Source organism: Manduca sexta, chromosome 21, assembly GCF_014839805.1.
Source record: "Manduca sexta isolate Smith_Timp_Sample1 chromosome 21, JHU_Msex_v1.0, whole genome shotgun sequence".
Classification (NCBI taxonomy): Eukaryota; Metazoa; Arthropoda; class Insecta; order Lepidoptera; family Sphingidae; genus Manduca; species Manduca sexta.
In genome coordinates, this window is record NC_051135.1 from 528,711 (window position 1) to 672,889 (window position 144,179).

Here is a 144,179-nt window from a genome sequence, read left to right on the forward strand (position 1 = left end):
ATTCATTATACTAATTATAATGAATTAATTAATATAAATAATATGATTGCGAAAATTGTGAAAATGTTTGAGTCTTGTATGGTTATTAGAAGTAATCGTAGAAACCGCTGAACGGATTTAGATGAAATTTGGCATACTGGTAGACCATGTCCTTTGCTCACGTAGATTTTTTTTTAATATATGTCGCTGGCATCGTTAAGATGGCGCTACGGATAGCTACAGTAAAAGAATCATTTTTAATGTTCAATTAACTTTCAATCGTATTTTGCAAAATACACGGGTACAAAGTATTCGTTAACTTGAATGAGATAGTTTATTTCTTCTACTCCTAAGCATACTGCATACTTGGTGTTTTACGTATAATGTTCGTATCTATTCAGTGGTTTTGATATTATTTACAAGTTGTAAAGAATAATATAACAACTAATCAAACGATTTGCACGATCTCTTCGTAAAATAAATATCAATTTAGTACTGCTAAATCAATTCCTTTCCTCACGAAAGAGCATAAAGGTCCTAAGTATTATGATATCGTCCCACAGTCGCCATCGACTAGTTTGCACTACTTCGAATGGATCGTAAACGTATATCGCTCGAGTTATATCCTTAGCTGGCAGTATGTTTTCCTTGGCCAAGATTTCTCAGTTTAAGAATAAAATATATCCTTTTTCAAGTGGCGTTAATGTTGATGTAAGGACTTATATATATGGTTCAATTTATGTGGTTATAAACCATGTATTATATATTCACTATCCATATCATTTGATGAAAATATTCTCAGCGATTTATGAAGAAGTACTCTATCTGTTTACTTTAAAGGCATAGGCATGAGCATATACCTTACTAAAAATATAACAGCAAGCATACGCCATTCATAAACCCACAAAACTAGCTTGTTAGTTACACTCGAACTTAAAATCGACAACAATGTTTACGTTACTGAAGGTGTTTGTTTACTATAACAATAGCGAATGTTTCGCAACAACGGAATTTGTGACCCGAAGCAATTGATTTGCGATTGTTCACAGCAGGTTTTGTTCTGCTTTCAATAGTTGGTTGTTATTTCTAAGTTAATTACATAAAGAACGTAGTTAACTTGTGAAGGAACTTATATTTTACCTATAGTATTTTCAACATCCTTTAGAGTATTGTTACATGTTATATCGGTAATGTTATTCTGGATATTTCTGTAATTTTTTTCCAACTGTCACTTGTGAGTAAATAGGTATATTATCTTACTTCTTACTGATATAAATGCGTAACTGTGTGAAAATGTTTGGAAATTTAGATGTTTGTTAGAAGTAAGCGGTTCTCAGTTTACTTCTGTTTCAACATATGAGCAACTTTGGATGAAATTTGGCACACAAAAAGACCATGTCCTAGATTAGCACATAGGCTACGTTATCCCGGTAATATGATCTCATGGAAAGTGATAGATAGGATTTTTAAATAGATGGCGCTAGCATCGTCCAGATATAGCAATAGATCGCTTTAGTGTTTTAGGAACTTTTATAGCGCGAAAGGCTTTCCACGGTCGCGAAGTCGCGAGCAACACCTATTTTTTCATAAATTAAGAATCAATTTGATACTCATGTATTTATACGCTAAGAATATGATACCATTGCTATTTAAAAATAATTTGGTTATAATTGTCTGGATACGGCGAAGGTAACCAAGATCACGTTCTACTTCTTAACTTGCTAAATGGGAGTCAAACTTGTTATATTAAATTTCCATTTGTGGCCTCGCTTACGTACATTCGCCGAGATCTGCATAATGTATAAGAAATCAATTAATATTCAAGCTCCATATTCGATAAGTCGATAATGTAGGCGGTTGGGTTTTAACACATAGCTGCTCCAGAATTATTATATTATTATTACAGAATTATAATATTGCCGAGGTATTTCAAATAGGTTCTAGTATATTCGTGACTTATTTATAAACGTATTTAAAGTAAGGATTGCAATGTTTTTAATCAGTGTTATAAAATGACATGTCGAACTTTATATAATAATATCAGCCCTGTATTATATACTTGCCCACTGCTGAGCACGGGCCTCCTCTACTACTGAGAGGCAGTGTCTGTCTGAGAGTGACTGTCGAACTTTGGAATTGCCAATATTCTGATATGTTCTAGTAAATTAATAATTTAAATTATCCATCAAATAACAGCTGTGGAATTACTTTTTCCATATATTTTAGGGAATTCATATAATCTACCTGTAATTATTTCGTATGCCATGTTTACTTTGTATAATATTCTTTGAGATTACGCAAATCTCAAACTTTTACGAGAAATGGGAAAGAATCGCAAATGGAATGAGATTTTGTTTGTATATTTTGAATATATTTTTTCCTGTTAGCCTTCCGTTAACTTTATCGCTTTTTATTTACTTTGACTTGTTTATGGAAATGTTTCGTTCATGATTTTAGTTTATTTATCCAAGTCAAGATGTATATTGGTTAAACGCCTGTAATTTTATTGCGAAATATATCTGCCTTTTAGTAGCGAAGTGTCCATAGACCCCGATTCCTACCGGCTTTATTACGTTTGTCATACTTTTTGATTTCTGTTAAATTGACCGCAATATGTTAACCACGGAATTTGTTTTTGTTTTCTAACTCGGGTTATCTTTTCAAAAATTTCACCTTTCGTCGCTGCTGCCTTTCATGCAATTCTATATAGTAAATCGTGCGTTGATCGCCTTAAACATACAAACTGTTCAACTCTCATAATCATATTATAAGTAGTATTTACGAAGTATTAGTATTTACGAAGTTGCCAGGGGTTTCATGCGCTCGTGTTAATAGTTCCTTTTACAAAGTCTTTAAAATATTCAACGCCAATATTATATATTCCAACACATAGGCTAGTTTTTATCTCGGTAATTCGCTCCGATGATGAATAATGTGATTTGTTTTTTTGATTTTTTCATAGATTACACAGGCATCATGCAATGTTTTAGGATTTTTTGTTCGGGAAAGGCTTTTCAATATACGATAGTGGACTGGAATAAAAACAGTCGAAGAACTGTTCCGTCTAGCCACGAACAAGGAAAGGTTCAAGGAACTGACTGCCAACCTTCAGTAATGGAGAGGCACCTGAAGAAGAAGAAGAAGAAAGGCTTTTCACGCGAACGAAGCCGCGAGCAACACCTAGATTAAAATTATTAGAAATAAAAATCTTCTCGACTTTGTAGAGGGTTTACGATTATTACTTTGAATTTAAAAAGTATACTTTGGACCTGTAATTTTTTCTGTATTCATTTGCGAGGAGAATAAACGTGTTCATAAAAGTATACAATGATTATATTCATACATATAAATTATAGTAAAAATGGCATTGATAAAAAAAATGCAATTATATTTTGTTAATACAAGTTCAAATATTTATATTATTTTAAACTTTATTGTCAAATAGCAGTTTAAGCTATCTGTAAGAACATAATGTCAAAAGCAGATAACGCTATTCTGCGAATATAAAGGTTAGATTAATAACCGTTAAACTAATTCATTTTTGAACAGCATCAAAAGGTGTTTTTGTTAGATAGACTAAAGAGGGTCTTTGCATTCTAATGTTTTACGACTCATTCGTGCCATAATCTCATCTGTAGCAGTATAAATCGTGGTCGGCTCGTCCCTTGCTCCCCCGTCGACCCACCGTCCTACCACACCCTCCAAATAACTCAATGTCGCTTTTATTTTTCTTTCATCAAATTAAGAGCCAACTTTCATACAAACGGTGGATTTTCGGCCGAGTAACGTCAGTTATATTATTTTACAGTGAAGCTTTTTCCCGGTTATATAGAAACAATAATGCGAACAGACGCTTTGTGAGAGACAATGGCGCGAAATCTTCGCTTCAGACATTACTCGGTTTCATTTGGCGTGATTCAATTAATTTGAGTAACGTGTCTATTTTAGGACCGATTTATTTCGTTGTTTATGTTTTTTTTGGTAATGCATTATACTTGTGTTTTATAACCAAATATCTTATAAATTTAATACTTATTTACTGCATTGTTATAAAGTAATTAGGAAACCGGCGTAGTGACTGCAGAGAGAAGTAATCAACAAAATAAGAACTATATTTTTACTTCGAGATCATAATATAAATATTTAGTTATACAATAAATATTTATATTATGTAAAATAAAAAAATAAATCTTTATTTTCAGTTCATTGCAAGACGACATATTACGAGGAACTAAAACATGACGTGTCTTATATCAATATATCCTTGTAGAGTCGTGAACTTGCATATTCTAACCGTATTATGTAGATAATAGAAAGGGAATGTGTAAAGCGATGATTCATATTGCAGCTGCCTATTGTATTTTAAACTACGTAGATGTCCTATAAGGAAACCTAAGATCTATATAACTTATTAACGCTACATATAACAGACTTCTGATGCTTTCGGTGCTAAAATTGTTACCCCTTTCAAGTTGTGTTCTGGGTTGTATTTTGTAACTCTTTTGTATAATTCTAAGTCTATCTGAGTAGATACTACTGCTTTATCTATAGCTGTTGCGGGTTAGCAGGTGCTGTTTTGTTCCATTTTGAAGTATCTTTGTAGTTATTGGCTATATAGTATATTATCAGCACTGTGTTATATACTGTCCCACTGCTGGGAATGCTGCTGTTCTACTATTGAGAGGGATTGCTCCTTAGTCCACCACGCTAGCTTAGTGCGGATTCAAAGACTTCAAATTACCTTAAAATTCTTATAGAGGACTTCTCATAATAAACAAGGAATACTCACATAACTTTAAAAAAGTCAGTGGTGCGTGATCTTGCGTTTTAACCCAATGGATATTCGTTTCGGTAGTCCGATCCTTGCCCAACTAGGCTATCGCCACTTATTGGTAATGGGACAACATACAATGTCTCAATGCGATGAGATTCGAGAGTAGTACACAGGCGTGGCGCTCGTACTTAGGCGAGCGACCTGATCGTATCATTTAGTTAAAAAAAATGCAGTCATTGAAAGTCTCGAAGTCCATTTACACTATATCTCTTGGACTACAAAGAACAGATTTACGATCGTTGGGAAAACCCAGGTAATCCCAACCGCAACTGCACGATATTTTCACAACCTAATTGGGATCAATTTAACTTCTAGGAAATGTGCTAATTGATATTGATTAGCAAGATTCAGTACTTGGATTTCGGGATTTTAAATCTTCTTCTCGAAGTTTCGACCCAAATCTTTTTGGCTTCCCTGTTAAATTATTGTTTTCCCCTTTCGTTGGAAAATATTGAATTTCATGAAACATTATATAGTAATGAAGATAGCTTTACGAAGTTTTAATTTGGTATTTTGTTTTTAACAATTTGGATATCGCGTTCGGAATGAATTTAAAACCGTAATACAATCCCAGTCTAATATAGAAATTATTATTCGGCATTTAAGTTTTACTTTGTTTAATTAAATAAGTTAAATATAAGAAATGGAAGAACTAAGTTAGTTTTGTATGGGTTCACACCCTGACTTATTTTGAGATAACTTTATTTTGAGAAAACCTGAATATTAAGAAATTTATATACTTTACGACCAAGTTGACGTATTACAAGAATTTATAATTATAGGCACAGGTTGAACAAAAGAGTGTACACACCGATGCATTGTTGCGAGCGACACGCGCGTCCGACTTGTCATGTGAACACGCGAACTGCAAAATTACTGTTTACGTATACATGTTAATGGCGGTCTAACGTAGGAAGTTGATACTCGTTTCATGCCTCACTTGACTTAACTGAACTGTTATTTAAGTACTTGCGAACTTGCTTTCGAAACATGTTCGCATGCTCGCGTGAGGGACTGCTTATTTTATCGTATTGACTGAAATTTATTAAGTGCAGCGATTTTTTAGATAAATTGTGTTAATTTAGCAAGAATTAAATAATGTTATAATAATAACTTTATTAAAACTAACTTAGTTGTAAGTTGCATATATATGTTGGAGTTATATGTATGTGTTTGTATGAAGTAGATACTTAGACATGATGACAACAGGCCATCGTCTTCCAACAATTTTGCAAAACATCGCATGTTGGCATCAATAAAACTAGTTGCAAAACCATGCCGTTCTGTCCGGTCGCTCTATGATTATTGGCACACATCAATCGCAAAATTCCCAGTAATTACATGTGAACACTCGCTAAGGTGGTGGTCCGTTGTAACTGTCGCATGAACCGTTTAGTACATGGTAAGGCGTAGGAGCGGACGGCCTCGACGTTAAAAACTTGACGTTTCTAATATCGTGATAGGTTACAGCAATGCGGATATAAACATTGTATTAGTTAATAGTTTATCGTGTTAAACTGTTACAATTTGCTGTTTTAACTTAAATTTAAAATAAGAACATAATATTTGAAATTTAAAAGAATGTGTTCGAAAACGTTACAGCAGTTTTAGGTTTTTTATAATAATAATTATTTATAAGCAAATAAAATATCCTGCGTCCACTCTACAGATTTATTCCGAGCTATTTTAATCGTTCGATAAATGAATCCTCTATTCAATTAATATTTTACTATATCTAAGCATGAAGTCTGTGAACCCAAAAAGATTTATTGAAAATGAGTCTGCTTAAAGCGTTTTGACGCAAAGGGTGCCTTCCCTTAACTAAGGCGTGACCGCTAATTAAAATTTATTAAACTGCGAAAATGTATTGTGTGAGGTTTGTTTTACGTTCGTTCCCATTTCCTAATGAGAAAATAGGCCGTGCTGGAATAAATATTTCTTTAGGCTTTTCGGACGGGTTCTCTATTATTTTTGAATTTATTACTTGGTACATCTTTAGATATTTCGAAAATGTATATTATTAAGTATGAAATCAATGCTTGATGAACTTTTTTCCGAATCTACTGACATTAATTGATAGATCAGTAATGTTTCCGCCACTTAAAGTTGTAAATTGTTCTCTGCAATTCGAAAGATTACATTTTAATTCCCCCGGGCAAGAACGCTGCGGCACTGATTAAAAATCGCTTATTAAAGAATTTCTCGTCGGTTTGCTTAGTGTTATTGGAAAAGTTTCGGTGGTGCCTTCTGGAACCATCCATGAACGTCAGCCGGGAGATCAGTCACAAATGTTTGAGTTAACGAGACGACATTCTTTGCTAAGTTCCCGGCAACTGTGGCCGCGGCTTGACTGCTGTATGTAAAGATTAGAAAGGAATACTTTAGTCATGAAAAATATCTGATATTTTAATGTACAAACACTCCGGGTTCTGCAGTTTTATTATGGATATAAATATTATTGGCAATATTGTTAAAATAATTAAGAAATGAATGATTGAGAAGCTTACATAAACGTCTTTAATCGTCATGTCATGAGTGTTTTGACACGTTAATACAATAATTCAATATTTTTTTTGATAAGGGTATGAATAGGCAGTTGACGAAACAGCACTTTAATGCGGTTGTGAACATGGTTTTATGTTCTGCTTATAAAAACCAATAAGATTGCTAAACAAAATAAAACTATATTGACAGTCTAAAAGGCACTTAGGTTTTGGATAAAGGTGGACATAATTTGTTATGTCGTTCAGAAGATATGCCTGTTAACATTTTTCATTGTGTGCAAATTTAAATGTTATTTTAATAACTTTCGAAATATAAATCTAGTTATATTTTGCTGGTGGTAGGATATACTTTACATCCGCACGGATAGCGACCACCGTACACAAAGTGTTAAAACCCGACGTAGCCACCTACGTAAGTGTATCGCGACACTTTTTTTTTTTTTTTTTTGTTTTCGTGGTGAAATGGATTTGATCTTTACCTTCGGGTGACCGCCCGGCCGAGTCCCTAACCTATATAACGCACGGCATACCAACTAAATCTCCGCGGTGGCCCTCTTCGGCGCATTAGGGACGACTGTGGGCTTCCTCTGACTGAAATGCCTAAGTTTTCGTCCGCAGTCGTCCCTGCGCGGTGCCGCCTGTTGCGGCCCGTCTCCTATGGGGGGGGGGCTCAGAAGCCCCCGCGTAACCGAAGGACGCTCTCGGCGTCAACGGCAGCATGAGGCCTACCTTCCACGCTGCCGTCCATCTCGGGGGTCATCACAATGTGCGAGATGTGCACAACGTACACTAAGGGCGGACGGCCCCCAGCCGCCCGCCGACGACCCCCCGATGGCCCCTATTAGTCGCCTTTTACGACAGGCAGGGGATACCGTGGTGGAATTCTCCAAACGCCCCCATTCCACAGGGTGGAAGTGTATCGCGATCCTGTGTATATCCGGTCCCAACAGGCCGGCATAATTGTGTCGACTGTTGAAGGGTAATCATCAGTCAGTCGACATTCTATTGGACACCACTCCACTTACCACCAGATGCAGTGGGGTCAGTTAGGCACACCCGTTTAAAAAATATTTATATCTTTAACTTCTCACTACTGGAGACAGATTTTCTAACTAAGGCGCTGCGCATACGTTGTCCACTTGTCGCTAAGAAACACCAGACTACTATAAAACTGACAGTTGCTTCCGTAACTTTTCCAACTGACGGAGTTTGCCTCACCTTTGCTTTTTCATGAAGTTCTATGCACTAATATTATAATTTTCTTTGCAGCCTTCATAGTCACGGGGCGGACAGTAATGTAAAAAACCGCGATAAAATCCGAGAAACAGTTTCATTTCTTTTTATTTAATTTGATATATTCGGATGTCTGTGAACGAATTGGCCGAAAGCAATGTCATTATTTGTTGCAGCGCTAATAACAAATGTTTACTATTTCACCCTTTACCATTTCGACGAAGCTATACAATCACCACAGTCCCAGTACACAATTCCTACAAAGTTATAAATTGTGATTAATTACCTGTACACCGTAAAGCAGGTTCTTGTTTTCAAGTATATTATAGAATAACTATTGATACATACAGTAAGTAAAAAATACGCCAGTCAGCCTCGACAGTTTCCGTGGAACATGAAGCGAGTAGGTAAATACGTAAATTGCCGCTGGTTTCGGCACAATAATCTTATTAATATTAATGCGAAAGTTGGTAAAGATATTTCAATGATAGTAAGAATTAACACAGTAACCACAATGTGTTATTGAATGAAATATGACAGAGAGATAAACCATGTTCGATGGTAACATACAGATTACTTTTATTTTTAAAATAAATTATGGTAGATTGCTTCGGTCGCGTAGTTGTGTTGCGTGAGCTGTAGGGCACCGATCTGACGTCTCAAGTTTGTATTCCGTTTCGGTCAAAATTGTTATTTGTTTTTTTTTGCTCAGTATTAGACTAGAGTCTATTTGTGCCCTATATGGCGATAGGCTTGCCCTCTATTGCTTCATCGGACGGTACGCATATGGCAAAAAGTGGTACCCACGTTGTACCTTTGCTTACCCCTTCAGGGATAAAGGCGTGATGTGTACGTCATGGCTCTTTTATTCCGTGAACAAGCTTTGATCGGGGTGAAGCCGCGAGCAACATCTAGTCTATGGATATTGGGTGTCTAGTCTTGATGTTCAAACTTTCGTTATGATGGAAACATAAATAGAAATATATTGCAAGAATCGGCAGTGACTTGATGAAGATTTAGGATTCAGTTTACGACCAGAACATTCAACGTCAATCATAATACATCGTAGTGTTCATAATACATTGAGTGTCAATATTTGAAGCTTTGATATAACTCAATAATATATTTGTATGTTTATGCATGTATATCCACTTTATGTTCAGTCCGACACAAAACTAGTTGAACAAATTCAAATTTTGAAATCACCTTTAAACTATTGTGATCTTACAAATAGTTGTTTTTTTAGTAAAATAATCTTCAAAGAGTTCACTTTATTTTAGATAGAAAAAATAATATATCGACCTTGGTAATATGTATTCTTTTGAAGTTTTGATTTTGTTTAGTTACTTTTGTGACTGAACATTGAATTGATAGTCTTTAGGTCTTAGACCAAACTGAATTTTGAGCGGTGACTAATTTTATGACGGTTTGAAGACCACCTCCTTTTGAAAACCTTTAAAAACGTAGTTAATTTTTAGATGTAAGGAAGCCCTATCTATAGTACGATAGAAATAATATTTACATAAATAAAAAAGGCTGTTTTAAAAATATATATAAATCTAAGAAGAGTATTTATAGTGTAGAAATTTTAATGAAATTTTTCTTTTTTTTTTGCAGGGTAAGCAGTCAACGTCTTTTCCATTTGTGAGTTGTCTCATCCTATCTTGTTCCTACTAATATTACGATATGTGAAAGTTTGTTAGCATTAAACAAAGAAACAGCTGAATGGATTTGAATAAAATTTGTCACACGGGTAGACTATTTCCTAGATTAATCCTTAGGCTAATATTCATTCCAGTAAAACTAACGCGCGCGTGGAAAAGGCTACTTTTCATCCCGGTAAAAGTAACATTCGGGATTTTTATTAATTTTAAATCAGATTTTTTGAAATATATGGCGCTGGCTTCAGGCTGGAGCTATGAGTTGCTAGTGTTTTAGGAACTTTTGTAGCAAGAAAGGCATTTACGTGAGCGAATACACGAGCAACACCTACTTTAGTAATAAACGCATGTTAGAAATTATATCTGCAGTATTGTAATTATATGAGTGCAGACGACAATAATAACTCAAACTAAAATCATTTCACTCGTGTTTCCCAATTGGGGTCACGTATTTGAATTTGATTATTGTTTAATCAAAACCAATGCACACGTATAATTTAAACAAGTGAACTAGAAAGTAATTAAAATTAAATTGTAAATGTAGAAGCGACGCAATTATTTTTTTATTAAAATACGTTTGCTCCGGTTCCACTGGGGTACTACCACTGTCCGAAAAATGGGATTAGTTGTGGTATTACGTTTCACAAGTGATTTAGCCGAATATGTATAATCTCTTACTTTCCCAACCCGGCTTTCTTTGCCTCACAAAATCTCTAATATTGATATTCATGGTCAGAGGTGAAGCGGATATTTGTCTATATTAAGTCAATTATTCGTATTATAAACGGTCCATACGACCATCGCAAATTAAAAGAAAATTTAAAGAAATATGATTAGACAAAAATACTATACTCATGTTGAATTCTTCACACAAAACCCAAACCATTTATGCAAATACACATCAATATCCATGAGCGCTGTATAACTTATATAAGATGGAAAGTCATTTGGTTCGTAAGCAAACACTTGGAAAAGTAAGAAAGGCTATTATGCACAATGGTGTTGACAGTGTAAATAAGGTGGCGGGCCCGCGCCTAATCTCTACTGGGCAAATACAGACGGATGGCTGATGTCCCCTCCTGAATGAGTTCAATGGAACTTACTCAATATTTTATTGTATTCAGAAAGAAAGAAAGAAAACACGTTTATTGTCGTAAATCAGATTAAACATCCTACTAATATTATAAATACGAAAGTTTGTGAGGATGGATGTATGCATGTAACTATGTTTGTTTCTCTTTCACGAAAAAGCTAAGGTACGAATTTGAATGAAGCTATACAGTAATATTGGTTATACATTAGAATAATACATAGGCTACAATTCAAAGTAAGTCGGAAAAAAAAATCCGCGTTCACTCGTTCATGCGGGCGAAGCCGCGAGCAAAAGCTAGTAAATTATAACTATGAAATGAAATTATTCGTAATAATAGTAATTTAAAAAAAGAAAAAAATAAAACGATAAGACACGAAAAGCCTAACAGGTATAACAGGCAATGTGTACCGTACCTATTGAACAGTTGTATGAGACCGCAAGGGGTCCCATCTCAGCTTAAAATGCTGCAACATGGCAAGCCTTAGTTATTTAATGTCAAACTTTTATTGTCATAAATATGTTTTAAAAACATATTTATAGCTCTTCAATTATTTTGTGCAAGGTAGGGTTAAATAATATTTATAATTCTACATAATTGTTTAAGGCATTTATTAAATTGATGTTGATAGTTTTATTTGTGGAAAATTAGCAAGGAGTCCGGTCCGAAACCGGTGATATATAATTAAAAATTCTGAGTTATATAAGAATATAACTCAGAATTTTTAATTATATATCACCGGTTTTAGGCCGCCGAGGGCATTGCTTCTATCAAGCCCAGGCCTCATTTGTGTTCCTTAAGTCGCGACAACTCGAGCCACATTCCTGGTGTTTATTCGCCGCGCCGAGTGATATCATAGTGTAAGTAACTTTGTTGATTGTAGTTTATAAAATTTCTATGTATTATGCATGGCCTTCAAGAATCTAAATAAATCAGGGCACTACTAAGGATGTAGAAATAAGTTTTTTTCTGGGATAGATCAGAATATAATAAAAAAATACTCTCGGTTTCTAAAACGGAGGTGGATAGTTTTAGGTGGTTAATGGGAATTTGAGAAAAGCTGGTAATATTTCAGGATAGTCCTGGAATACCTGACCCACCCTGCAACATCTCTATAGATTTACTCCTGCAGAAAATGGTTAAAAAATATTCCCGCAGTCGGTAGGATTCGAACCTACGCTCCCAGAGGGAATCTGATTTCTAGTCAGACTCCTTAACCGCTCGGCCACGACTGCTATATGCGCATTAAACAAAAATAGTCTAAATAAATATAATTAAAGGCTTAAATACTTCAAAGCCAAGTACTGGATCAGGAAAATCAAGTTGAACAATGACGTAAGTCATAAGTCGAACTCTATTTTGTTTTTTGTATCATAGGCCGTGTGTTGCTATAGTAAAAGGTGACACAAATACCCTCGCAAGAATATTTTTATCCTAATGATGGATTATGAAAGAAATAACTTTAGTCCATTGAAATGTTACATTTTTTAGGCCTTACCTTGCGTTTTTTAGAGGACGCAATTTTATTTTTTAGAAGTGTAGGGGGGGTCAGTGTTAAGCTAAAACCAAGTTTGTGGGGTCGCCACCCTTGTCCCACGGCCGCCATCTTGGTTTGAAATGGTTTTACGATGTATCTCTTAAACTATTTATCTGACAAAAAAATTATAAACATTTTTGTTGCAAATTAAATTCTCTACAACTTTGGTCTAGTAACTTTTGTCGTAGAACTATAAATAAAAAAAGTTATAAGCGAAAATGTTAAAAAATTCAATGTTAAGCAATGTCCATTGCAACGTCATCAAAACGTGTGTTTATAAGGTTCATAATACGTACAACACAAACCCGCGGTTGTCGGCTTGTACGCGAATTACTTCGGATCCTGAATCGCTTTGGGACAGATGAAGCAATTGCTTAACATTTTTGCTTATAACTTTTTATTTATAGTTCTACGACAAAAGTTACTGGACCAAAGTTGTAGAGAATTTAATTTGCAACAAAAATGTTTATAATTTTTTTGTCAGATAAATAGTTTAAGAGATACATCGTAAAACCATTTCAACCCAAGATGGCGGCCGTGGGACAAGGGTGGCGACCCCACAAACTTGGCTGTAGCTTTACACTGACCCCCCCTACACTTCTAAAAAATAAAATTGCGTCCTCTAAAAAACGCAACCCCAAATGTAACTTTTCAATGGACTACTTAGGATTGTAAAAGTATTAGAGGATTTATTGAGAACAGTAAAGACTAGACAATGACAATAGAGAAGTATACAAATTCTAAATTTAAAGCGGCATACTGCCAGTACTAATATAGCTCACATTGGTTATTGTTTGGTTTATACTCTTTGTTACTATACAGTTCCAACACCTAACAAAATAATTTCTCCCGACGTTTCGATGACGACGAAAAATAGTTTCATTTCAAAATCTAACATTCTCGTAAACATAAAAAATCAATTTCTAATATTTTTTTTTATGTTTAAATTAGTTCCCATAATCAAACAGTAATGGTACTACGTCACAGTATTTGAGCTGAGGACTGAAACCCTGTTCGATTCCGAGTTTGAACAATGTTATGCTAACATGATTTGCGGATTAGATTCCGTGGAGGAGATAACTTCTAACAATCATTTTCTGTAACATACCTGCAAATAAACACCTTGGAGCTGGATAGAATTAGAAAAGAACAGCAAAGAAGATGCAAAACGCTTATCACGAGTCTCTAATTCCAATATTACATGTGTTAAATTATTCATGAACATAAACGACCTATAGATTGATATAGACCGTGAAGAGAAATTATAATAAGCTAATATTGTAATTAAGCGTCACAAAGGTTTATCCGCTAATTACGTATATTGTAATATACCCATTATCTTGGCAGTCGTTCCACCTCAATAGATACGTACGTCGTTCCAAAGTCATTGATTAGCTACATGTATAAGTGTAGATATAGTTAAATTAGGTAACGGGATGTAGATTAACAAAGTAGTATGCCGGATAAAATCAAGAAATAATAGCATTAACATTGACCTCAATAAGTCCACTGCTGAACATTGGATTGGAAGACTTTTAGACCGACCTGTAAGAAGCGGCTAATATCCAAGATCCTGCGATTTTTATCAAGTTGTCTGTCGTATGTGGGTGCCAAAACTGCGCTTACGCGGATGGAGCCGCGAGCAACACCAACATTTATTATGTATTAGTAAAATTTAAGGTATTAAACAATTAACGGTTTGATTCGATTTAAGTTTGATTGTCATCATGAATCTAATGGTAGATTCTAAGTTAAGGGTTCTATATTTAGTCGTAGAGTAACATCTTGATAGCTAAATTCCGACTATCGTCTCTGAATTTACTAACTCAGTTATTACTTTACTAAACGAAGACAATTTTCCTGGAATCGCTGTCATTATAAGACAATTCCAAAGTCTGACCGTAGTTCGGTCCATATCCTGGTGTTTGTTTTTCAACAAAATAACTTTAACATAAAGATTCTCGTTCATTTTATTAACATTCACTCATAACAGTTTCATAAAATGTTCTTAACGTTTTAAAGACAGTTCCGCGGCAATTGTTTTATTTCCACATAACCTCAAGACTGTTAGTCTACAGTACGTTACTGCACAATTGTAAGACACTTTTCTAAATTGAAAGTGTTTCGCTTTCGTCATAATATCGTAATGTGATAGCATAAAGGTTAATGGTTCGTAACATAGTATGAGGTTACGTTAAGATTAGGGGAAGATGCTATTGTTCTCACCAAGTGTTTTGTGTAAATGCTTTCATTGAGGGTTAATGTTTTAATTATGTTGATGTTCTTTGATGTTTTCATAATGTTTAAGTTAAGGAATGTGGTTTGGTGCCTTTGGAATGATTACGTTATCTTTAGTGATTATATTATTTTTTAGCGATTTAATTGTTAAACGTGTTTTTTAAGTGTGCGTAGAGCATGCTGGCTTAATAATTTAAAATCGAAAATTAATAAAAATAATTTAATACGTATTAAATCGTGCCCTATTTATTACATATATATTGGATAAAATAATTTTTTGCTTTAGCCATTTACTTTTTTGTTACATATCAAAGGCCAGTTCTTTTATTCATTTGTTCCATAAATAATCGGTTAAGGACAGAGACCATGTCGCCAAAGTCCATAAATAGCCATTTTTTTCATCTTTACAGCTATCATAAACTTTAAAACATAAATTTAATACCGAGACTCATAATCATACATATTCTTTGTATCGTTCCTACCTTCATTTTATAAATTAAAATGTTTTGTATAACATATGTCCATCATTACATCAGTGACTGACATAAGTAATTTTCTTGTCTGATGAATAGAAGTTCGTCTGTTTTTGAAGTCAGTAGCAATTCTTTAATGCCGTCGTAAGTACCTTGGATATTATAATCATGATCGCCTCGTGTTTTAATTGAGCTTTTTAAAGGATTTGGTTTATTTTTGATTAATGTTTCCAGTGCATAAGAAAATATATGATAAGTGTCACTGAGTAACGCGGCTTTTCCACAAATTATATCTCATCTGAGGCATGATTTATGCCTAATAATTTCTTAAGTTTACGCGAATGTTAGTCATCCTAGTCCCCCTCGTGACCATGAAGGCTGCAAAGTCTTTGAAACGTCGGGCAAAAGTAAAATATTAAAACCGCGATGAAATCCGTAATAGTTTAATTTAAACATGATTTATGCCTTCAGCATGTTTAATACCACTCTCAACGTACAATATCACATTCAAATCCTTTTCTAAAAGATGAGCATTTAATATTTATCAAACAACTCTGGTATTATCCTTACAAAACAATTTTGCAAATGCAAAACTACTGTAGAGTGACATAAATCCTCCTTTTACTAGACAGGGTTGACACAAAAGAACAAGAATAAAACATCAGCATTCCTGCGGAGAGTAGGTGTGGCCCCTACATACGATCATCATGCGGGCATTCACACTAGACAGGACACGGCATTAAGGAATCTGTCTGAACTCTGAAGCTTTCATTTTGAAATGTGATATAAACTGCTCGTGTAGTACATGCATTATTCTAAACTGCATTGTGTTTAGTTTTTTTTTTCGTTCAAATTGCACTTGGTTATTTAGCAATTTGAATTTAAATTTGGAATTACGTTGGAATGAGATAATAGAAATGGCACGTTTTTTATGTAGATTTTAGATTGCGCTTTTATGGTAGTTTGTCTATCTTTTTTAAATTAAAACTCTAATTTGAATCTTTAATCCGATCCCGAGAATGAATCAATCAAAATAAATCATTTGAAAGCATGAAGGAAAAGCCTTTGTACTGATTGCTCTAATTTTGAGATAGATTAAAAATAGCGTTTGGGATCGCATATTGAAAAACAGCATCAAGTGTTATAATATTCAGTAATCACTATTAAAATTTACTCTTTTTTTAATCCCCGAAGGAAAAGAGGGGCGTAATAAGTTTAAGGTGTGTTTCTGTAAATATGTGACTGTGTATCTGTATATTTGGCTGTGGTATCGTAGCTCTTAAATGGATGGATCAATTTTGAGGCGTTTTTTTGTTTGGAAGCTAATAAGATAGAGATGGTTTTTAGCTTTAATTTAAAAATATTTATTCCGGCCTATAAACATCATCAGCTCTTTTCCTACTTTCACAGGTTCGACTGATTTGAACTATGACTTCGGTGGTAAGACTGATCTTCGGGTCCGAACCTCGAACCGGGAGATGAAAATTCTTCTTTAGCGGTCCCCCAACGCGACAACGTTTGGGTCAAGATTGGTTTGGTCAATTTACTCAAAGGATAAACAACCACATTTTATTCTTGACTTTTTAAAGGCTTTTTGTGTCGGGGTTTATTACATGAAGTATATTTATGGAAAGGGAGCTCCAACCCACTTAACCTAAAACATGATGCTTTGAAATTATACATAGTGTAATGGAAGTACCTAACGTGCGCCAATTCTTCTGAGTATAATCTGATAGTTGAGAAGAATCATCAATCAAACACACAAAACACTAGACGGTATCGATCTGTTACTTAGTACTAATGATTAGATTTTTGTTAAGAAAATATGTTTGAAGTAAAAAGCAAGGCTACGATATGGAAATTTATACGTACCCAGCGCTTTTCTTGCGTGAAGGTTATAATTCGAGTTGCGAAATATTAATTAATTTGAACTTAGATTATAATAGATTTTGTATAGGTAACTATAATTATGTAACAGGTAAACATTTTTTTGGGAGTTTTACAAATGTTCGACAACTCTTAAGGCCCTAGCGACGGCGTAGTTGTTTATTATTTGTTCATATTAGTATTTATTTTCTACTTGCCTGCCTCGTAGTTGTATTACGGTACGACTGCTGAGATCTCGCGTTCGATTCCCGGGTTGGGAAATGTGATATTAGATTTTTTTATAGTATCAGCTCGGAGTCTGGAATTAGTTCCCAATATGGCGGTAGGTTCGCCCCCTATCACACCATGGGACGGAATACGGAAAAAAGCGAAAATTAGGTGCACCTGGTATGGCTCTGCCTACCCCTTCGGAGATAAAGGGCGTGAGTGTGTGTGCGGTATTTTTTTTTCATAAAGCGATATAGGAGTTAAGAAGCATCATGCTTATATATTTATTAGATGTCATAAAGAAATGGATTCTGTGTGCCATATACAGGCTTTTAGGAACTAGTATAGAGTTTTATCGATAAACATGAGCATTTCGCGCTAACGAGACGAGTTTTTGTATCTATATTTTTCCCTGATATTTACGAAAATAAAGTTTTTGTATCCTTCCTATTGTAGGAGTCCTTCGGGATTTGGTAGTGGGGCATGCGTAGAATGCTTATTGTCCAACAATTTTGATTTCTCGTGACATTTATACTTCTACATACATACATACATACATACATAACATCACGCATTTATCCCCGAAGGGGTATGCAGAGGCGCAACTAGGGCACCCACTTTTCGCCAAGTATGTTCCGTCCCATGATGTGATAGGGGGCGAGCCTATCGCCATATCGGGCACAAATTCCAGACTCCGGGCTGATACTGAGCAGAAAAACCCAAATATCACTTTGCCCGACGCGGGATTCGAACCCAGGACCTCAGAGCGCTATTGTACCGGGCATGCAATACAACTACGCCACCGAGGCAGTCTTACTATACTTCTAAGCTTATTATATGTTACATACTACATTGTAAACTAATTGTAGTGCACTCCCTTTTACATAAACATTACAGTTGTGTGGGATATTTTAAACAATAACTATTTAAAATTGACCTCCTTGCTTGATGGTGTAGTACCACGGTAACATTTTGGATTAGGGGTAAACGATTGCTGTTATGTTTCTTTTATATGTCGTACGTATTTTAGGCTTACGTATTACTCTACCTCTACCAATAAAAAGTAAATTTTGTCTGGGCCTAATAATAAAATTAGATCAAAGTCTTCTTAACTGCAAGTGAGAGAATTCAATTCACTTTTTAATCAGTTTTTATACCAGCCAGGGTTATGCTATAAAATATTTAAATTTGTAATACCAATATACATATGATAGTTTAGTTAAGACCTCAAATTGTCTGCTTAACGTACAATAAAAATCTTTTAATCATTAAAGAGTTTTGTTGGCTGTACAACCGGTTGGCCTTCGCATTATTTTTTGTGTATACATATCCGCCAATGTTCGAACTTCGAACGCAATCTCATGCATATGCAACGTTTATGCATGCTGAGTTCTGGCAACAAATTTTAAACACGCCTTTTTATTAAATGATTTCGGATGTTTCTGGTGCCGAGTTCAAGGTAAAATTGTTTTATTTTGATACGACAGGAATACTGATTTGTTTATGTCATAAAAACAAAACGTGGTAATTATATAAATATTATTGCGTAAAGATTGCTAAAACTTTGTTTTGTTTTGGTTAATGTCTACTATTTTGTTACGTTTATCAAGGTTCAAAACGCAAATAAATAAATATTTGTAAATTCGTACATTAATTTATTAGATCTTACAACTTACAACTTCAGACAGTGGAGTTAATAATAAATAAATCAAAGACAACGTCAAGAGTACAATTCGTTGGCCAAAACGAATCCCAAAAAGATACACAAGGTAACAAATTGCCAATAAAAAGCTAACAAAATGCTGTGGGTAAGCATTCCGGTCAAAGCTGTAAATCCCGGTGCTCTGGCAATAAATCCCGGGGAAAAATATCGAAAGCCGTGTAATACAGTTAGAGACAGATGTGGCGGGATAAGGTGCAGTGGACATATTTCGGGGTTTCAGCTGTCTAATAATAGTATGCAGGGGACTTTCATTCCTAATGTGTGTTGTGGTTCGATGTTTCGGCGAGTTTTTTATATCCGAGGTAGTTGACGTAGCGGGCTGGAGGCCTAGAAGATTCCGGATGGAAGCTTGCCATTGAATGTAATTTGGTAGTTTTCGGTGTTTCGGTGAGTTTTTTATATCCGAGGTAGTTGACGTAGCGGGCTGGAGGCTTAGAAGATTCTAGACGGAAGCATTTAATGTAATTTAGTAGTAATTTACAAAGATATTATGCTTACGCATTGCACAAACTAGCTTTTAATCGCAGCTCCGTCTATTTTACAGAAAAACAAATTCTACATTTATAACATAATAGACTAAATTATAAAGCTCTGATTTTGTTAATTAAAACGCGTTCAGAACGTTCTTACACTAAATATTAGGAAGCTATATTGACGCTAATTGCTAAAAGCTAATTTTTGATCTGAAATCGCAATTTTATACGAGTGAAGTTTCGACCAAAGCCAGTATCACTATTCTTACTAGTTTTATTTCTAAATTGGCTTAAGATACTGGCTTGAAAGGAGAATAGATATGACGCAATGTTTATAACTAGTGTAAATACTTTTGGAGAAATATAACCGTTTCATCTCAGCATGGGCACGTGCTTTGAGAAGTGTGCAATTTTTTTTAAATGTGCAATATTATGCGGGCGTAGTTTCGAGCAAAGCCAATAGTACTGTTACTGGTTTCATTTCTGAATTATAATTAAGATACTAGCTTGAGAGGAGAAATGATATGACGCAATGTTTATAACTAAAGTAGTTTGATAGGGGAAGTGTGCAAAATAAAAAAAAATCATATAATATACTAAATACACGAGCGAAGTTTCGACCAAAGCCAGTATTGCTATACTAATCATTCCCCGTGGAGAAACGACAGTATTTACTATTAGGGCACAGCAAGGCCTTGCGTTGGTATGCGGTGCATTGAGATTGACCGGATTTCTTTGCCGCTGGCGATGGTACTTAATTATACAACCATTGAGTATGGTATGAGTGATACTTTCTAGGTTATGTTTTGTGCGTGCCGGCATTATTCTAATTTCTTTGTAAAAATATGAATCAGCGTTAACGTAATGTTTATTTGAATGAACATCGCTGTGGGTAATTTGTAAAGATATTGTATATTGGTCGACTTCGCAATCGAACTTAGCAGTCATGGGGTAGGGTGAACATTTTAGTAGCGAAGCACTTTTACTGTTATAATATTTCTTATAACACCTATTAGACCTGTTTGAAAAGGTAAGCCTGTATTACATTAATCTTTCGCCACTGGAATGACCTGAACCTAGTCACAGTTGAAAACGTTACGAATCTACAAGTGGATACTGAACTATATATTCGAAATACGAATCTTCGAATGTAACTCTATATTCTAAAACCTAAGTCAACCCAATCAATTGATTACACAAACAAAGCAACACATAACAATGACCGCTCGCCAAAATCGTGCTACTAACACACATCCAAGTTGTTCAGGTGTCTCAACATTGGTACAAATATTTGTGCAAATATTTGCGCATCGCTGCGAATGTTTGTTCTGACTGCAAACTGACGAAGCAAGTACTCTTTAGAAATCAAGAGGTGTGTTTTAGTTTTGTGTGAAGATGAGGATTTCTTTGTTTTTATAGTTTCTTTAGGTGTAGTTGAAGGTTAATTGTGTCAGTAAAATTAGTCATGTGGCAACCTTAGTGACATATTTTGACCCATGTGACACAATAAAACTGTTGCTAATGGCAATTTTGTTAGACGCTCGGTATTACGGTTTATTAGGCATTAGATTAGCACTAAAGAATATACAGACGTTGAAGAATCATGACGTTTGGTTAACTTCCAAAATATCTATAAAAATACTTCGAATGATTTCTCATGATTTTTGAGTTCATATTTTTTTATTTGCACACAAGTTATGCACTCTGCAGTTTGATGCGTTCGCGGTAATATGCTCTTTTTTTAGCAAATAAGAATTTACGAATCCAACTGAAATATTCCACGTGCTGCAGTAAATATTTCCTTAGATTTCAATGATCAAATCCAAGCTGGCTGTTATGTTTAATAGCACGTCTTTCAATTGACGTGCAGACTGCAGACGTCCGCCTTTGCCGACAAATTGACTTATCATACTAAACAGAACCGGCAGAAGTACACATCACTATATCTTCGCGAGTTCGATACTTATATATATGTAGTTTGACAGCAATTTAACCATTGATGAAGACAATATGATAATAAATGTAATTAATCATAATTAGATTTTTTTTTATTGCTTTGAATGACGAGACGATCTTGCCGTTCGCCTGATGGTAAGCGAAACGGCCGCCCATAAACAGTAGAAACACCATAAAATGCCTTTAATACAAAGTATTAATTATGTCCAGTAGTTGCTCTGGCTACAATGCCCTTCAAACCGGAACACAACAGTCACTACATACTGTTGCTTGGCGGCAGAAATAGACATTGCGGTGGTACCTCCCCACGCGGACCCTCGCATACGAGGGACCTACCACCACTATATATAATGTATCATCATTGTAAAACAATCGAGTTTTACATAAATACGAAAATGAATTTTATTTTATTCCATAAATAATAATACAAAAGCGTTAATTTGATGATCGATTTTCTATTATTACCTCCAGACGCAGTTAAGTCGCGTTATTTAATAGGTTTAGCAAAAAAGAAAACCCTAAACTGCAATTGTAATTAAAATTAACAAAGGCATTTAATTTTAGTATCGTAAGAGTACAATCGAAACCAAAAGTGCAACTTAAGCTACGGATAATCTGTGCCGTGGACTTGTCTCACAGTGGACGCAATTACCGCTATTGGGCCTAACCGGAAACGCAAACCGGGTGACCGAGGCATGTTTGTGTAACTGTACATACAGTACTCTGTACTCTGTGGTTATTGCCTAATGTGCGTTGCGGACTCGGGGGATCGTCTGGCGAACTCGAAACATCTTTTAGTTATTAAATTAATATATTGATCGATAACTTGTCTTTTTAAGTTTATTGGAGTTTATTTCTTAGTATGATTGATGTAAGGTTTTGATTTTTTATTTTATATTTGCCTATATATGGCGTTATTCCATTGCGAGCGCGGTACAACTCTGCTCTAAGATCCCTGGTTCGAATTCCGGGTCGGGAAAATTGTTATTGGAATTTTTTTCTTGAAATTAGGTCGGAGCCTGGAATTTGCGCCAGATATGCATCAGCATAGGCTCGTATCCTATCACATCATGGGACGGAAACATATATACGACAAACAGTGAGTGCTTTGGTTTTGCCTCTGCCTATCATTTTGGCGATATATTTATATCTTTATTAGATTGTAAGTTAACCAACCTCCTTTGGCAATTTTCTATAACATATCATGGGCATCAGTAGCAGTACAAAGGACAGCTGCGTATAACTAGATAAGTAAATATAAACGCTAAATTAAAAATTGTATTCATAAAACAGAAAGCGCTTAATCTTCACATTCAGTTTGCAAACTAAATAAAATTATTTAAATTTAATTCTCTACGTATCTGTACTTAACTAAAAGCAAATGTATCTTATCGCTAACATTTATTTGAATATGAATATTAATTTTAATAACAAGGTAGAAATAAATTAAACTAAGCCCACTTAATGTAAGCACGAGGGATGGAGGGTGGTCATTCAATTAACTCAATAACTATTTTACCTCAATAGTTAAAGTACATACGTAATAAAATTAATTCAAAGGCGTAACAGACACCCATATTTTCTGATTAATTTAATTCTGTAGATAAATTATAATTAAATGAGGCAGTTACACGATAGCGATGTAATTGTTTAAATCTGTTATTATACTTTGTTTTAAATGTTCTCGAAAAAAATGATTTTACTAATTTAATAATAATATCAGCCCTGTTTTATATACTGTTCTACTGCTGGGCGCGGGCCTCCTCTACTACTAAGAGGGATTAGGCCTTACTCCACCACGCTGTCGTAGTGTGGGTTGGTAGACACACTTCCATCAAATTTCTATAGAGAACTTCTCAGGAATACAGGTTCCTCACGGTGTTTCCTTCACCTTTAAGCCAAGCTATATTCACAAAGAATACACATATAATTTTAGAAAAGTCAGAGGTGTGCCCTTGGGTTTTGTACCAGCGGACATTCGTCTCGGCAATCCGTTTCATAACCAATTCTAGATGGTTGTGGCGATAGCTTATTATCGCCGCCTTTACTAATTTAACAGACAAAAAAATATTTAATAATTAGGGTTATCAATTGTTTTCAGCATTTACATTGCAATGAGTTTATCTAAGTGTTTCTAAACTGTTTGTTCATTAAGTTATTTTCCTGTTAATCAACAATCAATTCACATCTCAGTTTTAAATAACTTTACCGTTAAACTCTTATAACTACATTTTAAAATATCTCTAAATACAAACCTATACAATATACATACGGGTATATATAGCTATAATCCCGACAGAAGCATCTCAAAGCCAGTGAACAGGCGTCAGACTTAAGCCTCGGCCGGCTCAGTAGCCACTCGTGAGCTAAGACCAAGCTGTCCTACTTCGATGACTGCTGACTTGTCTTCCTGTCTTATTTATTTTAGCTCTTCGTGCTTTAGATATAGTGACGTGTTTAGTTGGTACATTTTATTAAGTGTTTTAGCCAATCTTAGGAGTTTGAGATGATGTGTTATATCTCCTTGGTACTTGAAATATTTTATTAAGACCTCGTTTTTTAATATAGAATATTATTTTATAAATTACACAGCAACGGTAATTTATATTTTAATATCAAATGGGGGGAATGATGGGTTATGTTATATTAAACTACTAAAAAACTTGCTAGAAATAGATCAGATATTGATCACTTTTGTACATACCAATCTCTTTATTTACGTACAATTATTTATATTATTCATTAGTTTGCTGGTGGTAGGATATATTTTATATCATAGACAATCCGCCATAGAAGCCTAGGTAAGTGTGTCACGTTCTGGGATAAGTCTGTGTATATCTTACAGGCCGGCATAATTGTGTCGACTGCCGAGGGGTAATCATCTCTAGTTAGTCGACATTCTATTGGATCCCACTCCACTTACTATTAGGCGCAGTGGATTCTATTATCCGTGCCCGTAAAAGAAAATAAAAATACTGTCTCTCTTAATACAAATTGTTTGCTTTGCGGAATGGATTCCTCATAATGCAGATGTCGCTTTTATGCAGATTCATGGAATTTCAAACAGACTTCTTGAATGTTCACCAAATTGTTGACTACTAAGGCGAAAATGCGGAACGCGAATGCGTTTCATTGAAATAAATGAGGCGGGAGTGGAATAATTTTGATGTTAACACGGAATAGTTTGTGTAGAATAGTGTAAGCGTGAAATGAGGGCGTGTTCCAGAGTACTTGGCTTTTTGAGGACGAAAACTGGAGTAAATCTTGTGACAGAACTTTTGAAACACTTTTACATGCATAGTTACAGTGCAACTGTTTCATTAAGGGACTTATTATGGTTGTATCCTTTGTAGAATTTTAATTAAACGACTCAAAAACAGTTTATAGCGTTTCCTATGATTTGACAGTAGAATATGCGTTATGAGAGATAGTTTTTAATGATTATTTCATTTACTTAAATTTATTTAAGGTAATGTACGAGACTCTACTAACAGCGCAAAATAAATATTGTTAAGTACCTGAGGCGATTTTGTTTGAAATAAAAAGATCAATGTATAAGACTCTATTGCTAAATGGAAAATAAATATTATCAGGCATTGCTATTTTGATTAAAATAAAAAGATCTACCATTGATTTAGCAGAAATACTTTCAAAAAAATATCACGCACCAATCGACCGGTACGAGTCAATGACCAACTGCTTTTTTTAAACATGACCTTTTTAAGTCTGATAAGGACTGGCTTATACAAACATATTGGACTTTTGGGTGAGTACTTTAGGCGCGCGCAACCCTTGAACATTAAGTGATTATGCTGAGGGCAACCCACTAACAGGGGGGGGGGGGGGAAGAACTACGTATCAAATAGCGGAACCTCGCGCCCTCCCTTACGCTATGTGAGACACAATTGTTACCCAACGGTAACATTAACCCATTTACCAGCGGAATGTTTGCCGGCAAACATGACAGCTACATAACATTACGCGTGTCACGGGAATATAACCTTATTATATATACTACATAATAAGGTTATTTTTCCGTGACACGCGTAATGTTATGTAGCTGTCATGTTTGCCGGCAAACATTCCGATGCTAAATGGGTTAAAGCTCAATCTTGAATCATTTGGATAAAAAAAAACCTTCTGACGGGTTATAGACCTCGGCTCGGACGGTCACTGAAAGATGATGAGATATCAACGATTAGGGATGAGCTTACTAATGACAATCTATCTATTGTGACCAACTGCCAAATGCTCAATATTTTTATAGGAAAATGTGTCACAGGTATCCTCACAAAATATTTTTATCTTAACAATATTGTTTTAAAAGTGAATGTAATAAGTAATATCGTAAATATTATTCTTAGAAATTTAAATCTAGTTGTAAAAGCTCACAAAGACACTGATTCCAAATATTATGATAACTGAAAAAAATCATTGACTTACAACCGTGGATATCATGATGTTTAAAAATATTGGAAGTTTATTTCTTTTAGATATATGCCATCGCAATTTTAAAAAGTGCTTTGAAATATATTCTATTCTCTATTCTGTTGTTTCACATGAATGCCCTATCACCTGACTACGTATTTTTATAACTATATTTGCAGTTAACATCGGTATTGTTTTGCTTTCATAAAAAATATTTCGTTGACAAATATTCCAAATATTTTTGCCATAGTATAATGGAGTGACAAAATTGGAACAATGATTTTTTAAATAGAAAAGTGAGAAGTTTTGGGATGTGTTCGCTTTTAGGCTAGTTCATAAAGCATTTTTCTGGTATTGTTCAAGCTGTTAACAAAAACAAAAGGTAATATACATACAACCAATATATTAGTACCTATAAAGAAATTAGTCATTATTGTCAAATACATCAACTTAATTCTTGAATTTGATTGTGCAGTATCTTCGTCTATACCGCTAATGATTCTGAATACTTATATTTTCGCGAATAAGGTGTTATACTATGCATTAACATTATATTTGCCATACTTCATGGTGTATCAATATTTAAAAAAAAAAACTGGTATTAATAGACGTAAAGGTTATTTATGAAAAAAAAATATATATTTATATACTTTCGGCTCCAATAAATTATGTTTAATGAGTTCATCAATATCGTAAAGGTCCAATTAATTGATGTAACCTAGATACGCGATAAATGCAATATATACAAACCTGAACATTGATATGGCGATAGGCTGGCCTCCTATCACATCATGGGGCGAAATACAGTTAGCGAGAAGTGGATGCTTCGGTTACGCCTCTGCATACCCATTCGGGGATAAATGCGTGATGTTGTATGTGCTGAATGTTGAACCTCGAACGATTTCTGATCTTTTCCTATTTTTCTTAAAGCTTTTCTGCCAGGTGATATATGCAGACAAATATTTCATGCTAAGGCTGTGACATTTGTTTGGTTTATCTAACTATATTTATTGGCGATTCTAACGGAGTGTCTATGTACAGTTAGCCAGAAAAGTATTTGAACAAATACAAAACTTTAAATTGCATATACACGTATTTTTTTGTTTGAAGTAAAGTATATTCATTCTATTTTATCTTTATGGATAAAAAATCGGTGAGAACATAAAAGTGTATTTATAGGTAATTTGAAGTTTTGAATTTGTGCAGTCGCTTATGTACAGTACATAATTCATATCAGTACATATTTTTTTTAAACCCTATAGGTTATATTTTCTCCAAGTTTATTTACGAATTTAATATTAATTTGACTTGACAAGTTTTCATATCTAAAATATATTTGATACTGAAAAATATTTTATTAAATTAGGACTCGGTATAAACGAATCTTTATTTTTTAATGGTAAACAACAAGCGAGTGGAATTTCTAAACAGATAGTGCAGGCATACGTCGAGAAAATATTCAACTTTTGACGCAATTCTGTTTTAGAAAATGACACCAAATTTCTATTTGAGTTTTGAATCGTGCGTGCGTACGCTTCGGAATATATAATGATCCATGTTATCTAACGACAGAAATATATTATAATACGTTTGAAGCCATCTAAAATAATATTGAATTATATTTTTGTAGCCCCTTTATACATTTCATATCATTTGTATGAATATTTTTTGAGTTTACACATTAATGTCGTTAAATCTGACTGGGTAAAATTGTTTCATTAAATTAAACGTAGGTTGGAAGATTTTTTACGTGTACTTTATTGCGCACCACCAGGTTTTAATTATTAAAAAATAAAAAAAAAACGTTATGTGCTCATTGAACACATATTTGAGAAAAATAAATACAACACAAAATTATCACTAAAATGTTTTTTTTGTCAATAGTTACATTGATTCATAGTTCTCTTTTTTAGCGTCAATTCATGCTTGACAACTTAATACTTTTTATAATCTTTTATTGTCAGTCATGAAATAATTGTTTTTTGCGCACTGTTACTATTTATTGATGAACAACGATCTGACGTGTGATCTACATAGTATTTGCTACTTAGTACGTGTTTTGTCCACGATTTCATGTCAGATTTATGAAAATTTTAATTCGTCATAGCGTTGTCATTTATAAATAAATAAAAAATCGATCTCCACATTGATAATGTCTTACGTCTCCTGCATATCCCATTTTTTCTGTAAATTAAAGCTATTGGTGTATAACGTGTAAGGTGTATAAGGTAAGGTATATGAAAAGGGCAGTGATAGTAATTACTTTAACCATTGTAGACCTTTCTTTTATACTATCAAGAATTTTTGAAGTTAATAATATCTGCATTCTTACACTTCTGGAAGAATTACATTTTACGGCTAATATGGCGACTGGCACAAAAACTGATGACCTAGGATTTATTTTTGCGTTATAGTATACCTACAGTTTGTTAATCATTGCATTATTTTGGAAACTTAATATACCGTAACGTCATAAAATATTTCGCCTTGCAAAGGATGATATTCTGCGCTGGCAGCCAATCTTCATTCGTTGGAGAGGCACAAAAAAAGAAGTCATTAAATTGGACTAGTCGCAGATACATACAAACGAACTGTTGCATGCAAAACGTTCACGGAATGACAGTGAGCTAAGTACGAAGAGTACACGTATCATATCAAGGTCGTGTAACGGTACTCAGGCATTTCATCTCAATGCCGGCTGCCCACTGACACGACCGGCTTTGCAAGTGAGCACTGGTGCATAATACCGTAATATAGATGGTCTTTCCTTCATAGTATACACACACGCACACACGTACACTTACAAACACATTATCACGTCTTTATCTCCAGAGCACCGATTTTTTGCTATGTGTGTTTCGTCTGATGTAATGTGGGCGAGTCTATCGCCATATCGGGCACAAATTTTAGAACCTGGGTTGATACTGAAAAGAAAAAATTTATATTACAGTCAGATCCGGAATTCAAACCTGTGACCTAAGAGCGGTGCACCGCGCAATATGACTTTAGTATACATAGGTAGTTTTTTAACCATATAAACGTAAATTATTTTTATTATTTTGGCTTGTAAATATCATAATTCGTTCTGATGGGATTGATACCATTATACCGATGGTCTCATTCATACAGTCTTACCTATAAAATTTCGCAAAAACTATGCTTAGTTAAAACACTTACTCGATCAGCTGTAAGTCAAAACCCGCCATCTTGCCTCTTAAGGCGATACCTCAAGGTCCATTTTCATACATTTTGTTTCGGCTTTAATCTGGGTAACTAAACAAGTATTGGCAAGTAAAGAATTTAAATTCACGTCTAGTTAGTGATTAGTTCTCGCAGTTGAAGAAAAATGTAAAAATAATTAATAATCATGGATATTTCGGCCTTTAAAATTTAATATGACGAAATTTTAAAGGCAGAAATATCCATGATTATTAATTATTTTTACATTTTTCTTCAACTGCGAGAACTAATCACTAACTAGACGTGAATTTAAATTCTTTACTTGCCAATACTTGTTTAGTTACCCAGATTAAAGCCGAAACAAAATGTATGAAAATGGACCTTGAGGTATCGCCTTAATTAGGTTTAAACTAGGAACCGGTCATGTTTTTGACAGCTATTTAAGCAATTATTAACCATCTCTTACGCTAAAACAAGTTTATAAGTAAGACTGATATTGTATAATGTATGACATGGGTGTTATTTTCAATTATAATTTGGGGCTAAATTATATTGGTTAAAATGGACGTACCAACAGAGTCCTTATTCTGTATGATAGTGTAAACGCGTAACGCGGCCGTGTCATATTATCTTCGAGAAATGTGCGTGGAATGGTATTCTGTAAGCCAAATTTCTATAGTCCTAAACATGATGCGTTGTGTTACGTGCTTGTTACGCACTGTCAAAATAACGTGCGGCATAGAGAATAAGGCCCCTGAGTGCAATGGCAGAGCTGATAATGAAGGTGTGTAGATTATGGTACAAAATAAAGTTCAAGTAGATAGAGAAATAGTTGTATTATATTGAAGTTCAGTCTATTTGTAGTTAAGTGGATTATTAATTAACCACTTTTTTTGGCGATATTAAGTTATACACGTATTTGGAATATGTGTTTAGTGTGCGTTTTGTATCTAGTTTTAATTTGTCGAAAAAATAATCGTTTAAGTTAATTACCTTTGTAAGTGGTTATTAAGATAATCGTTTAGAGGACCTTAAGAATTTATCATATCTATTATAATTCATTATATCTATTGATGAAGAGTGAAATTAATGGAAAGGTGATGGGAAATGTGACCCAACTGCACCTGATTGTAAGTGGAGTGGGGTCCAGGTATGATGTTGATTGATGGGAGATGTTTATCCCTTGCCACTCGACATAATTATGCCGGCCTATTGGCAACCGGATATACACAGGACGATTTCGGAATGAGACACATTTCCCTGGTCTACTGTTGCGGGTTTAACAGCTTGTGTAAAGTGGTCGCCATCCTGACGAAAACAAGTGTCCCACCATTTCCTACCACTCACCTACAAATTGTACCCTGTTACGAATTTATTTTGTGTACGTGCATGATATAATAACCAATTGTTTAAGAAATCACAGTATAATTAGAAAATAAATGTCACATACTGCCATATGCTTATTATAAGACTCACCTTAGCCCGGTCACGGTGAACCTGTTTTTTAAAATACAATAATTTATAAAAAAATAATAACGTCCCTGTAATGTTCCAGGCGTGACTTTTTGGAACGAAACTACATTTCATAGCAAAAGCATTGTTTCATACGTTTAAAAAATCTAACATGCATTGAAATAGGACTCGGTTTCGCATTTTATCGCAGTTTTCCGACTTCAAAAAAAGCAGGAGATTATCAATTTGACGTAATTTTTTTTAATGTTATATATTTAAATTTTCTCCCGACGTCTCGAAGACTGCAGCTTTCATAGCAACAGGGTGTTCTAACAGTCCGAAGTAGTTTTATTTCGATAACATTCGCGTAAACATAAGAAATCATAATACTCCTAATTCTCATACTAATTGTCGCGTGCCATCATTATCACGCTGGCATCATGCTGGCTATTGGTTCTACATCCCTATCTTCCCCTATGAGGTAACGGGATAGTATATTGGTAATGAAGCCCTGCGATCTAGGCTAACATTATTCATCAATGCACATCGAGTTGTCACGCTTCACGTCAGGTCACTACGAGGTTTTCCCGCTCTAATGAATATGTCATTGTTTTGACATAAGTACATAAGGTTTATATTCCTTGTCCATGAACATGACGGTGAAATAGAATAGGGATGGAACTTAGGTGATACAAAAATATACATTATTAATTGGTATGTATGGACTGCGAAATAGCTGTGGCGATTTTAATTAAATTATTAGATAATGTGAACCTGTGTAATTTGGCAGCGATTTGATAACCAGAAGTCATCTGGCTATAGAAAGAAAATCTCATGTTCAGTATGAGTATGACATTTTTAATCTTTGTGTTTAAACAAAAATTGAGTACTGAGAATTCAGATTTACTGTTTATATGAGAATGCCTCGAAAAGAGTGATTGGCGGAAGTTTGCGTCGTTTTAAACATTAAAAACATTGCACACATTTCAATACAGACTTATCTACGCAAACTAAAGTCAGATACCTAACTGAAAGCACTTTAATATACGCGTAGATTAGAATATCCAGCGTTCATAAAGCATTCACGCGAGGTCCGTAGAATTTCCTGCTTTCCGCTTCACCGCAATAAGCTAAATGAGGGACGCCTATCGCTTCGACCCACATAATCCCCAGACTATCCTATTAAAACTGCGAATCTGAATGGCTAATCGTGTCAAAGGTGGGATTTGTGCCGAACACGCCGATGCGTCCATGGTTTTACATTTTGAATTTATTTTATCCGCTTAATTGTGCTTATTGTGATTTATATGTAAAAACAATGATTTTTTAAAAGTCTGATAGGCCGCAGTCTATTTGAAAGACAGTGTACCGCAAGCACACATACACACGCTACTATTGTCAAATTTACTGACATGCAAAATTTTTATGTACTACATAATGATAATTAAAAATGTTAAGATTAAATTTAGAGTGGCTATCAGTTTAACAACAAATAAGAAAAGTTTCTCATTTACCTGTAGTCGATAAAACTGCCTTAATTAAGATTATTTCGAATCTTCAAATTCTGTACTAATTACATTGGGAGAAAATTACCGGGATACAAAGCCTATGTGTTAAATCACGATGGATGTGCCAAATCCAAATCCGTTTTCGAGTTTCTGCGTTTAAAATAACAACCTTCGTATTTTTAATACTAGTAGATAAAATGTCATTGTAAATTTTCTAAAATTAGTGAGAAATCTTATAGCACCGAGTGATTTCCAACTAAAGAAAGATTATATCTGCTCTATAGAATGGACACTAATTAATAGATAATTCATAGTTTAAAACACCATGAAATTTTACACACGAGTCTATTTAACAAAGATAAGCGCCGTGTTATTTTATGAAAAAATATACTAAGAGGCTAGATCCTATCTGACATGAGACTAATTAAATAACTGCATTAAATTCCCAGTAAACAAAACAAAACAATCAGTCTTCCCCGAGGATAACTCGGGGAATAACTCGAGCGTAACAACCCGTAAAGACAACAGATTTTTTTGACATCTTAAATTAAAACTGAGATAAGCTACGAGTTCAACCTCGACAGTGGGGTTAACTTGCGGGTAAGCGTACGTTGGCTTTGATAAGGTTTTAGTTAACTAAGTAAAATTAAAAAGAAAATTAATATAAACTTTGCCAGTGCACTTTTATAGACTGTAGTAAAGAAAATGTGAAGTAATTAGTTTGTTAATTAATATGTCTAGAATCGTCCTAAGTTTTATACATTACGTTGTTTATATTTTAAAATAATCATAAATTTAAATAAGTCTATACATACTGTACTGTAAATCCTAATCATTTTTATATATAAAAGAAGAGACGAGCTACTCGCCTGATGGTAAGCGAGCCATTGGCAATAGTAACACCACACGGAACTATAATTTATGCACTGCTTGATACTGCTTTACTTTTTACCCGGGACCTTAGATGTTTTAAGTTTAGACTGATTCGGTAGCGAAGTTACATTGCGTCCGCAGTACGACTTCCGTTTCCTTGTCTCGGGTTCCATTCCCGGGTCGAGGAAAATGATGTTTGTTTTCAATATCAGTCCAGTCACACATACACGGCAATAATGGGTTCACTAACTTCATCTCTGCCTACCCTCTTGGGTATAAAAAGCATGAGCGAGTGTTTGTATTGAATCATAGTGTCACGCGTATTACGTCAACATGTAAATATATAAAAAATTGAGAAAACAAAGATCAAGGACAAAAGTGTACAGAATAATTAAGTGACAACTTGGAATTTTCTTATTCCACCCTCAAGTGGATAGCGCATTTCCTTTTTTTACAAACCAGTGGCACGGTTAGCCGCGAGCTATTCTTTAGAAGTTTAATTAAACCGGACCATTATCCAACTGTGCGCGACGTTCGACAAGTATTTGCACAAAGCCCATTACCGAGTGCATCGGCACAATACGTTCTGTGTTTGCAATACAGTTATCTGGCCGTGCTTTCACTCATCGTTAGGGTTGGCACGCATGTTCTGTGTATTTTGTATCGAACATCGATGAAATATTGAACTATTTTTGTCTTTAACCATGTATTGAACCCATGATATAGCTTTATTATTATTTTTTATTGTGATAAATGAATTGAAGAGGCGATGTTAAAAGACTACAACATTTTGTAATAAAATTAAAATACATTAGTGTAACAGTCGAGCAATTATTTTTAGTGCCTAAAATTACATTTAGTTTTACTTTAAAGAAATCTGAGTCCATTAAAGGTTAGTCTATTATCAAATAAAAATCTTGAACGTTACGATCAGCCTTGAGTCAATATTGAGTTTTAATTAAAAAAGAACATTACTAGTTAGACGAGGCTTAAGTATTAATCAAATATCACAATAAATGATTGCGCAGATGAGGTCACTGGGAGCTTTCGTTTATTACTATGTACGAGTTATTTACTTTAGTCTTGTGTAGGTGTTAGCACTGGCTTTTAGTATTAGAATCCGAAATTAATTTTAGCAAAAATGAAACGCTTATAAGTAACGTCTTAAGGAGATTCTTTTGAGTGCGCGTTCTATTATATGATCGAATTTTATTATATTGTCCTTGTATTTTACGGAGTAAGTTTGAGCATTTTAAGTTTATTTCAAACGTCAAACACTTGAAAAAAATATTAGAAAAAGTCAAAACGTTTACAAATTCTATTAATATTAACATCTTTGCAACTGTCAACCCTAACTACCGATAACTGCAGAACACAGCAGAAGAATGCAGTAAACGGTCCATTCCGAACGAAAGTGTTGAGATCTCATTTGATTTCGATCATGAATAATGCCCCGTTTTATGTATTATTGATGTTGAGGCCCCATCTCGTTGGTATTCTAGAAACGCCTACGTCTAGAGAGCGTTTAGAGTTGTTAAAGGGATGGTAAGTGATTGGGACGTGTCGCGGTAGAATATTGATCGGTATTGAAATTGAATGCTTTAAGACTGATTTTAGTTAACGTCTTGTTAAAGGGTAAACAGAGATGTGGACTTTTCACCGATTTTATGGTTGCTAGGTCTTTAATATTTGAGGGTCCGCCTGGGTAGGTCCCGCCGCAATGTCTATTTCCGCCGCCAAGCAGCAGTGTGTAGTCATTGTTGTGTTCTGGTTTGAATGACATTGTAGCTAGTGTAACTAATGGACATAATAAGACTTAACATCTCATGTCTCAGGATGACTAGCGCAATGAAATACTAAATAATACTTTGTAATACGAGTTGTTGGATGGTATTTCTATTGTTTATGAACGGTCATATCGCTTACAATCAGGCGAACGACAAGCTCGTCTAGTCCTTCAAAGCAAAATAAATAAATGTTCTGAGCATTTTTGTACTCTTAAGGCGTGCCATTGAATAATGTGATAAGAAACTATCTCTTACATCAATTGATGAGGCGAAATAAAATCAAGTTAAAACTATTAGGAAGTGATTGCTCGGTACATGTCGAAATTGTCAGGTAAGTATATTGTGAGACTAGAGTAATTGGAATGGAATTTAAGTTTAAGCTGAAGGATGTCATTTATCAGATTTAGGCAAGCAATTATTACTATATAGAAATATATATAGAAATTATTGAAAAAATAAAAACATTTAACAATAAATTACATGAACTATAGACGTAAAAATAAAAAAGTGACATACATTATAAATATTAATATAAAGTAATTTTAATTTGACGCAGCCTTATCCCAGTACCTATCTACCTACCTCTAAGAGAATTAGTCGCATCGGCAACATTACGCTTTCAGTCCGAAATACACACAAGCTCAGGTCATATTCGTACTAAACAAAATTAAAAAAAAATAAATCCGAAAAGTAAAATTGGCATTGGTGAAATATTTGCTCTTTCATTTATTAACGCAATGTTAAAATAGCGTTGTTTTAATTAACGCAATGTAAAAACTACGTTTTGTTACTTAAAATATAACATAACATTATCTCTCTAATATTATGTCGCTTGAAATGACATTCGTACGAATGGGTGGCACTCGCGTAATGTTTTATTTATGATCCATTAAACTATAATTCATAAGGCACTCGCGAATCGCAGTAGCGCGTTCAGCAACCATAATCAGTTTCGCGCTACACGCCACCTGTAGCATTAGAATTAAGTTCTCTCTAATCTGTTTCTGAACTTTGAATTTGTACTTTAATAGCTTTGCTCTCTGCTTTACTCGGTAAATTTTTCCGGAATTTGAACTTCAGACATACTAGCTTTGCGCCCTGCTTTGTCTGGGATTTATTTTAGGAGTAAGAACAATGAAAATGTAATATGATTTATGTTGTTCAGAAAAAAAGGAATAGTAGATTTTTATTAGCGTTATTTTTAGAGTCGGTTTTTTTAATGTATAAATTTAGACACTACATTTTTCTAAGTAAGAAGGAAATATGGAAATAAAAGGGATGTAAAAAAAATATTAAAAAGTAAGAACTATCATCAATTTACAATAATGATTAAAGGGATACGTCAATAAAAATGTATAAAAATGATTACAGTTATAACAAATACATTGATAGACGCCAAAAAATATCTAATTTAACTAAACGTCCTTGACTGCCGAAATAGCGCTATCGTAATGATAATATAATGATATATTTAAACTTAGGCGCTTCTCCGAGCAAATGGATTTGAGCAATTCGTTCTATACTTGACGGCGCACGAGTTATGGGCGGAAAATAGGCAAAATATCTATTTGAAAAAACAATATTTTAGGGTTTTTTGAAAATTTTAAAATACAAAAATATTTTTTATTAAATTGTCTATCTAAAAGTTTTGGATGCAAAGTAAAATGATGAATACTTAAGTAGGACATCTCCTACTTTTATTTTGTTATGTTTTATCTGAATTTTAGTTGAATTTGCACCACGTAATTAACTAAAAAATATCCATATTATAAAAAAAAATAAAGAACAGAAATATGTTTTTTTTATAATATGTATTAAGTTCCAATAGATAGCTTCTAAAAATACCATTTATACGTCGTTTTGCGTGGGGTAGAGCCTTACGTTTATAAAGATGATTGTTAAAATTGAAATTTCCAGTAAGACCTTTTTCGTTTTTGATAAGAACACAAAAAGAATTTTAAATTAAACTTGATAACAAGTCGGTGTTTTCTTAAAATTTGTTCCGTTCAACTTTTAAAAGTGCCGTGTTCGTTTTTTATTTCAGAATTAAAGACTTTTGGAATGCGGAATCGGAATTGTGGAAAGAATACTTACATTATTTTTTGGACAGATTTTTTTAATTTCAATTTATTTGTGACCATTTTAGTCAATGGATTCAAAACTGCTCTTTCTGATTAAACGTCTTACTAAAGGTAAATGGTATATGAAAGAGATAGGCGGACATATATGTTCGTATACTGCCCTAATGTTATTTCCTTCCAAAATAAGTTAGTACCTTTTGTAAAGGCGAGCACAAATCATTTTTGGTTATAATTGGGCCATGTTTGCTTTTTGGCTGTAATTTACGTTCTGTTTCAATGACGCTGATGATTTTTTATCGTCGTATCAAATTATATTGAACTAATCGATAGGCAGTCAGTCATTATGATACATTATGAGAATTAGTATTTATATGAAGCTGGCCTTTGCCTGCGGCTCCGCCTGCGTGAAAGTTTTTTCGGGATAAAAAATAGCAGTGGTGCAGGGTGAAATTTTCCGCAAGAGAGCCCGGCATAACTTACATATTTTACGGCATATTTTACATAAATTGCGAAAGGGAAGCCGGCAAGAATCGGGTTATATCGACTCTTCGCCATTGAAAACTAGCCTATAGCACTCAGGAGTAATGTAGTTTCCTATTAGTGAAAATAAATCAAAATCGGTTTAGTAGTTTTTGAGATTACCGCGTTCAAACAAACAAACTTTTCAGCTTTATATATTAACTAGTTTTTGCCCGCGGCTCCGCCCGCGTTATAAAGTTTTTCGGGCTAAAGTTTTCCGTTATAAAAGTCACGCTATATATTTTACCGGGAGCCTATGTTCTTCCCAGAGTCTCAAACTGTCTCCATACCAAAATTTTATCCTAATACGTTGGGTAGTTTTTGGGTTTAACACGTTCAGGCAGACAGATGCAGCGGGAGATTTTGTTTTATAATATATTTTTGTAGAACTTTTTAAGAGGAACAATCCCGTTATACATCATTGTTGCGTAACTTTAACCGTTTACGCAGCGCACGCAACAGAAGCTCTCAAAACGAATAAATTTTCCCCGTTTTTGCAAAATGTTTCATTACTACTCCGCTCCTATTGGTCATAGCGTGATGATATATAGCCTATAGCACTCCAGGAACCAAGTGCTATCCAACACCAAAATATTTTTTCAGTTCGAACCGATAGTTCCTGAGATTAGCCATTACTGCTCCGCTCCTATTGGGATTAGCGTGATGATATATAATCTATAGCACTCCACGAATAAAGGGCTATCCAACCCAAAAAGAATTTTTCACTTCAAACCGGTAGTTCCTAAGATTAGCCATTACTGCTCCGCTCCTATTGGGTATAGCGTGATGATATATAGCCTGTAGCACTCCACGAACAAAGGGCTATCCAACACAAAAAGAATTTTTCAGTTTGAACCGGTAGTTCCTGAGATTAGCGCGTTCAAACAAACTCTTCAGCTTTATATAATAGTATAGATATAGATCTCACGTAATAAGATTGTCATATTATTCTAGTGGCAGCTACTAACCTACGGAATGTGAGATTCTAGGTTTAATTCTAATCCTAAGCAACTCAAATATGTAGAAGTAAATTGTAGCTATTCTTTGCCAAAATTTAATATAAGGTGATAAAATTGCACATTGTAACAAAAGCGCGTCGAAGTGCAAGTCCATCAATTAGTTATCCTTTTTTTTATTTATTGGAGATTTCATTAGATAATACATATAATAAATTGTTTAATACAAAGGTATTTAGTATAAGACCGTGTGTTTACTTTTTAAATATTTGCAAATTACAACTTACTAGTATAAAACTATTTCTATTGTTATAACAAAACGTAATGCAGCCATTGATGTGAGAAAACAATACACTTGGAGAGTAATTTCCATACAGTCAGTAAGTCTGGATATTTAGTCGAGTATTGCAATTGTTTCTCTCAAAGTTCCCAACACCTGTTCAGCAAGTTATTGAGCCGACTTCAAAACAGTTTGAACAGCGAACTTGCCATGCGGTGAGCTCTGTTCTCGCTCTGTGATATTAAAAGCGGTAGAGTAGCTGGGTTCAGAGCCGTATTACACGTTTACTTTAAACAAGATAAAGTATAATGTTTTCTTATGTTTACGCGAATGTTAGAACATTATAATTACACAATTTTACGGAATTTGTCGCGGTTTTTTTAAATTTTAATTTTCCAATGTTTCGAATACTTTGCAGTCTTCATCGTTACAGGGTGGGAGGGGGGAGAAGTCAATATCTCCCTACTTTTTACAATTATATAAAATTTTAGATTGTTTTAGCTTTTGACACCGTGTTGAATGATAAAGTAAGACAAAATTACAAAGTTATTTCAAACGAAGTCAACATAAAATAATTGTTAGAATAGTAATCTTGTATATTATACTCTATCGTTACTTCTTTTCTTTTCTTTTTTGGAACGCTTTAAGGTTATAGCTTAAGGTCCATTTTTCATACATTTTGTTTCACCTTTAATCTGGGTAACTAAACAAGTATTGGCAAGTAAAGAATTTAAATTCACGTTTAGTTAGTGATTAGTTCTCGCAGTTGAAAGAAAAACGTAAAAATAATTAATATGCATGGATATTTCGGCCTTTAAAATTTCGTCATATAAAAATGGATCTTAAGCTATGACCTTAATGTTGTAGTGACCTACAAATAATACAAATAATATTATATGGGTCTTACGATTTTCATGATAAACATTAGTAGAGATTAACAACGTTCATTGATAAGAGAGATAATCCTAACTCCATTCTGACATACATGTGCTATATCATGTATATCAAGAAGTATAGTAATTAACTATAAGACAGGAAAAAGCTATACAGAAAAAAGCAAAACATTTTATGAAATAAAATATTTTTAGACCCTTTCGTAGACCATTCTTGAATGCCAATTTCTTGAATTATTTGTAATGATTATGTAATTTTGTTACAGATTTATACACGGATCCCTTCCTAAAGGTCAGTGAATTATCAAACCTCTGATCCCTCTTTAATTATAGGCTTTTAGGAAACATTATTTCTTGTAAATTACTTACTAACATATTTTGTTAAATTAAAAGATTGGTGAGGTAAATCATATCTTCTATTTATAGTTAAAATAAATCATATTTATTTGAATTACATCACTTTTGTTATGCATTAAAGAGAGTTGGAAGGTTAGTTCAATTTACAGATTACAGAAATAATACACAAGAAATCGAATCAATCTATAAATACGTATATTCTGGATTTGCTATTGGTAAGATATATTTTATATCCGCCTGGTTAGCGACCACCGTACACATGTGTTAAAACCCGCCATAGTGCCCACGTAAGTATGTCCCGTTCCACGATCAGCCTGTGTATATCCAGTTCCCACAGGCCGGCATAATTGTGTGTAAATCATCTCTCGTCAGTCGACATTTTATTGGACCCCACTCCACTTACCACTTAGCCGTGTCCGTAGGTATAAAAAATATATATACTAATGTGTAATTTTAATACTTTATTGGTCATTCATATTTATGTAAAGTATAAACATTCGTATACATTATGTAATATTATTGTTTATATTTGTATAAGTTACGTCAGTAGAAAAACACGGATCCCGCAATTATAATCATTTACTAATTAATATAATTGAACAATTTCAATAGACTCTTGTATAAGAGCATTTTACGGGGAACTTAATTTGCCCAATTAATTGCATAACATTTTGATGTAACTCTCAGTATGTTTTCCCCGTACGTTATTTGTATTTTATAGTAATAATTATTCAGTTAACTATTAAAAGAAAATATATGTCGAGACGAAGTTTAAATATATATTCAATAGGGGACCGGCCTATGCTTGATTTTGTACATTATTCTATGTGTAATGGCTTTAAATACGAAAAAGAAGCACTTCTGCGAAAACAGCATAAAAATTGGTTAAAAATTAGCGAGTAATTCATATTTAAAATATTGTAACGTGCAGAAATGGGCGCAATGTGGGGATATCGCTTCGTCTCTTTTTTTCGCACGCGTCGTAATTCCCGATGACGTCACATGTGGATATTTTGTCTCTTTTCTGTTTCTTGTTAATTACCCCTTCCACCGAAATTCAAATGCTTATAACTTGTTGATTTTTCACTGGATTTTAATAATTTCTTGGGTGTTATAATTTATATTATGTAAATATTGGATAATTGTTAAGAACAAAAATGAGTCCGGTACCCTATTATTGCCTGATTTTCATATTAGAAAATAATATTGTCACATTTACATAATAACATAAATATAACTCAAACGTAAGTAGTTTTATGTCATAAGGAAAGGCAACAAGCGGATATGAGATATTATTTTAAAGAGTGACCCATAAGTATGCTGCTATACTTATGGGTACATCATAGTTATGGTTGAGTATTTATTAATATTGTATATTAATTTCGGGTTTTATCGCGGTTTTTTATATTAAGTATGTGTTTTTTACGAAGTTTCGAAATCTTTGCAAGCCTTCTGGTCAAGGGGTAGACTGAGGCGTAGATCGTCTGAAAAGTCTACGTTACAATAACTAATTACATTACATAATTATTAAAAAAAAAACGCGTTAAAAACATAAAAATAGTTTTATATCGATTAAATAAAGTGTGGAACAAAGTTAGTACGGATTATTGGGCTCCGAGATTTTGTAATAAATAAAAAAAAAATACTAGAACTCCTAATATTCTGCCGATGTTACTTAAAAGAAAGCTGGTAAAGTAATGATTTTAGTACATTAAAAGTAAAATATTAAACGGACTGTCTCCGTGGCCTTGTTGTATGGCGGTTCGACCGCAGTGTTAAGGTCCCGGGTCGGGTAAAGTGATATTAAATTTTTCTACTCAGTATCGGCCCTGAATCTGGAATTTGTGCCTGATATGGCGATAGGCTCGCCCCCTTTTACACCGTGGGACGGAATATACATGTTGGAAAGTGGGTGCATCATTTGCGCCTATGCCTACCACTTCGGGGGTAAAAGGCCTGACTAAGGTTGTAAAATATTAAAACATTTCAAATTTTATAACCATAATTGATAATGATAAATTTAGCAAAATACAACGTCGCAAAATTTGTTTAATTTTAAAATTGGAATCTACGTTGCCCATTGTCAGTACTTCTTCGAATGGCGGCCATATTTAAACTTAGCAAACCTACGTCGGTGAGTCGTTCTTAAGGCAAATCCGACGGACGTGACCATTTCTGAAAGTTTCTGAACGTCGCCTGGCTAACTTGCATTTGATTCTCCAAGTTCGATATGCCTAACTAGATTGTTCGTCTAGTTAAATACTGCTCTATAAGTTTCAGAACGGAATTCTACAATTGTTAGTTGTGGAACAGGGATATTTCTTGTGGTTGTCGTCCATTTTATTATAAGGCTTTACTACGTTTTTTGGTTTGGTAGATATATTTTTCTACGTTTAGTGGTGATCAACAATAACAAAGATAACCGCTGAAATTTATAATAAAATGACTTATTAAAGAACAGGTAATCTAAAGCACAAACATTGTGGACGAGTGATAACATTTTATTTTGGACGATAAAAAAAAGTGAAATTATCTGTTTATTTTGTTTTTTATTCTTTAAGTTGAAGGACCACTTTGAATTACGTAGTATGTGATTATTTTAACCTGAGTTTGTCAATGAGAAAGATGTTCATTCTCTGGAAATATATAAGGGGTCCGAGTTACTATGGCTTTTAGGGGATAATTAACATCGTCGTATTGATGTCATAACTTGTAATTTCTAATATATTTATGAATAGAGGTGTTTGAACTCCGTCGCAGGCTTATTATTCTAACTAATTTATGGTATTTATCAAGTTTATTCTGTGCAAATCTAGACTTTATTACTTGATAAATGATTGTCTGGTGACACAAGTCGAAATGACATTTGATAAGAGTGGTGAAAAATAGTTTTCATAATCATTTAAATAAATGTTTTATATGTTTGAGTTACGATCGAGTGTTGCGAGGTTGTATTATTTGAAAATGGGCAATAATTGTTAAAGAAAGCAAATATCTCTAAGCCTATTATTGTGTAATTTTTTTTGGCAATTCAAAATAGTTTCATCGTTATTATTTTATGTCTTTATGCGACTTCCACGTTGGTTTGTTGTATACGTACGTATATTTATGTATTTTATTTTTAAAAAGGTTATAACCGGACACACATTATGTACAACGTACATAATCGCAATTATAACCCAAAAACTTATTTTCCGGAGAGATTAATTGATTATTGAATTAAGGATTTATATTCGATATTTCTGGTTTTTGTGCAATGTCAAGTTCTGCAGGTCCATCATATCTATTGGATTCATTTGAAAAAAATATAACGCTTAATTCGTCCTGGAAATAAAGTCTGCTATACTGTTTTACAAAGCACTGTGATAGAAAACTTCCAAACACTTTAATCTTAATCTAAATTGTTATCTAAAAGTACAAGAGAACTCCAGACGAATAATTATCTAAAGATTCCTAGAAACAGCACTCGATGATAATTTGTAAGTGGATCGTAAAGTTTTCCAATTAGAGTAATCTTAAAATGATGTAGATCTCGATGATATAGACGGAATTCTTACAATTTGCTTAGTAACTTTCGGAATAAAGTTAATGGGACTCTCGGATCACTACTAGAGCCAATTTTTCCTGGAAATGTTTTTTTAAGGCACGGAAATGAATCCCTACTACACCTGAAGGCAAGCGGATTGGGGTTCAGATAAAATGTTACAGAGATGATTGTCTCTCGTCAGTTAACAGAATTATGTCGGCCTCGTTAAAAACGGATATACCCAGATACAAACGGATATGCATTATAAAAAAATGTTTTTTGCATTAGGGTTTAAAATGTGATGAAATTTTACTTACTTATAGTTTGACTGAATTTCGAACCTATAAGTACTTTTTTAAAAGAAAATAATTATAATTATATAAATAGTCGTACATTATTTAATGGACAGGCTGTTAAATTTCTTGGAGTTATTTTTTATATTATAGACAAATAAGTAATATTTAAAATCTAAATTTGAAAAATCCCGCCATTATTAAAAAAATATATCCACTAATTATAAATAAAAAAAAAAAAACAAAAGTACAGCCAGTACCAAATCAATGACCATTAACTTACACCTAAGAGCTCTTTAAAAAATAATTTGCCAAAAATGAATTACAATGCTTTCAATCATTTTGTTAAATTCATTAAATGACATCGCTCGTCCGGTCCATTACCTCGGGACTTTGTTACGGGAATGATGTCGCTGATGTTAATTTAAAGAGTAATTTTAATTACATGTTTCATTAATTGTCATTTAGGAAATATTGTGGGCGTTCAATTTAATTTAACTTTTAACAATTACATTAATATTTCATTTGCGGATTTAGGATTGTAAATACAGTGCCGGAATTGGTTTATCTGTATTGATAGATATATTTGCACAATTGTATATTATAATTTGTTAATTTACAAATGCCTCGTAGGTTTACGATGACCATTTGCAAAATGTCAAAAGCAAATTATAAATTAAATATGATCTCTACTTTTAATATTATCACTTTTTAATTGTACAAAAGATAACCATAATCAAATTAAAATCACTAAAACAATGCTCAAAACAGGTTAGGTCAAGTGCGCAATATTAAATACACTTAAAATCATTGATTCCCAAAGTGGTCCAGGGCCCCCAGGGGTCCACGGAAGAATCGACGGCGTTCTACGTTGGCATATGACCAGGAGATGGGTTCACAAATCGTAAGTGGGGGTCTATGAAAATTTATCTAGTGTTGATAGTAAAGAACTAAAATGTCGCCTTGTCTTCATCTATCCATGTAGATAGGGGTCGTAAGAGGCATGGCGACCCCAAAATAACGACCCGCGATGGTTTAGCGATAGTTGTAATGCACTTTCTCTGCGAAACTTAAAAAGAAGCTCCATCGGAACCAGCAAAATCGGTAAAGAGGTCTATGAGAAAAAAGTTTGGGAACCTCTGACTTTAAACCAACAAAGGCATGTTAAATCGTAAACACAACTTGTCGGAACAGAAGAATACGTTTTAAATTAGCTATCTCGCTAGCTTACTTTAGAAAAGGAGAGTTTTAGAAATGAGCTCGATACTAAATCCTTTCAATAACACAATACCAGCGCGCAGCGTTAAGTGTTGGATACAATATGATCCGTAGACAACGGGCTCAGCATTGTATGTTATCGGATATGACAGGAGCTAGTGTACGTTTGTTTCTGAGGTTTTATTGTACTCAATAAAACGCAAAATAGCGAAATTAAGTTCAGTTGTTTAATCAATGAGGCATAGAATTTGATCTATGTTAATCATGGAAATAAAACGATTTTTAAAAATTGTATAAAATATATATATACTTTTGTAAAAATATACATATAAATAAAATATATGTATAATTGTAAAACGTTGATTTTTCCGACGACCGACATCTCAGTCCGCCCCGTGACCATGAAGGCTGCAGTCTTCGAAACGTCGGAAGAAAATTATTATATAAAAGTCTCCAATGAAATTTGAAAATAGTTTTATTTCAATATCTAACATTCGCATAAACATAGAAAAATACTCTACATGTTAATTTTAAAACTTAATACATCTTTTATGTTCATATTTGTATCGTAGTCTGCGTAAAGTCCGTTTTATTTGGATAGCACAGTTGATATTGTTTTTGTTAGTACGCTATTGAATGATGCAACGACTCACGTTAATCAATAGTATATTATATTTTTATTTATTTATTTTTGATAGGCATAAAACAACACAGAAGTATGTTATATATATTAAAGTTATGCTTCGCTATTATTTGATACTTGAAGTTGAAATACAATAGATATCCTTATTTTTCTGTATTATAAAAATAACTTTTTTATATCGCATGTATAGCTCTCGGTCTACACGGATCTGTTCTCACAAATCTAGCGTAAATTGATTTACCGTGTGTAACTTAAGACATCTATACGATGGTTGTTTGCACGGGTTCGATGGTACCGGAAATCCTTACAGTCAGCGGGACTGAAGCCGAATTTTCTTAACTACCTAAAGTAACAACGGCATTGGAGTTTTAATATTTATGTCAGTAGTGTTAGAGATTATTTTCAGATGTATAATATTTTTTGATTTTGCAATGTAAGGCAAATCTTGGATCCAATTCTCTGGCTCATTTCTACAAGGTTCCATGTTATATTTGATGTGAACATTGAATTATGTATTTCACATCATATTTAAGTCTTATTTAGTAAAATTGTTCAATAATTCCGAAAAATAAATAAAGGAGGAACCCTGATTTATTCTGATTTCTATTTTTATCAGCATTAAATTTTGTTATCAAATTTTACAACGTAAGTACAAATTAGTATTACAAATAGTGGGCCAGCGAATTTTTAAACCTACAGATATTTATATACAAATTCACCTTTGTCAGTACCACTAGTATCATGATGCATTTGGACGATTAAATTTAGTCTTAAATTGAATAAAACACGTTTTTTATGGCTTTGGTAATTGTGTTACACGAAACAAAGTTCGTCATATCGTATTATAGTTAAAAGCTGGAGTATTATTAAATAACTGCGTAATCGTTTGCAACGAAAAATAAGAGGTTATACTATAAGCCAGAAGCCAAAATGTTTGAAACATTGATTGGCTTGCAGTACTGAACGTTTCCGAGAAATAGATTTGTGGGTTTCGTTTGGCACTAGAATTTGATGGAAAAATATTTTAGAAATATTTCTATAATCCACAAAATGTTACATAGTATTTTCAATTTAGTTTTTTAGTTTATTAGAAGTTTGGAAAGCAATTTTATTAGAGAAAAATATGTAACAAATCTAAATTTTGTATTTAAAACAATGGTTTTTAATTAATTACTATAACAGGTATTGTAATAACAATACCTGTTATAGTAATTATATACTTTTTTATTATGGATAGAAATACATCGATAAAAACTGAGTGCAGAAATTGCGCTTCTACCTATCCTGCCGAGGATAAAAAGGCGTGGAACGATAGATAATTTTTTACAGATTATTTGGTTAATTTGTTTGTGGAATTATTTTGTTTAATTAATAGTAACGCATTTATTCTAAATCGGTATTGTTTTCTGTACATATAAAATGCCAGTCATGCCAACTTTCAGCAAATTGAAATAATTGAAGAATCTATTTATAAATCTGAAATAGGACGGATTTCTATTCTTCAATTACACTCAGTTTGGTTTAAGGGAATATCATAACTATACGTGAGATTATGCGCTTCGTATAACCGATCCTGCAGAATCCTCGATTCTACGTAAAGGATTACAACAATCTATAATGCTGACTAGCGAATGTTAGAGCAGTATTGTAGACATTTGTCTGTAGCATGAGAGGTCTGGCTCACCTGGGTAGTACTATGTTGTAGAAAAACTATGTTGATTGCTTGTTACATTAGTTACTTCGATGAGGGAGTTGTATTCGGGAGTTCTCATCTCCGACCTTTGCTGAGATTATCTTTTGATGGGCTTTTCTGTTCAGTTTCAATCCGTAGTTAGAAATTGAGCCCAGTAAAGGCCAAAGACTGAGAGCCTGGTTGGGTGTAATATTCACGTCGCGTATTGAACTACCGCGCCAAGCTACGTGTGACAGTTTTTGTGATGTTTATATATTGGGATAGTAATTCGCACTTCAAGAGCACATGGTCATCATGCATCATGATTATCCCAGCCACGTTTTCTGTCTGATGTGGTTTTTTATTGCAATGGGAACGTTTACTAATACAGTCAGTCTCATAAGTAGCTGAATAAATTCAAAATTTCAAATCGCCTATACACTTTTGTGTTCATACCAATTTTGTTTTGTTACATTAAAAGTTAAAGTACATGTTAAAGGTTTGCTTAAAGAAAAAAAAAAAAACAATTGAAACTAATGCGTACAGGCGATTTGAAGTTTTGAATACGTTTTGCTACTAATTGTACAAAATACTACTTGATACTTGAGACTCCATCACCATGTTCTTTGATTGTTACTATAGAGTGCAAGTGTAGTAACGCATCGCGTCCTACGCAAGTACTCAAACTTGTTTGACTCTAATATTATGTTAGGACGCGGGTCATGTTTGAACGTTGTGACCAATACAATATAAAACTCGTCTTTACCTAGTTGTTAGTAAGTGATCTACACTATCCATATTTTAGTATTACTGTATTAGTTATTAAAAATAGTGTCAAGCCTTTTAGTTTGGAAATAGTTACTTAATAATAACAGGTATATTGAAAAGTAATATACAATGAAAAGTCAATTTACATTGAAAGGGTAGCTATAACGTTCGCTAAGTTGGAGCTAAAACAAACTTCTTTAAACTTAACAGCTCAAGAAGACAAATGCCGTATTAAGTAAATCGTACCTAATATAATAAAAATATTAGCGGTGCGTTATATACTGTCCCATCGTTGGACACATACCTCCTCTAATACTGCGAGGGATTAGGCCTTAGTCCACGGTGATGGTGTGGGTTGGCAGACTTCACATACCCTCAAAATTCTTATAGAAAACTTCTGAGCTAGGCAGGCTTTCTTACGATGTTTTCCTTCATCATGAAAAGGTATATATAGTTCACAAATAATACTTACATAACTTTAGAAAGTCAGAGGTGTGCCTTTGGGTTTTGAACCTGCGGACATTCGACTCGGCAGTCCATTTTACTTCCAAATTGGCCACCGCTAATCTCGCTTAAAACCATAAACTTAATAATAAAATTATATGCTTTCAATTAATATGTACAGTCCTTCACACGACTCCATTTGCACTTAAAATATAAATTTACTAGCGATATTTTACATCATTCAAATTTCGTGTAGAGCTAAATAAACACAAAGAAGTTAATCAAGCTAAATGCGATTCGCATGAGAGTTTTGCGACAAAGCTCACATCTTGTAGATAAATCTTTTTACGGTAGATTTGAAGTGCAATCCGTTCTCTTCAAGGCAACGAACCGGCAAAGTATCTCACGATACCTTATGGACTGTATGGGACCGAATGAAGCCAGCATTCCACATTTATTTTGTATAGGTTAGATGAAAAATTCTTGCAGTTTATAGGGAATAATAATGATAGTAGAGAGCAGTGGCGAAGGGCTTGGATAACCCAGTTATTGTCGGCTTCCTTTTATGAATCGAATTATCATTAGAATGATTTGGAGACCGCATCCATGCATATTAGTATCTATATGTTTGTGGGGTTCTCTTTCGGAAAATTTCACCTTCCGCCACTGGTAGATAGGGCACCCGCATTGTACTTGGTTTTTAAAAACGCTGGTATAATGGCACCGGTACAGCAGTCGGCTTTCAAAAACGCTGCATTATTGGCACTTAGATGCGTTATTACTATTATAACAAACTATAATGACACGTGAAAGTAGAAGATTCAGTCCTTATTTCCATTACCATCATATAGGACATTTTATGGTACATTTGTTAGACGACAAACTTCAATCGACGCTAACGTGATATTAAGGCTGATTATGCTAATTAGGTCGACTTTAGCGTGCCACAAGAAGACGTCTATGACGCAGTAACCTTTTTATTAAAGAATCATTGGGGAATAACAATTGTCTTCAGGAGATTTGTAATGATCAAAATGTTTATACCAGTGATTAAAGAATGAATTAATTTTCTACATTTTCTTAGTAGAATAGGCTGGTATACAGCAATTGTATATAAAAAAAAGTACTTTATGTGTTATAACTGCATTTTGTGCCAATAATAAAACTCTTTTCTTTCTTTCTTTTAATTGGTCAGTATATAGTATGGAGCTGTTCCTATAAAGCCTCGGTGGCGTAGTTGTACTGTATGTGCGGTACGACAGCGCTCTGAGGTCTTGGTTTCAAATCCCAGGTCGGGCAAATTTATATTTGGGGTTTTCTACTCAGTATCAGCCAGCAGTCTGGAATTTGTGCCTGATATGGCGAGAGGCTCGCCCCCTATCACATCATGGGACGGAACACACTTGGGAATGGTGTGTGCCTTGGTTACGCCTCTGCATACCCCTTCGGGGATAAATGCGTGATGTTGTATGTGTGTCTAAATGTTCCTATAAAATAATTTGGTCATAAATATTGTCGATAAATAAATTATCGATAATATAACTTTTAACTCTCGATAAACACGACAAAATACCATCACTAAAAACGTCTAGGATAAAGTAATAAATTAATTTTAAACTTTTGTTGTTACCGAGTATGAAGTGTAACTTGTTAACCAATGTAGTGGATTTGTTAAAGCTTTTATAGAAAATGCCGCGTTTATTAAATTTAATTAAACTTCAATCATCATCGTCATACACAGACCTTTTTAACTCGTTGAATAGGAATTCTTTTGATTATATTATTAGATTCAGTTATGTGCCAAAGCAAATCTTATCTTACTTCAGCATCATCATTATCATCATCAGCCCGTTGCAGTCCATTGCTAGATATAGGCATCTCCCAAGGTACGCCACAGACCCCAGTCTGCTGCTTTATGCATTCAGTCGCTGCCTACTCTCTCGTCCCGTCATCTAGCCAGAGGGCACCCCACGCTACGTTTGCCCAGACGCGGTCTCCACACCAGAATACCTTTACTCCAGCGGTTATATGTTCTTCGACATATGTGGTCAGCTCATTGCCATTTAATTCTACCAACTTTCAGAGCTATGTTGGTAATTTTGGTTCTCTGATTCTTGGTTCTTACTTCATATAAATGTTATAAAAAAAAGGTTTTTAAAATGTTTTCATGTTTGTTAGAATCTGAATAGAATTGGATAAAATAGGATCATATCCTGGATTAACACATAGGCTGTTTTCATCTCGGGGATTTACTCACGTGGGAAATAATTGAAGTCTTTAATATGGCTTTTGGAATATACGGCGCTGACGTAGTAATGGCGGCGCAGTGGGTCGCTACAGTTGTGTAGGCCTTTTTATCTTAGGAAAGCTTCTTCAACAGGGGGAAAGCCGTGAGCAAAACCTTATATAACATTTAATCATACCTAACAAACGCGAAGGGCGTATTTTTCCGAAACGAAACTCGACAACATACAGGTAAGTACTAATATGCATGAATGCGGTGTGCCAATCGTTCTAATGATAATTATATTTTACATAAATTAAGAAAGAGAAGGCAGCAGGACTTGGGATTTGTGGACCCTTCACCACTGATACCTTAAGTAATATAATAACCATATCAGCCTTGTATTATATAAATACTGTCGTGGGACAGTATATAAATACTGTCCCACTGTTGTGCACGGGCCTCCTCTACTACTGAGAGGGATTAGGCCTTAGTTCACCACGCTGGCCTAGTGCTGATTGGTAGACTTCACACACCCTCAAAATTCCTATGGAGAACTTCTCAGGTATGCAGGTTTCCTCTTGATGTTTTCCTTCACCGTTAAAGCAAGCGATAATTCACAAAGAATACCTGCGCACATTCGTCTCGACAGTCCGTTCCACTACCAACTAGGCTATTGCCGCTTTTAAGTTATATACTCGAGTTTTATGTCTGATGATTTGAATACCGAGTTTCGATATTCAGGTTGCGATTTGGGTTTTCTATTCCAAATTTTGTATTAGTTAGCTCGTCATTCAGAGACCTTATGGCATATTATAATAATTTATTTATTTCCTTACACTTCTTTATCTTGTCAAACAGCTAGTTTCTGCAAGCTACCATTGCACATACAAACGCGAAACAACACTTACGAAACAGAATATCGTAACATTATCGTGTATGGAAAATTGGAAACTAGAAGCGTTGGCATTTCGGATCACCGGGGAACCTTTGTCGATGCACCGTCAGTGGGGTTTCTTACATGTCAGCAATACAACGCCGTAGGGACGCGGCAAATTGAAAATTGAATGGCTCTTGTTGCCGGATAAAATACAAGTACTTGTGTAGAATTGATAAAATTACAAAATCTAAACGTGCTTACAGCAAAAAGACTGTTTCTTAATTTTTCTACTCTGAGTTCGATTATGTTTTTTTTAATACTTATTTACGAAGAAAAAAAATTGAAAACCGAAAAATTTTATGTTGACAATTTCCAATTATTTTGGTTGACTTCATGACTAAATAAAGGTCTAAAATAGTGTGAAGATTAAATTATTTTCGAATGGGTTCGTCGACCGCGGAGGAATAAATATTTCTGTCAGAGTGACTGACAGCGAGGAGCTATTCTATATAGTTTGTTGCCGTGGGGAATGGGGATACTAAGCTTGTCCGTAAAATAAAGATAAAAATGATTACGGTTTCATATTGTTGAAAATACTAAAGATCACAGTTTATAATATTCCATAATAAGCTGTCTATAGGTAACTACGTGTTGCTCGCAGCTTTGCCCGCGAGAAAAGCCTTTCCCGCTACAATAGTACCTAAGTACTGTACCGATTTATACCATCACTTGTACGACGTCAGCGCCATCTATTTAAGAGATTTTATTATAAATCCCATTATCCATGGCAGTAGATTACCGGGATAAGAATTAGCCTATGTGTTAATTCAGCACATCGTCTACCAGTATGCCAAATTTCATTGAAATCTGTTCGGCTGTTTCAGCATTTACTTCTAACTAACATCCAAACATATTTACAAACACGTATTTTTATTATTGTTTTGAATGATGAGACGAGCTTGCTGTCCACCTGATGATAAACGATACGATCGCCCAAAAACAGAGAAACACCATCCAATAACCTGAATTACAAAGTCTTGTTTGGTATCCCATTGCGCTCGCCATTCTAAGATACATGAGATGTTAAGTCTTATTATGTCCAGTAGTTACACTGGCTATAGTGTTCATCAAACCGGACACAACAATGACTACATGCTTCTGCTTGGCGGCAATAGAGATTTGGGTGGTACCTACCCAGGAGGACTCTCACATATGAGAGACCTACCACCAGTCAAGAAACCTACCATCACCAGTAATTTATAATATTAGTAAGATAAGATTAGTTAAACAAACACTAAAGAAAACTTCGTTAGCTCTCATTAAAAATGTAAATTTATTATAAATAGCAAACATAGGCAGCCTTTAAAATGTTCCTTTTTACACGGTCAAAGTACATTTTTCGCAATCCACGAAATTTGGACGACAAAAAGGCGAAAAATAACTGTGCAACCAATTTTAAAACGTTCTTTCGCGAATTTGGGTTACTGGCAAGCCGCACTTTGACGTAGTGTTGAATTCATTTTGCTCGGGAAGCCTGTCTGCCTCTGAAATCCTATGGTACACCAGTTCAGAAAAATGATGGCTGCCTAATGGAGGCCTTTGCATCAATTTTCGAATTCGTGGTTCTTTGAATGACGCTAGAGTTGGTATTTTGAATATTGAAGTAGATGTACTTATATTTACGCGTATACTATTTGTGTAGGTGTTTATTGTAACATAGTTTAATATATACATATGTTTATAATTACCATTATAACACTATATAGATATAGTACACTAGTCTATTAATATAAGTTAATTAATATGTTGTATATATTTTAATAGTTGCGGAATTCTATTCTAGCTAATTGTGAATTTATTTTTTTAAATTACTTTTCTACATTGATTTAGCCACCAGTTTAAGTCTTTGAAACTTCTGTATATTATTATATGGCTAGTAATTAAGTTTACTATCTTTTAGTATAAGTTGGTATTTGACGGGATTCTCTAGTACGGAGGCCATATGAACGTCATGTCTGTTATTGGAAGGAAGGCGCCTTAAACTAACCGCTTTTGTCTAGAAATTTCTCCAATCCACATTCGACTTTGTTTACGACAATTAAGGTTGGTTAAATAGATTATTTAATTATAAATATATCGATGTTACGAATTTAATTCCTTCATAAATAAGGAAACCGAATTTTGGAATGAACTCGTACAAAAGCAATAGATTATTTTTCCTACTCTTCAAATAATATTGCCATCTACAAGTGCGTAAATACAAGCGTGGGCCTGCGTAAACTTTCAGCTCTTACATATCCAACATTAAGCCTTGCTGTGTAGATAACAAGGTTTAATTTACGTAGCAGTGTGTGAATGATTGTGTCGGTAAAAAAACAGAACATATTGCATTGAAGAAGGTCACGGTTAGATTTGGCTGAGTAGGCGTTGTAAGGAGGGCGTGAAACCGTAGAGGTCTAATTCGAGTTGGTCATGCGCTTGTTATTGAGATAACACGTACAGGTTCTTGTAATTTTGATATGCAATATCTGAGATTATTTTAATGTACTCATCCATCGTACGTAGAAGTAATTAATCACATTGAACAAGTAATTCGAAGAATTCATTAAAATTCCATCACGGTACATTTCACCGAATTTAATTTTATAAATTACTAGTTTTTGCATGCAGCTCCGCCCGCACGATATCTTTTTTCCGGGGTAAATATTTTCTTGGTATAAAAAGTAGTCTATAGCCCGCAAGAGTTAATGTAGTTTCCTGATAGTGAATAAAATTCCAAAACGATTTAACGATTTAAAGTAGTTCCGAAGATTAGCGCGTTCAAACAAACAAACTCTTCAGCTTTATATTATAATATTAGTATAGGTAATAAAGTCTTTGTGTGGGGCCTCTCTTATATTACTTCTTAGTTATAAGATAAATGCGAGAGTCATTGAAAATGTTTGAATGTTTGTTCGAGGTAAACGCAGAGACTGTCGAATGAGTATGAAAGAAATTTGGCACACGGATAGATCACGTCCTGGATTAACATAAAGACTACTTTTTGTCCCGGCAATTTAGTCCTATAGGATATAAGATAATATTTCAATCAGTTTTTTTTAATAGATGGCGCTAGCGTCGTACAGGTGACCGCTATAAATCGCTACAGTGTTGTAATAAAACTATTTTTCGGATTTTATAGCGGTTTTTTGTATTATAATTGTCTCCTGACATTCTGAAGACCGCAACCTTTATGGTGACGGAGGAGACTACGGTGTTGGTCGTCCGAAAAGTCAAAGTTACAATATCTGTGTTTTACTCAGAATAATGGTGTTTTACAATGTTTAAATTGATTTACCTTATAACGTTTCGATCTACGTACGTGCGTCAAAAGCTAAAATAATAAATGATCGCTACAGTGTGTTAGGATTTAGGATCTCATGTAGGCGGAAAGGATTTTCGCACGGGCGAAGTCGTGCACAACACCCTATTTATGAACAATAAAATATTTGTAAAAAGCATTTGTTTGTAATTACTTTGAGCATATTACGCGTGTCGCTGTTGAGTTTTATCATATTTTAGTAACTGGTTTAATGGTCATTTCGTGTTAAGTGATGTCCACTGGTTTTCTACACCATTATTATGGAGGGAGTTTAGTTACGCGTCAAATCTCACTTATCCTACAAAACGTAATCGAAAGCTGTTACTTTCCGTCGGCTTTCTATGTGGTCATAACAGTCAGCTAGAAAAGGCTGAACTAATTTTAAAAAATTCAATCAACTCCTACGTATTGATTTTAATCGTTTTTTTTCTCTTTATGTAAAGTTAAGTAAATTCTTTATAGATTATTTTATCCATGAAAAAATAATTGTTAGTAAAACATAAAATGATATAGATGACTTAAAGTTTTGATTTTGTGCAGCTATATTTGTGGAATTCTGCAATAATCCTAGCCGAACTATAATATAAACATTTTTTAAGCGTTTTTGATTTATTGTAACAATAAATAGTATTTCATATCTAATTAAATAATATTCAATAGTTGCAGTGGCAGAAAATTTCTTTAACCTCTAGTCAGAATTATATCTCGGTGAATAATGTCTTCTGAACATTTATGGAGACGAGGATAATATAAGAAAATATCAATATGTGTCATGTTATAATTGGCAATTTGTTTCGTGTACGGTATCTAATAACTTGATGTGACAGCATCTGCCAATAGAATCAGTATTCTTTGTTGGATTATTATTTTTATGTTTATTATCTTCTGCGTGATGTTTCCCATTTCAGCGCCGAAACTTTTATTATGTCTAAAAGATTTTAAATTCATTTAATATACTTTTAGAGTATACAAAAGGAAGGCATTGGTTATGTTATATCTATATTAATTAATTACCAAAAACAGTTATATAAAACATTTATAAGATTATAGCTTTATGAGTAAAGTAGGACGATCGTTCGATGTTTATATTTGGTCAGAATATAATTTATTTCATGGTTAATTTTTATTTAACCATAGAAAAATCAGTTTCACTAAATTAAATATTAAAAGTGTAGGCTTCCTTTTTGCATATCTTGTATACGTTGCACTGTTATATATCTGCTATCTGTATATTCCACACAAGTAAACAAGTTTAGTTCTATCGCAGTCGGTAGATGCTGTCGGATGTATGGGGCCGAGTTGTTCCGGATATTGCCCGCGATACGGCGGCTATTGCGTTGACGTAGCCCCGAATCGAACCCGCGATATGTGCGCACTTGTTTTATTGCCATTCGCCAAAATGGGTTTTTGATCGAGGTTGCTTTGGGAGAAAATGTTCAGAAAATGTTTTCGGTGATTGCATGTTTTCTTTAAATTGGAAAATATCTTGTTTAGCCCTAATTTGCGAGTCATATACTTTGGGAGTTGAAATATATATTATCAAACAGCTGTTTTTGAGTTTTGTGTTTTGTTGAAAGGATTTAAATATCAACATTAAAGAATAAAACATTTTTATGTGGATTTACCCTAATTTATTTTTCATAATTTTCCGATAAAATAAGAATTAACGACGGAGGAAGTAAGAGTAAGGGGCAGCGTAGCCGTAGGCAGAGTAGGCAGCGAGAGGCGCGCTGTAGGCAGAGTAGGCGACGGGAGCGGTGTAGGCGGCGGCAACGGGTGCGGTGTAGGCAGCGGCTACCGGTGCAGTATAGGCAGCGGCTATGGGCGCCGCATATCCTCCAACCAGCACACCGGGCTTGGGCGAAGCCGCGGCGAGGGCGAGGAAGCAAGCGAAAATAAACTGGAATAAAAAAATATATATTTCATATACAGTATCTGCAATATTAATAATATAGTGTTTGCTATCGCTGATACATTTTATGACGGTTTATATGCAATTCCTAATGCGTTAAAGTGTATTGCTGATAAAAAAAATGTTAATTTTTTTTATATTGTGATAATCATAATGGAAATACATAATTATATTATTTAAGTATTCAAATGCTGTGAAATTTGTTTAATTTGTTTGATACACTGATTATGTAATTAGAGAAGGTACTAAAATAGAGAAAATGAATTATTTGTTAAACTATCGGAATGAAAAAAAAATATTAAAGTACCTAAATTCCAAAATTCAAAACCGAAAGAGAAATTATTATTATTTCGAAAAGAACAAAAGATTTATAGACGGTGTTATCTAAACGCTATACTCACAAGTTTGAACATTGTTGGTTGATTGTCACAGTTGCAAGTGATACCAATTGAATCCTACCTCGAGACTTTATAGTAGTAACGAAGGACGATTGCACGCAGCGAGGATGCGCGGCCACGCACGTAGAATTCCGATCAGCTGGCTCAAGATTCGAGGGTTGTGTAAAGTTAAAAATTTCCTAACAATGCCATGCAGTGTTTACACGTTTGGGCTAGTTAGTGTTATGTGTACGTACGTGGATTGGTTTTAGAACTCAATTTATATTCCTGGAAACGGTTTTTATACGTCATATGGTACATAAATTATTTAAAAGTATTTTGCATTGTAAACATTTTTGACGAGTGGAATTTATTTGTTATCCCTAGGCAATGACTTTACATAAGGATAATATAGAAATTTATTAGTGTTATAGATGTAATGATGCCCTTTTTTCACCGTGAAAATAGTATGCAATTATTACTTTATTATGACCCTAGACAGTATGATAAAAAAAGATCAGATTTACTCGTATATATAGTCCGATATGATGACGAGGTACTAAAACATGCAAAATAGCACATCATGAATGCAGTCTTCTGCCTACTCCCATGAGACACACGCGTCAACAAATAATTGCTCTGTCAACATATACGAAAGGACACGTATTACGCACAATCTCGCAAGTAATTCCAAGTTAGATATTGGTAGTCCTGCGGGATCTCTGCCGAAACAGACTGTAAATCAATACGAACGCCTTAAGAGGCTAGATAACAGTTTAGAGCCCCTCGAAGGTAATTCTATGAAATTGTGGTAATTTAGTACTGGCGATAAGGGAGATGCCGCGAAAAATTGCCTACAATAATCATTATAAATTGGGTGAATTTATAGAATTGTAAATATTTTCAGACGTGGAATTATTTTATTGTTGTGTTTGAATGGTGGTTATAGTAGTGTAGTGTTTTCATTATGCTTTGTATCGCTATTGTGTTTATAAATACGTGTAAATATAAAATAAAATATATGTTAGGTAGAGGCTTTCAAAATTATATAGATTTGACGTGTTATCGAATAAAATGAAATTAATTTTTAAAAAAAATATGTTATAAATTCAATAAATTAGATTGTACATGAATAAACTAAGTTGAGGCTTTAGAGAATTTTAGTCAATTATTTGAAGAAAAAATATGAAAACGATGATGAATGTTGCTCAATGATGCTATGCTACCATGTATGTCGCGTTACGGGGTGAGCCTGTGTATATCCCGTTTCAAACAGGCCGGCATAATTATGCCGGCCTTTGTTATTAATATTTTATCGGGTGGCGAGAAAGAAACATCTCCCGTCAGTCGACACTATTTCAATCCCAGTCATCCCAATAGAGTGCAGTGGCGCCGTTTTCTAGTATTCGCATAAAAAAAACCTTATTGCGTTCATCTTTATTCACTTTCACTCTAGAAAACATTACATATGGTATAAATAAAAACCTGTACATTTCTAGTCTGTACATACAAGTTGCGCAACAATTGATAACGCAAGACAAAGGTTATGTTCACAATGGCAGACCCCTTGTTTCAAGGGCACCTTGCCATTGACAGCTTTAGTATCAAGATCTAGCCTTGAATAGAAATGTTAAGTACATAATACATTGCTTTTTACAGTGCACAGTCAGCCATAAAAGTACCTACTTTTACCTACCTAATTTTGAATTTGTTCACCTGAACAAATTCAAAATTTGTTTAAACTTTTGTGTACTTATCAGGCGTATTGTATAGGTCATTTCATCCACGAAGACGCGCTCCATCAGTTTTTGAGAGGGGTGTTGCGGGGTATGGGGACTGATCCAAGTTCTCCCTCGATGCTATTCGTCATCGTGTACTGTTTACGCACACTATAAACTGTAAGGGAAAGTAGTAGGGCACGGTTTGTGGTCAAAATGATCTATAAGCGACAATTGTTCTAATAAGCAACACTATTTTTCGTAGTTAATATCCGTTTTTTATATAATGATTTTTACACAGTTCAGTGTGTATACCTCAAGGTTGTAATTAAATATTGAGGCCTATGAGGAGTCGCGAACATTTCCTGGCCTTTTCCCTTGGCCCATGCTAAAAGGGGTTGCTTTCCTTTCCTCAGATATTCCCTTCCGTCTTTCCTCCAGGCCCCTGCAGTCGCTCAGCCAAGGGATTCTAGTGTCCCATTCGCTGGTTTAACCCGACACACAAAAAATAATGTTTACGAGTCATAATGTCTGTGATTACACTGGCTTTTCGAACCGTAGCGTAAATCTAAATAGCGTTACTGCTTCTTGCCAAAGATATTAAAAAATATTTTTAAAAATATTAAGAATTAAAATATCGTTTCCTAAAACCTTATTATATTATTCCTCGCGTCTACATGTGGAATTACGTAGGAAGTATAAAAATAAAATAAGGCAGTACTTAAGGAAGTTAGAAGCGCAGCATTGGATGACCACCCAGGAGGTGGACAGATGACCTCATAAAAATCGCAGGAGATCGATGGATGCGGGCCGCTTCCAAAAGGTTGAACTGAAAATTTTTGGGGGAGGCCCATGTTCAGCAGTGGACATCCTGTGGCTGATGATAATGAATAGTAAATATATGCGTCATATTAAAACAATAGATTAGATTTACGAAATATTACATATGTTAGAAAATTACGTCTATCATTCTACGGAATTTTATTCTGAATTTATTAAACAAATCTTTGTTCCACACATGCAACTTGGTGTATTCGTAATTCCTCGAAATCATTTAATAATTCTAAAACAATAGCACGGCAAACTTGTTTTCCAATAGACAGCAAATAGTTTATGGACTGCAGCATTCACGTTGAAGCAACCAGCTCTATATTCACTATACATACGGATTCATTGCAGTTTTGCTTCCGGCCGCATCCTGAGCACCGTATTGTACGATAAAATTTGCCAAGAAATTGAAATTCGCAACGGCTTTCTGTTCTGTACCGTGTTTGCACTCTTCGTCGGCAATATTTGGTTTTTAGTTTTGAAATTAATCTGCTGTGAATGCTATAAATTGAGGTTTTGATAAAAAAGGCTTTGTAGAACTAAAATAAATAAAATATTTTATTTATCACGTAGGCGAACAAAGTTGGACGACGTCACATTAGTATATAAGAATTATTATTATAATTTCTAAATAACATTTAAGATCACTTATATAACTACGAAAATTTCATTAGTAGTTTTATTTTCCGTTATTTTACAGTATTTTTATATTGTATTAATAGGGTCTCATGCTATTAAATATCATAATATTATGTGAGTGTGGAAAATTAATAAGAATAATATCTATGCTAATGATGCTAATAATATTATTTATGTTTATTCAATAATGAGACTGTTCGGAAGAGTTAAAAACAAAAACAGTCAGCACATTATTAAGATAAACATAATTACGCTACGCACCATTGCCCCGACAGCCATTAAAAATAAAGTCATCCATACGCGCCCTGACCTCATTAAACTCATAAACCTTCATTTTGACACGGTATTTAAATGAAAACAGACATTGGAGACACAAAAAATACATTAAACTTGTGTTTTAATCTAACGCCAGCCGCGCCACAAGCTTTCGTAATATGAAAATGAGTTTGAAAGTGCCTACGGGCAGCATCGCCAAACTTTGATGAGCTTACACTTGATTTAGATTCATAGCTTTTCTGATGGCATCTGGATTGCTTACTTTGATGTTAGTTCTCTCTATGGGCGTGGAAAAAATGGATTTATTCATGGTCTTCAATATTTCATGATATACTTACGTAATTTTCTTGTTCTATTTTTACTTTGTAGGCATACGTGGATTGTTTTTGTTAACAGCAAGTTTATTTGAAGCTTTAAATATAACACTCAAATAAAAAATTACAGCGGTATTAATATAATAGTTTAATTATTTTGTATTCGGTCAGGTTACAATTTATGTTAAAACACTTTATTCTGACTGATTAATTGTCCCAATCGATTCAAAGAAACATTTGACGATCTACACTAAATTCATTCCAGAAGAGAGCTATATATTATTTTCTAGTTATAGAAGTGTTGTTTGCTTTCCTTCCGAGCACTGTCACTTTCCACTCCGTTTCCAGTTATACAGAGAGCAATATTTAATTTCCGTAGGTACAGGACATGAGGTGCAGTCATCTTGTTTTATGGCATACCGATGGTTGTATTAGTTAACATTTCCAACGTGTTTCTGCAAAAGGGAGCAGTGCAAGTAACTGGATGCCTTTCGTATCATGAAGCAAGGCAGAAAATTGATTAAACTTTTAAATAGCGTCCGTTTTTGTTGGTTTGGAATGTGACGGGATGGTCTCACATACGTGGAAGGATAATGTGTTGTCAGACGTATGTACATTACTGAGTGACAGCTGAAAAACAAGCATTGGGCCCCAGCAACAACGTAGGATGTGTGAATGCGTTGTTTTGAAATGGAAGTGTATATTATATTTGTAACGTTTCCACGTTCCGTCAGAAGTTACCTTAATATGTATAACATACATTACCATATAAGTCTCGTATTATTACTATACTTGTCCTTGACAGACACCAATGTATGGTCGGCTCAGAATTTTTTTACACGTGTTGCGGTACGATATGGCTTAGATTTGCGACTAGCCGCTCTGACGTCACGCTCTCTTGGTGGTAGAAGAATCGAACCAAGGACTCCCCAGTTCAAGCAGGAGCCTTGACAATTGCCACTGAATTAAAGAAGCTGGATCTTCCCTCTATTCAGTAAATAAAATATATGCATTCACATAAAATAAGAATTGATATTTTTCGCAGTAAATTTTTAGTGCATCTATTTACATTTTATTCTGTTCGTGTCAGGACTTTATGTGTCTTGCATCAGCATTTTACGTATTCCTTGAATAGAAATTTAAATCCAAAACAATAATACTGAGGGATACAATGATTTATTCATAACTCGATCATATTTGATTCTTACCAGTTTTATAGAAACAACTGATTATTTTTTACTTTAAATTATTTTTTTATTGTTTGCTTGCTATCAGGGACTGGCGTTGGTGATCTGCTTTTGTTTTATCTCTAAGTATCAAGGGCAAAAGAGATGTTGTGTAAGTGACTGGATAGCGATCATCACTGATGTGACGAAACGCCTGTCTCCTAGAACTTGGTGTAAAAAATGACACGAACGTCCGTGTTGTTTGATTGTGATTGGTGGAGGAGCGAATATGTGATTCACAAGCTCATCACTGGACCAATGACAATCAAGATATTCAAACGAAATGGATGTTTAAGTCTTTGTCTTATGCTACTTATTAGGGAGGATTTAATTAACCCCTGTAATTACGAATTCTATGAGAATGAACACTCTGTCTGAACGCATAGTGTCAGCTATTTTATAGGTTTCTTTAGCTTTGTTCAGCTTTATTAATCAGATAGCCATCTAAGGCAAAGTTGTATCTCAGTATTAGTAAATTATAGTACTCCTTTGCCTAGGCACTACGAAAGATATCATGCCGAAAGCATTAAGAAACAGATTTATTATCATAGCATTGCGCTGTCCATAGCTAAGTAACGTTTCTGTATATGGGTCTAAATATCTGCTGTTATATTATCTTGCGGTGGAATTTTTATCTTTCACTAAACTAGATTACCTACAGCGAATTATTGAGACTGACATTACCTCTTTGGTGCAGTTGTGATATGTATGTGGTACGTTGAAGTCCCGTGTTCGATTCAGTATCCGCCTGATTTATGGAACTGCGCTAAATTCCATAAATCATTACCTTAATAGTGCTAAATATTTGTGTGTTAACCTCTGTATACAATTGAAAAGGGAAAAAGGTATGAAGCAATGTCCTCAGCCGATGATAATTAATGTAATATGGTTATGGTAGTTACTAAGTTCTAGAGGTATGTGTCCGTGCACCTTTTCGTCGTCTTGTATATATATAAGGAATTCTTTTTGGAACTTTTTTTGTTTGCCACATATTTGAAATTAATAGCATAATAATCATGTTTATTATGCTATTAGTTTTAAATGAGTAGGTAGTATTTATAGTTTAATTTGTCAGTACGCTCTTTTGTTATTTTATGGCAAATTTTTCACGCGTATCTGAAAATTATACTTAGTTTATATTTTGTGAAAAACGTAGTAAGTTGTATGTTTATAAAATTATAATATGTGCTTATTAGGTCGTAATGTACAACTGTTTGTATTTTCTCAATACTAAAAAAATATATATTTTGATATGAGACAAAAAATTTGATTCTAAATTGATACTGAAACTAACGCTAAATAAGACGTTTTCCAACACTTGTGTTCAAGAAATTTGTAATTTAGTCTATTGAACATGATTGTAAAGCCTTTGGAGTTGAATGAAAGGTGTGTATCACCTACTTTACTGGCAATTGTGGTTAGCTCAGTGTAATCTTGCGGTTATTGACTACCATTATGTTTATATCTCCTAGAACTATTACGTGTTGTTTTCGATAATATTATCGTCGATATAATTTACTGGACTTTCTTTGAGTTCGTTTTCTTTACTTTTACTAACAGAAGACGTGAGTAAGTTTGCTTATACGTAGGTGTGTCATGGTTCTCACATGAGCAATGCCACCTTTGAGGCCTTCTTCTTCTTCTTCTTTTAAAATAAAAATGGCTCCACCGTTTTATCGGTGATTTTGCCAATGTCGAGTAGGTAGAAGTAAATAATTATAATATGAGTTTAAAAAACTTTCGACCCGAAGTTAACCGCACATAAAGACACCAACGACAAACAGCAATTGGCATAACACATTTGACATTAAAGAAGACTGCAGCAACGATATAGAACCAAGCTCTGAGAACCAAGCACACGAAATTACAGGAGCGGACATAATAGTTTTTTTTTTTTTTTTTTTTTTTATATAAATAGTCATCTATGAAGCACAGAAACGAAGAATAGCAGAGAGCACAAGCAGAGGCAACAAAAGAAACTAAAATCATACACAAGAGATGGTATGGAAACTTTGAGTCCTATAGCGGTGAGCAAACAAGCTTTTGTCTTGATTTTTTTTAAATAAAAATCTTCAACGGTACACATATTTTATTTTTTTATAATATAAAGTACTAAAGTCACATTCTAACGTGTGTGATTAAAATAGTACACAAATTCACAAATTGCACATGCAATGTTCATAATTTACGATACACAACAAAAACAAAAAAAATCTGCCTTTTGAACACACATATTTATTTACTAATAGACACACCAACGATTTATCACAGAAAAATACAAATGAAGGATCCACAATATAAGGTACTTATTCTAGGTGATAAATCTTTACAGGTGTATACAACACTATTGGCTAAATATTTTTTTGTATATTTTTTTGTATTTTGTATGATATACTATAATAAAAACATCTTAGATACTATGTATATCATTTTTAAAATTTATATTTAATGCTAACAATTAATCTTTTGTAATGACGGGTCACCTTACATAATTTAAACATTACCTCCAAAGAATATCCATATATCCAAAGTATTTGATAATGGAGTTATTGTTGTTTTTTAGAAAGAAATGCCTTGGGGAATTTATGAGACTTTAGGAAACCTTCTAGTCCACTGGAAAGCTACCTATTTACATACGTTTTCTGTGTCATAGTGGTCATTAGAGATACCATCATGACTGTAGGCACATTTATTAATAAAATTTACATTTTGATTCAGCCTCAGAATAACATAACTTCAATAGCAATGTTGTTATATTTATCCAAGCGGCATTAATCGACAATCCAGGAGGTTTACACTTGGTTTGCCTTGATTCGACTGGTCATGCGCGAACTCACCTATCGCTTTGTAGTTGAACAATGGTAACGCAGTATGATGTGCTGGAACGAAAATCTTATCTAGACAGGAGCTGCCTTCAGTTGTTGCATAATCTAGTTCTCTGACCTGGAAATACTGTTGTGTTGATGATGAATATAGGTTTAAATGGACCTAGTTATGGTATAATGTTGATACATTTCATACTTACAAATTTTCCAAAAGTATGTTATTAATAACATGCAATTAATCCAATGATATTTTACTGTTCAGCAAAATACAGATCTATATTTAACATATCTAACAAAAAAGTATGTAAGAACCAATCCACATATTTATTTTATGCATAGAAAAATCCAGCTGTAACCAATAACAATCCACAAATGTTGTTTAAAAGTACTTGGTACAATTTAGCATAATTCGGTCCAAATAAAATGTCGATAACTATGTGGAAATTTATAAAAAGCGGTATATTAATACTTTATAACTATTGTCATAAATCGGCCCCCATAGTAAGCAAGACAGGGTTATTAAAACAATTCGACGTTCCAATAAACGCAGTCGAAAATAATGAGTAAAAAAAGAAATAACCTCCAAGCATAATATAATATAACAATGTGATCTGTCTCGCTAATGTCGTTATTTCATGAAAATTGGAATATCGGAGCTAATACTCCGAACCAATCTCGTTGGGAAAACGCGAAATATGCAAATTGCTTTAAAATTGACTTTGAAATGGTGTGTCCTGCGAACTTTGTTTATCTTGCTGCCATTATAGCGAATTTGCTGATGGTGATAGCGGAATGTGTTTTTAATAGTTCTATTTGTAGGTAATTACAGAAATATGTCGATTTATATTTGAGTACAATTTTAAAAGTAATCTGAGACATGCTAGACACCAGAATAAACAACTGTAGGGAAGGTTTCTTCATGTTATACTTATACGTTCCGTTATGTATTATATCAGATTCAATCAGTTTAGAAATACTAATAGAAATAAATTTATTTTCCAAAAAAATACACTTCCTATTATAATTAATAATGATGTCCACACTAGGCTATGCTTGTATCATGGACATCAAAACAAAGTTTAATAGGATAAACCATATACCATATAAATTGTAAAAGTAGTATATATATTTGAATAAAATCTTTTTTTTTTAAATTATTGTTGAATACGTATTTTATTACGCAACTCTAGCCCTTGTTTATACGATAGTTGTACTAAACAACAAACGCAATATAAATAAACCCATGCACCATAACTCACCAACAACCTAATAAAAATATCTAACGAAACCAAAACATATAGACATACATGTAAATTGTAGGATTCCTTTGCCAACTGAAATATGCAATGGTCCCGGGATAAAGCTGAGGGCATACGTCAGTCGCAAGGGGAAATAAATTGGTTATAGTCTCATAAACGGTTATGTGCCGCGAAGTGGACAAGCATTCCACGCGCTCGTGGATCCGTGAATTAGAATTTGGGGAAAAAGGCCCACCTTGCACCCTCGTAAAGTTGCGAGATCTCGAGATCCACGAATATGAATGAGGTATGTAGTGATGAGGTGTGTAAGTCATTACGAGATATTCCCATGCCTTTCTGACGATGCAAGGTAATATTTTTTTGAATAAATCTACACTTAAGTGCCTGGTTTGGAAATTGATTTCAGGCAGCTATTGCTTATTATCTAAGTATTCTACGAGTAGAGGAATTAAGAAAGAATATATATTGAATTTATCAACTGAATTAAAAAAATACATCCCGTTCCAATCACATCATTTTGCAATTATCTGGATCATTTGCTAGTCACTATTACCCTATGACGAATTTTCGGTAACCACATCATGCGCTAGGTTAAAAAAATTAAAGAAATAAAAATATTAATATCAAATCAATAATATAAATCTATGTATTTACCTACGTATCTAATTTTAAAGTTAGAAGGTAATTATTATTCATTTATTCATTACTTATTTGCTTTTGCAACGTCTTTATCTATAGACGGATTCTGAACTGCGCAACTGTAAAGTTTTCATTCACAGGCAGCATGCAATTTGCCAGCGGCGCGGAGCTCAATAAAGTTAGATCTGGCTCGATTCTTGCGTTTCCTTTATCGGTATTGTCTTCGAATGAATAGTTGGTAACTTTATTAGTACTTGGCTTCGTTCAGTCGTCTTCTTGTGACTAGTAATATTATTTTGTATGTAGTTTACCAGTCTGTTGTACTTCAGCAGTAGGCATGTTTAAACAATTTACGAGCCGTTGGTTTGAAAATGGTTTCATTTATTGAGTTGTCATTGCGTTATTGCTTATGTCATTGACGTATATTCTATAGACACGAACGTCCATATAAAGTATTTGTTCAAAATCTGAACTAAAGTGGCAATCAAAACGTCGCTGTTATATCCTATTTATTCATTTGAACAACGAATAATTTTACTTACTTATTTGACTAATATTTTTATTCACATCCAGGTTTGCACTTAGACTCGCGTTTTTATATTATGAGCGCCATTCCGTACACAGCCACAGGCATAAATATTGAGACCATACTAAAATTAGTTTGAATGGATTACAGTTCAATTCAGTTGAACACAGTGAATGTTCGGAACGCCAAATCTAGTATGTAGTACATATATATCGATGGGTTATGTAGTTTCGCTTCTTTCTTAGTCTCGTATTTTAAAAATACGTTATTTTAAAGATACGATTTTTTAATGTATTTAAACGTCTTAAGTTTTTTTTACAAATTATAATTTGATATCTTTTGTCTACGGCTTCGCCTGCGTGAATAAGATTTCCGGGATAAATATTTTCCCGACATAAAAAGGAGCATATAGCGCTCAGGAGTAATGTTGCTTCCTATTAGTGAAAAAAAACACAATCGGTTTTGAAATTCCTGAGAAAAGCGCGTTTAAACAAGCAAACAAACTCTTCAGCTTTATACACTTATCAGTATAGTTTAAGAGTATACTCAAATACACAATTTATTAATTGGTTAATCGTTTTATCAACCCGTAGATAATTTACGTGACGTAAAAAACTTAATATAAGGTATCGCATTGCATTCGGTTAATTAATCTCTTACACAATGCAGATGCGCCGCCTGTAATCTCAGTATTACGAGAGACGTCGTTAATTTGCATAAATTAAAATCAAATTGCTATTTCACGTTGTCTTTGTTTCGGTTAGTTTTTGTCGATAGTAATAGAGGCCACTAACATTTTGCTAGCACTGTTATGTACCAGTTACTTTATACCTAGTGTGAATAGAAAAATCCGGAGATGGGAGTTAAGGCTAATTTCTCAGGTTCCAATTCCACGCAGTATTTTGTAATTCAAAATTCGAACGGTGTTGCCAGTGTCATAATTAGGCTTTCATACCATAGGCCCGAGTATTCGTAACTGTCAATACATAACCTAAAACTTGGTTCTGGTGTGGCAAATTCTGTATCTCATTAGGGTTTACGTTTAAACTCAGCCCTTATTCTTTGTGATACTGTTAACTTGTAACACGGCCTTGTCTTGCTATATTCGTGAAGTTACTTTGCAACGTTACTCTGTATGTCAATTTCTATCGTCTTCAACGCGACGCGGTGCGTTACGTGTTTACGCATCGTCGAAATAACGTATGGCATAGAGTTTAAACGCTTGTGCCCGGAAAGAGCTAGAGCTTATTATGAGACTTAACATAATGTATTTAGAGTAGATATTTTGTAATTCCAAGTTCTTGTGTTGCTATAGTTAAGACAGCTCAGTCAGTCAGTCAGTCTTGCTATCAGGCGGCTTGGTCGTTTCTTGTTGTATTGTACAATAAATGATTTTTGGTAGTATCTCTTTTCAAATTAAAAGATGTAACGAGTGATTCTATACCTATATAGTTTTGGGGTAAGGAAGCTCACTTTAAAATTACATTCCTATTCTATAACCCTGCAATCGTTTTCCATATCTATTTATATTTTTGGAAACTTAAAATGTCATCTAATTTTAAAGTCAGTGCAGCACGTAAAAGAAATATCCTTGCAGGATACTAGTAACAAGGTTTTTAAATTATTCATTATCCGTTTCATTCTAAAAAGGTCCCTTGGAACCTTTGAATCTCTGGAGCTTTTTAATATAAAATAATTTTTATGAGTTTACTTCGTCGCGACTAGAATCCATAATATCGATAACTTTAACATTTCCTGGAAAGGCAAAAAGGAAATTAAATATTGTAATAAATTATAATTTTAGGTTAGTTTTACATTTGGTTTTTATTCAAATAATTACTAAATAAAATACACTAACCACCTATTACAATAATGAATAATTAACAATGTTTATTGAAGGAATAAATCGAAATATATAGAGTTTAATCGGTATCTAAAACATATTTTTCTACAATAATTTAATTAACAGTTAAATGCTATGTAATTAAGCTTGTATACCGGTTGTAATCCCGACACTGCACTTAGTAGATAATTGAAAATAATTTCTTTCTACATTACCAGTTATTATAAGTTATATATACAAAAATAAAGAAATACACATCGCACCTTTATTCCTAAAGGGGTAGGCAGAGATGCAATCAGGGTCCCCAGTTTTCGCCATGTATGTTCCGTCACATGATAGGGGCGAGTCGAGCGCGAGCCTATATCTATATCAGGTACAAATTTTAGACGCTGGGCTGGGTGAGCAGTAGAACCCAAATATCATTTTGCCCGAGTCGGGATACGAATCCAGAACTCAGAGCTGTGGTCGTATCACGATACAATATAATACGAGGAGCTCCTCCATTCAATTATTTTGCACATAAAATTGCCCCTTATAAATCTTTTCATGACCTGCAAACAATTACGCTCCATAACATTTTTTTTACAAAATATGAGGGTAGAATGTTTATCATACGTAATGAATTTGAAAATCAATAGATATTCATCTTAATAACTGTAAACACGGCGAGTCAGACAAACGTGCTTTATCTTACATCTGCGAGCAAAATTCAATAAAGTATTGCTTTGTGTTATACGAGGTAAATGGACAGCAATTAAACTGTGTAAGGCGTCGCACAGACGTTGATATTTTATCGCTGAGAAACAATATATGTATTTATGTTGAAAGAGTTATGAATTTAGTAGATAAGTGATTGAAAGATTTTCAAAATTGACTTTTGGTCTTAGATTGGACTTTCTTATGCCTGTTATAACTTTTAAGCTTTCATTATTATTTATTATAGTAGTGGCGATAGCCTAGTTGAGAATGGAATGGAGGAGGTTCAAAAATTCACAGGCACTTCTGACTTTTCTAGAGTAATATGTATGTGTATTCGTTGTGACTTATCGCTTGCTTTAACAGTGAAGATAAACACGATAAGAAAAGAAAATCATACCTGAGAAGTTCTCTAAAAGAATTTCGATCGTACGTGAAATTTGTCATTCGTATTAAACCAGCGTGGTGCACTAAGGCTTAATCCCTTTCAGTAATAGAGGAGGCCCGTGTCCAATAGGGGGACAGTATATAATATGTAGCTAATATTATTATTATAATTATTTGCTGTTATAACTTTCTGCACAGCACACCTGCTGTCGAGAGCTTTCGCAATTAATTAATCGATTTTAAAACTTTGCTGGAACAAGTATATAGACAAAAATAAATCGTGATAACTATCGCATTAGTCACATATTACTCTGTGTATCTTTTATGTATTCCATCTCATATTAATTGTTCTCAACCTTATAAATTATTCCAAAACAATTTAACGAGAGTTTAACAAACATCAACAATAATCATAAATTATTGGTATTATAACATTGTGGACCACAATTGACATTATTAATTGTAATCCTCGAAGTTAATTGGTTTAGTGCTGTTATTATATTTAATGTTTATTTATGGATTAATAACAGATTATCAACAGCAATTGCATTAAGTAATAAAGTTATAATATTTGTTAATTGTAGCAGCGATGTGCTAGTTGGTAGTAGATCTGAATGCCAAGATGAATGTCAGAAGGTTCAAAACCCAACATAAGGAGGAAACCTGCATACCTAAAAGTTTTCTATGAGACTTTTGAGGTTATGTGAAGTCTGCCAATCCACCCTAGGCAAGCGTGGTGGACTAAGGCCTAATTCATCGTAGTAGCAGAAGAGGCCCGTGCCCAACAGTGAAATAATATATAGTATAGGACCGATATTTGTATTCGGTATAAAATTATTTTAAACATAGATTTTCTTTGACCTTTTTAAAATACCAAATGAAATGGGTCACATAATAATCATTATAAAGAAAGCAGAACATTATTTCATGTATCATATCTAGCGTACCATGGTTACAAATGCTGAAATTCACCAAAATTTGGTTATAAACAAAGAGAAAACAGAGAACCGAAATTAATAAACAGATACTCGAGGCGCCTTGATCCGCATCCTAATGCATTAGAAGCCTTACTACTTACTTAATATGAATATCATCTATATGCAAGGGGAATGCCGATTTACAGTCAAAAATTTAATAAAACGTATCCATCATAGTTGTAAAATTTATTGTAGATTAAATCACAAATAAAACAAAAAGAACAAGCCGCAGGATGTGCTTTGTGGAACATAGGCCTTTGCATTTCTGGCTTTCGGCCGTATAAAATACATTGGTATCAAATTGAGCGATAATTTATCAAAAGAGAAATACTCTCCAATTTCCACTTCGCTTTGTTTCGATTCAAATATTGTTAAAATAAATCAAGAATTGATTATTTTCATTGCATTGAGCTATAATAATTTAATATTGCTTGCGATTTCGTTCTCGCGGAATTGGTTTTAAATATAAAAGAGACATGACCATTTATTGGGTTTCAAGTTTCTACCTTTTTCGCTAGCAAAAATCATCAAAATTTATACTGTGGATTACATGAAAACGTAACAAATAGCGTTGGTAAGGTTTTTATTTGTGTTTAATCTTGGAACCTTCATTCTTCATTAAGGTTTTTTTGTGGTAAGGTTTTTAAGCGTCCCTGCAGTCAATACCTGCTGAGGGTATCCCCAGCTTAGCGACTGCATGGGCTCGCTGGAGAGTGAAGAAAGAAAGGGGGAAGTAACAGGGGCGAAAGTATCGGGGGGAAGGGATAAATATAGATAATGTTCCCTGGCCCTTTTACGCCTCCATGTGAATTTCCAAGCTCGAGTTATTTACGCTTAACTGTGTACAAATAAATTAATAATAGATACGAATATCAATTTTTAGAGTCCGGAAAAATCCAATTATTTTATGATATTTAATTAAAATTTATTTAACTAGATAATTCGGAATAATAAACTTTCTTTCAATGTATTAAATACCTTTTTTCTATTATTGCTGTCGTTTTCGCTACAAATATAGGATAACGCGAAGAAAAGCAAAATAGAAAGATTTTTATCTTGTTACGGCATAGAAGTATAACTTCTTACGTCTGTACAAAGTACACACACACACGTTTTTTTTTTGATATTGCCAGTGGCGAAAGTATAAAAGATGCTATTTATAAATGGTTTAAATCAGCGGGCCGGCTGACAGTGGCAGTTCAATCGTAGGACGGGACATCCATCAAGCCGCGTGTGCGGCAAATCGATCATTCTGGAAGCTAACGCTATGCTTTTGTTTATTGCCAATATAATACGTCATCTTGAACATGTGTCACTTCCTCGCCATAAACGTTATTAGATATGTAATGTTATTCTATAGTCAAAGTCAGTAAATCATATTGTTAGGATAGACACTGATTCCAAAAAATATTTATAAGGCCCTTATTAGGGTGTTTTCGTAAAGGGTGTATTGCAACTTGCGAATTTTCTTCCTTATATACATTTATGGAATTTATTGACTGTCTCTTTTTTGACCGCCCTATAATTATTAAACTATACTTATGATATGACGACAAAGTTTCGTATATCTACGAAAGCATGAACAGTAGGTATTATCAACATACTTTCTCCGAAGTTGCTTTTTTTTAAGTAAGTTTTACAACTAAGTAACGTTAATATTTATCGATTTATGGACTTCACTTTGTCCAGTAATTATATTTTATAAGTAAATAGTTCTTGCTCGGGCTTTCGCCTGCGTGTAACGTTTTTCGTTTTTTTACATATTTATTGCGTAAGTTTAAACGTTTACGCAGCGCACGCAACAGAAAGCTTTCGATAGAAATAAATATTCCCCGTTTTTGCAAAAATTTTCATTGATGCTCCGCTTGTATTGGTCATAGCGTGATGTTTTACAGTCTATGTTTAGTCTCTCTCAATAAATGGGATATTCAATACTAAAATAATTATTCAATTTGAACCACTAGTTCCTTAAATTAGGGCGTGCAAACAAAAAAAAATCTTATTAAAATATACATTTTGCGGTGATGGATTACGATTGTTTTTTTAATATATAAGCCTCCCATAACCAATTTCACTTTATTATTAGAACTAGTGTTTTAGAATGAACCGTTCCCAGTGTAAATATAAATCACAAAAACACAAAAATAGGTTGCAAACAAACAAGGAATATAAAATATTTATAAAAACGTTTATTCAACGTGTGGCCATACACATAAATTTAACACGCTGAGTACGTTAACAAACAAGGTGTTTACACACACAAAACCCATGATTTATTGTTAAGGATAATAAAAAAATATTGAAATTTATGGGAATCAATTGTTAAAATCTTGAAAAATTGTGTGAACAATTATTTTTGAATTATTCATTTTTGCACGTGCTCTGTCTCAAAAACGTCCTTTTTCAGGTAAAAAGTAGACGATAGACATACAAAGAAAATACAAAGAAATAAAGAAACCTTATTATTGAAAGAATTTTTAGAATCAGATTAGCTCGAAATAAACGCTTTCAATATAAAACTTCAGTTTTATATAAAGCTCTAACAGTAGTAAGGTTTGAAGTACATAAGCTGGTAACTATACCAGAACGTAATTTATGTGTGACATTCTTTCCATCTCCATTGACATGCTGTCGGCCTGTGATTTTTGACGAACAGTTTTGTAGTTAGCTGTTGTGTGAAAACATTTTAGCTATGCATACCGACAAAGAGAACCACGACATCCTGCGTACATAAATCATCGTGTCAACTAAAATAAGTAATCTAGTACGTAAAATGACATATGAAATTAAAAACAGTGTAAAAATGCGTTAAACGCTCTTTTTACAATAAACATTATATTAGCAAAAATAATTACAGAATACAATTTTAGACATTTTTTTGACAATGTCCAACCAGAGAGAATAATAGAATAGTCGCCGCGTAACATATCTTCTCTTTGCCAGCCTGACCGCGCAGCCGAATAATTCGGAAACGCCCGATGTCATCGACTAGGACTGCGGCGCGTAACAAATGTGATGTATAAAACGGAACAATATTCCTGTGCCAGTCATGTATCTGTGAAGAGTAATATACTATTTAATCAATCAGGAATTGCTTGGTAACTACGTTTATAGGAATAACTGCGTACAGCATTACCTAGGCATGCAAATACCCTTATCCAAGTGTGCCTTTATATATTCCTCTTGTTTAGGCGACTAAATCAAAGCACACACGTCCAAAAAAACAGAAAAGTAAGTAGCAGTCACCATTTGTAAAAATCAACAAGAGCTATTTATCTTAAGGAGAAATAATGGACCGCCGCTACGGCGAAGTTTTTAACGAGATTACTCTCCAAGGTCCAGTGGAGTTGAATGAATCAATTTACAACAAATTAGCAAAATAAAATTGTTATTGTTTCACGTAATTGTGTACTTTATTCGTTGTCCCATAAATTCTATTATAAGACTCATGCTTTGTTTTAAACTTAGAATTCTCTAATCCATTGGGTGCGCCTTACAACAAAAAATGGCTTATAATAGAAGTCAATTCATTACTCTTATCGACTTTGGAGTCTGTTAAATTTACCTTATAGTTCCTTACTAAAAATAAATAATAAAAATTAGCCTGTAGTTCAATCCGACACGGTTAATAATTATTATAATTTGTAAAAAAAATGATAGGACAGTCCGTGCGACTGTCGTACTGTGTGTGGTCGTTGTCCGATATTTGTTACAGAAATTAGTAAATTTATTTTTTATTTAAAATATTTTTAATCAAATATTATCAGTATAGTAAGGACCAATACTTAAAATATTAAATTATTCGACGTAAAAAGAATTTGAGAACCAAACGTTAAAACATTTATGTTTATTGTTTGGTTTGACGATAAGTTCCAGTACACAATTTAAATACTAAACTCCTAACCGAGCTTGAAGACAAACAAGTAACGTTATAAATAACAAAACATTGCTGAGATAACTTTGCATCCGTTCGTAACAAGAATAGTTTGGTTAAATCGTTGGAATGTATACTAACAAAGTCTACTAATGCTTAGTGATAAAGATTTTTTAAGATAAATTGTACATTATTCAACAAACATAACAAACCTGTATTCCCGAAAGGGTAAGCAGAGATGCAACTAGAGCACTCAAATTTTGCCATGTGTTCCGTCCTGTGACGTGATAGGGGGCGAGCTAATCTTCATATCGAGGACAAATTATAGCTTTCAGGCTTATTTATATATTTGATTAAAAAAAATATTTGTAAATTGCCCGACTCGCAGAATACAACAACGCCATCAATTCAGTTTATATTTTATCAGTGTATTATGTCACGTTCCGTTAGAATTGATATAAGTAAACTGCAAGAATCTTCTATATCATACTCTTCGACTCCACTGAGCACGTAGCGTAAGTGACAGCTTCTTATAACTCAGTTTTATAGTGTCTTTCTGTATTGCGATGTATTGTACCACAATTTAACTGAAAAAGCAATACTTTGAAAATATATTTAAGTATTTGTATTTGTGTGGTAGCACGATAGAGTATTCTTTAATCTGAATATTGCAGTTCTTGAAATTATTATATTTCTCAAATAAATAAAATTATTATTGTTAGTGTTCATGGTTCGACCCCTCTGTATTAAGCTCGGTACGAAAAGAATATTATTTTTGTGTTTCGTACATTTTATTTATAATTTTCGCAATCTTGTTGCAATGTTAAAAAAGGTAGTGTATTTATACAACATAATCAGTGGACCTTGTCGGGCACCGTAAAGTTTTCAAGACTGGTAAATTAAGTAAGATTAGCCACCCCTTTTTATATTGTTGCCGTTTACACATATTATCGATCCAGTTACTAGTCAAATTAATAAGAATAATAATAAAATCAGCCCTGTATTATATACTTGCCCATTGCTGAGCACGGGCCTCCTCTACTACTCAGAGGGACTAGACTAGTCAAATTAGCCGCCCCTTTTTTATTGTCGTTTACTATACATAGATTATAATAGTATTGACTATCAGTTGGCCAAAAGACATATTGGAATTCGGCTGTAAAAATATATAATTTATATCTATGAAATATTCTTTATAAAAAATGTTTTATTATAGTTCTTCCGGAGCAATTCAGGAAATGCAAATATATTACACACATAACAATGATAATCTATTCCAACCGCAAATCAAGACAACCATGTTTAGAATTATAGCTTGTTTCATACGGCCTAAGACCGCAGACTTGACAAATCTATGGCAGAGGCGTGTCTATACAGATTGCTGCCTTTGTTTATGGTAAATTTGAGAGCATGTAGAAGTCCTTAAGAACATAGTGACTCTACTGCTCATGATGGTAAGTGAAGTAGGGTCCAATAGATTGTCGACTGAGGGGAGATGATTATCCCTCGACAGTCAACATAATTATGCCGGCCTGTTGGAAACGGTATACACAGGCACAGTAGTGTTCCTAGTACAAGACTGCGAAATATGCGCTAGCCGTATTCACATCAAGTAGATGTTAATTAAAGTAAAAGAGTGTTAAAGATATTTATTATGTATTTTATTAAAAAATTGTACATCCGTTTTTTGAAATCGAATAAAAACAATCTTAAAATATGAATTTTTAAGTATGGAAGTCGGTCTATACGCATTTCTTGTTTTTAAGACGATTTGTGCATAACTGACATTTAGCTTAAATGATAAAAGCTGCTTATCATTTTTCTGAGAGTCCTACAGTTGTATCCTCGTATTACTACTACTTATTGATTGGTTAAGATAGATTAGGTTCGTTCAATGTCAGCTTGCTACGACATTTTTTTATGTAATACAATTGTTACTAATCGATTTTCATATATTTTTCATTATTGTCGCCGAATACTATTTTTATAGCTTTCAAAATATCAATTGAATCTGTCAAAAGGTATTGTATTTTTTTCATTTCGAAACCACAATGAATGTAAATTAAAGCGCGGATTGGAACGTCCTTTGTGGTAGTTGTATGAGTTTTTACTATATAAATAACAAAAGATATTGTTATATTAGAAATCCTATTCTGTATGAGGGAATATGTAACATCAGAAAGGCAATAAATATGTATTTCTTTTTAATATTTTTACGCATATGTTTTTAAAATACTCAAAAGTATAATTTATTCTTTACTCTTTAATCCCTTTATTGAAATAGATATATATGTACTACATACTTGATTTGGCGTTCCGAACATTCACTGTGTTCAACTGAATTGAACTGTCATCCATTCAAACTGATTTTAGTATGGTGTCAATATTGATGCTTGTCGTTGTGTACGGAGTGGCGCTCATAATATAAAAAACGCGAGTGTAAGTGTAAACCTGGATAAGAATAAAAAATATTAGTCAAATAAGTAAAATTATTTCTTGTTTACGTGAATAAATTGGTTATAATAGTGACGTTTTATTTTCCATTTTAGTTCAATTGTCATATTACACTCAAGTAAAATCAAGAAATGCCCTTAAAAATCAAATATTAAACAAAAATCATTTATTATTTTGTCCTTGGTCTTAATTGTCTGACACAAATAGTTTTAGTTTCAATAATTAATACTCTCTTTGGACGTTAGAAAGGAAACGATACAACATGGTTTAATTAATATAGTGATGAATTTGAACAATATTTGAATTTAGAATTTTGAACAATAATTTTAAGAAACTAATTTAAGTTTTCCAAAGTAAACCATCCGAATAATAGGTATGTATTCTTACGAATACTTTCGTGTAGATGACACAACTGTCAGCTTGCAAATTAGGTAAGTCCAAACTGGTATAACCTAGATCTAGATTCATGGTCGTGAGCTAGGCTGAATTATTACTAGTTTTATTATGTTAATTAAGTTGAATTCCGATAGAGGTTGTCGACCTGTTACTGTAGTATTGGATCTTTTACTAAAATTATAAATATACAACCCTGTGGACATATTCGAATGTTTGTAAAACGAATAAACTGCTGAATGAATGTTGATGAAATTTAGAACACTAATAAAGCATGTTCTGGATGTACGTCTTTGATTTCGGAACAGTGCGCATTCAGATTTAAATTTTTGAAAGCGTAATTCCCACGAGCTGCAAATTTTTATGATCTTTTACACAGCTTCCTATTTTAAGAGAATTACGATATACTTCCAGCCCCACATCTGTCCAACCCGAAATAAATATATTCAACCTGCGACCTATCTTTCACAAGCTATCTATTGCCTATTGTATGTTTAATAATATTTGTAACTGAGTTTTTTCATATTAAAAAAAAATAACTCAGCCGCAACTGGGAGTCGGGAAGTTGCCGGTGTGATTCCATGCCTCAGAAAGCACGTGAAACACGTTAGTCTGCGCTTGATCTCTATCCGGTCATGTCAGATTGCCGTCTCACCGGACTGTGAAGAGTGAAGGAACAGAGAGTGCACCCGTGTATTGCGCACACACTTGTGTACTATAATATCTCCTGCGTATTTGGCTGATCTTCATCGAGATTTGCCGCCGTGGCCGAAATTATGTTAGGAAGGAATCAATTAATAAATTATATGATTTAGACATAAATATTCAAACCTCAACACATACAGTATAATCCGGTATATGAACGTGTTTTGCTCGCTATGACGCTTTCCAAGCCACAATCTATTATCTACAAGCGGCCATAACATTTGAGCACGCGACGCTATCATAATAACATTTTTACAGCCCTATATCCGTAACTTTACAACCGCAGAGTTTATTTTTTAAATATTAAATGTTTATATGAGGCTTTGTAACGAAGTTTTTAATTGCATTATCATTTTTATGCTAATGTTTTTTATTGTTTAGATTGTATGTTAAACGGGTTATTGGAAATATAGTTTCAAAATAACTGGTAATATTGAAATTTGTAAAATAATTATAGGAGAAAAATAACTTATCATTAATTTAAATATACAAATTAAGCAGAGAATTGATTTTGTTACATGATTATGTCAATTGGCAGAGGTATCAGAAATTATCAAATGATTATTTACCATAATATGTTAATTCAAATTGAATAATACTTTTTAATTTGGAATAAATTTATTAACTAACGATTATGAATATTCCAAAGCAAATAGTTGTTAGCAAAGAATGCAGTACAGAAGTAAATGTTTGTACGTCATTAGTGTTGTAATACTTGCTAATTATAAAGAACGAGAATGAACATGGGGACCAAATGTTCGAAAATAGCGAGATATTTTATAATGTTTTTAAAAAAACTTGAGAAGTAAGTCAACGTATATTTTTATATTTTATATTCTGTAATATGGCGGTACTTTTAACTCTAAAGTACATGTTAGTTGAACGAAGATCAAAAACCACAAGAATCATATTATCATGATAAGAAACTTTTATAGGTTATGTTGGTTTTGCCACTAGGTACGCATCGAATGGCCTATCTTGAGAATGGCGGAAGAAAGTCATTACGATTTAATGGGTTCAGATGCCGCATGATTGCAATATACATACATGAGCTCAAGATTTTATTCTCAAGTTAACTATCTCTTACTATCAATTGAAATGTGACAAGATGACTTTCAAAGTACTGTCATTACGAGTGTAATTTAAGTAAGAGTGTAATGACGAGTACTTTGGAGATTAATACTTATAAAGATTATTTTTTAAGACTATTTTTATTTTAAGGTATGAATAACTAAAAAATATCTTATTACGATTAGGCAGACAGTAACATTTTATTCAGGCACGTAATTTTAAGGTTGCTCTATATTTTTATGTTCCTATGCATATTGTTATCGACGTGATAGTAAATTTTAATACAAAAAATAATTATGTAACAAAACAAAATTATACTTATGACATACATGTTTAAAGCAATGAATTCGACACTTGCAATAGTTTTTGGGGTAACGTATTTGCTTAATCCATACATTCGACGCTGAGTAAATCCGTGTTTCTTACAATCTGTTTGTTATGGTTATGTTTAAACGTAAACGAAATTGAAATTGAAAATATTAACGGTCTTTTGTTGTTTCAACTGCTTAGGAGCCGCGTTTTTCCAGTTTGTCTTAATTAAATTCAAATCACAACTAATATGGGTTTATTTTGGTGATGTCTGATTGACTCTGATAAAACTTTTGCAGTGTCAAAAAGCATACATAATGTCCTACGAATGTGGTTGGATATGGTCACCCTCGTCCCAAAATTGCCCTTTTCATTGATTATGAAATAGTCATGTAACAAGAGGATTATCCAAAGCGTTCATTATAAAAACTGCACTTGGTTCAATTACTTTTTTTTTACATTTAGTTGTTACATTGTTGATGAAACAATGCAGTTCGCGTAATACTTTGTAACCGTTGTTTTATAATATGATTTTTTTTGTTGTAAATGTTTGTATATAGATATATTTTTTTTAGTTTTATAGTGATATTATTTTGTGTTTGTGTGTGTCGGTCTTGATAGGGAAGTTACAAATTGTTTAAAACTGCTTTATTGTTACAAGAATATTGTCTTTGGAGACACAGTACGAAGTATAAAAATACAATAAAAATCGTGGAAAGCATCTAAATTCATGTAATAGGGTAAGTGACTTGTGGAGAGGTAAGATCCTTACCCCACCATATTATTAATAAAAAAATATTTATTGCGAAACGCGAATGTAAGCCATAAGTAAATTCAGTAACTAATGTAACACGTCAATGAATCTCACCAGAATGTTATACATATTCTATAACCATCCTTTTAAAGTAAAAAGATAAATTTGACTATATTTTTAAGTGCTTTTATGATCACAATTAAAGTAAAAATATATTTTATAACATATTATGGTTTTAATCGTACCGGTAGTTAACCGCATAGGCTCGCATTAATGTTGTCAAAATATTACTCTAATGTTGTAATTTGGCGCGCGTCCAGTAGATTTGGCTCAGTACCGTTGTCGCGCGGCGTGTGCGCCATTGTTTATGACGCCAGCAATGTTGCGAGAATCGGCGACGTAGCAGACAAGATTTGTTGCGGCCACGTTAAATTATGTGTCGGTAGAGCAGTTGTGCTGCAAACAGGCGTGCTGTCAAGTTCGTCACACGAGTCACACACACGCATTTAGCCCCGAAGAGGTATGCAGAGGCGTAACCAGGGCACTCATTATTTGCCAAGTGTGTTTCGATGCTGTGATATGTAAGCCTATCTCCATATTGGGCACACGAATAGGATATAGTCATATTGGATTTTTCTGCCAGATGCCAGCTGGGAGTTTGAAATTTCGATGGATCCTAAGTAAACTGTCGTATCTGAAAAAATTGCGATATTTTTTTCTTTTAAAGTTTCCTTATCTAGATACTTTACTACTAAACCCATTAAAAAATGTAAATTATTTTTATTGATTTTTTTTTGTTTATTCAATTTAGAATTTAATGGGTTTGGTAGTAAACAGTACGATAATAATGAAACGCTAAAAAGTGAATATCGTTATTTTTCCAGATACGATAGTCTACTTTGGTGCCATCAATTTGTGCTCGTGATGGCGATAGCCTAGTCCCCTAATACGTAGGACTTAGCTTGAGAAATGTAGTCATTTAAAGTTAACATTAACAGGATTGGGAAAAATGATATTGGGTGTTTCTGCTTAGTATCAGCTCGGAGTATTTGTACTCGATATGCTTGCCCTATTTCACATCATGGGACGGTACAATCTTGGCGAAAAGTCGGGGCCCTGGTTGCATTTCTGCCTATGCCTTACAGAATGAAGGCGTGATGTATGTGTTAATACTATCATTAAATATAATTATCCGACCTTTGTTCGTATTCGTTCATATTTACACGTGAATGTCGATAAATTGCGGTGAGATAGCGTTTTATTCTCAGTTTATTAAATTATTGTAACATTGCTTTTGTAGGTTTATTGTTGGTTTTAATGGTGAATTGCACATTTTTCGTCACGGTTGAACGATAGTAAAACTTTGTATGATCTTTACGTAGATAAATATGATCATCCTGATAACATCTTAATTAAAATTCAATTAACTTGTATCAGATATGTTCTTTTATGAAAGATGATTTCTAGATACGAATATGAATAAAGAAATTTAATTGAATCCATTTACACCTGAACGAATGAATAATGTTATAAAATGTTATATCAGCATTTCTAATTTCCAAATATTTTATAAGAAATTATAGTAATCAAATACTGGCTTTTTTCAAGATGAATGGATAACTTGGGTTACAATGTCCGTTGATTTAGAGAGTATAAAAGAGAAAAAATAATTAAGAGTCGTATAATAGATACTTTAATTTTACTATATTATTTTGTTCAAATAATATAGTAAAAGTAATCTACACTATGGGAACCTTTACATTTGCATTAACCGGCACTTGAAAGCGCTTTGCAGGGCGCCCTTAGATAATCAGCCGTCCCGAGTAGGGGTCGCAATACCGGACCATTTTTCAAAACCGGTATTTTCGGTATTGACCTAAAATAAATTCCGGTATTCCGGTATTTTCGGTATTTCCGGTATTTGAAGAAATATTAGAAAAATAGAAAATATACTTACATTTAAGTTAGTAATTAAATGTCAAATTTTAATGACAGCTTAGTAATTAGTTAAAGGCTGAATGAAAAGAGATTATTTTCGTAAGCCAACGTTCACGCCGTTCTGATTTTTGAGAGCTGGCTCAAACCTCACCTTCCTGCTACCCTTTACTCCCTCCCTGGTTTCATTTTGATTAGAAATGATCGAGTTGACAGGAGAGGGGGCGAAGTCGCTATATATTTACGTAGCGACCTGAAATATAAAACTGTAATATCTTCCTCTGCTTATGCGAAATTTCTGTTTCTTGAGGTTTGGGTCAAGAGAGTGAAAACCTTACTAGCTGTTATTTTCTGTCCCCCATCTCTTGATTACTTTCTCCAGTCTGGAAACAGTTCTGGAATCTATAAGATCAGAATATGCTCATCACATCATCATGGGTGATTTAAATACTGATCTACGTGCCAGCCACTCTTCCCGATCTCGTAAACTCCTTACTGTCCTTGATTCTGATAAACTGCATGTCCTACCATTGCAAGCCACCCACCATAATATGGATGATCACGATACTTGGCTTGACATTATCCTCATCTCTGCTCCTTCCCCTGTTTTCTCCCACGGTCAATTTTCTGCTCCTGGCTTCTCTCACCATGATCTCATCTACATGTCTTACGCCCTAAAACCTCCCAAATTCCCCTCTAAGATATTGCACTTGCGTAGTTTTGGTCGCATTGATGCGGATAAGCTGAAAGGAGACGCTGCTAACTTTAACTGGGATCACCTATTGGCAGCCACCTCTGTTGACGATAAAGTTGCAATTTTTAACCGCGCTGTCACTTCACTCTTTGATACCCATGCCCCTTTAAAGAAAATTAAATTAAAACGTACTCCTGCACCATAGATTACAAATGGGGTTAGGATGGCGATGAGACGATGGGATCGGGCTTTTCGCCAGTACAGAAGTTATCGTTCGGAGGAGAACTGGTGCCTTTTTAAGTCTGCAAGGAATCGGTGTAACCAGATGGTACGTAATGCTAAACGCCGACACATTCTCAGTAATATTTCTTCTTCCTCGTCAGCCAGTACCTATCTGGAGATTCCTCGGAACTCTGGGTATTGGCAAAGTTAAAAACATAGATCTCCACGGTGCGACTATTGGTTTGGATGACATTAATAAACATTTCACATCTGTTACCATGATTGATCACCAAACTAGGCGTCGTACCATGGATTTCTTAGCGGGTCTATCCAGGCCTAACATTAATAATGTTCATTTTCTTCTGTGCCACTGGGTGAAATTAGAAAAGTCATCCTGTCCATTAAATCCAGTGCCACTGGCTGTGACAACATCAGTCGTCGCATGATAATCCCTATCCTGGACCAACTTCTACCAATCATGTCCCATATCATTAACGCCTCCCAGCACTGGTATCTTTCCGTCTTTGTGGCGGAGAGCTACTGCTATCCCTCTTCCTAAAATCCCTAACCCATCACTTTCTAAGCATTTCCGTCCCATATCCATTCTTCCTTTTCTCTCGAAAGTGCTCGAGGCCTGTACTCACAAGCAACTGTCTGAGCATGTGCACCGAAACAACCTACTGTGCCTACTCCAGTTTGGCTTCAGGCCTGGCCATAGCACTATTACTGCACTCCTCAAAGTGACTGGCGATATTAGGGCGGGCATGGAGGAATCCCAAGTCGTTATTTTGGCTTTGGTTGATTTCTCCAACGCCTTCAATATAGTCAGTCACGACATTCTGCTAGCAAACCTCTCCCACCTTATGATCTCGCCCACGGCACTGAATTGGTTCTCGTCATATCTTCAGGGACGCCAACAGTTGGTGCGCCTAGACGATTCTTCGTCTAACTGGCGCGATTTAGACCGTGGCGTCTCTCAAGGCGGCATACTCTCCCCATTATTGTTCACTATCTTCATAAACCTCTTAACACAAAATCTTCAATGTGCATACCACCTGTATGCTGATGATTTGCAAATTTATTCTCTGGAGCAAGTCGATTGTGTGTCCGCAGCTGTAGATAGGATAAATAAGGACAATTTCGGCCTTTCGGTAAACCTCGCGGAATTGCCATAAAATACCAGGCCTTCATTGTAGGCAGCTCAAGGCTTTTAAACAGGTTGTATTTTACATCTATTCCCCCTGTTATGTTTCTCAGCTTTGTTTATCTGACAGCTTGCTGTTTGTTCAGCTTTGTTAATCTGACAGCCAACTAGATTCAAGTTGTATCACAATATTAGCCAATCACAACGGCCCTACGTCTACGCACTGCGAAGGCTGCCATGCCGTTAGCACTGAGAAACAGACTTGTTATCACAGCAATGCTCCGTCCTTAGATAAATAACGTCTTTGAATAATGAGGATAGACTTTAAAGAACAAAAAATATTTCTAATAAGTTCTTATAAAAATAACAATTAACAGTTAACACCGCTATGCCTCGAACAAAACAAAAGTAGCATATAGCCCTAAGCCATGTATTTTGGTCGCTCTTTATAGAATATACGCCTATACGAATGAATGAAATTGCAAGCAGCTTAAATTTTTGCGATTTAAAAGTCGAGAAATTAATAATTATACACACATTTTGTACTGAATTTTATTTTTATAAAATACCGAAAATCCCGGTTTTTGTAAAAACAATACCGGTATTTTGAAGTTCTTAATTTGGTCCGGTATTCCGGTATTTTCGAAATCCGGGATACCGGTATGCGACCCCTAGTCCCGAGCGAAAAAAAAATTCCGACACTTGTTTTAGGCGACCTTTTTTTTACGTCACAAGTGTATGACTGCGGCGCCACTCAAGAGCATTTGGCATCTTCGCTAAGACCTGGAGTCCCGGGAAACCCCTCGTCCACTTCATCCAACAGCCCCTAAGAGCCGGCGGACATCTAGGAGCCTACGCCACCAAATGTCAGAGGGCCTTGCTCAGACCTTTGGCGCTTGGAGCGGCGCTCTGTTCGCTCTATGAACGGTCTGTTCCAGGCGCCTTATAACAATAATGTTCAATTTCTGTATTTTAGTATTTATACAGTAATATTATCGTCTAGGTATCTTTAAGCATTCAGCTATAAAATAAATAGGTATACTTATATTATGTTTATTTTTGCAAACAATATCCAAGTGTTGTTTAAATTATTATAATATTTAGACCAATATCATAAGAAAATAATATCACATTCTCATAAACAATACTTAATAAAAACACTTGTTGTGATTAAAAAAAAACAATGCAATAACATGGCATTGCGAACGAATTTTTGCAATTGTTTTAAACACACCATGTGCAGAACAAATTAATTGCTATTTCTATTGTTTAGTTCAGACATATCTCAAATATTGAAGTTGATAAAACATTTGTTGCCATTCTTTTGTGCTTATGACAAAGACACAATTTTTTATTTAAAAATTTTATTAGTTTGGGAATTTAAAATAATGGAATAATAGGCCTTTGTAATTTTAAGTATTTTTGTATTTTATATCTTCAAATCAGTTTAAAATCATGGCCCTCGTCTCTCATGACAATGTCAGTTCTAAGAACCTGATTGAATGCCTATAAATACTCTAGAATGCGATACATTATTGAAGATGGACAGATAATTTGAATGAGAGAATATATTTTTTTACACGTAAAATATATTGTGCATTCCGAAAAAATCAAAGTTAGAAGACATTGAAATGTTCATAGGTTTCGTAAAAATGAGTCCGATGACGGGGAAGCAAAGTTGAAAACAAACTAAGCTAGTTTCGGACGCGATCCGGCAAACTTTCCACATAAATCGAGTTTGGTAAATAATTTATCCATTCGGAATTCGTACGCCGCACGCTTTCCAACAGAGCGACACAGAGGCAATTTTGAACTATGCTGCTGAAACCGCAACTGTACAAAAACTATCTTAGGTATGCACTGTGATTTTGTGTGCACACTTGGGAATGCTATCAATGAGCGAATAGATGGGGTGAAATGTGAGAATTTTATGATGTACGTAATTTATTAGCGGGAAGAAATATTTGCGGTGTGTTTATTGAATCGAACTCGAGTTGTGGATCAGATTTTTGAAAACCCGCAAAAATACACATTACAAATTATTATAGCTGGTTATGAGAGGTTCGTTAATATCCTATGTGTTGAAAGATATTAATAATGTCGCAAATAATTTTGAGCATAAAAGTTTTGTTAAGCAATAGTATCGTCTTAGAATACGTACTGCAGACCAGTCCCAAGTAAATAGAAACTTTTAACGATACAAATACTACTTATAACATCTTTTGTGTGGCGTTCTACTTAAAAACTTATGCATGTTCTTCGTACTTATCACAATATAAATATGGTAATACTTTTGTACATAATCTACACAAAATTTTAAAAGAAAATAAATCTTCATTCCCTTTTCAAGATGTTGAATTAAAGTCTTTTTCATAACTTCACCAAGTGTTGCAATAAATTGCGTTATCACAATATTTATGGGCATAATAAAAAGTCTATTGTTGACTTTGGGCTTAGAAAGATATTTTGAAACAAGCTTATGATTAATAAATGTTTTAAGAAGGAGACACAAACAAATATGAAGATCCTTAATAAGATGCTATCAATCAAGTTAACGTAAGAATAAGTAGCAAACTTAGCGAAACGAATAAAATAGAGGGCGAGCGTAAATTTCTTGCTTACCGCGATACGGTCGATATGTTAACTCTAAGTACAAACTTACAAAGTTATTCTTGGTTATAACAAAGGTCTTGTTACGTGAAGGGTACGTTCGGGTTACGTAGGTAGGTAAGTACAAACGTGGGATAAGAATATTTAGGTCGAGTTTTGCAATTGTTTAAGCCGAGTATTTGAGTCTAAGAATTTTTTGTTTAAGTTCACTCGAAATTTTAACTACATGTCTTGCTGTTTTATTGTATAAAATGTTTAATAGGTAACAGGATCGCCAGTCGCGTGAGGCCTGTCATAATAGAAAAAGAGAAAATTGCGTGACATTATGTATGTTTTTCACGGCGAGGTATTTCAAATTGATATAGTGTACTGTTTTTTAGCTTTCTCTGATATTCAGGGAATAATGCGGAGAAGATAACTTAAGATCAGACGATTCATTATAACTATAATATAGTTTCTCGGGCTATATAGTTATACGAGTAGTAAAAAGTATTATATCCTCTTTTGTCAGAAGTCTACCTATTTGTTGGTTTGCCATCTTGTACCACAAAAATATTTAAATTTAACTGTCCCACGTAAAAATCCTTATTTTAATTAATTTCAATTAAAGTCGGGTAAATCTAGCATAAGGATGGTAGAAGGACATCGGCTGCTGTTGATAAGACAACAGGAAGGACGCTTCAGTGCTTTATAAGCTAGAAAAGGGTCACTTAAACGTGTTCGACCTCGTGGCTCCTTAACTAAAAATGTTAGAAGATTTTGCACTTTAAAAATATGAAGTAATCTGTGTTCTGGTCTAAGAAATTCTTATAAGCTTGTTCAAGTGATAATAATACGATGCCATGCATACATTTTTAAACTTATAGAATTTTTAGTATCTATTATTACATACTGGCTTTTGCTCGCGGCTGCGCCCGCGTGAATGAGTTTTCCAGGATAAAAGTCCCACTATATATTTTAAGCTACCTCTCCACCAATTTTCAGCCAAATCGGTTCATCCGTTCTTGCGTTATAAATAGTGTAACTAACACCACTTTCTTTTATATATATAGACTACTAGCTTTTGCCCGCGGCTCCGCCAGCGTTATAAAGTTTTTCAGGCTAAAGTTTTCCGTTATAAAAGTAATAGTTTCCTGGGAGCCTATGTTCTTCCCGGGTCTCTTAACTGTCTCCATGCCAAATTTCATCTTAATACGTTAGGTAGTTATTGAGTTTAAAACTTTCAGGCAGACAGAGGCAGCGGGGGACTTTGTTTTATAATATATTTTTTAGAACTTTTTAAGAGGAACAATCCCGTCATACATCATTGTTGCATAACTTTAACCGTTTACGCAGCGCACGCAACGGAAGCTCTCAAAACTAATAAATTTTCCCCGTTTTTGCAACATGTTTCATTACTGCTCCGCTCCTATTGGTCATAGCGTGATGATATATAGCCTATATCACTCCACAAATAAAGGGCTATCCAACACAAAACGAATTTTTCAGTTCGAATCGGTAGTTCCTGAGATTATCCATTACTGCTCCGCTCCTATTGGGTATAGCGTGATGATATATAGCCCATAGCACTTCACGAACAAAGGGCTATCCAACGTAAAAATAATTTTTCAGTTTGAACCGGTAGTTCCTGAGATTAGCGCGTTCAAACAAACAAACAAACTCTTCAGCTCTATATAATAGTATAGATTACTACCTCCTAGCTCGTCCTCGTTACAAAAAAACTTTTAATTATTATTATTATGTATTTTGACTTTTTATGAGTGTGACTATATTTGCCTACATGACATTTTTTTTTTGTATCGGTTACCTGCTATTCTCCTTCTCCTTTACCACTGTGACTGCCTATGGTCCTTAGGCAGTGGTCATATCGTACCATCTTATAACCTAACAGTAAAAACGCTGCTGTCTTTCCCTCATTCCGGGGGCAAGTCTTGCGCGCTTGGTCTTTCACCGAATGCATGTTTAGGCACTGGGCGACATTAATTGTCGCGGAACTAATCACACAGTAAAGTGTGTAATGTGTGCCTCGTGGTTCACATTGAGGCCTATAAAGGCCCGTGAATATTTCCCCTCCCTTTCTCTTCCACTCGTCCTAGAAAGTTCCCATCATTCCCCCACTCTTTTATTCCTCGTTTCCTTCGGTACTCTCCACTGGGCCGCTGCAGTCACTAAGCGCGGTGATGAACGCAAGGATACCTACACAAAAAAGTAGCAACGTAGAAATAAAATAATGAAATAAATTCTTTAAGGTTAGCAAGATAAACTCTGCAGCACATATTGTATATTTCATAATAAAGTAGAAATCATAATGCCGAGTTCCTTAACTACGGCTAGTTTAATTTAATAGCCACTGCAATTATAGTTTCAAATCTATCTTTTAAACGATGTTTAGCTGTAAATTTGATGCTTTAATTTTCTCACAGATTCACGGAAGTCTGAGCACCAGAAGATTTAATCTTTGTACGTAAAATGACTCCTCAAATTGTCCGTTCTGATAAATATATTCTGGGAGCATGGGCCAATTTATAGATAGGATAGATAAAACACAGTTGTGAGGATATTTACCTTTTTTAGAGTATACATTCCCAAAGTTTGTGATGACTGTTCACATTCGTTACCAGGGGCAGAGTACGAGAATGCAGAGGAATTAATTAGCCTAAAGGCTACATTTAGTATAGTGAGATTTTTATTCCGGGAATATTTTTCACGCGGAAGGAACCTAATTATGGCCAGGAATTATTTTTTAGAAAAAAAATATTAAAAATATTTTCATTTTTTTTCCAGGTTAAGATGTGGCTGCTACTCCTCCTGTCAATAATACCGCACATAGCGGCGCAGGCGCAATGGGTGCCGTGCTCAGAGCTGAACGACGACCTGCGGTACCCCTGCAGGTGTAAAGTCCAGGTGGATAGAGCTCTTCAGCTGAGAATCCTGATGAACTGCGACAGAGTGGTGTTTGCCGGAGATTTTCCAACGTTGCCGTATGGTGCTCCTATCATATCGTTCAGCCAGCGTTGGGCTGGACAGCAGATGCTTCCTACTCAGGTTAGTTTTAACGTTTGTTATATGTTATAATAAAGGTACAAACACACATACACATACACACACAACACGTCTTTATCCCCGAAGGGGTACGTAGAGTTGCAACCAGGGTACCCACTTGTCGCCAAGTGTGGTCCGCCAATGTTGTGATTAAGGACGAGTCTATCACCACACCGGGCACAAATTTCAGACTACGGGCAAAGTGATAGTATAATATGTGTAAATGTCTTTGATTTTATACGTAAAAGCATTGTTTATTTGTTTGGTATTCCACTTGTATAATCAAAATCTGTATTCAAATTCGTTGTAGTCTCGTAAACTAACAAATAAGTGACACTTGTAATACTTTTAAAGGATATAAATTTGCAACAGATAAATAACACATTCGAAGATCTTTATTTTAATATATTTCAAAGCCATTTGCCTCCATAAATACATTAAGTTCTAACTTCCATAAGTACACTTACAAACTCTGAACTCGTGTTACAACTGTTGGGACATATCTGATCCAAATATGGTGTTTGCCATTTGAAACCAGTAGTTTAAGAGATAACAGCTGTTAACCTTGTTACGGTTATGGTGGTCTACTAATAGGTAATTTAACTTTCAAGTTATAGACATACGAAACATTAATATTAATGATATCTTAAATATGCGCGCAAATAATCCGTAGTATAGATATACAGGGTCATTTTGAAATGAAACGGTATTACTTGTCTTCTCGAAAATTAATGTTAGACTTTGAAATTAAACTATTTGTCGGATTATATCGCGGTTTTATATGTTATATATTTCTCCCAAAATTTGGAAGACTTTTAAAATAAGAGACGAGCTTTCCGTTCACTTGATGGTAAGCGATACGACAGAGTCATAAAGAGTAGAAACATAATCCAACACCTTGAATTATAAAGTATTGTTTGGTATTCCACTATGCTTTAACGTCCTGAGATATGAGATGTCAAGTCTTATTATGTCCAGTGGTTACACTGACTACAATGTTCTTCAATGGTCGTATCGCTTACCATCAGGTGAACGACAAACTTGGCTCGTCATTTAAAGCGATAAAAAAGAGAGTGTCTATAGGAAATCCATTATATAATAATAATAATAATAATAATATCACCTCTGTGTTATATACTGTCCCACTGTTGGGCACGTGCCTCCTCTACTACTGAGAGGGATTAGGCCTTAGTTCACCACGCTGGCCTAGTGCGGATTAGTAGACTTCACACACCCTCCAAATTCCTAAAGAGAACTTCTCAGGTATGCAGGTTTCCTCACGATGTTTTCCTTTACCGTTAAAGCAAGCGATAATTCACAAAGAATACACATATCATTTTTTTAGAAAAGTCAGAGGTGTGTGCCCTTGAGATTTGAACCTGCAGACATTCGTCTGGGCAGTCCGTTCCACAACCGTTGTTCGTACGTATTGTTCGTACTCAAATCCATTACCTTATTAATGTTCACATTCGCTCTAAATTCTATTACTATTCATATTTTAATGAAAACCATTTGAACTGCATACCGTATATCAATAACCCGTTTCTAATTAACTAACCACATATGACATTATCTGAATGGAATGCCGCGATCGCTGATTCACGCGGTGGGAGCAACGGTGAATTTCTTTTTGCCGGCACGCAATGCTTCATGATCTAATAACCGCAGTGGAGCCGGTGCTCTCCTGGCATACATGTTCAGATTATAAACAAGAATTTTGATGCGAAATTGAATGACGTTCTAAAGATTTTATTTAGATGGGCCTCGTTGAGAGGGTCATCACTGTATTGTCTATTTAACTCTAAGCAGCAATGTAGTAGTTCGGTTTGAAGGAAATCGTTGTCCTGTGTCCAGTACAATTGCTCCTTAGTCCTTGAGACAACCTAATTCTCGGACATATTCTATTAAACATAGCTCCTTCCTCCTTATATTAAATGACTTTAAATATTAGTTTGACTCTGTTGTATCAAATACTTTTCATTTATAAAATCGAGTATTCATGTCGCACAAATTCATGGATTCGAAAAAGCATAAGCTTGTATGGAATGTGTTTCCAACGTATAAATGACACCAGTCCGGGCTCAGAACATGCAATTTCCGTATGCTGGCTCAGTCGCAGAATTCTGTGTGCGGTGCGGCTTAGAACAAATATCAATATTCGCTCGAAACTCAAATAGAAAAAGTTCGTTCTGAAAACTTATTTTAATCGATCGGACGTGGTATTTGAACGCTCTTTTAGCTCATTCTATTGTCATAATTTTTAACGTTCTAGATTTAATTTTCACATTCATATATTCATTCCATTTAGATACATTGGAATAAATAAAGTGATTTTAGCATGTAATATTTTGCAAAAACATACGTACAATTATTTTCGCATGAGGTCTATATTCATAAAATCTACTGCCTCAGTGGCGTATTTGTATCACGGTACGATTGCACTTCCTAGGACTTAGGTTCGATCCCCGGGTCGGGCAAAAGGTTATTGGAGTTTTCTACTCAGTATCAGCCAGGAGTTTGAAATTCATGCCAATATGCCAATAGTTTCGGGCCTATATCATATCATGAGACGGAATACGCACGGCGGAAATTGGAATTCTTAAGTTGTGCGTTCTATCTACGCCTCTGCCTATCCCTTTGAAGTAAAAGGCGCCAATGTGTGTATGTGGAATTGACTCTACCACATGTTAATATTAATAGCTAATTAAAACACAAACCGAATACCGTCAAACCTAACATTCAACACAACATCTGTCGCATTAAATTAATCATGAATCAAATTTAATTTGACGTTATTGTTTAAATATTACAATGGAATCGATCCAGGAACTTGTGGTGTTCCAATTTCATTTCGTGTAATCGGTATTTACCGCCTCATTTTCTGTATCTGACTATAGCCGGTCTTATTGTGTTGCCATGCGGCATTAGTGCCAAATTTATTACCAAATACCTGTGTGCTTGTAAGTCGTTATGAGGGATTTACGTGTCGTGTTCTCGTTCTATTGAAACTCTAAGAGTAATGTAGTATAGTTCATTATAGGTACTAGATATTAGAGTAGTGAGTGAAAGTTAATAAGCTTTGTTTAGAGAAGTAAATATTGATGAAAAAGGAGGAATTACAGACACATAATTTCACTTGGTGTAGGTCGTGGTTTCTACCGCGTAACACACCTTTTCCCGTATAAAGTTTGTAGTACTATGAGATAAAGAGCAACCGTAAATGTTAAATTTTGAAGTGAACAATTCAATTAAAAGACTGACGCACATTTCATGAATATGCAGTATTTGAATAACCTCGTTACCATATTTTTTTCCAATATTCGCAATAAATGAGAGATTGAGTTGTGTTCGTTTTATAGTTTTAGTCTACCGTTACGCTAATTAGAATTGCAGAGCATTTGAATTTCAAATATATTTCGAGCGAATGTAAGGTACATACATCTTGTAATAAAATTATTTTTTGGATTTAACGCAGGTTTTTATTTTACATATTATATTTTTTTTATATGGGGTATATACGGGGGAACTTATTTCAGTCTCTCGTGATCATGAAGGCTGCAAAGCTTCGAAGCATTGGGAAAATATTATAATATAAAAAACCGCGATAAAATCCGTAAAATAATTTTATTTCAATGTTTTACATTCGCGTAAATAAATCTTTGTACATATTTCTCTTTAATTAAAAGTATGTATTTACAACAAATCTACAGCAGATATGTTTAGTTTATCTCATCTCTTTTTATTACTACGACGAAGCAAGGTAGGGTAATGATTTGACACCCTACGTATACATAATATCATGTATGAATCTCTATAATCTAGCGTCGCTTATACTTTATTTATTTTGACACATGAGGTGTCTATCGATTCGTATTTATAGTCTATATTATGCAATGGTTATAGTCTATATATATTTTTCTGAGTTGCTTTAGCTCGGGGTGTATAAGGAGGGTTATTCGAGGAATATAATTTCCTTTATACATTTTTTCTACATTAAAATGCCCTATGTTTTGGTCTATCTTTGACAAACAATAGGATTAGTAAAAGTAGATTCGGTATCCTAAAGATAAGGTATACCATTGATGGTTGTATAACGATAAAAATCACATATCACCATCCCAGTATGAATGAATCTCTTCCTTATATTTCTTTTTTATAATGTTTTGGTTTTTGTTTCCAGATATTCTCTTCCTACGGTCTACCGCTCAGAGAACTAGACTTTTCACACAACAGTCTCCGAAGACTACCAGACCGTCTTCTGGCTGGAGTTCGAGGGAATCTGACAAAACTGGCGCTAGCCGACAACCTTCTTGGTGACAATTTGAACCCGATATTCTCCACTGCTGAGCTCCACAATCTACCAGCTCTAGAAGAATTGGATTTAAGTGGAAATAATATCAGAGGATTGGAGGAAGGACTACTCATTGGATGCGATGTTCTTAAGGTGATAATACTTATGTTAAATTTTATTTCACAAGAGTAATTTATGATGAACTCACATTTGGTCAAAGGTGTTTCTAGTTTAGTAAGTCTATATTCATAGTTTACTTTGATGAAATAATATACGAATCTAATACAGAGAAATGTAGTATTCGAAAATGTTTATAATCTTAAAAGATGTAACATAAAATAGGCATATTTTTTGTTTCAACTAACCTTTGTTTTTTTAACATGTACATATGCAAGCGTCTAAATATACAAATACTCTAATAGTTTAATAACATTGAAAAGTTTATTAGTGAGGCTTTAACGCGAGTACTAAGTATGCTTTTACTTTGCTCCTTTATAAAGAGGAGTAGTGTTACAATTACTTTCAGCGGAGGGCAGTTATTTAGTGTTCTTTCCCTACCTTTTTGCACAATAGTAATTTTTCAGTCTAGAATATTTTCTCAGGTAAATTGGGTGGAAGCTAAGGAACGTGGAAAAACAAAAGGAATGCTCCGTTTAGTTTGACGATGTTATTTTCAGCGGCCGAATGGAAATCATTTTCTGGGAAAAAAATATAAATTCTGTTTGTGTTTGCACTATTTTTTTTCGCTTGATTTGTGGCTTTAACGAGAAATTTATATTAAATTTCTATATATACACACTTTTATACTCGTGATTTTTACTGGATTGGAATCCCCGCAATCGTGATAACTGATTAGCTCTCTTCCTGCAACGACTTAGAGCGGAAATAACTTTGCCGAAATGACGATATGCATAGCCCTACATATCTCTGTAACGGGTATGAGAGTTGGAAGAGTTTGTTGTACATAAGAAATGTTGTTTAATAAAACTATAGTAACATAGTGAAACACGGGTCACAGTATTAAAAGCAAAAAGTCTGCCATTAGTGGAGACTGGAGAGAGATTATTCAATCGATTCTCGGGACGTCATTCAAAGTCATTTTGTCGTGCCAGTACTATTACTTATCTATTTAGTTCACCAAGGGCGAAAGGTGGAATTTTCCGAAAGGTAAACCGAAATAACATATAGGTAGAATATACATGAATGTGATCTGTAAAAAGTTCTAATGGTATTCGATTCTACATAAATTCTTCATAAAGGGAAGCCGGCAGAAATTAGGTGATATAGACCCTCTGCCACTGTAGTACACAGTTTATAAACTAATTACCCCGATGTACAGCCGTTTTCAATTAACTAACCCCATCGTTATCTTTAATCCGATTCAAAAATTTACCAATTACCATAATGCATTTGTAAATATGTCAAAATACTTTGTTATGATTGGTCCGTTTTTGTGATAGATTGAAGAAGCGCTCCGGTTTCAAAATGGCGGTTAATGAGTAGACAAACGCCATCATTGTGCAGTTGTATATACATCTGTTGGCAAATTTGTTACATTATCTTAGGAATCTAAACATTTTTTGTTTATATCCTACTTTATCCTACTAGATAAAATGTGCTTTGTACAGAACTGTAAAATATTTCTTGCAGGTCTTCCGTTTGGATCGTAATAACATGAATTCTGTACCCGCCTCGTCTCTAAACGGGCCGCAATCATTGAAAGTTCTCTCGCTGAGGGAAAATAGAATAGGTAAGTTTATTACGTTCCCTCGCCTTTTTTCGGAGAATTGTGAAATTCTGTAAATGGATGTAGTTATTTTTTTATTACCTATCTTATATTAGTTATAGATGTACGAGCATGTCTGGATTTAGTTACTTAATAATGTGGTTTTACGTCTAGTACTCACAGTATTTTCTAATATAAGTAAAGTAAAAAAGTACTTTTAGTATATTTAATTATAAGTTATAGAATGTCAACTTAAGCGGGACAAAAAACCTACTTATCGATATCGATCTCAAATTAAATGACCACACCCAATTTTTATAACAGAAAATTCTATCTTATCTTAAGTACGATGTACATTAGCGATTGTTATACATAGATCTAACTAATTAATATTCAAATATATTTTAGCGCTAATACGCCAAGCATCCTTTGTGTCCCAGAAGACATTAGAAGAGATAGATCTGCACGGGAACATGATATCCGCCATTGAAGGAGGGGCTTTTATAGGCCTGAGCGACTTGCAGACACTTGATTTCGGCCGTAATAGGCTCTCCAAGTTTAACAGCGACGTATTTCAAGGGGCCGAGAATTTGGAGAAGTTGGACCTCTCGGAGAACTTCATAAATGACTTCCCGACGGTTGCCATTAAATCTTTTGTCGCCCTTAAACATTTGAATCTGTCCAGCAACATGATTACGGTGAGGGTTTCAGTGTTTGTTTGTCTTGTTTGCTGTCTGTTTGATTTTATTTTTAGTACGCGTTAGCTTTAGATGTTGTGTTTATTGTTAGGTAAATTGCTTTTTAATATAATACATAATGAAATATGTATGTCAAAAAAGATTATGGTATATAAATAACTTTCGCAGTATCTTTACCGTGATGAGTCGTGATTTTAATTCCTGCATGTTTTGAGTCTCAAGTTTTTAAAGATCGACACCTTCTAGTTCTTGATACTTTTGATAATGTAGTTTTACGGATACGGATGTCACTATTAATATCGTTTTAATTCAACGGGGTGTATTTATTGTATCTTGATTTTTTTTCCTTTTAAATGAATATTTTTGTGACTATTCCCTCGGTGGTGTAGTTGTGTTACGTGCGCGGTACGAGGTCCCGGGTTCGAACCCGGGTTGGGCAAAGTAATATTGGAATTTTTATTATCAGCCGAGAGTCTGGAATTTATGCCTGATATAACGATAGACTCGCTCCCTATCATATCACGGGACGGAACAAACAGGGCAAAATGATGATGCCCTGGTAGCACCTCCGTCTACCCACCCTTGTAGAATAAAGATTTTTTGTTGCAATGTTATTTATTTACTCGAACCCAAACAAATCTTATGTAACTAATAAAGCTAACTTAACTAAAATCTTCTATTCCAGAATATTGGAAACAACCACCTGAGTACGTTGACTTCATTACAAGTATTAGACCTGAGCAGAAATAATTTAGTTAAACTCGCCCCGGGCACATTTGTTGGTCTCACAGAACTAAATTATTTGGATATTGGCGTCAATTCACTGCGCACGGTGAGTGATTGAATTATTTTATTGCATTGTGTTTCTAGTTTTCTCAAATAAGTAAATAGTTATGGTTGATTGAACTAGATTGTTTTATTGGAAATGAAAATATGTATAAATGCGTGGAAATAATTTTGTTTATTATTTTGCAGGTGGAGGACGACGCTTTCGACGGATTGACAGGCCTCAAGACACTTCTATTACGCGACAACAACATACTATTGATTCCAGCGACAGCGCTTTCTCGATTACCAAATCTTGTTTCTGTTCATTTGGGTTTCAACAGGGTGACCGCGTTATCAAACGACATTTTGCGATCTGTGTCAGACAGAGTAACTTCTTTAGTATTATCTAGAAATGTTATAAGGGAATTACCGGTGGCTGCCTTTGGACACTTCAAAATTTTGAAACATTTGGATCTATCAGGAAATTTACTGAACTCTATCGCTGCGGAAGTTTTCGAAGGACTGGAACAATCGCTAGACTTTTTGTCTTTGAGCCAGAACAGAATTCTCGGATTTACTGGTCAGCAACTGAAGTTTGTTAATCTTTGGTTTTTGGATATATCCGATAATCAAATTTCGAATGTACCGGTGGAAGCGTTTGAATCGATTCCTAGTTTAACTCATTTAAATATGAGCCGAAATTGGCATATAAATGTGTTACCGCAGAATGTGTTTCAGCAAAATCAGGCTTTATTATCAGTGGACTTAAGTCGTAATGGCTTAAAGGCGTTACCGGTAAATCTATTTTCGAAAAACCTTAATCTAGAACATATTGATTTGTCTCATAATTTACTTCAAGAAATTTCCGAAAACTCATTTAAGAATCTGCGAAATCTCACTTACTTAGATTTGTCTTACAATAATATAGTTAACATAAGGACTCCGTCATTCGTTAACGTAATGTCGATTCAGTACTTATCTTTGAAAGGTAATCAATTGAGTGCTTTCAAAGGCGAATTCTTCAATACGGGAACAAGTCTAGAAGTCATGGATCTGTCGGATAATCAACTTAGTTATTTGTTCCCGTCGTCGTTCAAAAATCCATCCTCGTTTAAGAGAAATCATACTTACTAACAACAAGTTTAACTTTTTCCCTTCAGAACTTATAAGTACTTTGCAGTACTTAGAATTGGTAGATTTGTCTGGAAACGAATTGAAAAACGTAGACGAACTCGACTTTGCTCGCCTCCCAAAATTGAGAACAATTTTGTTGGCAAGGAACGAACTTGAAACAATAAGCGAAATGGCTTTCCATAATTCGACTCAAATACAATATTTGGATTTGTCGAACAACAAGATCGATCGGTTGGGAGATAGGCTATTTGAGGGGCTTATACGACTCGAGGTTTTGGACTTGAGCGGCAATTTACTAACCGAATTGCCTGACAACATTTTCGAAAGAAATAGGCTGCACATGTTAGAGAAAATTATTCTCAGCAGAAATTCATTTGAACACGCTCCGCTAAAGGCCTTACAAAAGCAATACTTTGTATCTACGGTCGATTTATCACACAACCAGATTGTGGATATACCGGGCGAGGATAGTGTTATGGTGAATATTAAGAAATTGGATCTATCTTTCAATCCTCTTTCTGAAAAATCAATTAGTAATGTACTGACAGAGCCGAAAACGGTGAGAGATCTAAATTTAGCCGGTACTGGAATTACGGATATTGGACAGTTAGAAACACCGTTCCTATATAATTTAAATTTGTCATTTAACAACATCACAAAAATATCGGAAAAGACATTTACCCGAACAACGCTGTTAGAATCTTTGGATTTATCTCATAATCAGATCGCTGATGTGACTGGATCGTTGGCAATTTCTTGGTCTAAAATGAGAAATCTCCAACGTTTGAACATTTCCAGTAATCCAATGGTGATGATTATGGACGGTAATTTTGAAGGTTTAACATCTCTTCGTATTTTAGATATAACGCATTTAGAAAAATGTACCAGGATAGAGAAAAATGCTTTTAGGACGCTCGCAAATCTAGTCGAGTTACGAGCATACGGCTATCCACGGTTAGGTATATCGACATACAAGGTGCTTTACAATATGTGCTAGCTTTAGAGAAGTTGGATGTAGAAGTAAAAGACACTAATATTGGTGCTGATCAATTACACACAACATTACACCCAAGGCTTGAAGAACTTGGAATAAGAGGATCACGTCTGAAAACTGTGTCTTCTGGCGTGCTTGCTGGATTGAAGGCTCCAGCCATCACGGTGCGATTTAGAAATACTTCAGTCACTTCTCTACCTCCTGCACTACTGTTCCCATTACCTAGATCATCACAAATTACAATAGATGTAGCTGGTAGTCAACTGACAACTTTGCAACCACAATTACTTGTAGCCCTTGATGATCGTAGGGCGGATTTGTCTATGTTCGGCTTGCATAGTAATCCTATTCGCTGCGACTGTAACGCTCGAGCATTGAGAAGGTGGTTACCCAATGTTGGTATTGATGACGTCCGATGTGATTCGCCAGAACATCTATCAGGATTTCTATTGGTCGAGATAGGTGATGACGAACTCACTTGTGATGCAAAACGGCGAACAACGACAACGTCTACTAGCATTTCAACTACACCACAACCGCGCCTTGTCCATCGGACATCTTCAGAGCCAGATATTATCTGGTCAGTTGCTCCTTCACATGATAGACCAAAATCCGGTGAGCCCAAAGGAGCTCCTGTTATCGGTGTTGCAGCAACAAGTAATGATGATAATCTTATAATAGGTATAGTCGGAGGCGTAGTGGCTTTTATAGCAATATTGATAGTAGCTATATGTATCGTTAGGTTAAGGATGACTACGACATCATACAGAGGTGGTCCTCTGGCTAGTAGTCCTGCAGGAGGTACGCCAGCTATGTGGGGTGGAGCTTGGCCTGGTTACGCTGCAACTATGCCACCAGCCTCCTTATCAAATGCCACCTTGCCCCATAAAATGCAACCAGGACCGGGTTCTGTAAGATATCTAGCGCCACCACCACCAGCGCCATATTTCATAAGCATGCCACCTCAAGACGATAAAATATATCGGTAGGGAACCATAAGTTAGATTAATGTGGTGTAAATATTCGTGTTGAAACTTCGATAATTTTATCAAAGTTTACCTTAAGTAGGTTATATCGTTGTAGATATCAATGTGGCTTGAGTTAACAGTTGGACGGCAAAGGAGAATGCCCATTCGTGTATCGGTGTAATACATGTATAGTTTTTCATGTTATGTTTTTAAAACCAAATACAAACGTACGAGAATATTAAGCGTCGCGCAGACTCTGCAATTTTTTTTTCTGAGAAACTCTTCACTATTGTAATATTGTCAGTCATGAAGTTGCTATTAACGTATACTGATACCGAAATTCTTTGAAGCATGGGCAGTCTTCTTTACTTTTGTAAACAATTACGATTTAATGCTTTAAGTGCTATTTTTCTGACTTAATAGTTTATAAGTCACCAGTGACACAGCAAATCCAAATCGTGGTTTGGTTTAATTGTTTCTTTTCTTTCTTACTTCTGTATAAAATATTTATGTTAAAGTTTTTACTGATTCTTACGATAGCATTATTGTGTACTTTAGCAATAAAATATTTAAGAACTTAATGCATTTTGTTTTCAATTCTCAGACTAAAATGATGATTCCCCATCTCTATTTCATCACAGGACCAGCAGAGCCGGTGAAGCATCATTATTACATGGTCGAAATTCCAAGGGCTCGCACTTAGTGCTTTGCTTCCATCTTTATTGTGCGGACATGCAAATTGTGGAAGTCACTACTGTCGTGTCTATTTCCGCATACATACAATTTGGAGCTCTTCAAGTCGCGAGTTGATCGGTTTCATCAGGGCAAGCATGCTTCGGCTTAGGCCGCATAATCGCTTAACAATAGGCGGATAGCGTCAAACGTGAGCCTATTTAAAAAAATAACAAACAAAATTTAGGGCAACTATGATATTTATAATTTTTATTATTGTTAATCGTTCAAACCGAAGTCAAAATCAGCCACATTTGAATTTGTGGCTTTAAAACTAGCTAAGGCCTATCTTTCAATACTCCTTATGGTGGCCAGTTGGTTTTTATGTTAAACTCTCTAAATTCTTATAATAGGCTATTTGATTTCATTGATGTCTATACGACGGCTCAGCAATAGTAAAGAATATAAGCTGTTCGGATAAAAAAATATTCTAGTCAGGGTCTTAGTGACACCTTTTGTTAAATACTGATCGTTTAACAGACCAAGGCAGTTGGTCACTGACAAGTCGTATAAGTCGGTTGGTTAGTGAAATATTAGAGAAAGTATTTCTGTAGTCAGTGATAGTTCATTATATTTTATTAAAAATTATTTCAGTTCCTAACAAGCACAAAATACCAACACAACAAATTTCCAGTGAATACAAACACTAAATATGATAAAAATATTTGAAATACTTCGCATTGAATATTTTTTTCTATTTGTTTAGATGTAGGAATTTAAATAAAATTTCAGTGCGTGACATTTTCAATGTACAAATAGACCTAACAAAGTTCCAAATATGCTTTTGTGTTGGTATTTTAAAATTCTGTCAACTATTTGCATCACCATTTGAGTTTGAACTATCTATGGATTTGGTGTACTCCTCCAACTCCACTCCACTTCAACTTTACTGACTCTTCGGTGTTGTTGTCTTACGGTACGACTGCAGTGAAGACGTCTCTGTTTCGATTCCCGGGCCTCTTTTTTTGTTTTCGCGGAGAAAGTGCCTTATGACTACCGCTAGCCATGGGGGGGGGGGGGGGGGACTGAGCGGTTATGTTGTGGTCACCGTGCCTTACGACCCGGCGTCGAGGCGCCCGGATTTGACCTTGACCTTCGGGTGACCGCCGGGCCGAGTCCCTAACCTATATACAACGCATGGCATACCAACTAAAACTCCGCGGTGGCCCTCTTCGGGGCATTAGGGACGACTGTGGGCTTCCTCTGACGGAAATGTTTAAGTTTTCGTCCGCAGTCGTCCCTGTGCGGTGCCGCCTGTTGCGGCCCGTCTCCTATAGGGGGGGCTCAGAAGCCCCCGCGTAACCGAAGGACGCTCGGCGACAACGGCAGCATTAGGCCTACCTTCCACGCTGCCGTCCATCCCAGGGGTCATCACACGCCACCCGCCTACGACCCCCCGATGGCCCCTATTAGTCGCCTTTTACGATAGGCAGGGGATACCGTGGTGGAAAGAATTCCACCATTGAGAACCAAACGCCCCCATGCCACAGGGCGGGATTCCCGGGCCTAGCAAGGTAATATTCGATTTTTCTATTCAGGTAGTATCAGCCGGAGTCTGGAATTTAATTAAGCTCGTTATGGCGATATGCTCGTTCCTCATCACATAATGGGATAGAATAAATACGGTGGAAAGTAGATGCGTCAGTTGCGCCTCCTCCTACACCATTGGGAATAAAAAGACGTGAGTGTATGTGTGTTGTTTTTTTTTCATGCGGACATAGTAAAGTGCTCCCACTGCACCTGATGGTAAGTGGAGTGGTGTCCAATAGAATGTCGACTGACTAGAGATGATTACCTCTCGGTATAATTATGCCGGCTTGTTAGAACGAGATTCACACAGGCTGATCCCGGAACGCGGCACACTTACGTGGGCTACAATGGCAGGTTTCGACAATATAGTGTGTATATTCCAAACTAAAAATCTGATGGATAAAGCCTTTTTGTCCGTAGGCAAACATGAAGTATGAATGGTAGATGAAATTGTAGCCAGTACATGTTTTGGTATCAACAACAATTGGAGGATAATAGATAATGGAGGAGTTCGAAGAAATAACAATAGGTCAAAATAATAATTATAGATTATATGTGCTCGCTTTACGTGTGCCCAATCCACGTTAGGGTGCCTTGCCGAAGACTGATTCTATAAATTTTATAACAAGAATTATCAGAATCATATAATTGGTTTCAGAGATTACTTGCCTCAACGCAAACGTATATATTGTTAACAGTTTTATTATATAGCTATAAATAATTATTAAGTAAAGTTATCAATTTGGATACCGAACCGAAAAATAGTCTAGTTCTAAATATAAGTTTTAAAATCGGTTAGATCTTTAAAAATCCCTGCAGCAAAACCAAGTGCTGTTAAAAAAGTATATGCGTTTTTTATTAATAGCTCGCAGTGCGGATAGAATCACAACACGGAATTCCAATTGAACATCACATCTGCAGAAACGCTGAAGGATTAACTAGAAATACGTACGTTAAAAGCTACGTTTTAGTTTTTTGTGGAAGTGTTTTGATATGTTTTCGTATTGAATTTATCGGTTGTTTTAAATATTTTATTAAAAAGAAATAAAATACATTTAACAGTACACAACTTTGAAGAATATATTTGGAATAAATTGTTTTAATAGGAAAATTTGCTAACAAGATATGCTATGTAGATATGCTATGTAGATATGCGGTTTTTTTTACTGGTGGTGGGTCTCTCATATGTGGAGTCCGCCTAGGTAGGTACCACCGCAATGTCTATTTCAACCACCAAGCACTAGTGTGTAGTTAGTATTGTGTTCCGGTTTGAAGGACAGTGTAGCCTGTGTAACTACTAGACATAATAAGACTTAACATCATCATGTCTCAGGATGACGAGCACAGTGAAATACCAAACAATACTTCGTAATTCAAGGTGTTGAATGGTGTTTCTACTGTTTATGGGCGGTCGTTTCACTTATCATCAGGCGAACAGCAAGCTCGTCTCGTCATTCAAAGAAATAAAAAAAAACACAAAAAGAGTAAATTTTAGAGTACAGTAAATTTTAGTTGGTACGAAAGATTGGTTTAGAATATATTGTTATAATAGGAAGATTTACTGAAAAGAGCCATAATTGCGATCTCATCTTAATCTTATTTGGTAAACAAAAACATAAGGCAATTTTATTTATAGCTCAGTTATTGGGTTACACGAGTTTTCTTTTGAAAACTGCGATAGAAGGTTATAGGTGAGAGCAGATTTTACTAGCAAATATAACGAAATCCAATATTAGGTATAAGATTTTATAAAATATTTGTATGGAGCTTTAAGGAGAGGCAATTTAAAGCAATTGTTGCCAACATGTTTCCAATAACATGATGCGCTTCAAACTAATCCAAAACGTAAATATAGCTGGGACCTCTATTTTTACAAAGATGCAAGCACAAAACGTAGGAGGGTAAGTGTGATACCTAAAAGACCGTATATCTGTATAGCATATCAAATAACTGTGACAGCGCTTACAATGAGCAACGCAGGATACGATCCACATGACGCGCTTCAAGCTAAAACAAAACGTGAATGTATTGGGAATTATACTTTTATATAAAAAGTGCAAAACGTAGATGGATACGTATGTTGCCTAAAAGGCCGCATATCTACATAGCATATCAAATAACACTGAGCAATGCAGGATACGATGCTATTTGTAGTAGACTACCGAGAGGTTCTCACAGTAAACTTATTTCCACACACACTCATCACGCCTTTATCCTCGAAGGGATAGGTAGAGTTTTCAGGCACCCACTTTTTGACGGTGTTTCGTCCCATGTGATAGGGTCTATCGCCATAAGGGAGCCATATTCCAGACTCAGTATTACTTTGTTCAATCCAGGAATTTAGAGCGGTGTCGCGCGCACGCAATACAATTACGCCATCGATGCAGTTAATTTCCAGTTTCGAATTTATATCGTTGACGACTTTCGTTCTAACATGATTTATTATTCGCAGTCAATACAAGCAGATTCTGTAAAACAAAGCTGATGCGTTCGAAATCAGTTCCATAAACAGTGTGCAATGTGCATTGTAAAATGTTTTCATAACCACAGCGGATATGTTTGTGTACTCAGTTGTGTTTGTTTAGGCACGTTTATCAAAGATCTCGTAGCAAATTAGTAGTAAATATTGCTTCGTATTTGGTATCGTTGTTTGAAGGAGTTTTTATTTACTTTTTTTGATTTTACAGTTTTAATCTTTTTGGATGTATAAGTTAATTTTTCATAGATGTTTTATGTTATGCATTGAATGTAGCTAAAAAAGAATTTTCTTGAAAATTATCGTTATTTTTATTTTTAAATATTAACTTAAGTACTTTTTTTATTTATTGCCATATGTTTGTTCTATACGCCTTTATATCAATAAAAGCGTGTTAAATACACGAATATACCGTATCTATACTACTTTATTTATACTATAATATAAAGCTGAAGTTTTGTTTGTTTAATCCTGCTGATCTCAGGAACTACTGATTCGAATTGAAAAATTCTTTAGTGTTGGATAGCCTATGTATCGAGCAAGGCTATAATATGAAAATATTGCAAAAACGAGGAAGATTTACCCTTTTTGAAAGATTACGTTGCGTGCACTGCGTAAACGGTAAAGTTACGCAACAAACATGTATGATGGAATTGTTAATAAGTTCTAAAAAATATAGTATAAATCAAAGTATCCCGTCGCATCTGTGTGTCCAACAGATTTTAATGAAAATCGGTATACAGATAATTTGTGAACCTGGGAAGCACATACGCTACTTTTTGTCCCAGAACTTTTATGCCGAAATACTTCCACTCGGAAAAACTATTTCACGCGGGCGGAGCCGCGAGTAAACACTAGTTTTAAATAAAACCTTTGAACATTACAACCATTTATCGTGTTGGTATCAAAGCTATTTGAAACTACATAATAAAAGCGAACATAACTTAGCGATTTATTAGAAAGAGGTTTTATGGAGCAATTTTTCACCAATATCACGCATCGATGCACTCCATTGCGTGTGATAGCCTCCTTTGAGAACTGGGACAAACTTTTTGTTAACACAACACGGTTGTAAAATGTGTTTTATTTCATTTAAAGATTTCGATGGAAATTTGTACCGCTACTGGGAACAATTTCATATAAATATGTAACGTATACGTTACGGTAGAGTTTTATATAAATAAGTGTATTTGTGTGTCGTTGCTTATAGATAACTCTTCTGTAAAGTATATACCGACGGTTAAAAAGCTATTTGATTTAAGCGACATTTTCTTCGAAAAATTTTAACTAAGTAAAAACATAGAAAAATGTGCTGATTATAAATATTTATGAAACATAGTGTTGCTAAGTCAATTACCCTTTGAACCTCAGCTTTGAACCATCGATATAGTCTGTCGATGTAGACAGATTAGGTTGTTGCCAGTATGCGAATTCAAACATTTACTAAAAAATACCAGGTAAATACATTTAATCGACTATAAATAAATGTATTTAAATAATGTGTTACAAATTAAAAGAATTAAGACCTCATTTTTAAAGCGTTATGTATTTATTCTAAATTCATAAAAGTTTATAACGTTTTGGTATCTTGTCAGGGATAAACAACAAAGACTTCATCTACAGAAATGTCACTCGAGAGAGTATTGTAACAAGCGGCAAAGCGATGAACTTATTCCTATTATATTAAGTAGCAAAGATATCGCATTTTAATAAATTATTCCCTACAGATGCATGGAGGTTATTTCTAAAATTTGGACCATTTGAACTTTGTATCCCTTTTGTTTGTTTTTAGCTGAATTTTAAGGTATTTTTTGGGCTCAACTTTTTCGTTTATGATGTTGCAGAAAATGGATAAAAATTATAAACTCTTAGTACTCAGGAATAATGTAAAGTACCTTTTCGGTAGGTGTACGGGTACGACAAAGTGACCCCACTGCCGCTGATGGTAAGTGGAGTGGGATCCAATAGAATGTCGATTGACGAGAGATGATTACCCTCGGCGGTCGACACAATTATGCCGGCCTGTTGGAACCGGATATACACAGCCTGATCCCGGTACTGGACACACTTACGTGGGCCACTACGGCGGGTTTAAACACCTTGTGTATGAGTGTTGCTATCCGGGTGGATATAAAATATATCCTACCACCAACAAAACTATGGTTATATTATTATAACCACCTATAGTTATATCATTAAAAAATATTAGAGTAATCCAGAGACTTGCGCGTTCTATTTCAAGTTTATGTTCTGTGTAGATATATTGTTTTAAAGTTTAAGGCATGAAATAAAAATCGCAGTATTTTAAAACACAATACTACATCAAATCCATGTCTAACCGAGGTCGCGAGACATAAAAAAAGGACGAGCTGAGCCACAAATTGCGCGGAAAGCGAACCGTTATCGGCTACCGGTACACTTGTTAAAACGTATGGTGTGTGCAAAAATGTTTTGTGTGGCTGTATTTACATATTACACGACCGTTTTGTTAACGCCATCTGGCGGATGTACTTTGTACGTTACACATTGACTATCAAAATGATTAACAGTCTATCAGACTGTGTTTTGAACAAAGGGTTCGAACAATATATAAAGAAGACATAGGCAACATTTTTTATAAAAATTTTGCGCTTATGCGTCAGTTACTCAATCTATAGTAAAATGGTAAATTAATGTAGAATACATATTTTTTCATAACGTGATTTGCACGTTTCTAATGCGTATATTAGCATATTTTCTGTAAATATATTATTTTTGTATTAACATCTACGGATGCTGTCATCTAGTCACATGGAAATTTGAAATAAAACCACGACTCTTTGCAGTTGGTAATAACTTTTGCAGCTCAAATTTGGTCCTAGCTATACTGTTTAATATCGGGTTTTAATGTTACAAAGGGGAGTGCGTATGCCTCTTGAAATCATACTAAACAACAACAGAGTGCGATACTTTTGTTTTTATGTTTTGTATTAGTACCTACTCTATGATGGTCTATTTTGTCACTCTATATTTACTTAATATATAAGGAAACCAGAAACAAACCATACTCATTTCTTAAACAGTGCCCTCGTTAGCACCTGTCAGTTATTTCCAATACATTAGAGATAATTGGATTGGGGGCAAATGTTACTAACATTGTGTTAATTTTTCCTTAAATACTGTCTGTATGTGTTTCATCTATTTTGTGCTAAATCTATTTGTAGGACGATTTACATTTATCGCTTTAACAAAGTGGATACAGGATCATTTTGATATTGCGTTACTACTGAAACCACATACTTGTCTTTTTCAAAATAACACTCATTATAAGTGACGAGTTATATGAAAAAAGTATATGTGTTGAAAAAAATAAATATCAGTAAAAAGTAATTTCATTTTACATGTCCTAATGCCCCCACCACGCTAGATTTCGTCAACATCGCGCTTACAGTCAGAAATACACTCACGCCATGTTCACATTAAATTACAAAGTGATCAAAAACCAGAAAAGTAAAATCGGAGTTTTTGGTGAAAATATTCGTTATTCACGAACAGAGTTCTAAGATTATACTATACTGTTTAATGTCTTTGTTCACGGATAATTTTTGGCACAATGTTAGCTTAGGAGGACGACTATTCGGGTATATTTATGAATGTAATGTTAAAATGATTTTGTATAATCATATCTCAGAAATACGATTTTTTTCTACGAATTTCCTTTTTTTTGTTATATATACAGTCTCGATGTCGTAGTTGTATTATGGTAAGACAGCAGTCATGAGGTTTCGGTTTTGGTCCCTGTCGGGGAAATTGATATTGAGTTTTTGTATTCAGTTTTAACCTGGAGTGTATTTGAGCTTGGAATGGTGAAAGATTTTTTTTTCAATGAGTTTACAATTTGTTCGTTATATAATTTATTATACTTTTGCGTTATACTTAATTATACAAGATAATTGATATAACTATTGATTTGTTGTTCACATTTAGGTGTCAGGGGGAGCGAGTTTCCGCTATTTGATACGTAGCTCGTCCCCCTGGTGACAGATTAGCTTTCTATCACAACCATGTGATGGAATGCACATATCGGAAATAAAGTGTACCCGTTGCGCCTCTGTCTACCGCTTCGGGGATAGAGGGCTTGAGTATATGGCGGTCATTGGGCCTTAGAGAAGCCCATGACACAAATTGTTTACAAAAGGTATAAAAAAATAATTAATTTTATAATGTTTTTAACACCAGATAAATTCATAATCTATACCAATAATCCAAATATTAAGTATAAAATATAACATAGTATCGATTTTAAGATGTACCTTTGCCTCCGCGGAGAGAAACTACCAAGTTTTAATGTTGTTTGTTAATTTACTCGACGCTGAAGCCAGCAGTCGGTGTCAGCTGGTAATAGTCACGCTGTTTGTAGGAAATTACGTTTCATGGAGCTCTCATTTTCATTTTTCTATAAACATTAAAAAGCATTTTCGATCGCGTTTGAGTCGCAAGGGAAATGTCAATAAACATTCACAGTGCCGATATACTTTTATGTCGCGGAGATGTTAAATTTAATGTTATTGTCGAGTTTTAATGTTAAGCAAAGTCTAATTTTACAGGTTTTGGATTATCAAGAGAGGTCTTGTGAAGGTATGCAGTTAGTGAATGGTAATTTTTTTCCTTATTTTGAAGATAAAGCTGATATTACGAGCCGTAATTATTGATTCGAACATAGTTTCTGTAGCTTCCTATACGATGATAGAAAAGATTATATTTGTATTAAGTTAATTTATTTACCATTTTTTATCTTTGTTAAGGATCTTGGTAAGAACTTGAAGTCTATGTCATTTCAAAATATTTTTTTAATAAATCCCTAGCCCCTTTTCACCATTATATTTGATGAATAATTACATGTAATGTTTTCCTATCTTCAATCAACGAGTTCAACTATTAGCAAACCATAGCGCTAAATTATAATAACGCTGCGGTGCCATTCCTCTACATCTGGCTACGTGTTTCCAACCGTGCTACGCGTTGTCCCTCGCTACGTGATGTAAGCCGAGCTACAAATATGCTTAGGGTACACTCCACTACCGCTGCGTTGTCAAATTGGAAGCGTCTGTTGCGTATACCCACTGGCGCGTGACGTCATTATTTTTGTCTATTGGTATTAAAATAAATTGTATGCCTTATCTATATACGCGATTAGTAAAAAAAGTATGTAACAGATGAGGTCTTCATAAAATATTTAAGGCAACAAAAACATAAAACAAAATAAAATAATCTTTGTATTTAATGCGATGCATAAGTTTCGCTGGTTCGTCTCAATTCAGGTAATATGTCTGTACTACTATTGTTTTACAAGATGCATTTTCAACACGACTACAAATAAACAACTGATTTGTAACTCAAGACGATTTTTTTCAAATTAAACAAGTTGAAATTGGTTCGCGTGGAACAAGCTAAAGTTAAAAACGACTACAAAAGAGCAGCGGGATCTTGTTAAACAAGAACTCTTCAACGGGAATCAGCGAAAAAGTTAAATTAAACTTTATTTCTTACGGTAATAATCGTAGAATTCTTCTGGTGAGAGTCAATACTGTTGTCTGAGGTACCTAATTAACTGTCAATTTTGAAACATATGAGCTACTTTGGATATAACGTCACTTATGCATGGAATGGGAAGCACGGCATGAAGATATTGATGTTGACGTTGAGTTAATCCTTAACCCAGAACCTTTAACATTACTTCAACAAGCAAAACAAATCACAAATTGATTTTCCTAAGTTATTTCGCAAAATTCTATTTAGGTGTATTTTATTTTGGATCCAAAACTATTTTCGTTATTTTTTTGATCAAGTTAAGACAATAGGTATTTTTGGAAAACAAGAAAAATATAATATGAGCCAGAAGACAAGGTGTTAAAGATTCAATAGGTCTCAGAATCTTGAAAATTATGTAACTAAAAGGTAAATTGCCTTTTGGAAATGTTTAAAAACCCAATGTTCGGCATTTTAATAAACTTAAGCTCAGAGATTTTATCCAACTTTTACACAAACAGCAGAAATTCTCAATAGCTTCATTCGAGTTTTTTGTTAGCAACCCAAAAGTTTCACCGTGGAGCGAGGCAATCTAATGTGGGTTAGGGCTTGCACGGCATTACAAAAGTGATTCGACAATCTTCCACCCAACTCAATTTGCACTAAAAGCGCCTATCCTTAGAGATGTTAGATAAAATATGCGGTGAGGAAAAATTGATGAGTTCCCAACGCCCATTACACCTTAGGCAGAGATCAATCCGGCCTTGATTCTTGGAAGCAAATTCAGAATTTAGCAGTATCAAATTTACATAGAATTTTATGTCTGTTAAAATTTTACACGACATTTTCCTGTTTAGGATGGGATTATGTCACAATTTGTATAGAGCGAGATGGGGATAGGTTAACAGGTTTTAGAAAGGGACACAATGTATATTTGTGTGACGTTAAAACGATGTTTAAACTGTTTGGAATGTTATATTGAATTACATATGTTACAGCTTTTATTAATTTATCTGTTCATTTGAAAACGATAATAGAACAAAGTCTTCTGTATAATTTGTTAATCTCTAGTCGTGGTGTTCCGAAACCTAAGTATCATATAATTTATCGTAGCTTGAGATAGTTACCCTTAGATGACAAATATTTTTATCCACAAGTCCTATTTTTTTATTTATTTAAGGGCTGTTATTTCTATTATTTAATAAAAAAAAAATATTGTAGAATAAAGTACAACACAAACGAATTAAAGTATGACAGGAGTGTGTATCAAATTGTCAATTTGTCTCACTTTTATATTCGGTTAGGTTATAATTTCTTTAATCGATACATTTTATCTGAAAATTAAAAAATGTTTTCATCGATGGTTTCAAATAGTTAATCCCAACATTTTATTAGATATAGTGTAAATGGGTTAAATAAATAGAATGGGCTATGTATAAAGTGTGTTTCTGGAACAATCTATTTTATTAGTAAACGTATTCTCAGTATCGGATTAGTAGTTTCCGAGATTAATTAAACTTAGTAAATCAATTTATCTCTTAATAGTACCTACGTAAAGATGACTGACGCGGTCTAGAAATAATAGTATCAACTGAATCTTGGAGAATTATACTTAATTAAACGTAACTTGAGAACTCTAATTCTATTTTTAACAAACTATAATAAAAATGAATTGAATGATTCACCCTTAGCTGAATTTCGGCTACTGCGGCCAATGGCAAATCTCAACGGGGATCAGCCAGGTAGGCAGGAGATATTATAGTACACAAGTGTGTGCGCAATACACAGGTGCACTCTCTGTTCATTCATTCTCATAGTCCGGTGAGGCAATCCGACATGACCGGAGAGAGATCAGGCGCAGAACCAACGGCTTTACTTGGTTTCCGAGGCACGGGGTTATATCACACCGCCAACTTCCGAACTCTCAATTGCGATTGAGAAATTTTTAAGATGGAAAATTCCTATTTTTCCTCCAACCCAGGATTCGAACCTAGGACCTCAGAGTCAAAGTCGTACTCGTACCGTATGCGTTACAACTACGCCACCGAGGTAGTAAACACACACACTCACACACACACACGCAACCAGGGCACTCACTTTTTGCCACTTTTCGCGGTAGTAAACATGAATTGATAAATAATAATAACTAAAAATGATTTCCTTTAGTTACAAGTTTCCTAACAGATGCGTCGAACGGACACGATACTGCATGCTCACGCAGATTTATGTGCGAACTTGCCGCTTGTTCCGCGAAATTGCCATAAACTTGACTATATATTATTTTTATTTATTGGCAACATTGTTGTGTTTACATGACTTTATGAATTACCTGTTATTTATTATGTTGTGTTCGTTGTTCTTGAAGAGGACTTTCACATGGATGGAGTAAAGCGTCAAAACTAAAATGGAACTTAAGATTCAGTGGATTTTAAATGCCATATATCCTTGAAATATTGACATAATTTTTCCAGACTCCGTGCTAATACGGAACAGATAAACCTAAAATCATACTTATAATGTTAGTAATAATATACTCTCACTGCTCAGCACGGGCCTCCTCTACTATTGAGAGGGTTTAAGGCGCTACCCCCCTATTCATAGACGCTTTTCTCTTCATATTGTTGTATCTCAATATTAGCCAATCCCAACGGCCACATGTCTACGCACCGCGAAGGCTGCCACGCCGTCAGCACTGAGAAACAGACTTGTATCACAGCTCTACTCCGTCCTTAGATAAAATAATCTATGAATACGGGGGTTAGTCTACTATGCTAGCTTAAAACTGGTTGCTAATCTGCACATTCGTCTAGAATTCTTAGAGAAATGCACAGGTATGCAGTTTTTCTCACGACGCGTTGTATTGCTTCACCGTTAAAGCAAAGGATAACTCACAAAGAATACACACATAACTTTAGAAGAGTCCAGTGGCGTAGTGATTTTTTTTTTAAAAGTAACCTGAGGCAATGAACTTTGCCTCAGTTAACATATGGCGACGAATGTAACAGAAAGCAAAAACTAAGGCAGACGTAAATGAACCTAAAAGGGAAGCCGGTAGGAATCGAGTTGTATGGTCACTTCGCCTCTGGAAGAGTCAGAGGTGCGTGCCTTTGTGCTTTGGACTGCGGACCATCTTTTCGGCAGTCCATTCCACTTCCAACTTAGTTATCGCTGCTTTTTACATTCATAGCAGAACGAAATTCCACTCCACGATGGTGAGCAAGCCTATCTCCATATCGGGAATATATTTGAATACCCGGAAACAGATGTTTTCGAATTCAAAAATTCATATTTTTTTGTTGTCTGACTTGAAAATACACTGATGGCCTTTTTGGTATAGTATATTTTATGTGCATATCGTCTACAATATATGCGTTGATTTTTTTTTATTGTAAAAGTAAATGTTTGGCGATTAGTATATTTTTTAGATACAATGAACACAGAATGAACTAGATTAACATTCGTCATTTTTTTGCGATGTAAGTTTCATATTATATATTTAAAATCAGTTTTTTTATGTATTTTTATCCTAGTGCGCGATAGCCTAGTTGGTTTTGTAACGGACTGCTGAGACGAATGTCCGCAGGTTCAAATCCTAAGGGCAACACACCTCTGAAGTTTTTTAAAAAATTATGTGTATATTTTTTATGAATTATCGCTTGCTTTAACGGTGAAGGTAAACATTGTGAGGAAACCTGCATACCTGACAAATTCTCTATTAGGAATTTTCGAGGGTGTGTGAAGTCTACCAATACGCACTAGGCCAGTATGGTGGACTAAGGCCTATTCCCTCTTAGTAGTAGAGGAGGCCCGTGCCCAACAGTGGGACAGTATATAATACAGGGCTGATATTATATTATTATTATTATTTTAAACTAGTAAAAATTTTTCGAAAAAAATGACGCTTAGGTCAATTAGCGTTTCAACCTTCTTTATAATCTACTTTTTATCCCGATAAAATACACAAATTAAGAAAGTTGTACTTTGAAAGTTAATTCATGCGGGCAAAATCGCGAGCAACACCAGATAAAAATAATTCCCTCTTTCCAATTATTTCTCGTAGTATAATAGCAACATAAAATCTCTCAATTTATTAGTGGTTACAAGAACAGGTAACGCTATACGATAAACCAACCTTTTTCACAAACAAATTTTCATGTATAAAACAAAAAAGAGTAAAATTTTATTAGTAAGTATAAATTGTTAGTTTACGTCGACACAGAAACGTAAATTAGATTTTATTACGGACGTTTTCGCGGAAAAGATATTTTACAATGTTTTTTCCTTTCATGTTTCGGTTCATTAACATCAGATATCGATTAGAAGACTTCGTAATTTAATTGCTTTTTGGTTGGAAGTAATCTTACTAGTTATAAAACTGGCTTTTGAGCGTGACTTCGTTCGCGTGGAAGTGCTTCGCTTAATAAAAATGTGAAATATATACATATACTAGGTGTTGCTCGCGGCTTGGCCCGCATGCAAATCCTTTCCCGGTACAAATGTCCCTAAGACACTGTAGCGATTTATATCGCCACATTTACGACGTAAGCGCCATCTATTTCAAAATGCCGGGATAAAAATTAGTCTGAATGTTAATCCAGGACAAGATCTACTCGTGTACCAAATTTCATTCAAATCCGTTCAGCTGTTACAGCGGTTACTTCTAACAAACATCCAAACGTCGAAACATTTTTACAAACTTTCGCATTTATGTTAGTAAGATAAGATAAAAAGTAAGATAAGAATTCATTTCGTAAATGAAATATGGCTCTCGATAGGTATTCAGTAACGATGTAGGTTATGTATGATTATACGTGTGCGTAATAGGATTTGCCATCGGAAACATTTTGGTCTTGGAGTTAGAAAAGGTCTTTAAAAATATTTTCTTAATGCTTACTTACGTTATGTAGGGCACTAGTGTGCAAAGTCCAATGATTTTAGTCACACGCTTTAGCTGGCATTTCGTTGGTTAATGTTAAGAATTTTAATAAGTACAGTCAGCCACATAAGTAGCTAAACAAATTGGAAACTTATACGTTTCTGCACATTACGTTCAATTGATTTTTTTTAAATCTACAGCCTTTGAAGTATTTTTTGTGAAGAAAATGCGATTGTTGATAGTATATAAAAGTTTGAACGCGATTTGAACTTGCACTTTTGTGGTTGACTGTATTTAGAAGTAATGTAATCAAGTGAATGTGATGTGTGATGAAGTAATGTAAAGAAATGTAATCAAGCGTAAAATTGAACTCTATCTATCCAATCGGTGATCCCGCTAATAGAGAGTCATAAATAAAAAGCCGAAATTTAAAATATAAACGTCGACCTATCCTAATTTAAACATGACTTCAATAAAATTTCACGGTTATTTTGTTTTTAAAGCCATTCGGATGTCTGTAATTAAAAGCAGTCTCGTGCACGCCGACCTCATTAAAATAAATCTGGGAAAAATATGGCACGGGCCCAGAGACGAGTATAATCTGAAATATTTGCCAGATTTTTGGGTGATACTTAAGGTACAATTAGAATTTTAGGGCGAGAGTTTGTTTCAAACGATGTCATTTAGCAATCTAGGCTCTTTCGTTAGACGTTTATTCTCGAATTGGTATGCAGATGCTCAACCAGGGCACTCACTTTTCGCCAAGCGTGTTCCGTCCCAAGATGTGATAGGGGGCGAGCCTTTAGGCACAAATTCCAGACTCCAGGCTGATACTGAGCAGAACAACCCAGATATAACTTTGCCCGACCCAGGATTCGACCTCAGACCGCTGCCGTACCGTGCATGCAGTACACCTACGCCACCAAGGCGGTTAGTCAGTAATTGACTATTTTCATAAGTATTTATATATGATTTATTAACTACAAGCTCATAAGATCGTTCTTTCAGAGCTGAATATCCTATTCCTAATATTTCCTATTTCTAATTCCTTCCTCTTATGCACCTACTTTGATTATCTCTGCACTACCCTAAGGTTGACTGGTAGAGAATGCCTATGGCATTAAGTCCGCCTGTATAGTTTTGTATATAAAGTGTTAAATAAATAAATAAATATGGCTGTTACACTAAAGTCTTTAGATGCCGCAAACTATTTTATTGACGATCATTTTATTTTTTTTCACTATTAAACATTGAGCCTGTCAGTTATGTTGCTAATAGAGATATTCATAAATTAAAGCCCGAAATTTGCATAAATGTCGATTAATCGTAAATAACATGACTTCAAATAAAATTTCAAGGTTATTTTATTTTAAACGTCATTTAAATGTCTTTTGAGTCCTCGTCGCACTAAGTTAGATAGTATGTTCTTGTATTCTATTGACCTTGAATTTCGATTCTGAATTACATGCTGGATTCTATTTCTATGTAATAAGCTTAATTATCTGATTTAAAAAAACACGGGGCTGCTTTCTTTCTATTAAAATTGTAATGTTTTCCAACGCACTAAGATCTTGAAAAAAATCGCGAACAAACTCCACCAACTCATAATGTACTTATCAACTTGGGAATTTGTACTCCTAGCTGCCATATCACGACTCAGGTTTTCAAACTATAGTCTAATTAAGTTTCGAAGCTCAGTCTATGTGCCCTGCAGAATGAGCCAACGTTGAATGAAGTTGGTGTCTCGTTACGCATTGAAATTCTTGAAAAATCTATTCAAAATGAACACCGAATTCAATGATATTTTTGTGCTGAATTCCGAGTTTCCAGTTACCGGATATTATGAGAAATTGTGGAGCGATGACGTCATGGAAGAGTAATGTCTCCCTCGTTCATAATACTGCGAAAACGTACTTGAATAGTGAATAAAATCAGGTGTTAGCTGTTTGTTAACTGAAGATTTATGCACCTTGCATTAAAGTTTAGATTATGTTTAAATTTGATTGTAAATCTTGATGCAGTAATAGAGAAAACTCTAAATCGACGTTCAGAAGTAGTATCTTAGGCGACTTGCTGAAGCAACTGTCAGATTCATAGTATTGATTTTTTCATACAGGCACAGCACAGTGACCACAATACACTGCAACTGACGTTAAGTGGAATGCGATCAGATTGAGTTTCTAATAAAGGGAGATGATTATCCCTCGCCAGTTGATAAAATTATGCCGGCCTGTTGGAAACCAGATACACACATGCTGATTTCGGAACGCACCGTACTTACATGAGCCACTATGATATGATTATGGTTTTATACCAAACAATGGCCGCTATTCGGGTAGATGCAAATATACCAGGCTACCACCAGCAACTGTTTCTCGGCTTCAAGTTGATACATTTTACACCCAATAGTCCCTTTATTATCTGTTGTCGAACAAAATGCGTTTGAGAATAATCTCATTTGATGAAAGGAACATAGTCACATGCCTGACGCCTCCTAAAGAGGTGTCGCCACGATACAATTCAACCAGGTGTCACGTTTGATAAGTACACAGAGTTTCAAAATTTGAAGCGTGCGAAGTTAGATTGGCAGTCTGTTTGAATTTTGATAGACTCGTGCACGTGTTACCTCCGAAATGATCTTAGGGGTAAAATACCTGTAAATTTTTTATACTTAATATTACAATTTTACCTACACACACTCACGCTTTTTGTCCTCGAAGTGGTAGGGAGAGGTGCAGTTGCACCCACTTTCCCCCATATGTTTTCCGTTCTATGATGTGATAGGAGCCAGCTTAACGCTATATCGTCCAGAAATTCCAGACTCTGGGCTGATACTGAGTAGAAAAACTCAATATCACTTTGCCCGACCCGGGGATCGAACCCGAGAATCCAAAAACAAAGACCTCACCAGCTTTCCGCCATTACGCGTACTAACACAATAAAAACAGTTTTCCTTTTCCACAGGGGTGAAAAATGTCTAGCGGATTGCTCACGGAGGCATTTCGCGATTTCAAATTGTAGGCATAATGTTCGTGAAAACGCTATTTCCGTTATTACATTTCTCTCAAGGCAGTGTACTAAAGGAGTTTGTATTGCAATATTCGGGAATCACAGAAAATATCGTATTATCGTAGCAAAATTGTGGACGAAATTGGAATCAAATAAACAACGCCCCTGCGAATGTTCCCAGATTTCAAATTTCATTCTTCGATAAACATTCCCGTTGTTTTGGTAACTTAATGAGAATCATTTCCATCAAGATGATTTTGAGTTTTACTCGCCAAGGCAATCGGGAAATTAAACAACGATTTAAATTTGAACAATGTTTTCTCTCAGATTATTAATTGGAACCCTATTTTAATTTTGTATCCATTTAAGTTGTTACTTTCGTGAAATTAATAATAATAAATATTTCACGGTGTGGTAATACACAACTCATATAAAAAGTTTTAAAATGCTGTGGCGTTATGAAAGCATTGAAACAAAGCGAATACTGAACTAGAAAGGTTGCAAAGTATTAACGGGGTAACCGTTTTAAGACTGAATTAAATAGAAAATCTGCATATTTGTGAAGATAGTTTTAAACTAGAATAGAGTATTAATAAATGTAAGGTGAGTAAATGAGATTTTCAAGTGTTAAAATTCTGCAAATTATATGGAAATATCTTTAGCGGTTCTATGAAATATTCACTTATTCTTTTTGCTTTTGAATATTTGCCCGATGTTTAAAAAGCTTTTAGAGCTTTATTAAAATTTGCTCTTTATTTCAATCTGGAGCTGACCGCATTAAATTACATTTTGTGGTGCATTTTATCATTTCACAATGCTGTGGTTTCACTTACAAATAGAAATCAGAAAATGGTGTTGTAACATCATCATACAATAGGGTATTGTTCTGTTTGATTTTTTACAAAAAAAAAAAAAAAATCGCAAAAGATTTTTTTTTGTGCAATCAGTATCAAAATTAGTTGAAAAATATAGCAATTACTTAATCGTATTCGAAAAGTTGTTGCTAGCAAAAGTAGTAAGGGTGGAGTTATTACGTTATCTCTGTTTCACGCACGCACCGTTATGGCCGATAACACTCGATGACGTCACAGTTTGCCAATTATGTTCTTCGATAGCTACCCATTTCAGTAAAATTTAAAGGTTTATAATTTATTTGACATTTTCCACCGTATTTTAGGTGACAACTTTTTTGATAAATGTATTTAAAAAAAATAGCCATTTACGTATACTAAGAAAAGACCTTGCAACAACAAAATAAAGCATCGAAAATGAGAATAAATAGCAATATGTAAATGTAAAATGCTAGACAGAAAGGTGAAACAATAATTCACAACTGAACTAATGAGCCATGTAAATGAATGGTGTCACCATATCTCTGAATATACAAAAACGAGCCTTGAGCTCTCAGTGAATTTACTCTCCTTTTTAAATTAAATCAGTTCCTATTGTGACCGCACCCTTAACCATACGAATACTTTTAATTATCGCTTGTTTTTATAGTAAAAATAGACTAAGTTATTTTACGGAATATGTAATGAAGTATGTTTTTTCTCTGGCATCCTCATTTGCTTGCTGCATACTAAAATATTCTTGCATATTCGCAAGTTTGTTTTTCACGTAGGAATTATTTTTCCGCGAAAAAGATTTTGTAGAATATTAAATATTTGCACTATACCTATAATATATTATGTTACGTGAAATTTGCATGTAAAATTAAATTGATGATTTGATTAATGATTTTCACGAAACATGAATAGTCCAGTCATTTAGTAGTTTTACCTTGAAAAATTTCCGGGAGTTTTGAAAAGTGGTTATTTTATGGATTTCGGTATGCTCTTTTCCAATTTCAACTTTGCCACCGTAATATGCGTCGGAAAGGAGATATTGTTAAAAAACTGTTATCGGCGCGAGCGGCGGAGATTCGAGGTGGCAAAGTTGAAATTCGAAAGAGCATACCAAAATCCATAAAATAACCAATTTTCAAAACTCCCAGAAAACTTTCCAATTAACCCCCTTTTTTTGACCAAGTGACTGGAACAGAACAATATTAATTCAAGTATTATTTATTTAAAAGCGAAATTATAATTTTTAAATATTAATCATTTACAGACTTTTGTTTACGGAGCTTAAATTCACATACAGGGTAATATGTAAATAAAACTTTTTAGAATTTTAAGATTTAATATGAGGCATCAGCTAGTTAAAACATAAGGAAATATTTATGGTGAAGGAAGTCTTCGTGTCTCTGACAAAAATGTCAAAACAACCTTAGGCAGTATGGTCGTAAGACTATAGCCTGTCCTCTAAGGACGAATTATAAAAAAAAAAAAAATCAAAACAACCTTTTACCGTAACTTTGACAGCGCATAAAGTAAATAAATAAGTATAAATATTTTTGAACAAAAGTTGCATCGCGCCCCCAGGAGACTCGATGCAGTGCAGTTTTATTTATGATAAAAGTTTGTGAATGATGTTTAACGTATCCTGTAAAGTTAGTTTTTATTACTGTATTATGCAAGACAATTTGTATGATGTTATTTTTCAATGGGAATTTGATTTTAGTTATTTAAATCCACGTAATTTTTTTTGCTATTGGGAAAGAAAATTTTATAACGAAATTTTAAATTAACTTTAATAAAATAAATGACGAAAAATGTACGATCGTCTTTTTAAGTAAATTTTCACTCAAATTCCATTCTTGTTTAACATTTATGTCATAATTTAATTTGCATTTGATTTCATTACGATGGAAATATTTTGGTGCCAGTTTTTTATTGATAACTAGCTTCCGCTCGCAGATTCGCCCGCGTGGATTTCGGACTTCAAAAATGGAGGGGGTGCTCAATTTGTCGGGATGTTTTTTTAATGTATGGTGGTATGCAGGTGGTCCGATTGTCCGGTCAGGGTCTGATGATGGGATCCTGGTGAAATCGAAGGAATCTTATAGCATGATTCAGTATTCACACGTAATGGCTTATTATTAGTGTATTTCATGTATAACTTTAGTGTTTCTATACCGATTTCTATGATTCTTTTTTATGAAATATTTAATAATGTTAACTTTTTAATTAGGGATGACTGAGAGTGTTATAAACGTAAGAGTAGACAAATATAATAAGAATGCTTCAAACTGCTAAGCTATCGGGAGTTACACGTGTTATTGTGAGTCAACCATAAAAGATAGACATATGCTGTCGTGGGATATATTTTACATAATTTTAAGGAGAACATTTCCCTCATACATGATTTCTGCGTAGCTGTAACCATTAAGGTTGCACACGCGACGGAAGATTAAAAATGGAGTAACTTCGCCCGTTTTCCCAACATTTCCCTTCACTGCTCTGCTCCTATTAATTGTAGCGTGATGAAAAGTATACTATAACCAGCACAGGAGTATGACAAATAATTGTACCAAGTTTCGTTAAAATCCGTCGAGTAGTTTTTGTTTCTATAACGGTTATACAGACAGACAGACAGACAGACAAAAATTTTACTAATTGCATTTTTGGCATCAGTATCGATCCCTAATCACCCCCTGATAGTTATTTTGGAAATATACTTCATGTACAGAATTGACCTCTCTACAGATTTATTATAAGTATAGATAGAAGATAGATTTTGAAGATGCAAATTAAATAACCCTTTACATAAAAACGTGTAAAAAATAAAAAAAAAGATATAATTTGTTTAATTTTTAACTCTATTATAAGTACCTAGTAATATTTTGACCCAAACGTCATCGCCATAAAGAAGTATCTTCCCAGTCCACGAAGTGCATGCAACTTGGATACCTCTTCAATCCAGATTAATGACTTCTAAGTCAGACTACTAGTAAGATTATTCTCTCTTTACTTACTCTTTTAAGTAATTTTATATTTAGAACATTACTTAAATTGTAAGAAATGATCGTATTTATAAGGTAGCAATCGCCCAATTCTCTAAAAGCATTAAATATATTCAACTAATCCGAAACACAATGGAAATTTTCCTTAGAAAACGTAGTGTTCCATAAAATAACACAATACGTGTATTCATAGCTCATAAAAATAGATCTTTGTACCATTTTCATAAGTTCGGTCGGTATTAGAGTGTCGGCAGTGGGTTCCTGGCCATTTGGCCGGTTGCCAGCTGCTATATTACGATGAAGCCCCTTCATTCTAGCTTATTACGTTTTAATAAGCGTTGTCGACTTAACGCCTCACTGGATATGTTACAGTGCGAGTTTTTGGCATTGTTTTTTAAAATAATATATTATTGACTGACTCGGAGGTGTAGTTATACTGCACGGCACGACTACGGCTCTGAGGTTTCGGGTTTGAGTCCTGGGATGGGCAAAGGGATATTGGGTTTTCAATTTAGTTTGCCTGGACGGAATTTGTGACGGATATGGCGATAGGCTGGACTCTTACGACATCATAGGACGGAATCATATGGGAAAAGTGCACTGGTAGCGCTTCTGCCTACCCTTTCAGGGATAATCTGAACAATCTGAACACGAACCCACGCTAATAACAGTTACCCTCAAAAGAATATTTTAATCCTAACATTACCTATATTCGACAATTTGCTAGACAACTAGAAAACTCATTAAGTGAGAGCGAGAAAGAATAGATTTAGTTAACCCTTTGACGAGAAATATTCGTTTGTAATTTATTTTTCGAAATCGACAGGAAGTTAATTAGTTTTTTAAGATTTCGAGTTCTCAAAGGAGTAGTATTGCAAAAAGATATTTGAAAAGGGTTTTTTGTCAGCACCTACTTAGCTTAAGAAACAGCGATAGCATAGTTGGGAATGAAACGCATTGCCAAGACTAAGGTACGCACATTCAAAACTAAGGAACATAGACATTATGAAGTTAGGTATGTAATATGTACATTTTGATCGATAATGTATAACATTGAGATGATATGTGCATAACAAATATTTATACTCTTAATGCTATATAGAAAAGCGCTGTTAAATATAACATTGATAATAATCAATTTTATATAAATAGAAAGAGGACTACATCCTTATCGTTTTCTATCGATATTTTGTGTTTACCACGATCAATCGATTTTTGCACGTCTCATCAATATGTTAAATATCAACGAAACGACTCGTTTAACCGTCAAATCAATTATATTATTGATGCGCGCACTTATCAACATCCATTATCGGGTTTTCGTTGCAATTACGCGCAATCTGTCGGTACATATGTATATTATTAGCATGTAAATTTGATCATCAATTAAGTTGGTGAGCGGTCTGTGTTCCCGTACATTTTATGCGAATTTGCATAATGAAATTGGCCGCATAGCCGTCGCTTGCAATCGCTGGGATCAGCCTGCTTTCGGCCAGTTATTGTCATTACGTACGTTGAATTGATTTTCAATGGGTTTATTCATTTGTTTACGTGCTTATCTAGCTTCTAATTTAGACTAGCTTTTGACAACAGATTAGAAAAATCGATTTTTCTAATCTGTTGTCTGCAAATCGTAAGTTTGGATCGTTTGCAAGAGTTTCATATAAGGTATATGCCGAATGGTTTGGCGAAAATATATTTGCCATAGTGTAAATATCACATAGATGCTACTTTATTTATAAGTGTATTTTCTACATATACTCGTAGGGCTTCAATTAATAGAAAGAGTTTTTATAGTTTTGAATTTTGCCGATATGCCTACCATACCTTTATACTTTAAACTGTCGTAAAACATTAATTTATTTTGGATTACGTTAAAATGAGCCGGGATATCGTCCATTACCGGCCGCCATTAACGATGGTCATTGTGTACGCAATTCGCATCCAATTGTAAGTATAAAGCGTCGTGTTTACTTAAAATGGGATAAATATGAAGTATTTTTATTGATTCGAAAATAACGGTGTTGGTGATGGGAAAATACTATTGCGGTCGCCTTGATGTTACGTCAAATATAAGAATCGGAAAACTACTGCTTCTGTGAAAAAAAATTGTACATGTTTCAAAAAAAATGATTTGAAGAAATGAAATAGGTCAATTCAATATAATAGTTCAAATCTTTACGTTCTAAGTTAGTTGGCGTTTACCTATGTTACAAACTTAGCTTCTGTCGTATTTTAGTGGTTAGATACAAAATTTCATCCAAATTGGAGCAGCCGCTTCTAAGACATCAACTACATAGAAATATATTACGTATGTACGACAAGTTCAGCGAATTTAGATTAAAGTAAATAGAAAAAAAAACGTCAAATCCGCTAATCTAAAGCTAGCTTAGATTTGCAAAATAAAAGTATTATTCTGCAATAAAGAGACTACAAAAAATACACCTCAAATTGAGAACGTCACTTTTTTTAACTCGGCTAATAATGCAAACCGTGGACCATCAATATAAAACAGCGTTAATATAAAAATATAAGATTACTCGCGACCTAATTAAATGGAGTTAATGGAGTCTTAAGCCATTTGATTGCCGATAAGGGAATACCTTAAAATTATTTAATAGTTTAAGCATCTGTCCAGAGACGGAATGGATTCAGTATTGAATTTTATGAATATTTTTTTATACAAAATATTTAATGAAAAAAATAGTTATATGTATGGATTATTATATATTCTAATAGATAATGTACACTATACCTACTTAACGTGTTATATAAATAACATATAAAATACTTTAATGCGATACAAAATGGAAAAAAAGCTTGTGGATAATTTAATTGTGTAGTTATAATACATTCAGTTTTGTAAACTATTATTTTTATTATAAGGCACAAAAAATCCAATAGAGATAGTTGTAAAAGCAAATGGACAATTTCAGCAGTTATTGAGTCTATTGTGAGAACAATTCGTTGGCGGCACTTGTGAAATAAAATATACGTGGTAAAATTGGAATTCCATAGGTACATTTGTGCCCCCAGAGTATATTAAAGTACGTACCTGTATTCATTTTTTGGTATAAATTGATTATATTTTTATTTAATATTTTATAGTAATTTAAAAATTGTTTTGTGTTTACGTTTAAGCTTAAATTCAGCTTTGGATGTCGGTATTAGAATTGAGTCTTAAGTATACGTTTTAAGACTTACTTAATTACGTAGTTCGTGAGAGTAGTGCAAACAAACTCTCCAGTTTTATATATTAGTATAGATTTGAATAAATGAAAATAATTGTCAAAAGTTTTTGTCGATGGGTTCCAACTTTTATCATAATTATCAAAGTTTCCGATGTAATGTAAATCTTTGAGTAGATTTTATGTTTTCCTTTTCATTTTGTCTTCTTTTCAAATCTCTCTGGCAGGTTATTTTCTTACGGGATTATTTGTTTGTCTAGAGGATTTGTAAGATTATGTCCAGTACCATAAATTTTATACTTGTTTAATGATTTCTTATGTTTACGCGAATGTCAGACAATGATATAAAACAATTTTTCGGATTTTAGGTAAGTAAATAGGTATAATAAATCCTTTTATAACACTGAAATAAGTTTTAATTGTAAATACACAAATTGTAGTTCGGCACATTGAGAACCAGTGCATTGTTTGGATTATGTAGTTTTCAGAAAAAAATATTTTTTATGTTTAGTGGCCACAGCACCGTTAATGTGGAATAGTTTTAATATTCAATATGTTTAGATTTGAAATCGTTAATTTTCCTACAACACTAAAAGTATTGCGGGGCGAATTATTTTATGGGTGACGGTGTTAATGGGTGTGTATTTAAAAAACCTTACCGTGAATTATTTTTCAATAAACGTTACAAATGGCTAATGTTGGAATGAGTATCGCTATTACGACTAGCCATATACATACACAATGGCTTTAGCCCTACGGGGATTCAAACCCAGACAACAATTTTGAAATCTTTGTTATAAATATCCCTGAATATTTTATGAGTCGAGGGTATGCTACCTAAACAAGTTATAACCAAACCAATGAGCTAATAAAGTTCTATTTTTACATGCAGCTAATATAACCAGACAGTGTTTAACCACTTTATGAACTTTGCACATAAAGGTTAAATTTAAATAGCGGTGGTGGGCGACAACCGTCGAGTTTGCTTACGTATTCTAAACTTTGTGTATACCTGTGAATAAGTAAGTTTATAATTACGTGGACACAGATTAATGGTAGACTGCGTGTTGATTTTGTATGTTTGGTAGTGATATGTAGCTATTTTCGTATATTTATATTGGTGAAGAAATACATTTAATATTGCAAACTTTCACGGAGTTTGTTAATTTTTCTAAAAAAAAATCTGGTATCGCGTTTAGTTTTAAACTCATATACCTCGGGCCGTCTTATATATCTCGGACCAACTTATATACCTCGGGTCGGCTTATAAACCTCAGGCTGACATATACCTTGAGCTGACTTATATACTTCGGGCTGGCTTATAAACCTTAGGCTGACAAATACCTCAAGCTGACTTAAATACCTCGGGCCAAGGTATAAATACCAAGCTGACATATACCTTGACCTGACTTATATATTTCGGGCCGGCTTATATATATACATATGTCAATCGGACGGGACTGTCTTCGCTCTGCAGCTCAAGGGATATGACCCGTGTTTCTTCATTAGCGATCAGTTTAAATTATATAAAGTAGCATTTATAGCTGACTCCGGGCATGTCCTAAAGGTCTAGCAAGGGCGCAGATGTTTCTAAAAACTGGCTCGCTCATAGAATCTGAAATAATGCCTCTATAGTTGAGAGCTATGCCATATCGCTGTGACAATATGAAATGTTTCTATGCACATAAACAGCAAAAAAATATTAATCAAAATAATAAAATTTTACGAATGCGAGAATATGGTTACAAAATTATGTATTTATTCAGTTAAAGTTAGTTTCGTACAAACTTGTCAGGTGACTGTAAGACAAAATCATTTGGCGAATGTTATCTTACCATTAGAACGGTCCTAAGCAAACGAACTCTCGGTTGAAACTTATAGTTCGTTATGTATCAGTTGGAGATCAGTTCATATTTACTTTGGCTTCGTGTTTTACTGTGGATGGTTTTTGTTACTTTCTAGTTTTGTTTTGTACGTACGTCTCCTTATTTGTATTGGAAATGTATTGCAATTATTTTATTGTGGTCACAGCAAAATGGGCTCACTGTACATGATGGTAAATGAAGAGATACCCAAAAGTTTGTCGTCAAAAGATAAATATCGCTGGATGGTCGGCACAGTTATACCGGGCTGCTTAATTGCTTCTTCACGCTCTTCTTGAAAGAAAGAAGAAAGGAAGTTCAGTTTGCGTAGATAGGACCGTCAACAGCTACAACTTAAAAAAATTGTATAATTGTAAAATGTAGTTAGATATTGTAACTTTGACTTTTCAGATGACCAACACTTCAGTCCGCCTCATGACCACGAAGGCCGTAAAGTCTACGAAACGTCGGGAGAAAATAATAATATAAAAAATCACGATGCAATCCGTAAAAATAGTTTTATTTCAAAACCTTAAGACTAAGAAGCTACGACTTGGTTAGTTTCCGCTCTACTGACTATACTAACACATAAAATATGGTTTTGCGTGTCAATGGATTTCACCCTCGATAGACATTCAATTTTGAACTTTGTATTAAATAAACATTAGGTGTGATAATAAACTAGGAGATCCCGGTTTTTAATTAAAACTTTTTCGATTAAAATTGTTTACTAGAACCATAGAATGTGTCCACGGGCATAGATTTATCATTGTTTAATTTTGTGTAACTAAGTACTTATATAAGCGGCGATAGCCTAGTTGGTTGTGGAACGGTCTGTCGAGACGAATGTCCGCAGGTTCAAATCCCAAGGGCACACACCTCTGATTTTTCAAAAAAAATATGTGTGTATTCTTTGTGATTTATCGCTTGCTTTAACGGTGAAGGAAAAGATCGTGAGGAAACCTGCACATCATAGAAGTTCTCTATAGGAATTTCGATGGTGTGTGAAGTCTACCAATCCGCACTAGGCCAGGGTGGTGGACTAAGGCCTAATCCCTCTCAGTAGTAGAGGAGGCCCGTGCTCAGCAGTGGGCAAGTATATAATACATGGCTGATATTATTATTATTATTATAAGTACTTATAATATAAAAGTTTTGTATGGAAAACTAAATTTTAAACGATCGGATTTGTTTTAAACGAAATTAGAATGTGTACATAAGTACATAACGCGATAAAATCGGAAATTGTGTACAGTCAACCTTAAAAGTAGTTGAACATATTTGAAATTTAAAAACGCTTTCACACTTTTACTTCGATCGCAATATTCTTTTTTCTATATATAAAATAAAGTGAACCTTTTGAAGTTATTTATATTGAAGAAAATCTATTGCTGGTAAGGTTATAAAAGTTTAAAGGCGATGTGAAATTTTGAATTTCTTCAAATACCTTTGTCGCTGATTATACAATACATACAAATATGCGTGCGCCAACACGCGCGTCATAGAGCGCTCCTAAGTACACCGTCCTTGTATTTCCAATAATGTTTTAATGTTCAGAATTTAATGCTATAATCGGCTAGCCTCTCCCTTATCGGCTGCATGCTATAAACAGTAAATAAATTTAAGTCCTCGTGGATTCAGCTGACAGTTTGATTCCAGTTTCGATTAGTACGATAATCGTTTGAAGCGTCTAGACTAATATTTCAGATACCAGATATAGCCCTTATTGTTTGATGGTAATTTTCGGGATTTTTGATCGAGGATACTCGGGTTCTTTCATACAAATAATTGAAAATTATATTCCATTTGTTGATTTAGCTATAGAACTAGATAGCAAGCTTGATGGAAATTACTCTCATATGAAAAATATTTAGTCGTTACACTTCTAACTTCTTCTAGCTTCTTTGTGTTTGTATTTTTTGAATTCTAAACTAGCATGTAGGTATGTTTTATTTTTTTGCAAAATTGTTACAACTTTAAACAATCCTAAAAAAATAGCCATTAAATTAAACTAAGGTTGGGTTAATGTAGGCATGAAAAACACCTATATCTGATCCCGCTCTATCATAACGGAAGTTATTTATTAATAAAATAATTATGTTAAGAAAATACGCCCGTATATATAAACGTTATTTATCTAAGGACGGAGCATTGCTGTGATAACAAGTCTGTTACTCAGTCCTGACGGCATGGCAGCCTTCGCAGTGCTTAGATATAGGGCCGTTGTGATTGGCTAATATTGAGACACAACTTGAATCTAATTGGCTGTCAGATAAACAAAATTGAATAAACAGCAAGCTTTCAGATAAACAAAGTTGAGAAACAGACTTGTTATCACAGCAATGCTCCGTCCTTAGATAAATAACGATTATGAATACAGGCGTAAATTTTATATAAATCATTTTTTTATTAGGTCTACAGTCAATCATATACCAGTACATTAACTGAAATGTTAATAGAATTTATAAGAGAAACTAAGTCTAAGTACATGATTTTTTAAAAAGTATTTTATTGTAATTTTTTATCATAAATGTTTACTTACTGTAATGATACCGAAATCTAGGAAAATAGTATCTAAAAGCGACCAGATAATGTCCTCAGAATAAGTCATTTGGAAATAGAAGGCTGACATGTTGAAGACAGATTTCACTTATGAATCGGCGACAAAAACAAAAATCCAGTAGTTTGTATAAAATTCGCATCAATCGTGCAGTTGTGAAAGAGTTTCTTCCAGCTCTAATAAATCATTTTATCTCCTCCAAAGAATGACTAATGAACACTGGAATCTTGAATGGAAATAAAGATTAAAAGTAACAATCTGTTTGAAGAGGATTTATGCCTTTAAATGAGATTTTTTTAGGTATTATGTTTAGTTTCAACTTCGCCAATGTCTGAAGGTTTTGGAAATGATCTATGTACTTACTTATTTACTGGGTCTAATGTTTTCTTGATTATAATTTTCATATTCCTTTTGTGTTCGTTATTTGTTAGAATACAATTTCTCTTGAGGTGAATGAGGGTTTACAAAATAATTATGTTGAATTTATTTTGTATACTTTAACATATAGATGTAATGCTAATGGTGCTTTTTTCCGGGCACAGTAATATGACTCCACTGCACCTGATGGTAAGTGGAGTGGGGTTCAATAGAATGACGACTGACGAGAGATAATCCCTCAACAATTATGCCGGCCTGTTGGAAGCGGATATACACAGGCTGATCCCCGAACGCGACATACTTACGTGGGCAACTATGGCGAGTTTTAACTCCTTGTGTACGGTGGTCGCTCTTCGAGTGGAAATAAGATATATCTTACCATCAGCAGACGTAGCTGCTAAAATGGTTGCTTATTTAAGGTGCCACGCAGACGCTATTATACTAGACGACTACATACACACGACAAAATGGAATTGACGAGAAATTCCTTAATAGGTAACTATTTCCGTTTCCCTAATTGCTAAAGGAACTTAACTAATGTGCAACAAGTTGACAGCATCTATACACTATAATATGCATGCCCGTAAAACAATGTCATGGAGAACTTGGAATTTTAAAGTAGTGCGCGGCGCGGCATTACACCCACAAACACATCGCATGGTAAGTTTAATTATGCTCTGTAATTACGTACTTGAATATTCTTTAAACCGGAACACTGGAATACTTAGTACTCGCACACTGGCATTGTGGCTCGAAAATATTGTTATATTTAAACTACTAGGTATTTCTTGCGGTTTCGCCCGAGTAAAAAACTATTCCTGATAGAAAAGTCCCTAAATAACTAGCGATTCATACGGCAGCCATTCGACACTAACGCCATCTATTTCATAATCAGATAAAAAAATCTGTTATTTCCCATGGGAGCAAATTTCCGGGATAAAAGTAACCTATGTGTTCAACCAGGACATGGTATACTCGTGTGCCAAATTTTATCCAAATCCATTCAGCTGTTTCTGAGTTTATATGTCACATCAAAACGTTTTTATAAAACTTTCGCATTATTAATATTAGGAAGATAAGATAATATGATTTATCCATCTAGCTAAGTCTTTAAACTGATTTGGATGGAATTTGGTATTTAGGCATTTTTAACCCTAATACAGGACATAGGCATTTTTTTTTAACACAATAATAAACAAATACTTGGACATAAATACAACCGAAGCAGCGACCAAAAGTAATTCTATATATATATAATTTATTTAATTGTGGTACAATTACAGCTACATCGTAATTTCAATAATCGGGGTCTACATTTATGATTCAAATTGTAACAATTGCCCGATTTTTCAATCTAACCTTTAACGAACGTATAATTATGATATTTTGGCAAATTCGCTTCAGAAATTATGTCAATAAATTGTTCGGCCGATTAGTGATTTAACGATTCAAAAACCAAATGAAATTCGTAAATTATTTGTAATTCTTCTCTTTAGCGGTTCGGAGTCTGAAACCGACTAGTAAGTCTTACTCCGCTTTACAACGGACTATATTATGAAACATAGGACCTTTTTATTTGGTTTGGGAAGACAGTGCCTTAATACTACCGCCCAGCCTTTGTGGGGGGCGACTGAGCGGTTATGTTGGGGTCGCCGAGCCTTACGGCCCGGCTTTGAGGTGCCCGGATTTGATGTCGACCTTCGGGCGACCGCCGGGCCGAGTCCCTAACCATATACACAACGTATGGAATACCAACTAAAACTCCGCGGAGGGCTACCGCCCTATCCTGCACATTAGTGACGGTTGCGGGCTTCCTACAACGGAAACACTTCCGTTGTCACATGTTGTCATCATACACACACTTCGGCTGCGGACGACAGCTTAAACACCTAAGCTGTCGTCCGCAGCCGACTCTACAAGAATCATAGGATCTAAGATAACCGGCAATATGTGAGATTTTCATGTCTACCAACGCCTGAAAAGTGAAAAAGGCGTGAGAACAAGCTATCTGACAAATTAACGAGTTAATTAGATTTGAAACCGCGTAATTTATGCGTCTATCTACAAGGATTGGCTTTATTAACCACATTGCAATAATCGAGTTCATAATCAAACCAACAGACGTTATTTCATTTACCCAATTACCGAATATGGTTCCCAATTAGTTATTATCCAAATTGAATTTAGTCAGATCTTGTTCAATTAGGTAATGCTATTGCCTTATTCGGTCGGACTTGATTCGCTTGTGGGCTGATGTATTAGAATTATGATATTGAACTTATTGAATCGACTTCATTGGAGTAGTTGTATTACGGTACGTGCAGGGTCTCGGATTCGATCCCGGGTCGGGCAAAGTGATTTTTTTTTTTCTCAGTATCAGCCAGAAGTCAAGAATTTGTGCCCAATATGGCAATAGGCGGGCCCCCTATCAGACCATGGGGCGGAACTCACAAGAGAGAAATTTCAATATCAGCCCGGAGTCTAGAATTTTTCGATATGGCGATAGGCTCGCCGTCGTCACATAGGATGGATAACACAGGGTGAAAAGAGAGTGTACCAGTTGCGCCTATGCCTAACTCTATAGGGATAAAGGTTAGTATGTGTATGAAATTGAATGTGTGTATAAAAGGGATACTATTATTGAGTTATCCTTTAAAAATAAACGATTCGCATTATCGTTTCCCAGAATAAGTTTCAATCTTAGATAAATAAGACTAGAATTTCTGTAGGCCGCAGCGAACGTGTCACAAAAAGTCTACCGAAATTGATACGTCATCTACGTCAGTATCAATTCAATAACTAAGCTGTTATTGAAATAAAACTATTTACTGATCTTATCGCGGTTAATTGTATTATTATTTTCTCCCGACATTTCGAAGACTAAGGCTTCATGGTCACGGAGCGGACTGAGGTATTTATTAGTCGTGCGCAAGTCAGTTAAAATAAAAATATAAACTTATTTAGCTGTTGATAGTTCGATCTAAACAGGATGAGTTCACAGTGTCTTGAGGTCTCGAAGTCGGTCGTTTGGGTTTCGATTTAATGAAATGTAGAACAGACCATGAAAGCTGCAAAGTCTTTGAAACTTCGGGAGATAATTATAATATAAAAAACCGCAATAAAATCCCCTAAATAATTTTATTTCAACGTGTAAACATAAAAAATCATTAGACTTTACTTTTAAAAATCATTAAACTTTCATATTTGTAATATTAGTAGGAAGCAGTATAAAAACCATTGTTCCTAAGCAACTTCACCTTTTCCTTTAACAACTTCAGTTCATTTTCAAATGAGCTCCGCTGTCTAATTATAAATAGTTATATTTAATACTCGCCCGGGATGGTATCACCGAAGCGTCTTAAAACTGTTCTCAGTTAAGAAATTTCAAAGCGTTTCGCTGATATTGCAGTTACTTTTGTTCTGTCTGTTAACGGGGTTGTATTTCGGGTTAGGAGCGGGGGTTAAATCGAACCGAACCAGCAAATTTAGTTATAATTGAAATATTACTTAAGATTACAACTGCGCTTATTTAAAAAAAATAAGATTTTAAAAGGCGCCAATGACCTCAAGCGTTCGGTCGGCAGTAGGTATATAATAAATATAGGTGTTGTGACGTTACGACTGTGAATTCTAACCCCCTTATTCATAGACGTTATTTATCTAAGGACGGAGCATTGCTGTGATAACAAGTCTGTTTCTCAGTGCTGACGGTAGCCAAGACTTCGCAATGCGTGACATAGGGCCGTTGTGATTGGCTTACATTGAGATATAATTGAATCTAGTTGGCTATCAGATAAACAAAGCTGAGAAACAGACTTGTTAACACAGCAATGCTAAGTCCTTAGATAAATAACGTCTATAAATAAGGGGGTAATAATTTACGCAGTTAAAAACGAAGTTGCTATTCAAATTCGACCGTGACTTCGGATTCATTTAGGAAGGTTTCTGGACCTTTAACAAAAATATTTGAGGTTATGTTTGCGAGTAGTTATTTTATAAAAAAATGTTATTTGTGTTCTTGTGTATTACTTATATACTTCATTCGGTTTGTATATTTCGGTCGACTTATTTAGTTTTATCTATTTTGCCGAACATTTGAAACGTTGACGATAGTGTATCAAACATTCAATATCTTGATAGTGTTTATCATTATATAGGCTAATTCATTTCATTAAAATATAACCATTCAGCCAGTAATAGTGGAGTAAAATTTATATTTGTATTTTTGCTTCGTTTCATTTAACACTTGTAATATAAGCAAATACCGCAGAATACAATTTTAACAACCAGTATTTTATCTCTTAAATTTTCATAAATTAGAGTATACGCGAATGAGACATTTAGTTTCTAGTCACACAAACGCATTTTCCCCGAAGGGGTATGCAGAGGCGACACTAGGGCACCCGCATTTCGCTAAGTGTATTCCGTCCCATGATGTGACGGGGGCGAGCCTATCGCCATATCAGGCACAAATTCCAGACTCCGGGCTGATACTGAGCAGAAAAACCCAAAATAATAATATATCTTAATAGCACTTTGAAATCCTAACTCCGTCACTGTCGCCAGTTAATTTACCGGTTGCTTTGCCGCTGGCGCCATCTGGCTACTGTCCTCATAATTGACACAAAACTTTCGCCGTCTAACCACTAAAACTATCCCCGATTTAAGCCCATGAATTTGAGTTTATTCAGGACGTGACAGTCCTGCGATCGGCAGGAGTCCCCCACAGACAGTTGTAGAAATCAGTCGACAATAATAGCCCGAGTTACTTCTAATGGAACTAAAATAAATTTAAATTAATAATTATACAAAAAAGGGATGTTTTTTTATTGTTCTTATAACATTTTATAAGTTTACAAATCTAGATAGTCGTAGTATGTTATAGCTCGTTTAGACAAGAGGTTAAGTCTCACTACCGTTAACGTATGTGTATGATATCATGCAAAATTATTTTTCGGTTTTGAGAGACGTTATTCTGAATCTTGACACTATGACAAACCACCGAACACTCCAAAAAATATTGTATTCCTTAAATCTGTAGCTCTGATATATGAAAAACACGTTCATTTAATAAGGATTTTATAATGTAAACGTTTACCAGACATAATTTATTCTAATCTGCATGTACAAAAAGGCCTAGGTGTGTCGGGTCACGTTGCTGCCATTAATTTGGCGACAGATGCAGTGGCTCCATAACCGGCCCGCGATACATCAAATGGAATATACTCCCGCTCATTACGTATGGACGTTGTGTATGAATTATCTTTGGGCTCTATTGTGTATGGCTTTTGCCTGTGTGTGTTGCCAGTTAATCGCAGAGATTTCTCGGTTTAACGTTCTTACTGGGTCAAGAAGTATTTGTAGCAAAAATTTAATAGAATATATCGGTAATCACATTCTGTATATTTAATAAGTTAATGCGTGACCAATAGTGGAAATAGCCTTTTTGGGTGTGAAATGAACTGCCCAGAGGAATGACCGCATATTCGTATCCCAAGGGACTTTTCTAAAATGATGTGTGTATTCTTTGTGAATACACACGCTTGCTTCAACGTTGAAGGAAAACATCGTGTGGAAACCTGCATACCTGAGAAGTTCTGTATAGGAATTGTGAGGGGGTGTGAGATCCGCACTGAGCCTGCGTGTTTTCCGTACTTGAAGAGGTCCGTGCCCAGCAGTGGAAAAATATAATGTAAGGCTGATATTATTATTTTTATATATGATCTGCTTAAATCTATTGTCTATTATAGTAATGAAATTATAGTGCGTAGGTATATTCCAAAGATATTTCTATCATCTATGTCAATCATATTCAAATATTAGGCTACATTTGTATATTTTTAAATGGATACATTCCAACAATATTGACAATGTAATCTTTAATCTTCGCTTTTCACATTTTTCCTCATGAATTCTGAAATCTTGTCAACAAGCCTTCTAACCTTAAACATAACACCACAGGGTCCAATTGACACAATTCCCATATCAAGCATCACTCTGCTTCGCTAATAAATCATTTTTTCACCATAAAAGAGGGATATTAAATCGAAGGAAGACGCGGAACGAGGGAACGGGGGACGTGAAAAATTGGGTCGTAAAAGCAATCCCCAATGCGAAATGATGAAAAGCGAGCTATTTTCAATTACGTCTTGCTTTGCCGTGTAGTAATAACGTAATAATCTATTTAAAATGATTCTGGGAGTAATTTCTTTGAAGATTGATGGATTTGATTTAAAGACAATTGACTTTTTTAGTACTAGGTATTATTTGCCATTGTGACCTAAGGTGAATCCTTATGAATCTAAGCTGTGGAGCCTGGTTTACTCTCTATAGTTAATGTGGAAATGTCATAAGGAGCCGATAACAAAACTAGTTGGATATGGGTGCCTCTTGAACTGTATTTATACCATTATTAAAAATTTAATTACTAGATAGCAAAACGGTTTAACTCACGTATTTTTAGTTGGAATCGCCGACCAGTTCAACCTATTAAGTAGGTTATCATCATGGGCGAGAGCTGAGAGGACTGGAGGACTGTTTTTTTACCTATTGATTTTGGAACATGACTTACCAGATTCTTTAAGCGAAATATCACCAGGTGTGTATGAATATAGCTGTGAATTAATTTTGACTTCATTTGCATAAGGCTGGAGCTGAAAGCAATAGATAGTTGCATATGGTTGTGTCTTGGACCTATTGAATCTTGTATTATGATTCGCTAGAAGGAGATTCTTCGAGTGAACAATCTCCTGGTGTGTGTTAAGATATCTCTGCGTCAAGTATGACAATTATTTCAATCTTTGTATTTCTCAAAACAACCGTTAGAAAAACTCTGCATCCTATAACAATAAAAATTACTGGTGGTCTATCATATTTGGGAGTCCGCCTGGGTAGGGACCACCGCAATATCTATTTCGGCCGCCAAGCAGCAGTGTGTTGTCACTGTTATATTCCGATTTGAAGGACTTTGTAGCCAGTATAACTACTGGATATAATAAGACTTAACATCTCATGTCTCTGGATGGCGAGCGTAGTGGAATACCGAATAATACTTTGTAATTCAAGGTGTTGGATTGTGTTTCTACTGTTTATGGGCGGTCGTATCGCTTACCATCAGGCGAACGGCAAGCTGGTCTCGTCATTCAAAGCAATAAAAAAAGGTAATACAATTTAAAATTAAAAATCGTGCCAGCTTTTCAGTATCAACTAAAAATTGCAAGAAGCTCGGTCGTCTGAACTTCAACGTAAACTGTTTTAATCACCCAGCAAACAATCTTTCAAACGTCGACTTTGCTCCAGCATCGGTTTAGTGTCACGGCTTTAAAGTCGTCAGAAGAAATTTTAAATGTAGACTGGTTTTGTTTTGTAAAATTAAGGGTAGTTACAGCATACCTTTTATTTAAAATAAGATCATTGGAGATTAGATGTTGCATCCATTTTGGTAGAAATGGTGTTTGGACAAATGGTATTCTAACTTTCGACAAACTTAGTTTTCGTTATTTTTTAAATAACGCCATACGCTATGCAAGTATGTTTATTTAAGACATACAGTACATACATACTTAGAATTTCTCACATGTTCAAGAGTAAATAGAAGTAATTAAACGTTCATTTCCCCAGCTATCTAAGGCTTCATGTTATAGAAGGAGAGTCTCTTACCATTTACGGGTCATCAACATTCCAGACGCTGGGCTAATACTGAATAGAAAAACTAAATAATTCTTTGACTTGTAATCGAATCTAAGACCTCGGTAGAAAGCACGGCAGTCGTAACTTATAAACTAATAATACTGTCATCGAAACAGTCTAATCAATACAATACATAAAGGCTTATCATGATGATATTTAAGACACTATGTAATCCATTTCAATCCGGGCATTAGGCATTAACATACTTCGAGAATGTCTCAAGAACTATCTCGGCTACGTTCAAGTTTGAGAGCTTTTCACTAAAGGTGTCCTTCAACTAGTTACCATTTTGTCTTAGCTCTAGCACTCCAGGCGTTTGTTTACTTGCTGAACACACTAATGCGTTTACAAGTTTCGAAATATGTGATGTGAAAACAACTGGATTTAAGTTTGCCACTTGAAGAAATTTCTGAGGTTTCAAAAATGATACTAGTATAAAATAAATTTTTGAATATAAAACTCTATGGGCATGGAAACTCATTTATCAAAATAAAATATTTGTTGTTAAATAATAAAAAAAATATATACAATCTGTAATTAACTTAACCAGCTGCTATCAATATCCTACAACCGTATCATAAATTCACTCAAAATTAATATTCCGCTTTTTAATAAACCCGGGAGTTGCGGAAGCCGTTCGTATTTCGAGTAACTTTCATTAATTAATGTATGTAAGCAGTTCAAAATACGAATGTTCTGGTTCTCAAGTGCACTATCGAAGCGAAATTTCTTGCTTCGTGAAGAATGAAATTATTCAAGCGTATATCAAACCGGCTTTCGGTGATATCGCTGTAATGTGATTTCTCACTTCGTTTTTATAAAAGTGCTGTTCCTGATGGATCGGGATGAGATATTTGAATGACGGAAATATAAAGTGACGTTGATCTATTTATGTCATCATATTTTTGATACGTGGAAGTGTTCGAAATGAGATTTTGAAATATTAGCGTCTAAAGCAAAATGATTATAAATATTGTAATTGTATATTATAGTACATAAAATAAATGATATTATACTAATGGTATTTAGTATGAAGATGAACATTAATTTTAATCCAAAGAAGTTCATAAGAGAATTTTATCTTATCAAGAAGACAACGTGAAACCCTACAAGACCCCGTAAAACATAAAATTAAACAAACATTATATTAACGTGGTAAAATTCATTAAACAGAGTAGATTTTCGCATAATACTTTGGATAAACTCGTTTTCTTCAAGATAGCCGGAACCACTCTTAAAACGACTTTTTGCCAGAAAACAATGCTCGTTGCCTTTAAAAAGATTTCCTTCGTAATGAAAAAGTTAAACGTTCGGCTTTTTTGATTGTTCAATGTTTTGATTGAAACGCTTCTGTTGGAGAAATTGTTTGTGCACATTTGTTTTTTTATAGAATAGTTCTGGGAGGGTAATTTGTAAGATATTGGAATTAAATGTCTTGTATTTGGAAATTTGTAGTAATTTGTAATTGGAAATAATTTTCAGTTAAAGTTAAAGCAAATAACATTTAGTAAGAGGTTAGGATTTTATTTCTGTCCTTTCTCGCTTGCTTAGTCCAGTGGAAGCGTAGCAAAGAAAATTGGTTTTAATTTCAAAGACGTGAAAGCATATAGATATTTAATTTCAAATGTAAATCAATCGTCACGGCTGTCGAAACGTCGACTCGGATTTATCGGAAGGGCGAAATAAAAAATTGGCTCATCGTTGAGAACTGCGTGTTCCCTAAGCCAATGTCTTGGATTTACGATATGAAACTCTTGTTTGTGTTCATGTTGTTTTTAATAAACATTTTATAAGGGTCTTGTTTCTTTAAGAAATCAATTTATCGTTCTAAATGTTCCAAGTATAATATGTCCCTTAGCAAAATATAATTGTTACAATGGTGCGCCAAACAATAATCAATATGTACTGTCGTAACTATTCATAAGAATAGTATTAATAAGAATTAATGGTAGGATCTTATTCGAATCTCGATTTGAACATGGAAATCCAAATAAGCCCACAATATAGGGCCTTTACAATAAATCATCTGGATTACTATTCCAATATTAAACGTGTATAGAAGCCGTATTGTTCCACATAACTCATTATTGACACGTAGTTGGATCGTCTATAAAGTTAACCATCCGGGTAAGCACCGATCGGGGCCAACATCCCGAGGCTAATAATTTCAAATGGGCTACAGTTAAACTTCGAGAGTACCTAATGGCCCACCCTTGGGGATACCGATTGAATCGCTTCGGTTGCGCGTCACAGTCCTGTTTACTAGATGTTCTAAACATTTTTGCCAGTATTCGAGAATCGATTGTCAATTAAAATTTTCAAACCATCATTAATATGAAGGTAACGATTTTTTAATCCTTAATGATTGGTACTAAAAAGTGTGGATAGTTTGACTAGCTATTTTTTTATGAACCAAAAGTTGTGAACCGCTGTTAGAGAACGTTCGAGAACTCCCTAGACATGAAGACGATCACATAGAGGAAAAGTTGTGTAACACGATCTTTTTATTCGAAGTGGCTCGTAAAACCGATGTGAAAATGCAGCGATGACTTTACCCATAGTCTCTTGTTCGACGTTCTGCTGATTTGGTTATTCATGATAGTTCATGAACTAGTTTTGTGTGAGTAGTTAGAAAGATATTGTTTTTTTTTATGTCTGAATTGCGAGACGAAAACGTCATTTGTGTAGTTGCAACACCACCCATGGTATAAAATCTTTGCAAGTCTGAAATCTTTGTAATGATTGGTGTTACAAAACATAAAATAAATGATATTATCAGCGTACTTTAAGAGCAAAAAATATTTATGAAGTAAATTATATGGATAAAACATAAAAGTCATCATAATGATCATCATTTCAGCCGGGAATCATCCACTGCTGGACATAGGCCTTCCCCATTGAGCGACAGAGGGACCGGTTCTGGGCCGCCCTCATAATGATATTAACGATGAATTAACATGTCAGGATGTAGGTTCATCAATTTCTGTTTACAAATAATTACGCGGTTCCAAAGCAATTAGTCAATTTCAACTTTACAATTTCTCAATCCAACGATGTTGATGAAAGCTCAATACAATCTTTCTTTCCACAGTGAAAAGAAAATAGTTTTCATTAATTAATCAGACTAGTTGCAAAAACTTGATCCGTAGACGATTTTTCTTAATCAAGAGCAAAAGACTTACAAATGGTTTCCAACTAAATAAAGTGCAATTCTATTTTTAATTCAATCAGTGTTGGCGGTTTTGCAGCAATTCCTTTTTGCGATGCTGACCGACATAATAATGGCAACTATCGCGAATTATAGACTTGAAATGGTTACATTCTTAATTAAAGCCGAAGATTTGTAGAACTTTAACTTAGTAATGAAACGGCAGGCTTCATTTGGTTTTATATTTTGGTACCGCATATCTGCTATTTAATTCTTCATTGTTAAATTTGTAATCAAAGTTCCAATAAATAATTTCTCAATCTATTATATAATAAAATATAATAGATCTCTAATTCTCAATCTAATATATATGATATTATATAATCTATATATTTAATCAATCTTTTAACTCCATCAGTATTGTTAAGTTTTAACGGTAAATTATGTGGGACGTGGACGATCATCATTATCATCATCAGCCGCAAGATGTCCACTGTTGGGCCTGGGCCATGGGCCTCCCCAAAGATTTCCAGTTCGACCTATTAGAAACGACCCGCATTCATCATGGACGATGTTAAGCACCAATTAGAAAAGATTTTTTGATATTTCTTTCCACATAGAAACACCAAATTCATTAAAACCTAAAGTTAATATGAAGTACAAAATCACTTTAGACAAACAAAAAGCAGAACTGTTCCAACCGGAATGCCTTTTTCGCTTATTCAGCCATCAATTGGCGCATAGGTTACGAGAACTCAGTCGCAGTGAGCACTTCAAACGGTCAATAAACTTCTTTAGGTCCAGTCAGGGTTTTTCTTATTTCCTGAACGTTGGTTTTATACGAATCTTTGTTGACCTATGTTATGTTCCTATTTGTTCCAAGATTTATGTGACCTTTAAGAATGATTTTCTGTTTTTATCGAAGTTGAAACGATGGTTGCTGTAAGGTTTTAAGAGGTTGATTTATTAGTTTCTTTTGTTTAACAGTCGAATACATATGTCTTTTGTTGACTTTTGCTATAAAAAAAAGGAACGGAAAAAATTATTTGTTCCTCTAATTCGGTATTTTCCAAAGTACTTCCAAAATTTATGTCAAAATATTTACCTTAAACCACTCCAATTCAAAATAAGGCGTCGAACAAATCCCTACGAAGGGCTCGCAGGTAAACAAGTCGATGATTGCGATATCCAATGTCAAGTTGTTTACGGTAACTCGACAGTTCCGATCACTTGTTATCCGAAGATTCAACATTTTAACTGTCAAACTTTAAGTGGAATAGTTGTACGTGAAATGCGACGTAATTCAACAGTAAACAAGAATTTGGAATATGAAAAGTTTGCGATTTGAATTTGGAACGTGAAGACAAGAAGATTTTAAATCGGTTGTTCTATTTTGTTTTCCATTTTTTCTTGCAGATAATAAAAGGATAATATTAGACCATGGAGTTATAATATATATTTTACGTAAATAAAACAATTATTTACGTCATATCTGTTTTATTATTTCCAAGTTTGCAATTGGAACATGAAATTAATAAATGATATTTATAGTAACACTGCGTATCTTTATTGAATGAGTCTGATTTCCGTGAAATCTGACAGAAATGGTAAAAAATGATTATTTATTTCATTTGATACAAAACAATTACTTGAAACTGGCTGATACGCAGCCACGCTCTGCCAAAATAACTATTTTTTAAATTTAAATTTCGAAGATCCATTTATAAATGGAACACAAATGAAGACATAAATATGACTACATTATCCAAATCTATTATAATTCTCTGATCATTATGTTAGGACATAAATTCCATTTTCCGTTGTACTGTGACAGTCACTCCGTATACTTCTAATTTGTAATGTAGGTTGTTTCAAATGAGTTTAATTACACAAGGAATTTCGCTCACAATGTAAGTTAATCACATAAATCACATGAAACCCGATGTCAAAGTAAAATACGGAGTGCGGGCCTATTCACTAATTACATACATCAGCCTCGTCTTGTAAACATT

General features: G+C 34.5%; 2 protein-coding genes and 1 non-coding gene across 3 annotated transcripts; 1 reads left to right on the plus strand and 2 right to left on the minus strand.

Annotated features, from left to right (window-relative positions):
* Window positions 1-12,455: 12,455 nt before the first annotated feature.
* On the minus strand, window positions 12,456-12,537 carry Trnas-aga. The gene has a single exon. It is a non-coding gene; the product is annotated as a tRNA-Ser (tRNA).
* Window positions 12,538-40,023: 27,486 nt separating this feature from the next.
* Window positions 40,024-101,948, plus strand: LOC119190036 (protein artichoke-like). The gene is given in 9 exon segments (XM_037441036.1): window positions 40,024-40,045; window positions 90,531-90,791; window positions 94,969-95,232; window positions 96,730-96,829; window positions 97,214-97,503; window positions 98,189-98,335; window positions 98,479-99,366; window positions 99,368-100,361; window positions 100,364-101,948. Coding segments are annotated over 8 exon segments (3,963 nt in total). The 5' UTR covers window positions 40,024-40,045; window positions 90,531-90,536; the 3' UTR covers window positions 101,389-101,948.
* On the minus strand, window positions 56,748-57,504 carry LOC115447365 (pupal cuticle protein C1B). The gene is made up of 2 exons (XM_030174397.2): window positions 57,453-57,504; window positions 56,748-57,039 (listed from the first exon to the last, which is right to left on the minus strand). Exons 1-2 carry the CDS (start codon window positions 57,462-57,464, stop codon window positions 56,803-56,805), a joined length of 249 nt encoding a protein of 82 aa, XP_030030257.1. The 5' UTR covers window positions 57,465-57,504; the 3' UTR covers window positions 56,748-56,802.
* Window positions 101,949-144,179: the final 42,231 nt, after the last annotated feature.